This window comes from Lactuca virosa, chromosome 6 (genome assembly GCF_052849685.1).
Source record: "Lactuca virosa cultivar CGN04683 chromosome 6, Lactuca_virosa_CGN04683_v6, whole genome shotgun sequence".
NCBI classification, from domain to species: Eukaryota; Viridiplantae; Streptophyta; class Magnoliopsida; order Asterales; family Asteraceae; genus Lactuca; species Lactuca virosa.
The window spans coordinates 83,845,781-83,989,959 of NC_136431.1; the positions used below are offsets into that span (position 1 = coordinate 83,845,781).

Below are 144,179 nucleotides of genomic sequence, written 5' to 3' on the forward strand. Positions count from 1 at the left end.
GATATATTATAAATCGTTAAATCGTTCCAAAACGAACTAAACATTTCATTATTGGTCTTTGATCATTCTCTAAATCAATAAAAAAAGCAAACCAAACACAAAAAACGATTAATATATTAATACACACGCCCAACAAACAAATTTTTATTTCAATTTCTTCCCATTCGATCAATATATTAAAAATACACATCTACATAACGTAAAACCGACCAATAAAAATTTGTGTTCACGTGATTTTTTCGAATATGACATATCTTCGAAAGAAAACTATTCATTGTCGACACTTTGCGTGGGTACCATAATAGATTAAAATGTAGTTAAATGATTTATTTTTTGTACAACGGATCCAACGGAAGAGAACACATGAAGAACACAAATAAAAACGAAAAATAGACTAAAATGCATATCCAATAAATATAAAAAAGTTCTTCCAAAATTTTTGATTTCAATTAACCAATACATTACGTGTTTTTTGGAACATGTTTCCCGAAAAAAAAAAGTTAATAGCAGCCACTGCTTTGCGCGGGTCCACAGCTAGTATATATATATATATATATATATATATATATATATATATATATATATATATATATATATAGAGAGAGAGAGAGAGAGAGAGAGAGAGAGTTAGGTTCAAATGTTTCTAGCAACTATTGTGTGCATGAATGCACCAATAGGAATTTAGGAATAATTAAATAAATAAAAATTGTTATAAGGGTAATTATGTAACTTTAGCATGATAATTAAAATAAAACCTCTTAATTCATGGAAATTACCATAAAAATCTCTTTGACCAATTATTTAACCCTAGCCTCTCATATGATACGTATTCTATTTCTGCCTCCTCCCATTTTCTTTTCTTATTGACGAATGAAGAAGAAGCGGTGGATCAGAAGCTGCAAATCTGTTTCCCCATTCCGTTGACAAGATGAAGATGTAATTCTCGGCGACTCCATCTCCAATCGAAGCTAGCTTCTATCTCCAATAGTTAGTCAAAGAGATTTCTACAATTTAATTTACCAGACTTGCAATTCCATTCCATAGAAAACAGGTTTTTTTCTTCGTTCTTCCAACTAGCCAATTTCTACAATTTCAACTTTTAGTTTTAGATTTTTATAATGGTGTTGAAATATCTTGTTGTTCATATGAATTTGATGTTGATGGTTCTGAATTGGATTTTTTTTTTCATTCATGATTCATAGAAAATGTGGTGATTTAGGGAGCGCCCTTAAAGTGTTTGATGAAATGCCAAAGAGAAATATGGCAGCCTCAGATTGTATTCATGGTTAGCGATGAAATATTTATTGTTGTGTATCTCATCTCCTAAGGTAAAAAAATCAAAATAGTGAATTATGTTATTCTATCATACTTTAAATTTAGAATTACTCTCATTTTCTTTCAATAATGAAAAAGAGGAAATCATTTTTCGATTATGAAATATATCAGGTGCTGGAAATCACATAAGAATATTCTGTAGAATAATTATTGGGTGTTTATTTTTATCTTCAATTTTTTCATTATGTAAAAATAATTATTTCATTCTTTAAAAATATTCTGTAGAGAGTATTATCATCTTGGAAATCACATATGAATGATTCTGCCAGAATTGTATTTCTGGTATAATCACATAAGAATGATTCTGCAAGGGTTGTATTGCAATTGGTTGATGTTTTAACATGATATTTGTTTCTTATGTTTTTCAGATGTTTCAAGTTTTGCCAAGGGATCACTTACCATCCTCGAGTTTATCTCCTTTTGCAGCTCCTTCTATAAAATCATTCTCATGCAATACAATTCTGACAGAATGTCAATCTCACAAAATGTCAATCTCATAGAATGCTAGATATTTTGAAGTAGCTTAGAGGTCAAGCATACACAAGACATCTAGGAACGAAACAAGAAAGTGAATGAGGATTCTTTCAAGAATGCCGATATTTTTTTTGCAAGAGATTTCAAGAATGAATGTAATTTATGTTCATAGTTGTATTCTTTAAGAATGAATGTAATTATTTATTTTAAACTATTAAACTTCGTCTTATATAACATTTGTATTCATTAAAAATTATTGATCTTGATAATATGTGTTTATAATATTATGTTCATAGTTGTATTACATTCTGACAAAATTACAGAATATCATTCTAACAAAATGACATTCTGATAGAATAAAATCGATATATGCTTACAAATTACGTTTGAAATTGAATGAATTTGAAAAAAATCAGATTTTTTAAATCAAAATCATTAATTATCCCATAAATCTTGATTTTTCCTTTTTTAAATTTGTCTTAATTGACTAAAATGCCCTTATGTTGAAATTTGTGTGATTATATGGTACATGTTACCCTATTGTAATTTCATAGACCCTCAGATCATGACATTTGATTCTATTCCATCCGGTGGTCCAGATCTGTGCATTCTGGCACACAATAGTTAGTAAAAACAAAATAACCTAACCCTATTCCATCCGATGGTCCAGATCTATACATTCTGGCACACAATAGTTAGTAAAAACAAAATAACGTAACCCTATATATATATATATATATATATATATATATATATATATATATATATATATATATATATATATATATATATATATAGGGTGAGGTTCAATAGAGAACCATAATTAACCAAGGAACCAAGGAACCAATCTTTTTTTCAACTTTTAGAACTTATTTTTTATCAAAAAAAAAACTAAAAATACAGAAATTCATAACTTTTTATCCTTTTTCCAATGATATCAAATTCAATTTTTTTTTACGTCAAATTCACAATGTGAATCCGGATTCACACGGTGAATCCGAAAAATATTTTTCACATTCACAATGTTAATATATGAATTTAGATATTTTTAGATTTTTTTTTCGATAAAGAATAAGCTCTAGAAATTGAAAAAAGGATTTGGTTCCTTGAAGAACCAATAATTATGGTTCTCTATTGAACTTTTCCCTATATATATATATATATATATATATATATATATATATATATATATATATATATATATATATATATATATATATATATATATGTCGGTTGTAGGAACCATTTTCAACCATTGCGAGATCAACCGTTTATATGCTATCCCATTATAAAAATGTACTTTTCAGTATTTTATTTTAATATGATCACTTGGTAGTATTAAATAATTTAAGCCAATATAAAAGATTATAAATTTCTAGACCTTATAATATAAACATTATTGATTTTTTTAAAAAAAATTTACAATTTGTGTAAACTCATCATCTTGTATTTTTATAAGAACGGTAGTTAGTTTGCAACGAAAAGTCTTTCGATTCATGTATTGTCACTTTTAAAGACATTTATTACTTACTATTGTTTAAATGATTAATCCTGGTTAGCTCGTAATAACACGGCACTCATAGGGGAGGCTATTTGGAGTGTTTATGACTATTTTTGTTTTAAGAAATTAACCAAGTACCGATCTTAAGTTGTCATTTTTTTTTGTTATTAGAGTTTAATCCATGTATTTTTATTGCAAAAATGTATTGATAAAAAAAGTGAGAAACAAAGTCAATCTTTTTTATTGGTACACTTGGGCTAATCACTTAAGATTGCAACCGTAAAAACACGTCTAAATTACTAATAAACATTTGATTACCACATATACTTGAATAGTACTTCAATTTCTATAGGTTTATGCGTAATGCAGTAAATTTACTTAAATCAGATTTATATGAAATTTTCACAACAACAAAAAAGTTTTCTAATTTGTGTACACTTATGATTTCAAATATAAAATTATTAATTACTACAAATCAAAAGTTTTTGTAACGTATGGTTAGTAATTGGTATTGACTTTTTATTTTCCTCTCATTTATATACATTGTATCCGTATTAGTAATATATAAATAAGTTTCTCATAAGCAATCACATGTTTTAAGATATTTTTAATTAAAATATGAAGAGTTGAAAAAATAGTGTTTTGCCGCATCATGGTTATTACTATGTGGATTTTTCTTGGAACAATAAATATTCTTTCATAATTAGTTTAATGTTATTAATAATTTTTTGTTGTATGCCTTAAAGGCATCAAACATGCTATAATGAGTTTTTATATCAACTTCGTATAAATATAATTATTTCAAAGTTTGTAATAGCAATATGATCATTTTAATAGCGTGTATGTATGTATGTCTCTGTGTGTATATATATATATATATATATATATATATATATATATATATATATATATACATATATATATATATACATATATATATATATATATATATATATATATGTATATAATATGTGTCTTCTATATATTTTTTGTATGATTTATCAGTATTTAATAAGGTTTTTTTGTTAATAAATGTTATAGTTGACATTTTAGTGTTTTTATGTTTTTAAAAGTTGTAGTACTTATGTTTTTTTTATATATTTATTATTCATTAAATATATAAATTAACATACAACTTATATACAATTTACAAACATTAAAATGGTCAATAAAATCATCAAATATTTATTTTTTATACTATTTGTTATTCATTATATTTAGAAATCAATATATGTTTTATATACATTTATTAACATTGTTTTTACATTTATAATCACAATTTATAGAATTAGGATAATGATTAAATAATTGTGTGGATGTGTGTGTTTGCCTTTAAAAATACTATATAAATATATTATTGTGCAACGCGCGGGGATTCATCTAATCTATATATCTTATAATAGAAGCATTTTTCCTCAAACCATATTCATTTGAAACCCCTTTTTTAACTTCCTCACACCACATTCATTTGAAACCCCCATTTTTTTAACTAATGCAACTCAAAAGTTTTCTTAATTATGATTTAACACACAAAAGTTTTATAACTTATATTATGTTTAATTAGCATTTAGTAAAAAGTTTACTATAAAAAGATCAATCTTTTGGGAAGACATGCATACAAAGCATATACAAATTTTAGAAAAAAAACAAACTTAAAGGTTTTTGTGTTGGGTTGAGGTCTTATGACCACTTTTGCAGATATGTTATTATATTAGAGCTTTTAATTTGTAAGTTTATTATACTAATTCGTTTTTATATTTTCTTCGTTTTTGGATTATTGTAATACAGTCGTTGTATATTGTGGTTTAATCGTTAATATATTGATCATATGTTATATAGGATGATGTCGAAAATATTTTAAATATGCTTTTTTTTGTAACTGTACCGTTTCAAAAAAATAATTAATTAAAACTCATACATATGTTATATTTTCCATCTCTCTCTCTCTCTCTCTCTATATATATATATATATATATATATATATATATATATATATATATATATATATATATATATATATATATATATATATATATATATATATGGGAAAAGGGAATGTGTGGTTGTTAGGTATCTAATATAGGTGTAGAACCCCTAAAACTACATCGTTTTTAAAGAAAAAATATACGGCCTCATGTTTTAGTCGTAACCCATAATTCATATCTATTCCATCTTTCGAGTTCCTTTTTTGCGATCACAGGCTATTGTATATGAGTATATCGCATCCTTCTTAATTAATTTGGAGGTTTAAAGTTTTTGTTTTCTCCAATTCATAGGTACGACTAATATCCACTTTCTCCTCTGATTAATCTTTAGAGTTTTAGTCTTCGTAAATTGATTTTTTTTCTCTTGATACAGACTTCGGAATATAAACACGATTACAATTTGGGTGTTGTTGTTCTTAACAAATATTTTTGATTTTCTATGCTCTGTTCGTGACCATGTCACAGGTAAAAATTAAATATGAGCGTGTTTCTCACCAACGACTGCAAGATTGCATGGTCTACAATTATCTTGCATGTAATCATGTTATAAACAAGTTCTTACCAACGACTGCAATATTGCATCTTACTTCATGATATTTATCATCTAAAACATGAGTAAATTCTAGTACTTTCTCCTTTATTATATATTCAATTTATCTCTACTAAATTGAAAGATCATAACATTCTATATCCTCTAAAACATGAGTAAATTCTAGTACTTTCTCCTTTATTATATTAACAATTTATCTCCACTAAATTGAAAGATCATAACTTTTGTTTCCTAGAACAATTACGTAGAAATAGGAAAATGCCTCTTATTTTTAAAAATTAACATGATTAAAAAGAAAATTTAGCAATATTAAATAGCACCAGACCCGGAATCTATTGTTTTATAAGATGATAAATGATACAATATTGTTCTGTAATAAGTAAAGTTTCCTAACCACCATTTATCATACATTTAGCTATCATATTATGAAATCTGCCTTTACTTCCTGTAAACAACTTGACTTCATCATGCATCAAGGTGAGCATTAATCTTTCATCATGTTTGTACCAAGTATAAATGTTGAATAACATATTCAAATACATGGAAGTTTTTCTTGATACAGGACATACCTAACATTATTAATCTGGAAAATCAAGCAACTGATGAGCCTTCCGAGACACATAACATTGAAGATATTGGCATAAATGATGTTGATACAAGTCTTGAATATGATGAATCTGAAGTTAATGATGCAAATATCATGGGAAAGGTTTTCAATACCCGTCATAATGCATATTCATTTTATAATCGGTATGCCTTGTTACATGGATTTGGCATACGGATTCATTGGGATTATAAGAATAAGACAACAAAGGAGGTTTATCGTAAGATGTATGTATGCAACAAACAAGGTTTTAAAAGAGTGAAGGGTGATAGGAATGCAAAGAAACGTCATAGAGATTTACGAACCGGATGCCAAGCGATGCTTCGGAATTCAAAAAGGAAAGATGGAAAATGGTTCGTGGATATTTTTAATGATACACACAATCATGAGTTGAACGTTACACCAATGAAAGTACTGAAACATCGCTCCCATGGAAAGTTCCACCGCTCATTGGCATGCAAATCTCTTATGGTGGAGCTTCGTCAGTCGGGGTTGAAGCCTTCTCAAATAAAAAAGGCTGTCAATGCAATGAAACCTTCAAATGAAGTTGATGTTACTTCCAAGCAATGTGTTGACATATTATCCGAGCAATGAAGGAAAAACAAAGGTAAGGAGTTTTATGGGCTTATCAAACATTTTCAAGATAAAACATTGGTTGATATCAACCAGTATTTTGTTGTGGATATGTATGAAGATGGGACTCCTAGAAATATTTTTTGGGCCGACGGAAGATCAAGGGATGCATATACTAAATTTGGAGACGTTGTCGTGTTTGATGTGACATACATGACAAACAAATTCAAGATGCCATTTTCTCCTTTTATCGGGGTGAACCATCATGGCCAATCCATACTCTTTGGTGGTGCATTGCTAGAAAATGAAAAAGAAGAAAATTTCAACTGGTTATTCGAGCATTTCTTGAAGTGTATGTTTAACAAGTATCCATTGGCAATAATAACGGACCAAGATAAAGCTATGGGTAATGCAGTTAGCAAAGTGTTTCCAAACATTCGACATCGCTTTTGTGCATGGCACATTAAAAAGCATGAGCTTGAACATCTTCGGCCTCTTGTAGTCCGTTATAGTGATTTTAACAAATCTTATAGAGAATGGGTAAGGAGTGATACCATAGAAGAATTCGAAACCAAGTGGAAAGATATATCTGATAAGTATAGCTTAGAAAGTAATAGTTGGATAGTTGAGATGTATTACCAACGAAAACATTGGGCTAAAGCCTTCTTGAAGGATGTATTCTTTGCTGGCATGACAACAAGTGGACGAATTGAGAGCATTCACTCATTTTTTGATGAGTTTGTTAATTCCAGGACCATGTTGAATGAATTTGTAGTACAATATGATAAAGCAGTTGAATCTCGAAGAGCCGCTAAAGAAGATGAAGACTTCAAGACCATGAACACAAAAGCAGTTCTTTCATCTGTTCATCCAATAAAAGAAAAGGCAGGTCAATGCTATACTAGAAAGATATTTGAGGTTTTAAAAAAAGAATGGATAGAAGCTATGGGAAATTTAACTCATGAGACATTAAGCAAAACTACCGAAGAAATTAGATATCGACCTAGGCAAGTGAAAGTTGATAAAGCACATTGGAGATTTGTTAGCTTCCGGTTCGTGAATCAAGTAAATGTCAAGTGCTCGTGTGCTAAGTTTGAAACGTATGGAATATTATGCAAGCATAGCCTATATGTGCTCAAGAAGAGACATGTTGAAACCCTTCCTGATCATTATATTTTACCGAGATGTACACTCGATGCTAGGTTCAAGGTAGGTAATAGCAATATTGGATTGGAAGAAATTAATAATAAAAATGGAGTTAGTGAATTAACGTTATGGTGTGTGCGTGCAAACTATACTAAAGCAATTGAACTAGCAAGAGACTCCCCTTCAGAGATAAAAAAAACCTTAATACTTTATTGGTATCATTTATAGAAGATCAAGTGATTCGGAAAAAGCCAAAAGGCCATCAGAATGCATCTCAAGAATTTTGCACGGGAATTTATCAAGTAGACATGATGCCTCAAATATCTGTAAGGGATCCTCTTCTTCCGACAAATACCAAAGGTCGCCCTAAAAATGAAAATAGAATTAAGTCGTCACTAGAAGTGGTGAAGAAAAAGAGAACTTGTTCTCACTGTAAGGGATTGGGTCATTATGTCAATGGATGTCCAATCAAAAAGGTATTATTTATATTTTTTTAATAATTGTAACGGGTCATGTATTTTTCTAATGCTTACTTTTATTTGGATCAGGCGGAGGACGCTTTACAAGACAAAAAAATGATGTTACATTGATGGATTTTGCTTACTTTTATTTGTATCTGTCATTTGATTTTGCTGATTAGACTACCTGAGAAACTTTATTCTTGATACATTGATGGATTGTATTTTTTTAGAGATGGTTAAGTTTTTAGTTTGTGGAATAAGGCCCCTATTTATGGTCTTATGTGTTAAAAGTAAAAGTAGGATGTTATTTTTGATTAAAACGAGGTGCATTATGGTCTTAAAATACTTTCTAAAGATTAAGTTGTTATTTTTTGTGAAAAAAGTTTAAGTACACTGCTATTTATGGTTAAAAGTCATAGTACGTTGCTATGTCGTTTCATAATAAGTAAGTGGGTTTTAATGTAAAAAATATGATCAAGTTGTTAATTTTAATCAAAATGAGTAAGTAGATTGCTATTTATGGTTAACAGTTCTAGTACATTGCTATTCTGGTTCATAATGAAGTACATGTGTTTTTATGTAAAAAAATGATCAACTTGTTAATTCTTGTCAAAAAGTAAGTATATTACTATTTATGGTTAAAAGTCATAGTACAATGAAAAGTACACAGGTATAAATACATCGGTCGTTAGCCGAACAAAACCATAATGCATGTATATTGATATTATTGGTAAAATGTAAGTACATGGTCATTTGGCAAACTAATATATGATACATCAGTAGATAAAACAATCTTTATCAATATACAGTTTTGGTCTTAATGACCTTGTGCAACTTCATATTCTAAACACATTAGATCGACACATACAAGCACTGTAAAAACTCTTTTCCTTGACACAATGAGAACCCATCAGTTTGTTCCTTGAAAGATCAAGCTTGATTATCATCATAATGAACGAGATCATTTGAAATATCCCCAAAAAGTACGACTTTGAATTTCATCCAACTTTCCTTTCTCTTTTTTAGTATGTAATGTTCATTCATTTATTCCATGAGACATACCTAAATTAAAGTATAGAAGGTCAACCAATGAACAAATATAGTAGCAAATACATAAATTTAATAGTAGAGGGATTCAAACAAATGTCAAATCCATCACTTGGACCACCAATCAACTCGGAAGCAATCTTGGATTGTATTTGGACCAGTTTCTGTCCTGTTCCCACTATGCATCCTAATCATTCTTATACTGTGAAATAAATACCCAAAAGTCATTAATCACAAGAATAAACTGAGTTAAAAACATAGAAAAGAACTTTAACTCAAATTAGAAAACTTGAATTCAAGGCATTGCCACCATATAAACTGAAGACGGGTCGTACAAAACTACAAATAGTAAATTAAGAATATGAACTTTTGTTAACAATTGAGAAAATAACAAACATCATATAGATATTCTAGTTTAGAAGGCATCAAAATCCGTATATGGAGATTGAAAATTATTCTTAAGCATTACATCAAACACTTGGAAGGCGTCTTTAAACGACCCTTAGCACTTATCAATTTACAACAATAAGACCAATTAACCCGATGAATTAAATCTATTAAGAATCAAGGCTGAGATCGATTATGTAAAAACGAAACAACTTTAACGAAACCCGTTTCAAATCCAAACCAAAATCGAATCATAAAAAACCTGAAGTTAGGAAATCTAAACGTTAATAAAAATTGGGTAGAGATATAAACTGATTATCATTATTACATGAGGAAGTGAGGAAATTAGTGGTAATCAATGCTCAACTGAACCAATGAATGGGTACTGAACCATCAAATTTTCACAGAGGCCCTGTTGATGCTGTTGGAAATAATTATCGGTTCTCCTAAAATCGTTTCCAATGATAGTGGTTTGATAATGAAATGAATGCATAAAACATAAAATTTGAGGTTTTAATTTCATAGAGGCTCTGTCGGTGTTGGGATTCCTTATTCAATGTATGTTCTTGTCGATGATGTAAGTCGTGACGTATTGTTTGCGTAAAATAAAAGGAGCCGAGTCAATCAAATGGAAATGAAAATGGTTTTAATTTTTAGCCCAAAAACGACGCAGTTTTTGAAAGGTTCTATACCTATATTAGATACCTAACAACCACACATTCCCTTTTCCCTATATATATATATATATATATATATATATATATATATATATATATATATATATATGTCAAAACAGTTCAACCAAAATTCATTTAAAATCTAATATTTCAAATGCTTTTTAATAATGATTGTAATAATTTCAACATGTGTTACTTAACTGATTGATTAATAAAAATATTAATGTTTTGAAACTCCTAACTCTTAAACTTATATTATTTAATTTGTTAGTTAACTAAAATATTTTTCCTACATAAAGATAACATTTTTATGTTTGGTTACTCATATTTGTTTATGTAATTAGAAAACAAGGTGTAGATAGAATGACTACTTCAATTTTACATAGGAATCGATACCACTAGAGAGGTATGTTGTCTTTAACCGGTGGTAGGATATTCACATACTCTTTTTAATTATTTATATTAATGCTTAGTAATATCTATTTTATATTCCTATTCACCTTAATTTTTTAGGTACAAATTAAGGAAGAAGATTCTCGGCGCACCAACATAAAGTCAAATGTACGCCTTGCAAAATATGTAATTAAAATTAAATATCATATTTACTAATCGACTTATTTTAAAACTCTTATTACATTTATGTGGAATGATATATTTTGTATGACATCATTCTAATTTTCAATGTTTAATATTTGAATGTTCATATGTGAAACCTTGGATGTTTTGGTGTAATATAAATAGTGTAATACAATGTTTATTAGTTCAATACTGTTTATTAATAGTTCATTCAAAACAACTTATTTTTTATTTTATCCAAAAAATATTATCAGACATAAGAAAAGTAGATTATATTAATGTTATACAAAAACTTATAATATATATTGGATAGTAAAAGTAAAGTAAAGTTTATAAGGTATAGACTATATTAGATAGTATCAAAATATAAGTTGATGGATTTTTATGTTATTTGATAATTCGGTTAATGCCCAAAACATGACTAAAAACGTAAATTTCAACATATTTCTATTTTTTCTCATAATTATTTTAAGAGTAAATTACACGAATGGTCCCTATGGTTTAGGGTAATTTGCATGTTTGGTCCCTAACTTATTTTTTTAACTCGGAAGGTCCTTAGTGTTTGTTTTTGTTACGCGTTTGGTGATTTTCTTACCTAACAAGACTATTTTTCCGTTGATTTTTTAATTTTTTTAAATAAACAGACCTCCAACCCTACCCCATCACCTTACCTTACCTAGTATACTTATAAAAGATGTATTTTTACTTGCAACACATGCATTTAAAACCTCAATGACTTTTCAATTTCTTTCTAATAGTTATTATAAATTTGTTAATAATGTTAAATTAATGTAAAAACTAAATTCTAATCATAAATTAACTAAACTACAATATTAAAATATCATATTTTACTTCTATTTATAAAATCATGACTTTAACTTTTTAAAATATTATAGCTAACTTATTAGTTTAAATATGTTGTCGTATGTGAGCAATTGTTATTTTAAATCACAACTTTTGTATAATTTATGATTTTATACAAAATAGTTAAATTATTAATTTCAATATAATGTTAAACGGTTAACTTAAATCAAAATTTCAGTTAAACTTGAAAAAAACCGAGAAACTATTTTATAGTTATAAGTTATAAATTATAGTGTTAAACCTAAATTGTAATCCTATTTAACAAAAAAAAAACCATGAAACTATTTTTTATAATCATTAAGAATTTTCAAAAAGTAGCTTAAAAATAACTTAAAATAAGAACAGTTAAAAGTAATATTATATAAAAAATTATAATCTTATCTTTAAAAACAAAAACAATGTTTATTGTTTTAAATAATTACAATCAAATAAACTAACAATATTTATCAAATAAATTTTAAAGAAGTTAAATTTATGTAAGCAAGTTAAAATAATTAAGAGTTTTCAAATTCATTATTTTAAATAACTTACAACAACAATAGTTAAAAGTAACATTATATACAAAAATTATGTTGTTACCTTTAAAAACAAAAACAATATTTTATGTTTTAAATAATTACACTGATAGAAATTAAAATCTTAAGCAAATAAATTTTTTAAAATTAATTAATCATAATAACAACTATAAATATCATTAAACCATATATTATATTTATTTTTATTCTCGAGTAACCTGCAAGTAGAGACCATTAAGACAATTGAGATTATAGAATTTTAAAAGATGTCTACATTATCACATAATTCAAAACAAGCAATGTTTAAATCAATTTATTATAAAATTTATTATATAAGAGCTAACAATAATGTCATTGATATATATTTAAAAAAACGTATATTTATAAAGATTTCAAATATATTGTTGTATTATTCGTAACGTGCATGTATTCGCCTAGTAAATAAATAATTTTATTCTACTACTGACATGTGTCATAATATTTGAAATTCTCATTAATTAATATTATATGCCACCTATTATGACATATGTCAACCTATTAATTATCCATTTAAAATTTTAAATTTTAACTTTCTCACTTTTGTTATAACAAAGTTCTAGTAGGATCGATAGATTCTAAGCAGATAAACAATAAATAATGTAATGAAGAACACATGAATGGTTTAACTGATGTCGAATGATTAAACTTTAACACCTCAGAAGATCTCGATTAAGAACTTCGACTGTAGAGGTGTTTAGGGTTACAAAGCAATAATGACTATAATCACGACGTTATCTAAGGCATACATGTATGCACTATATATAGCTAAACCCTACATAATAATCACGGATGGACAGACCCAATCCGGATATACAATACTAAGCCCATGACGCAACATAAAATACCCAACAATCTCTCCCTTTGCGTCAATGGAGCCGAAAGCTCAGTTCGGTTGAGCTATAGAAGACTTCTTGACAGTCTTGAACACATTCGGTATAATGGCCAAAAGAGTATGATGAAAAGTGATATACCACCGAAGCATGTCCGTGAAGTTCTTCTTGTCTGCCTCAGAGTTCTGCTTGCACCGGTGGATGATATTAATTATGTGCTCCAAGCAGTCCGTTGAGAACAGATGCTTATCAACAAAAGCGAAAAGAAATCTGTTAGCTTCGCCTATTGTGAACATCACTGTGAGATGTTTAGAATCAATTTGCCCCATCTTCATCTTGTTCACATCTCCAGGTTTTGCAGTTGGTTTTACGGTTGGTTTCTTCTTTAAAACTTTAGCAATCTCTTGGTCCATTGCAGCAACTTCATTAACATAAGAAGCCAACATCCTATTCAAATGATCTAGGATCGGCTCATACTCCTTCGCATTAGTGAGCAATAAGTTGAACAACAAGATCCAATCATGAGGATTCAAGTTTGGAAGATCTGGCAGGGATATAACAGAAACCGAGTTTGCTGAACCTTGGGTTATTTTGAAACTAACATTGATAAACTTCCCTGCAGGCGAAGGTTTCAGCACCTTGACAGTGATAATCTTCTAAGCACTCCATGTCAGGTATTGAGGCTGACCGAACTTGAGATAAAAATCGATAAGTTCACGATCAACTTTAGGCTGAGGTGAGGGAACTTGAACAGTCGAATCAAAGCAATGAAAAGTAAATGCCTTTCGTGTTATAGGCATATCAAACTGTGAGTCCCTCGAATTCTCACAATCAAAAGAGGCTACAGGTTCCAGCCAGTACATGCTCGGAAACTCTATTGCTTCTTTGATGAACATTTCCCTAGTCCAAAGAGGCTACAGGTTTCAGCCAGTACATGCTCGGAAACAAGGCCTTTTTGCAATTTAAGGCATCTTGCTCTTCCTTGTTCTTTCGCTCCCTCTCTTCTGCTTCCTTTACAACACGAAGGGTTTCATCCAATTCCTTATCCCCTTTCTTTCGTTTCAGGGCTTTGGCAATTGTTTCTTCTTCTTCATCACTGCCATCAGCATGTCCCTTCTTCTTATCTTGATTACCAGAACCCGAAGCTTCATTACCCTTCGGTTCGGTTTTGACAGCAACCTTCGGTTGAGTAGTTTGAACACCTTCTCCCCCTTGTTTTGGAGGTACGAATCTCTCCGAAACACCCTTCATTTCATGTAAAAGTGCAAGGGCAGGAAGAAGCTTGGAAGTCAGATGATTCCTGATGGTTAGTGTAAGTATCGGATCATGAGCACTAAGAAGATTGGTGAGCATATTCTTTACATCACCAACACAACTCCGGAATACAGCTCGCTCAGTCTTCAACAATGAAATCTCCCTTTCAGCTTGAGCCAATTGAACTTTCTGAACTTCAATAGTAGAGGCTTGGCGTGCAAGATCCTCCTTTAAGGCACTCTCCTTTGCTAAATCAGCCTGTAGTGTTTCAAGCCGAGAATTCACAGAGCTAAGAAGAGAAGTGTTCTCAGCTTGAATGGAAGAACGAACATTCTCAAATTTAGCTTGATCCACTTGAAGCGACTTTGATAAGGAGTCAACGGAAGCGTTCACTTTAGCTGCATTTGAATCAGCATGACCTTTGAGGGATTCGAGAAAAATCTGAGAACTGTGAACAAATTCTGCAACTTCAGTAGTGGCCTTCTTGCAAGAAGAAGTGGATGCTTCAACCGCCTGTGTGGATTTGTCAATAGCTCCGGTATATTGCTCTAAAACGGTGTCCAGAAAAGCCTTGAGCACAAAATCATTATATGTCTTGGTAGAGGCAAGCAATTGATCAAGCTTTTCATCAATACTCTGCAATTGTTGTCGGGAGACAGGAGCCTCTTCATCTTCGTCTGTTGGAAGCCGATAGGGACTGTAATAAGTCGAGTCAAACTCAACATTATCACCACCAAGAGTATCACTAGAGTCTGATGAGGGTGAGGGTGAAAGAGGTTTGGAAGTAACTGATGGGTTTTGAGCATTCTAACACTTCCTAAGTGTACATGCAACCCTAATAACCTTGGATCTATGTTTGTCTAATTATCATGCAAAGTTGAATTCCAAGGTTATATTCCTATCTAGCATACACGGGGAACAAATTTTAACTTGCATGAAAGATAGAATAACTTACCTTGTTGTTGCTTATGATCCTTGAAACCTTGTGAGCCTAGCACCCCAAGTGTGATGCCTCAAATGCTTCACACAACACCAAATGCTTTTGGAATGACTTTAGAGAGAATACACACTTGCAAAATCGGCCTATCCCTCTTGTTTCTTATGTGTAGCCGATTTTGGTGGAGAATGGGTTTCTTATATAGTGTTGATACATCTAGGGTTACACCATGTAAACCCTAATGTGTCATGACTCTTCATTTCCATGACCCATGGGTTTATAACTCCCATGGAGCATCCATGGAGCATCCTATGGGTGGAACCCAACTTGATAATCCATGGAGCCTCTTAGCCCACTATATAAGATATGGAAGATTTACATAATCTACCCATATATTTAATTAGTTATCTTTTGATCACTTAATTAATTCTAAATTAATTCTTGATCAAACTAATTAAATAATATTATTAATATATTAGAACTTATAATATATTAATAAACCATAAGTGTTATTTCTCTCATTTTAGTTTATCCAATTGCATGGTGCCATGCAACCCAAATGGACCATGCCGGGTCGGGTCAAGTACATACCAGAAATAGTTATGGACTTAGACAACTTATCCAACAGTAACAGGAGGTTCGGTTTCAGTATTAGCCCCTGTATCAGATACGTTGACGTTTACTGGAGGTTCGGTTGTAGTGGTGGTAGGAGTAGTTGTGGTAGTTGCTTGTGAAAAGATAGGAGGTAGTAAAGGAGTTGTAGAGATTGGTATGGTATTAACTGGTGGTGGGGTGGAATAGAAGTTATGGTTTGAAATGTAGTAGGTGGTGGTATGGGAGCAACCGAAACTGTAACAATAGTATTCGGTGGAGATGGAGGAATTGGAGTTGGAGAACGAGGAGGTGTATTACCTCTTGGTGAAACAGGATGCTGAACTTCCTCTTCTTCATCTGCCGATCGCTCATCAGCAGTGTCTGAGCTTGAAGGAGAAGTATTCTTTGATTTCTTTGCCATCTTTTTAACCTTCTTTGGAGCCGAAGAATCACCCTTTTCAGCCTTTCGCTTTTTAGACTTGGCAGGTTTAGATGAAGGAGCCTCGGTTGCCACTTTCTTAGTATCTGCCTTTTTAGCCTTGTCAGCCTTTTTGGTATCCGCCCTTTTCCCTCGCTTGGCAGGCTTCTCCACAACGTCTAGAGCAGCTTGTTGTTCTGGAGTCAGTTCTCTTGGTCCTTTGGAAGGAAGCTTTCGGTAGTCAGTCATCACCTTACTTTCGGCTGACACACACCTGTACATCGTCTCAGGTATGGATGAATTGTGGGAGAACTTGGTGGCATCGGAGAAGATGATCTTCTTCGTATGAAAAGTAGCCACAGAGGAGACCAAGGCATATTTCATGACAGGAATCTGCAAAGAGTCAATAGCCCTTCGTGTGACGATGGTCTAGAAACGACCACAAGAGATCTCAGAATGTCGCGTCGAAGTGTTGAGACTCTGCACCAATTGCGACCAAATAATCGACCCGTAATCGAGGTTAAGTCCATTGTAGAGACCATAGAGAATGGTCAGAAAACCCTTACTGGTACCATCTGACCCAGCAACCCTCTCCGCTAAACCCTTGTTGAGAAGAGTAAGCAACCCATTCCATTGTGGCGGCAAACACGATTTCTTAATCTTCGTCACTGTGGTAAGAACATCAATGTACCCCATCTCATAGAGCATTGTAAACAGTTGGGTTGTGGTGACGAAATCTGGGGAGATAACAGAGGAATCGACGGCCAGCTGTAACAGAGAACAGAATCGCCCTTTCGAAATGGATGTCTTGTGAGTGAAGACTTGAAAGTAGATCCTCTCCTTGTTCTTATCATAGGATGCAATAGAATAGACTTGGGATAGTAGAGACATTGGAACAGATTCCACCTGCGTTAGTGCGATAACCAGAGGAGAGTACTTAAGACACTCGGCAACTTGGAGCATGTAAGAATCATACAGAAAGGGGTTAAGTTGAATGATCAGGTTCTGATTGGGTTTGATCACAAGCAATGATGATGAAGCAGTCTGATCTTAAACAGATGATGAATCCGACATTGTTGATGTAAGGAAGAAGATGAACAGTTGCAGATCGCCTTGTGTATTTAAGAGAATTTGAAGAAGGTAAAAAGGGACAATTTGTGCAAGAAATCCTTTATATACCGTTGCCAGGAGAGAGAAAGAATCTTTGTGATGATGATACGATCACTGAAACGTCGCCTGAAAAAGCGCGATGTGACAGGTTGGTTTCCCCAGATAAACGTCATCAAGCGTGGGTTTAGGAACCGTTCAAATTCACGCGCCCAAAATCTTATCCACATATCGTCGTTTCAAATTCCCTTTTGCTCCAAATGATAAAATAACTAATGTCGCGCCAAAAATAAACTTAAAACGAGCCATAAGGAACATCGATCAGAATTTTTGGAAAATCACAATGTATTTTCGTGCAAGAGTGTGACAAAAATTAAGAAATAAAGCAAAATGTGTATAGGATGTGAGTGATGTCTGTTAGAAGACATAAAGCAGATGATTCCGGGCAAGAATCGCTTCCTTCAAAGTCAAGAGAGACTTGAAGTGCTTGCGTGGTTTCCCGAGAAAATACGATCGAGTGTTTGTAAAGGAAACACCGAAAGGCTTCTTTTAAATAATAGTTTAAAGGGTGGCTTATCTTCAACCGAATGTCGATGCTTAACATAAGACCGAACGTTGGATGAAGTACTTGTGAGACCGATGTGGTCTGTTGAACAAGTAGGTTGGATATAATTTCTTGTGACTAATGATGTTATAAAAATCTTAAAAACAAAACCAAACTGGATCTTTTTGGGAAGAAATGCCTTGGTGTTAGACAATTTCATAAAAGACCACTCAAAAAATAAAATGAGATTTCGTTAGGTAACAAGTAAGATCTTGAATAAATATTCACCGTCAATTCATTGTTGGTGTTGAATTTTGGGTCTCACTTAGCACGTGGTGTACGCATCTAAGATCATAAACACAGATTTTGTGCAACCATAAACCTCAGTGGTAATATCTGAGAGTCTCAAGGGTTACCGAGTGGAACCGAAAGTGGATGGAGAATGTAAAGGAGGTGGTTAAGGAACCAAAAGTACCTCTGCTATATAAACGTGACAAAGTAGAAAACTCTTAACTCATTTGAGAAGAGTAAGGTAGCTCTTGACTGGAGTGGATGTATCAGCCTGATTGCGAAGAAATGATAGGTATAGATCGATTCATTAAGGCCTTGCTCCTAGTCTTAGAGGCTTCGGTCAACATGCAACAGCATGCTTCTAGGGACACTTAACTAGTTCATAGCAAAAGAATCATACCTGCCCTAGCTCCAACTTATGTCGCAATGAAGCAGTTGGTACCTAGCAAAAAGAATAAACAAACGAACCACACAAACAAAACAAACAAAAGAAAACAAAAAAGCAAAAAGAAAAAAATAAGAGACAAAATAAAAAAAAATTTGGAAAAATTTTTTTGGATTTTTGAAGTTTCTGAAAAATAAAAAAAATAAAAAAAAACAGAAAAATAAACAAAAAGAAATTATCACTAAATACTTCAAAAAAAAGCTTAAAAAAAATGTACAAAATATAGAGCCGAAACCAAACCTTAAAAGAATGAAGCGAAATAAGTCGAGCGTTCGGTTCATTTCGGTTCCCTAAAATTCCGGAGCCGAAATAGACCGAGCGTTCGGTTCATTTCGGTTCCCGAAAAATCCGGAACCGAAATAAACTGAGCGTTCGCTCTATTTCGCTTGTCTAATTTTTAGAGAGAGATTTGAGGATTCGGTACCGACTCTGCTTCCATCATTCCCAAACCTTGTAAAAATTTATTGAAGCTTGCTTCTGGTAAGGCTTTAGTGAATATGTCAGCCAGTTGATAAGAGGACCGAACGAAATGTACTTCCACGTTCCCATCTTCTACATGGTCCTTGATGAAACTATATCTCAGTGCAATATGCTTTGTCTTTGAGTGTTGCACTGGATTGTGACATATTCTTATCGCGCTTTCTGAGTCACAATAGAGAGGTATTTTCTTCATACTTAGTCTGTAGTCTCTTAGTTGGCTTTGTATCCATATCACTTGTGAGGTACAGGATGCTGCAGCTATGTACTCAGCTTCGGCTGTTGAAAGAGACACACAGGTTTGCTTCTTGGACTGCCAACTAACAAGTTTACCGTCAAGGAATTGGCATCCACCAGTTGTGCTCTTTCGGTCCAGACCACATCCTCCAAGATCGGCGTCAGAAAAGGATTGAACAAAGAATCCGGATCTAGCAGGGTACCAAAGACCGAGAGAAGAAGTTCGCTTTAGATAACGGAAAATATTTTTCACTGCAACCATGTGAGGTTCTCTTGGATTTGCTTGAAACCTGGCACAATAACAAACAGAAAACATAATGTCTGGCCTACTAGCTGTTAGATACATAAGAGACCCTATCATTTGACGATAGAGTGTTACGTCAACGGCAGGTTTTTCCAGAGATGGTGTTAACTTTGTGCCAAACGCCATAGGAACCTTCACTTTCGAATCTCCCGTCATACCGAACTTTGCCAGCAAGTTCTTCGTGTAGGCCTCCTGGTTGATAAAAATGCATTCTGTACCCTGTCTTATATTCAAACCAATGAAAAAATTAATCGGACCCATTGCGCTCATTTCAAATTTAGTCTCCATCAACTTCCTGAATTCAGCTGTTAGGCTAGGATTCGTGGAGCCGAAGATGATGTCATCGACATAAATCTGAACTATCATTAGATGTTCGCCTTCTTTCTTTCGGAAGAAGGTTGGGTCAACCGAACCTTACTTGAATTTCGACATTTTAAGAAAGCGAGTTAAATTTTCATACCAGACCCTCGGTGCTTGCTTCAGACCATATACAACTTTATCTAACACATAGCAGTGATCAGGGTATTTCTCGTTCACGAACCCAGGTGGTTGCTCAACATACACCGTTTCTTCTAGTTCTCCATTCAAGAAAGCACATTTCACATCCATTTGGAAAACTTCGAAGTTTTTATGAGCAACATATGCCAGAAAGATTCTAACTGCTTCCAACCTTGCTACAGGAGCGAAGGTCTCCTCATAGTCTATCCCTTCTTCTTGGCAATATCCCTTCACCACCAACCGAGCCTTATTACATATGACGTTTCCCTCTTTGTCCAACTTATTCCTGAAGACCCATTTTAAGCCGACCACTGAAGCATCCTTTGGAGTGGGAATCAACCTCCAAACTCGATTACGTTCAAACTCATGGAGTTCATCTTGCATAGCTTGTACCCAATCAGCATGATCAAGTGCAGCATTAACTGTCTTTGGTTCGACTTTGGAGACAAACAAATTAAACATACAAAATTCAGCATTAGAGAACAATGCAGTTTGTTTCGCTTTCAATTGAGAACGTGTTAGAACTCGCTCAGATGATTCACCAATTATTTGTGCTTTGGGATGATCCTTAGTCCATTTCGTTAGAGGAGGGTAATTAGGGTCATAGTCTGGATCCAACTCTGCATTTACCTCTTCTTCAAGTTCTGATTGATCACCTTCTTCATTTGTATTCTCATTCTCCCCCTCAAATGGCAAAGCGTATCCTTTGTCCGGTTCTGAATTCTCCTCCTCTGTTGGAGTTGGATTCTCCCCCTCGATTGGACTATCATTGGTTAGGGATGGAGTTGGATTCTCCCTTTCGAGAGACAGATTGGTTGTCTTTGGTGCAGATGAACCCTCCCCCTTGAACGTTAAGCTGTTGTTTTGAGGGTCAGGTGAGGGTTAACCACCAGTTGGTTTAGGAGGTTCAATTTCCATTTCTTTTGCAGCTTCATCAATGATCTTTTTCAAATTATCGATTTTGTTGTCTGCTGCTTTCGCCTCTGAGTGTGCAGCCTTCTCTGGTTCATCAAATAGCCTTATGTACTCTTCAAACAGGTTGGAAATTGGAACTGAGACTTGTCCTGATTCAGGAAATATTTCCCCCAAGGCACTTTTGCTTCTTTGAACTTTCTTCATGTAGTTGTCATCAAAGGTTACATAGTATGTTTCTTCAAGACGTTTTGAGTGTTTATTCAAAACCCTGTATGCCTTTGAAGTGAGTGAATAACCAAGAAAAATTCCCTCATCAGCTTTGACGTCAAACTTGTTTCGGTTCTCTTTGGAATTGAAAATGAAGCACCTTGAACCGAACACGTGGAAAAACTTAACGTTGGGCTTTCGATTGTTCAGAATCTCATACAGAGTGATGGAGAATCGTTTGTTAAGTAAGGATCGGTTCTGAGTATAACACGCGGTTGCAACTGCATCAGCCCAGAAGTATAGCGGAAGAGAAGCGAAGCTTAGCATGGTTCGGGCTGCCTCACATAAAGAACGGTTTCGTCTTTCAACAATTCCATTCTGTTGTGGTGTATAGGGAGCTGAGAAGTTGTGAGTTATTCCCTTGTCAGCCAGAAAATCCTCAAAATCTTTATTCTTGAATTCAAGCCCGTTGTCGCTTCTGATATTTCTCACCAGCTTTCACAGCTACACTTCCACTTGCTTGATGAACGTCTTCAACTTGGGAGTAGCGTCTGATTTCTGTTTAAGAAAGAAAACCCAGGTGAAGCGTGAAAAATCATCTACTATGACAAGAACGAACTTACTACCACCGAATTTTTCGATAGCCGAAGGTCCACATAAGTCAATATGCAGAAGTTCAAGAGCTTCAACAATCTTTGTATTGATTCTTGTAGGATGGCTCTTTCTGCTTTGTTTTCCCATCTCGCATGTTGCACACAGGTGGTCCTTATCAAACTTGAGAAGAGGAAGGCCTCGAACATGATCACCAAGCACCAACTTATTAATGTCTTTGAAGTTCAGGTGTGATAGGCGTCGATGCCATAACCAGCTTTCATCAGTGTTCGCCTTTGACAATAGGCATATTGCTGGTTTTCCTTGAATTGGGTTGAGATTTAAAGGATACATCTCTCCTTTGCGTTCAGACTTCAACATAACTCTTTTGGATTGCTTCTCAATTATTTCTGATCCCTTATCATCGAATGAAACCTTCAAACTAGTTCCCACAACCAATTGTGATACACTGATGAGGTTATGTTGCAACCCTTCCACATAAGCTACTTTTCGAATCGAGAAGTCTCTGTTGGTTATCATTCCATATCCTTTGATTGTGCCATAAGAGTTATTTCCATACTTCACACATCCACCATCCTTATGGGACCGAAACTCCCTCAACTCTTCCCTCCTTCCTGTCATGTGACGCGAGCAGCCACTGTCTATGTACCATTCGTCATCGAACTGCTCGTCACTAATAACCTGCAAATTCAAGAAAATTTAGGAACCCAAAGTCTCTTGGGCCCTGGTGAGTCTTTTACAGAAAAAGGAAGCAGTAGAAATATCAACCAAATAAGTTCTTTTGATTAGAGTAGTTTGGTCTTTTCTTTTGATGGTATACACCTTGATTTTGTTTTTATCTTGTTTAAATTGTGGTGTATTAGATGGTGTGTTGTTAGATGGTTTTGGAATATTCTTTTGAATCCTAGGTTTAGCTAACTTTTTCTTATTATTGATATCAGAATCTGAATCTAGCTTTCCCTTTCCTTTGATGTCCTTCACTGAATTCGATTTTCTTTGGGAGTAGGAAGGACCGAAACTAGACTTTCGGTTGTCAGCCTTGACGTTGTGACCGAAACTTGACGTTCGGTTCTGAGCTCTGGTATTGGAACTGAGACTAGAGGTTCGGTTCTGAGCTTTGGCATAATAGGAGTTTGGACTAAAACTTTCCTTTCTGTTTGGCTCGTTATTTTCTTTGACAATTGACTGTTTCTTGGAAGGAACGTAGTTAGGGTTTTGAGATTGCCAATACCGTTTTCGCTTATTCAGATTTTTCATGTATCTCTGATTTCTTTGGCGTTTCTGTTCAGCTAACTACTTTTGAGATTTATGAATATTGAAGCTTGATTTTGGCTTCTCCTTTTGAGTTTCGGTAGTCTTGAAAGGAGCATTCAGTGTTTTCTTTGGTTCTTCAGGTATCTCTTTTGTTCCACTTGTGCTTGGTTTGTCAAAACTTGAGGGTTTGTTGATGGGTTCAGCAACATATCTACCTTTTACCCTCCATGAGGTTCGCTCTGATAAGCCGATGGTTTCGTCTGCGTTATCAATAGGGGCTGACCAGAAATAATCGTCGCACCCTTCAGCATTGTCTGTGTCGACCAAGATTTTCAATTCTGCAGTTTGTTTTGCAGTGACCCCTGTAACAGCATATACCTTATTTGGCACAGTTTGAACCTTTTGATAAACCATTGCTTTCTCTTTGAGTTTCTGTGGCTTATCCTTTAACAGGCGAGCGTATTCAACCGAGTTTTCAGATATGAGGGGTTTCTCATTCTCGATTTCGCTCTTCATAAATTCAGAGCAATCAACCACATCTTCTACCGAGATTTCGCTCATCTCACTTTCCTCATCAAATTCAGACGTGTTTTCTATATTCATTTTATGTTCTGAAATTAATTTGGCGTTAGACGAGTCAAATGATTGAATGGTCTCGGACTTAATTTTTAACCTATCATTTTCATCTAAAAGATTTTTGAGCATACACTTATGTTCCTTAGAGTCAATGAAGGTCTCTATCTTGTCTAGTCCGATTTTATAAGCGATGGATGTCTCTTCTGAGGACATTATGGATTCACATTCAGCGATGACCTCATCCTCCTTAAATTCAAGGAAGGGTAAGATCATCTTATGAATCTTTTTCCCTATTTCACAACTTAAGTGCAACTGAGCAATATTTGTATATAAGCGTTTAGCAATTAAGCAAAAAACATTCCTTTGTTTTAAAAACTTTAAATTGTCTCGTTGCAAATAAATAATTTCATCCCTAGCCCTATTTAACTCCATCTCCTTCAGCTCAATCCACATCCTTCTTTCCTCACTCTTTGAAGACACCCTGCTGAGTTGGTCAGTTAGGTTAGAGTTCATTAAGCGAGTTTGCATGAGACTACCACTTAAGTTAGAAAATTTAAATTTTAATTCATTTAATTCTTCTTCATAATTTGTTACTGGAACTTTAAGTGATTCAAGGATGGATTGTACCTTTTTGATCAGCCAATCACAGTCGTTGATCTTCTCACTCACGGATTTGGCTGCAAAGCACTTGTCCTCAGTCAGGTTCGGCTCCTTAAGCTCACTTTCGGTTGGTCTTCCAGCTGTAACCATTAAACATTTTCCAGTCGAACCAGTATCCCTCGCCACATAAGCTCTTCCATGTGTGGGCTTTCTCACTTCTTCATCCTCAGAATCAGTTGACCAGACTTCAGCGCCACCAAACTCATCTTCATCCATATTTTCCTGCACAATCAAGGCATTCATTGAACTGTTAGTTGCCTTTTTTTTCTTGATTTCTTCCAACTTTCGCATGTAATACGCCTCATCATCTTCACCATCCCTTTTCTCAGCCATCTTCCTCAGCATGCAATCTTTGGCAAAGTGGTTCTTGCCATGACAGTAGTTGCAGTCGAATCCAGAGTCTCCTGCAAGCTTGCTTTCCTTCTTGTCGTCATCCTTTTGAGAGGTATTCTTCGTTTCTTCTTTCACCTTCTCAGAACTGTAACTTCCTTGCCAGTTTCGGTTCTTATTGACAGGGAACTTCTTTCATGCAAACTTCTTTGGGTTGGTGACCATCATTGCATATTCTTCGCTTGTAAGGTCACACTCAGACATATCTGACTCTTCCTCTTCTTCTGCAACACTTTTTCCTTTTGAGACAAGGGCCAACGATCCCACACCCGAAACTATCTTCGCCTCCTTGGTTACCACACTCTCATGGGATTTAAGTATACCCACCAGTTTCGCTAGCGAGTATGATTTAAATTGTTCGTGAGCTTTCACCGTTGAAACCACTGCCATCCATTCTGGTCTCAAACCATTCATGAAGGTTACTTTTTGCTCGATCAGTTTTCTTTCTATACCATGCTTGATCATCTTGCTAAGGAGATGACTGAAGCGATCGAAGGTTTGTATCAGTTTCTCTTCAGGTTTATGTTCGAAAACTCCAAATTCTGAGAGCAACAAGATTTGAATAGAGTGTTCTAGATCTTCATCGGTTAAGTAGAGTTCTTTCAACCTATCCCAGATTTCTTTAGCCGTCGTGCATGAACCCACTAACCGAAAAGTGTCAGATTGCAGTGTGAATCTGATCATTCTCATAGCTTTCACATTACATAGCACCTTGTCCTTTTCATCCTGTGGCATCTTATCTACGTCCGCCACGAGCTGATTATATTCTTTTTGAACCTTTACTGTCATGTTTGTTCCAGAGTGAACAAACGGCCCAAGCGTGATAGCTTCCCAGATGAGATAACCATTATCTTCAGATCCAACTACGTAATCTTCAAAGTGATGCGCCCACACTTCATAGTCTTGAGTGTAAAGAATGGGAACCCTTGTAGTGGATCCAATGCTGTTAGAGATGTTGATGGGATTTGTTTGAGAATCTTCGTGAGACATGGTGAGCCTTTCCTCAGAACTGCTAGAATCAGACCTGTAAACTTGAGATTAGGGTTTTATCAAACACAAGAGTTACCGTCGACAGGAAGAAGACGGCTTCTTTATATTCGATAAAAGCGGAAACCCTAAAGAATTCTTAACACAGAAGGAATGTGTATTGATCACACAGTCTCCTGCTCTGATACCAATTGTTATAACAAAGTTCTAGTAGGATCGATAGATTCTAAGCAGATAAACAATAAATAATATAATGAAGAACGCAGGAATGGTTTAACTGATGTCAAATGATTAAACTTTAACACCTCAGAAGAGCTCGATTAAGAACTTCGACTGTAGAGGTGTTTAGGGTTACAAAGCAATAATGACTATAATCACGACGTTATCTAAGGCATGCATGCATGCACTATATGTTGGGTTTTGAGCATTCTAACACTCCTATGGTGTACATGCTACCCTATAAACCTTGGATCTATGTTTTCTCTATTATACATGCAAATATTAACTATTCCAAGGTTTCATCCTAACTAGCATATTATGAAGCACCTATACTACAAAGTTCTAGTTAGATGACATACCTTTTGATGTAGCTTGATGTCTTCAAGCTTTAAGAGCTTAGCCCCAATAGTGTGGAAGCCTCAAATGGAATCACAAATCACCAAAACACCTTGAAAGAACTTGAGAGAATATGTATGCACACTAAAATCGGCCCACTCTTATTTTCACACACTTGTTCCAATTTTGTGAGCCAAGGACCCCTTTATATATTATGGAGGATTAGGGTTACATCCATGTAAACCCTAATACCCATGACCTTTCATTTACATAGGATCCATGGGTTAAAAGCTCCATGGACCATCCATGAAAGCTTAGCCCAACCTAAATGAACTTGGCCCATTCCATATATATAAGAGTCCATATTTAACTAGTTCTTTTTGATCACTTAATTAATTCTAAATTAATTCTTGATCAATACTAATTAAATAATATGATTCCATATTAATATATTAGAACTTATAATATATTAATATAAATCATAAATATACTATTCTCAAAAGACTATCCATATAAATTGTGCCGGTGAAGTGCAACCCAAATGGACCATGCCGGGTCGGGTCAAGTACATACCAAATATAGTTATGGACTTAGACATTAATCCAATAGTCTCCCACTTGGATAAGTCTAAAACTATTATTGAGTATGACTTCAAAACCTAACTGGCAATCGTAGCTCTTAAAGCCGCTGTCGAACTCTGACCTTGTCAATGACTTGTCCATTAGATAAGGGATCATATATTCCTCCATTCTAGATATCATATGGACTGAGACATGGATTATCAATCATTCTCTCTGTCCATTTGTTGTTTCCCGATTTTCGATTTATGATGACTGACTGATTGAACAAATCAAATCAGTCCTGGCTTGGCCAAGCACTCACATGTGTCATCGCTAAATCATCGAGGGGCCCACATATATCGCTTTTATCCCGAAGGTAAAAGGAATGGATAAACTTCGACTCATATGGCTTGTTCTACTACTTGTTGAATCATACACAAATGCACATTTTATAACATCGAGTTACCAATGCGTTTTCGTGCAATCAATGTATAACCAACTCATAGTAACAACTCATATCTCTAGGTTTGAAGAATATAAGATATTATCGTCTCATGATCACTCGTGATAAAATCCATGAAGTGATTCAAATGAGCGCGGGTTGAATCCAATACTCAGAACTTATGAGCACTCATGAGTGTTGTAGCACCACTTTGTCCACCAACTTGGACCTCTACAAGCCAACCCATGACAGTCTTGATTCATATCTACTTCCAACATATGACCGACTGTGGATGGTTTGAATAACTTAATCATTCAGGAAGAGCGACTTAGTTATTCTGGAAGTCAAAACATGCAAAGTGAAACACAAGAATAAATGAATCAAATATGGTATCAAACCCTATGAATATAAATAAACACTTTTATTTATCACCATACTGATTACTTATTATTCATTGTTTCGGTTTTATCAACTTTATATTTGAATTAAAAACACTAGTTGTCCCATGCTCCAAGCATGTACACTATGTTTTTCTTAAACAATAGCTTTGCCATACACCAAGTATGCACTCTATGTTTGTCTATGATCCTTACTTTGTGAAATAAACCAATTGAACATAATTTCAATGATTCTAATTTCACACTCCCAAATCCTTATCGAAAAATGTGAGAATTTCAAATTCCTATCATTTATCGAAATCTGTTTAGATTTTAAACTTATATGCACTGACCCTCCTGTAATGAATATGTACAAAGTCACAACGACTTGTCAACAGTCATTATAAGGTATTCCAATGGAGATCAACTCCATGGAAACTAAGTCTCATATTCAAAGTACATTACTTTGGACATGCTTCTTGCATTAAGTTTTCTAATCTTACACAGATAACTTCCACCTATGGAGACAACTCCATATTCTCATTTTAACTATCACTTCTGAATAAGAGATGCCTCTTTTCAGAATATGTCAATATGGTCCTTCCAAAGCACTATACTTCCAACTGTCCCTGAGCAACCAATCTTTGGTAAACCTCAGATTGTCCTCGACAATTGCTTAATCATTTTAGTCATATCCAATTCTAGACCTTTTCCCTTCTTAATGCCTCTGGGCATTTGGAAAAATTTATAAATGACAAATATTATAGCACATGCAATCGATCCTGTACCCAAAGCAAATGGTACACGATTCATGATGTCTCACATAAAGACATGATTCTAGACCAGTCTTTTGCTACAATATTTTTATTTGCCATGTTTTCAAAATTTGACTATGAAGAGGGATGCCGTAATCATAATCGAATTTTGAGAACGCAATATATAGAATTTCCTTAAGTTGAACCAATCCAACATGAAATTCATATATATATTATTGACTAAAGATGATTAAGGTCTCAATCTAAGCCTTTAGAACTGAAATGAAGTATATCCTCTCCCTTAATTATAGCAAAACAACTTTTTCAATCCCTGCAGCCTCACGAATTGAAACTTTTGTTTTCTATAATTAACATTGCTAACTTGCAACACTAACAATAATTATCATGCTCCCACTAACATGATGATTATTAGCATAACACTTATGCTCCCACTAGCTTTGACATGTACTCAGAAATCAGCTGGACTTCTAGAAATCAATACTTTATTGACTTTCTTACCAAAGTTCAGATTTCTGATACGAGATGCTTTGATAAAACTTTATCAAAATCATACACCTTTCCTTAGATAGCATGCATGTGTGTCTAAACAATTTCAGAACTATGAAAAGGGATGCCGTAATCATAGTCTTAATTGTTTAGACCTTTTGCCATCTACTTCAAATCTACTTGGTGGAAGTGTTTCCTCACCATCATTTTCATGAATCGGAGAGAAACCTTATGACCCTTAGATTTTATGGTGTATATGTTCTTATCCATGTGAATTGTCAAAACCATAGTCATAGGACAAGGATAATGACAAATCCAAACTCATATGGACTGAACTTATGCAATCTTAACTTCTTGCCACTTGGCAGTACAGAGCCTGCCATTGCTTCCAAGTTGTTATGCAACCAATTGAGAACTTTCAGAACTCCTATGCAAAGCCAACTTTAACTGGAATGGGCACAGAATATGTCAACACGATAGGTTATAAACCTCAAGTCGTGTGCTAGTGAAGAACCTCAGGTTTTATTCTTGATTAGTTCTTGAAATTCTTTTTAGGATCTTTAAGAATCCCACTATCCTATTGACATATAAGACTATCTTGCCAAATATTCAAGAGATAGTGCAGATTCTTTATCAAGACAAACACTTCACACAATTGGCCTTAGTTGGTCTTTGTTTTATCCAAAACATCACAACTTACCAATTTCAAATGTACAAGAGTAGGACACTTTTACTCTTACATTTGACAAGTGTTTTAAACCTTTCTTTAAGATATGTCACTCAAGTTACAATCTTGGAGTACGACTCTAAGAATTGTTTTGGAACGAAGTATGACTCATCTTCCTGATCTAACCATTTCAACAATTCATGACTCCTCTTCTTAGTCATAAGAATGCACTAAGATGACCTTTAGAGGACTAATTGTGATATGATTTCTAAATCATTAAGATGATCACAAACATGATACTAAAGTACTCTCCCATCTTTTCAGATTTGAGAAACTTTTATCTTTCTGCCTAATTTGATTCTTCCCATTCGTTCTGCCATACATTGAGACTTTTCCAATGTTTCAGAATTATACTTAAACTTGTAAGTATAACCATATTTACTAAACTTTAGTAAATCAAATAGTCTTAACGAGCTTTGTGGTGGACATGACCAGTGCACAAGAATGTGTACTCGATCCCTTTAGTCCTTCACTTGACTCACACATCCATGTGAACAAGTAATTAGTCTTGATTTTCCAATGCTTGAAAGTTCTCATTCATCATACTATTCAACTTGCATGATTCCAACTTTCGGTCCAATTGAAACTTGGGTGATGAGGAACTTTCCTGATTTGGTAAATTTAGACACTACCACAAATGAAAGAACCAAATCCATTTTCCAATATTGCTGTCAGTGGAATCATATAAGCAACAATTTTCCACAAATGTCATTGTAAGGATACTTCAAATAAATAAAATTAAACAATTTTCTTTTATTTTAAAACTTTGCGGAAAAACTTATCCTTACAATCCACATGGAAAATTGTTGTTATCTATTCCTTAGCAATATATCATAACTTCTTAAGCAACTGCTCAAAATTCTGATGCGATCGAAATCCACCTTCGCGATCAGAATCAGCATATACTTCCTTTAAGATTTCTCTCTATTCTTTGATTCTTAAAACATCAACATGTGACCCAGTCACATCATGTAATGAGGATCTCAGAATAGAACTTAACAGAGTTAGATAATGGGCTCTACCTGATGTAGAGTCAAACTTATTGACTTTAACATCCTTAGGTAAATTTGGCAGCTTTGCAATCAACGCCCCTTCCTTTGGCAAAATAAACATATGGACCCTTTGGTAATGGGACTATCTCAGACTTAGCCTTTCTCTTTACCATTTGGTCAACTGGGTTGACTATGGCCAATCTCTTTCCATTGGGAAGAGAATGCTTTTTCTGGATTTCCAGTGTCACCATTGTCACTGTCCATAAATTGGGAAGTTGATATTCTAATCAAATTTGCTTTACTATCGTTCCAAATCATTGCTGATTCAGCAACACCAAGCAAATAGATATGATCATTAAGGTTCATGTCATAGTCTGTTTCATAGTAGTCCCAAAGGAACTCACTATGTGACTTAGAAAGTGATTGAACGTCCAACTTTCTCAAGACTTTGACACCCAACTCTCCCGGCTTGTCAATATGTGACTTAATCTCCAAGATGCGATCACACATAGACCTTGCTTGCCAATAGGGCTTGAGTGACCTTGAACTTTTCAAGTCTTTAAACTTGTGGGTCAGGGAGAATAATTGGAGGAGGTGGAGGAAGAGAAGTATGACTTCCATGAGCCAAACTCGGGAAGTCATATTCATTAGGAAAGCTTGGTTTGGGAAGATCATTGTTGTCTAAACCAGACATCAACAATGGGAGAAATTCACGTAAAGTTGATTTAAGTCCTTAATATAACACCCAATATGATATATTAAGGCTAGGACCCAACAAACTATTTTATAACTTGGAAGAGGGATGTCGTAATCCAAGCTATAAAATATTTGAAGGTAGGTGAATGACGATTCACCAATTTCCATCAAGATAAACGAAATGTATTATTAGGTTTTAATTTGTTTTGAAACTCCTAGATTCTTTTGAGATTCATTGAACTTTTCAATGGCATGTTTCAATCTCGAGTGTGCCCTTCAGGTTTTGTGACTGGGATGCCGAGGATCACAAAACAAGGTGTGAAGTAACCATGCAAATATACTTGGTACCCTTAATATTTACCCCTCAATCGATGTGCCGGTTAACCACACACGCTCCAATGATACTATGATAAACATTAAGTTACCCTTTGCCTACCTTGTTAAGTCCAGGTTAGTGTGTCGGTTAACCACACACACTCCACTAACAGCTTAAACAAAGTGCAAAGTGTAATTTCATGGATTAGCACCTTATTCACATTTTCCTAAGTAACTAAGATTAGGAATTTATAAGTGTTTAGTTACTTAGTATTTATCATTATACTTATAATGAAGGGAGAATTATAGTCCTTGTCCTACCTGTTCGGCTAACGACCCTCCACCGGTCAAGGAAGCGGTGAGTGAGAGTGGACACCCATTAAACTGCCATTTTATAGGCAGTAACCTTATACCCCCCTTATAGACTGGCTTCGTGAATGAGGCCTACTAATGGTAAGACGACTTGCTCTTATACATATAATATATTAAACTTTTAATATTATAATAGTATAAGGGTGTATTTTAGACATTTAAAATACTTGGTGGTTTAATCTATTAATTAAACTAGACTTTTAATTTAATTAAACTCAAACCATATATTTATGGATTTAATAATACTCTTTTAATTAGACGCTTTAATTAACTATTAATAAAGTCCATAAGAGTTAATTTGAACTATTCAACAAAACATCATAATTCCAATTATTAAACTCAAAATTAAAACCATTTAATTAATTGTTTAAGTTATGAACCCAAGAGTTTTAGAATTCAATTCTTTTTTTCATAAAAAACTTTTTCCAAATTCCAAAACTTGAGGCCAAGTTTTGTAACTCTTGAAAACTTTTGGATTCCATAACTTATGGAGTTAAATACTTGTTTTATGATGAAACTTTTCATGTTCCATAACTTAAGAACAAGTTATGAAATTCTTTAAAACATTAAGACCAAGTTTTGTAACTCCATAAAAACTTTGAATCAAAATTTTTTTTATTAAAAAAAAACTTTCATATCCATAACTTATGGAAGTTTCAAAACTCTTAAGATCACAACTTTTAAAAAAACTTTTGAGCTCCAAAATTTTATGACAAAATATGTAACTCCTTAAAATATTTAGATCAAACTTTTAAAACTAATAAAATAATCATATCATTTTATCTTTTACTAAATTTGACCTAATTCAACTCATATAACAAATGATTCAAATTTTACAAATAATTCGTTTTTCACAAAACAAGTAATTATCTTAAAATTTGACAAACGTCATGTTTTTTTTCTTTTTTTTTCAACTTGAAAAAAAACATTTGCATCAATATAACAGAAAACAACTCATGGCTCTGATACCACTGTTGGGTTTTGAGCATTCTAACACTCCTATGGTGTACATGCTACCCTATAAACCTTGGATCTATGTTTTCTCTATTATACATGCAAATATTAACTATTCCAAGGTTTCATCCTAACTAGCATATTATGAAGCACCTATACTACAAAGTTCTAGTTAGATGACATACCTTTTGATGTAGCTTGATGTCTTCAAGCTTTAAGAGCTTAGCCCCAATAGTGTGGAAGCCTCAAATGGAATCACAAATCACCAAAACACCTTGGAAGAACTTGAGAGAATATGTATGCACACTAAAATCGGCCCACTCTTATTTTCACACACTTGTTCCAATTTTGTGAGCCAATGACCCCTTTATATATTATGGATGATTAGGGTTACATCCATGTAAACCCTAATACCCATGACCTTTCATTTACATAGGATCCATGGGTTAAAAGCTCCATGGACCATCCATAAAAGCTTAGCCCAACCTAAATGAACTTGGCCCATTCCATATATATAAGAGTCCATATTTAATTAGTTCTTTTTGATCACTTAATTAATTCTAAATTAATTCTTGATCAATACTAATTAAATAATATGATTCCATATTAATATATTAGAACTTATAATATATTAATATAAATCATAAATATACTATTCTCAAAAGACTATCCATATAAATTGTGTCGGTGAAGTGCAACCCAAATGGATCATGTCGGGTCGGGTCAAGTACATACCAAATATAGTTATGGACTTAGACATTAATCCAACACTATATATAGCTAAACCCTACATAATAATCACGGATGGACAGGCCCAATCCGGATATACAATACTAAGCCCATGACGCAACATAAAATACCCAACAACTTTAATTTCATTAAATTAATAATTGATTCTTCATTTTAAATTTTAAATTTCACACTCTAGTTACATTAAATTAATAACATTAGAATAAAAAATAAAATAAAATTAATATATATTATAAAGTGATAATTTCATGTATTTATTTAAATCAACGATTGTAATTTTATATAACTAAAAAAATATCTCTTAATTAATAACTTATTTAAAATAATTGATTAATAATTTGAAGTTTTTACTATGAAAATTTAATTAACTTTATAATCATGGTTCTCACGGATTATATATATATATATATATATATATATATATATATATATATATATATATATATATATATATATATATATATATATATATATATATATATATATATATATATAGGGTGAGATCGGTTGAGAACTTATAGTTTTCCGAGAACCCGAGAACTCAAAGTGGAGCGTTAGATCAAAATTAATTCATTAAGGACATCATCGTCATCTTAACAATCTCATTTAATATTTAATTTTTTGTGTTATTGGAAATATTATTAGAAATGTCTAAAAATTTACATAATAAATCAATTTTTTCGGATTTTTATAAAAATAGTATTTTTTTTTTAAAAATGCAGATTTTTTAATTTTTTATAGAAAACATGAATTTTTGAAAAAAAAATTGAAAATTTTTTAATAAAAAAAGTACAACTTTTTTCAAAGCATTTAAAAATCAATAAAATGTTTTTAAAAAATAGAATAACTAAAAGATACTATAATTTTTTAAACCAAAAAATCAACATTTTAGGTACATATATGCATATTTTTACAAATGCATATATGCATATTTCATATACTATAATATTTGTAATGAAATCATAAGAAAACTCATTTTATTTACTAATCTATAAACACAATAGAATAAATATTTTATTCGATACAAAATAAAATATAAAAAACTAAAAATGCTACAAAATTTCGAAGTGTTTTCATGTCTTCATGTCAATATTTCCTTATTTTCTTCAATTTATCATTTTCACCTCTTCAATAGCCACCACAATTTTTTCCAAATCTACAAGAAAATTAAAAAAAAAAATTATTGATGCAAAAACACTCACAAAAATACATATGTGATTAAATGTGATTAACAAATGAATCACATGCGATTCACATATGAATCACATTTACATATGACATCATATGTGAATTACATTTGATTTTCAAATGAATCACATGTGATTCATATGTGAATCACATGTCATTTACATGTGAATCACGTGTGATTTACAAGTGAATCACATGTGATTTACATGTGAATCACATGTGATTCATACTCTATGGTAGCACAACTTTTTGCATCCTTTGTTACTTTAATTTAAGGTATGTGAACACATACCTTAAATTAATGAGACCAAAAACTCATAACAATTTGAAATCAGAAATCAATGATGGAACAGAAAATATCCCAAAGATTAATTAAAATATACATCTTTCCTCAATGTAAAATGACCAAAATCCAAAAGAAAATGACGGTTATACTTTGATGGGATATTCCACACTAGCATATCGAAATCGAGTTGTCCTTCGGAGATCAGGAATTCCATATCTCTCTCTCTGAAATCCTTCACCTGGATAATGTAATATTTGAGCCATACTTTTCGAGAATGATATGATCACTTTATAATATAAAACATTTAGGAAAGAAAGGATAGAAAAAATTTCAGTCTCTTGCCTCAGGCCGGACATCAATTAGTGCAACACTTTCTCTCCCTTTCAACAGCTCAAAAGCCAACTTTCGGGATAAGTCTCTAGCATAGGTCAGGATCCAGTAAGAATTCGTGTAACCATCTGAGGATACGTAAGCTTCCACCAGAGCATCAGCTGGTTTTCAAGAAAGAGGAAAAAAAGGACATCCATACCATAAAGTGGTTGATGTTCCAAGCAAAAGCACAAAAGGGACGATCGGATCACTAGGATAAATGCCAATAATTCTCTCAAATCCCTCTATGGAAACATAAACATGTTGAAAGGTTGTCCCAACAGGCTTCAAGATACCATATGCTTTATCTTCTAAAGAATTTAGCACATTTTGGAGCTCTGGATGGAGCATATCCTTGGCAGATGCATAAGCTTTGCAACCAGGTACCCTGAAATCGACCATAAATCAAGACCTATAAATCATCCATAAACAGAGTCAAATAAAAGACAGAAACTAAGAGGAAGAAGTAAAGAAGAGAAAAATAGACCGCAGGGTATGTGATTGGTTAACTCGATAGAGGAGAGAAAAATCCACAGATGAATCGATTTTAGATTACCTTCAATGATTTAAGCCCTAACTTCTTGATATCATGACTAGAAAACCGATACGAAAGCTCTATCAACAATCGATTTTGAAGAACTGATTTTGTAGAAATCAATTCCCAGCAAGGCGTGTATTTGCGATCCATGAGCTTAATCGATTTTTATCGATTAATGATGAATTATCGATGGTTGACAGAGATGAGAGGGAGGCTAGAGGATCTTCGGCGAAGAGAATGGTAGGTCGATGTATGAGTGGTCTTCTACAGACGTATGGATGAAGGAGAAGAGACTGCACCTTCAATGGAGTCGAGATGATCGACAACAATGAATCCTAGACCGTGTTGGTCGTTGATATAGGTAGGGGTGGGCGTTGGAGGCGGAGGCGGAGGGAGGTGCCGATGGAATTAGGGAGGAGGTTGATGGAGTCAGTGAAGAATCGGGAAAAGGGAATGAGCGATAAAAAGAGACTAATTAGGGATCTGATATGATTATTTGGGGGATAATTTCTAAATCCCTAAAATGTCCTTATGTTATTTTTTTTAGATACCTTCCCATGTTTTTTTCCCATTTATTTACCAAAGTGTCATAAAAGATCTTAGCTCTTAACTTATTTTAATTCAAAGGTCCACTTTTAGTTCTCAAGTTTTCGAGAAAACTATGAGTTCTCAAATGATTCTTTTATATATATATATATATATATATATATATATATATATATATATATATATATATATATATATATATATATATATATATATTCGTCTTGCTGTTCAAGAAAAGAAAAGAAAAAATAAATAAATAAATAACAAGTTTGCAAATATACCTGTGTTGGGCGAGATACTCACAGTTAAGGCATTGGAGAGACTAAAAATACAAATGGTCAACTTCAGATATATCGTCCGTTCAATATGCATGTACATCAAAACGACACACAAATAATGACAATGGTAGGGACAATATTTTATTTATTCAAATATTACAAAAAAATACATGGAATAAAATTTTAAATTTGAATGTTTTGTTCCATTAATTAGAATATTAACATTGGGGTCGATTGAATCCAAAATTTTGTTTTATTGGTCAAACTAATACAAAGTAACAAACCACAATTAAAACGCGAGGAACCTCCTTAGTTCAAAATAACATAAACAAAACCCTCCAAACGGTAGCATATATTATTGATTTGCAGCAGAAAGTTAAATAATAAGAATATAAGATTATATACAATGGAAATGTTTTGAATTTGAAACAAATATTCATTCAATTATGAGTACTAAATTAATTTGAATGTATAAATAATATATTTCACATTACTAAAAATAAATGTTGTTTTAAAAGACTCCTTAATTTTCTGAATAGAGGACCTTTAATGACTGCATATTTTGTTGATTTAAACAACTCATTAATTTTATGCCGTAATTATTTCACAATATTCTAAATTGATAGACAAAATCATACAAAGTTACAAACTTTGTCTTTTATATTCTTAAATTTAACTTTGATAATAATATTTGTTTATAATTTTCAACGTTATATATTTGATAGTACATATATAATTAACCATATCTTATTTTCATATAAGATAAGATAATTGTCTTTTTAAATTTTAAATACTTGTTAAATTAATAATTTGAAAACGAAAGAGTCCAATAAGTTTGGGATAAAGACAACTGTGTAAAGCTATCCACTAACAAAACAAAGGAAATAATCAACATCATCTCCATTTCCAACTCCTTGAGTTCTCCTTCGTTTGCACATAGACTCTCTCACACACAGTGAGTGTGAAAAACCCTTTTCACACACCAATCCATGAATCACAACATACAATCAAACAGTATATATACACACATATATGTATACATCGTGCCCCACACACTAACCAATAGCATCCGTCCTTCTTTTCTTCTATCTTGTCAATCATGAGTGCTGTTCCTCCTCAAATTCTCTATCTCGTTCCTCTTCTTCTCCTTGTTTTCATCTCTTCATCATCTGCAAGAACGTCTCCTTCTCTTGTTTCTCCACTTCATCATTCAAAATCTCTGAGAAAAACCGGACACCAACTCATCAAGGAGCTCAATTTGCATCCGCATCTTGATGTTAACATCGTGAAGTCATACACCAATTCATCTTATCTTGACGATGAAGTCAAAATCACCCAATCCGGGATTGTCGAAAAACAGTTATCTCTCCAGGTTCTTGGTGATTCTGGTGCCACTGTTCACGATCTTGCTCAACATGCTGGATATTATAAGATTGAACATACAGTTGATGCTCGGTATGTAATATTTTCATAACGTCTCTCAACGTTACATATATTTTGCGTTAAAAATGAACACTTTGTTGATTTAACAGCAGATTTAATGTGAAAATGCAGTCTTTAATTAACTGTGCATATTAAAAAACAACTCTTAACACCTCTATTCTTTATCTTATGGGTATCATGTAAATTATATAAAAATGAAAACTTTTGGACGACAAACTGAACCCACTCTTTGAAAATATCTTGATGATTAGATAAAAATGTTGGTAAATTGGGTGGGAAAATAGACTAGTTCTTTATTCTATTAGTAGGTATTCTTCTATAGAATCTTTTGATGATGTCAGCATCTAATGAGTGGTTGGTACTTTTCTTTAAACTTCGACATATTTGTTTAGGATGTTCTACTTTTTCTTCGAATCAAGATCAGCCAAAACTGACCCAGTGGTTATATGGCTAACTGGAGGACCAGGATGCAGCAGTGAACTGGCTCTCTTCTATGAAAATGGTCCCTTCAAAGTTACCAACAACTTGTCTCTTATCTGGAACGATTACGGCTGGGACAAGGTCTGTTGAATCCAAAAAAAAAAAAAAAAAAAAAATCTCTAACATATCAAACCCTACAACCTTCATGTATATTAACAAGTTTCATGACAGGTTTCAAACTTGATATACGTTGATCAACCAACAGGAACTGGTTTTAGTTACAGTTCTAGTGATGAAGACATCCGCCATGATGAAACTGGAGTGAGCAACGATCTTTACTTCTTCTTGCAGGTTTGTTGATACATCCGTAATTCATTTCATTAAGAGAATCAGGTTTTGTAACGATTAGGATTAAATGATGTTGAAATTATGTAACGCACAGGCATTCTTTAAGGCGCATCCCGATTATGTCAACAACGACTTCTTCATCACTGGAGAATCATACGCTGGACATTACATTCCAGCTTTTGCAGCTCGAGTTAACCAGGGAAACAAGAACAAAGAAGGGATTCATATAAACTTGAAGGGATTTGGAATTGGCAATGGGCTTACTGATCCTGCAATACAGTATAAAGCCTACACTGATTTCGCTTTGGCTAATGATCTTATTTCCCAATCGGATTACAGCCAAATAAACCAACAAATCCCTGATTGTGAATCAGCAATCAAAGCTTGTGGTAAGCATAATTTCTTATTCTTGTATTCTTTTTTATAAGATTCATTACAAGCAAATAAGCCATTGTTTCTCCAGGCACAACGGGTACAACCTCATGCGAGATGGCATTGTATACTTGTCAGCAAATTTTCGAGGATATCCTGGATATTGCAGGCAATATAAATGTAAGAACAAACGATATATATTAGTTACCCAAAAAAACATGATTAATATATTAATTAACCTCGTGCGAAATCTTGGTCTTTATTTGCAGTACTATGATATTAGGAAGCAATGTCAAGGGAGCTTGTGCTATGATTTCTCGAACATGGAGGATTTTCTGACCCAATCATCAGTGAAAACAGCATTAGGAGTACCAAGCGACATAGATTTTGTTTCGTGTAGTGACACAGTGCATCAAGCTATGCTCGATGACTGGATGAGAGATCTTGAAGTTGGGATTCCAGCTCTATTGGAGCAGGGTATCGAAATGCTTATATATGCTGGAGAATACGATCTTATTTGCAATTGGGTTGGTAAGTTTTTGCTTTGATCATAACATAAAGAAATTAAATCATTAGTTGCACTGTTTATTGAGAAGAAAGTTATGAATTCTTGTAGGGAATTCAAGATGGGTTAATGACATGGCGTGGTCTGGTCAGAAAAATTTCGTAGCAGCAACGAATGTTTCGTTTGTTGTAGGGGGGAAAGAAGCTGGAGTTCTAAAGAACTATGGACCTCTTACATTCCTTAAGGTTCATGATGCTGGACATATGGTTCCAATGGATCAACCTATTGCTGCACTACAGATGCTACAACTCTGGACAACGGGCAAACTTACTAAGAAGGACACAACCATTCTACCATGATCGGGGTGTTTGTAAAGGAATTGAAGAAAAAGACATCAAACTATTGAAAGATTTTCCGTGTAATTGTCCAAAGTATTTTCTGTTTTTCTGCATATTGTGTTAGTGAAAGAAAATTTTACTTGTAATTAAACAGCAGTTTCCATTTGGAGTATTTATATACATGAAAAGAAACAAAAATGTTTGCATAGAACCATGTCGATTGTTGGTGAAAGGATTCTTAAGTATCTCAAACAGTAATAACATGTTCGCATGATTATCATGTTTACCAATCTTCTTCACTTTCACGTGAGTCTCAAAAGTGAAATGATAATGGAATGTTCATTGTTCGATCACTAATCTCAAACCAAACATATAGAACTCATGTTATCGCAAATTCTCAATACACAAGTGCTACCAAAGGGATTCTAGCCCGACGGTATCAGGTGTTTCCCTTCCTCCTTGAGGTTCAAGATTCAAGTCCCGGAACATAGTTAGAGTTAGGAGTAGATTAGATTTGTCATTCCAAAAAAACCAAGGTTTCACCTTGCCAAATCCCAAGATCACTTCGCAACTCATTGACCCACATAGCCTTCTTTTCCTTCCAACTCATGATCACATTACCAAGTGTAAACACATACACAACTCAATGAGTTCTCTGTGTCTGGTTCTGAAACATAGTCCGAACCAGAACATCCAGCCACTATACAATCTTAAAGCCTCCTTAGACAAGACCCACATTGAATGCGTCTTTCAAGTGCAATCATTTTTATCGCTTCCTTTGTTCTCTGGTCAACTTCTTTTATGTTAAGTTTTAGTTTCATTATGCATATGTGTCTATTTTAGTATGATTAATTGAAAGTTTCTGTTTTTTCACTAGAATGTTTGTATTGCTCAAGCTTGGAGCATATTTGGAGCTTAACTGGAGTTGAAACGCCTGGGGAAGCTAGAAGTTGGAATGAAGCAACTTAGAATAAGTTGGAATGGTTGTGTTTCTTTGACACAGGCTGTGTTCCACTTACAAAGACTGTCAGGGAGAATTTCTAATTTTATTATTAAGTCTGAAAGTTGCAGCTGACAAACATGGTCTGACACCCAAGCACGGGCCGTGTTTCTCACCTGAGGTGTTCTTTTGATTCCCAAAGATTTTTTAGGGGTTACATGTTGCACATGTTGGTTCTATTTGCTCAAGAATTATCATAAAATGATATTGTCAATAACATATAATCCTATCTGGTCACACCAATAAGAAGTAGACATCAATGGCTTGAAGAACCAGAGAGATATGGATTTCTCATTGATGATTATTTTATTGGATTCTGATGAACCCATCAACTACCAGGATGTTATGTCAAATTCTAAATCTGGTAAATAGCTTAAAGCCATGAACACTGAGATGCAATCCATGTATGAAAAATAAGTATGGGACTTAGTTGATCTCCATCCAAATAGTAAGGCTCTAAGGAGTAAGTGGGTTTTCAAGAAGAGAACTGACATAGATGGAAATCTACACACATAAAAAGGTAGACTTGTGGTGAAAGGTTTCACTCAAACTCATGGTATCGACTATGAGGAAACATTATCTCCTGTGGCTATGATCAAGTCTATCATAATACTATTTTCCATAGCCGCATATTATAACTATGTGATATGGCAATGGATGTAAAAATGGCTTTCCTTAATTCACACTTTCTTAATTGAAGATGTCTATATGGTTCATCATGAGGGTTTGTCAATCCTAAGCAACATAATAAAGTGTTTAAGCTTAAAAGATTCATTGATGGATTAAAGCAAGCAACTCGAAGCCGGGATATTCATTTTAATGCGAAAATCAAAAAGTTTCGTTTTTCATTAGAAATGAAGATAGCCCTATGTTTACAAGAAAGCTAGTGGGAGCAATGTCACATTCCTAGTTTTGTATGTGGATGACATACTATTATTTAAGAATGTCATTCCCTCTTTAATAGGAGTTAAGGCAAGGTTTAAGAAATGTTTCTCAATGAAAGATTTGGGGTAAAGCCCCTTATATTCTTGGTATAAAGATCTATATAGATAGATTAATGTGACTTATAGGTTTAAGTCAAAGTCCATACATTGACTAGATCTTGAAAAGGTTCAATATACAAGACTCTAAGAGAGGATTCTTACCAATGGCACATGACACCATATTGAGCTTGTCTCAATGTGGCACATGACACAAGGGTTGAGCTAGACATAATGAATGGTATTCCATATGCTTCTATAATTGATGTACGACATGTTATGCATAATACCCGATGTATCATATGATTTGAGCATGACGAGTAGATACCAACAAATTCGGGAAAAGGTCACTGAATTGTTGTGAAGAACACTTTGAAGTACTATGAAGGACTAAAGATATGTTCCTCGTATATGGATGTTTGGAAGAAGATATTAGTGTAATCCACTACACTCACAATCTGGTTTTGTCTTCATTATGAATGGAGGGGCGGTTTACTAGATAAGTTCCAAGCAAAACATGGCCGTGCAATCTACTACATAGTCATAATTGATAATACATTGTTGCTTCGGAAGCAACACAAGAAGCAGCCTAGATGAAGAAGTTCACTGAAGATTTAGAGGTCATCCCTTCCATTCAGGACCCCTTAGAAATCTTTTGTAACAATAAGGGTTCCATCATGTTAGCTAAGGAACCCAAGTCACATAAAAGAACCAGGAACATCCAACAGAGATTCAATATATGGAGATATGACATTTTCATTAATATTTGTTGTCTTTTATATTAACATGTTTAATCCTTGAATAAACTAGTTAAAATGTCCAAAGTCGATCATAGTTGTGGGAGCAACTACAAAGTAAGATTAATATTAATTGGATTGGTTGAATTTCTTAAGATGAATTGGAAAGGGGTTGCAACTTGGGGAAAAGTATTGGACATGACCCATTTCAATATCACTTCATGGATCGTCGTCTTGAGCGACTCTTGAATAAAATAGTATATTTGTATCATTAGACCTAAGATGCATATTAGAGACTCGGGTATGGGGAGTATTGTACTTTGATACGGTTCAATGTTGTTCTTTGACCATGCAGTTATAAAGGCTATGATTAGGTACAATATGATCTACACAAGAGGCATATGTAGTCAAGATGGGATTTGTTCCACTTATGTGTTAAGTGTGAGACATCTAAGGCACTTGATTCAAAGTTAAACACCATGCTAGTGATCCATGTCTCATGTTTAACATGATGTCTGAAACAAAGGGACAACTAATATATCACCTAAGTACATCAATTGTAGTTATGAGCTTTTAAGAATTAGATGTTGTTGAATATAACTTCATCATGTGTTATTGACGGTATTGAAATATTTCTATATGTTCACCACCGACTATATCATTCTATAATGCAATCTTAAGCAAGTGGAAGATTATTGGTTTTGTATGCTCAATAATGATCATGAAATGATATTGCCAATAACACATGAGCCTAAAAGGGTCACATCATTAACAAGTAGACACCAATTAGATCATTTTAACTAGTGAATTTGATTTATGTTTAAATATCATGTCTCTTGTATTTATTATTTTGATTCATACTGTATGAATTAATTTAAGTGTGTTGCATTTATATCATTTAACGGTTAAATGCTTTAAATAAATTTGTGTAACTTTTATTTATTTTAATGGTTAAAATAAATAATATATATATGGAGATATATTAATTATAAAAGTTATTTCTAAACATAAAAGGAGTTTATATTTTATAAAAGGAGTTTATATTTTATAAAGGAAGTTTATAAAATATAAGAGAGTGTGTGTAGGACGCACTTGGACCAAGTGTCACTCCTCATTTCTCTTTCCTCTCCTAATTTCGTTCATCACCACTTGGATGGTCCAATGATGTGGTCTTGATCCTTAGCACTCACCATTTAATGCATGGTGTTGTTTCCTAGTTAATTATTGCCTTGCATGCATCTTGTATGAAACAAAGAGTAAATATAAGTAAAAAAAGGTTTTCACTCTGTTTGGTACTCTTGCCTTGGACGAAATGATTGACACTCTATATTTTCTCTAATAGTTAGTTAAATAAACGCACTCTCTTAAATACCAAATTCATATTTGGTGCTTCACGATTAAGAGCTTGTATTTGCAAGAATCAGACTAGCATTCGGTGGTGTTGGAGCCTGTAGTAGACTTTCTTTAGAGGACCTCAACTTCGAGTTCTTGCCATCTTCACCAACTTTCAACCTCCCACGAGGACCAAAGACTTTAAAGTTTGTTGTTCTTATAACCCTTTATGGTTTCTTTTATCTTGTATGTTCATGTAAAGTGATCCTTGGTGGAATAAAATTGTTTTATCTTGTTTAAGTTTTTAAAAGGCTTCCGTTGAAAATTTCTTATTTATGAGTTTTTGAAACCTAAACTTGAACAAATTCCCCTCAGTTCCTAGAAAACATGGTTCGTGTTCCGAAACATGGTTGTGTTTCATGCCCGTGTCCCGAAAAAAGTCTCGAAATAGCATCGTACTTTATTTAAACCTATATGGATCATACTAGCCTCCAAACACGGGCCATGTTTCCCAATCACGGGTCATCTTTGGTGTTTATGTAACACTCATAAAAATTTCACCTGTTTAAAACTTTTTAATTCATTCAAAAGCCATTAAGTTCATACATCTTGTTTTCAAAATAGTTTAAACATCAGAGTATCCCCAGAACCATATCACATAAATCATAAAACATGAGGAGTGGTACGATCACGCCTTCGCCTTGCCACGATCTCCTGAAGTACCTGAAACATAACACTACAGCTGTAAGCCCGAAAGCTTAGTGAGTTACCCCCAAAATACCAACCACATATAACCATACACATATCATATCACAATACAGAACAGTCATGCATATCGAGTCTACATTGTGACTGGTCCGCCCGCACCGGGCCTTCAGTCCACCTGGTCCACTCTCCGAGTCTAAACATGTATACCGAGTCTACATTGTGATTGGTCCGCCCGCACCGGGCCTTCAATCCACCTGGTCCACTCTCTGAGTCTACAGTATGACTGGTCCGCCCGCACCGGGCCTTCAGTCGGCCTGGTCCACTCTCCGAGCCTCGGCACATCTGGGCCGCCCTCTCAGGGCCTTCAGCCTATCCGGACCGCTCGCTGGGCCTTCGGTCTTTCCGGTCCGCCCTGGGTATGTTGGCCTACAGCACAAAGCAGGACCCGCCTCAACCCAACCCCAGTCAAACAACCATGTGCACATAAAACAGTTAACCACATAACAATCCTCAGTCAAACAATGAATCTATCAGATCATGCAGCATAACAACATCCTAACCAGGATACCGACCTAACCGGTCACTAACATAACATTACCCTACATACCAGGGCACCGACCTTAACCAGGTCACTAACATAACACCATCCTAAAACCAGGATGCAGATCTAGCAACTCAAAAACATATCAAACAAATACCCGAATTTCCATCCGATAAAGGGCCGGCCTTGGTGTCGTAGACCCTGTTGATATAGTGAGGATAACTCACCTCGCAACTGCCGAACCGAACCACGAAAGCACTGGCTCGAAACAGTGCTCCAAACTCCAACACCTGATGCCATCAAGTGTTTCACAACATAAATATCCAAAATTACCATACCACCCCTGACGGTCAAACGGTCAAAGTCAAAGTCATCCTTCCTGACTGACTCTACTCGCCGAGTCAACCCGTTGACTCGTCGAGTCCTTAAACTCAGAAAACTCCCATAACACGACTCAACTCGCCGAGTCGCCCCAAGACTCGTAGAGTTCCACGATCTCTGAATTCCATCCTGTCCAACTCACTGAGTCGCCAACCGACTCACTGATCCGAAGCTTAACCAAAAGAGGTTGGGGTTCTGCGACCTGAATTCCATCCTGTCCAACTCACTGAGTCGGCAGCAGCTTTTTGGAAGCTACAATTTGCTGGTCAAATTTAGAAGGCATACTAGCAATTATAGTTACAGACTTATCCAAGTGGGAGACTGTTGGATTAGGTGTCTAAGCCCATAACTATAATTGGTATGTACTTGAATTGATAGCAGCACAGTCCTTTTGGGTTGCCCTCAACCTAGCAACTGGACAAGGAAATTATGAAAGGAGAGATATTAATTTATAAGATTAATAAATTAATATATATATATATATAAATGATTTATTAATATGTTAATGGATTAATATATTAATTAGAAATCATTATGTTTAATTAATTGTTAGCCAGAAATTAATCAGAATTGATTTTGGGGTTAAAAGAATTAATTATAAGGTGCAGGGACTAGTTTGCAATTATCTAATAGTTGAGTGGAAGGCTCTAGAACCCCCTTGGAAGAGGGTGTACGAAATCTTTAGGGGAAACCCTAATAATTTCGTCCATAGGGGCTTGGATAAGGCCCTTGGGTTTGCTTAGGCCCTAAGCAAAGGATAACTAGGGTTTCCCTTAAACCCTAGATCCCTCAGCTATATAAGGAGCCTCCTGGTTCATGTTTTTGGTACTGATTTCTTTGGAAGAAACCCTAAGGCCGAAATTGCATACTCTCTCCATCCTCTCTCCTCCAAGTTTCCTTCTTGCTAGTCATTGGGTGTGATTCCATTAGAGGCATTACACTTGTGGTGCTAAAGCTTCCAAGAAGATCAAGATCAAGATCAAGGGAATATCAATTGTTTGCTATAACAATTGAAAGGTATGTAAACCCTAAATCCTAGTTTGTTAATTTCGAAATTAGCCTCTCTCCTCTAGGGTTCTAGTTTTGCAATTCAAAGTTGTATGTTCAATAGTTAAAACATAGATCCAAAGTAGGTTGCATGTGAACTTAGGAATTGTTTCTAGTTTATTTGTTGTACCTAAAACCCATCAGTGGTATCAGAGCCATTGTTGTTTTAAATTGAATTGCTACAATTGTTGAATTGCAAATTAGGGTTTATAGCTATTAAACCCTAAAGGCCAAAATTTTCGATTTCTAGGGTTTTGGATCAAAGGGTTTTTTCGAAAACCCTAGCCTCCAAAGAACCCTAATCGAAATTAGGGTTAGGGTTTTGAAAACCCTAGCCTCCTCCCTTGTAAATTTCGAAATATGCTAGAGGATAACTAGGGTTTCTTGTTTTGGATAATTGTTACTTAATTAGATTAATTGGATAATTATCCTTACCCTAATTTTCGAAATTTAGAGGGATAAGGATTAGGATTAAATTAATGGATTAATTTAATTAGATAATCCTTACAAGATTTAATAATTTGATTAATAGTTAATTAAAAGATAAATATTAAATCTAGTTAATTGGTTTATTTAAATTTAAATTTAATAGCTTAAATTTCGAAATTTATAAACCCTTGAAGTTTTAAAATGTTTTAAAACACACCTTATACATATATTATAATTAAAAGTTTAATATTATATATGTATAAGAACATGGTCAGTCAAATCGCTAGTATGCCTCATTCACGAAGCTAATCTATAAGGGGGGTATAAGGAAACTGCCTATAAAATGGTAGTTGAATGGGTGTCCACTCTCACCCACCACTTCCTTGATTAGTGGAGGGTCGTTAGCAGAATGGATTTGATAGGACAACTACTTCTCATTAAAAGTATAATGATATTAAAAGTACTAGAACATTGTTTTCAAAATCCCAACTCTAGTTACTTTAGGAAAAATGTGAAAAGTATGCTAATCCATGAAATTGCACATTATGCTTTATTGGTCATTAGTGGAGCGTGTGTGGTTAACCAGCACACTAAAAGGCACCAATAAAGAGTAGTAATGGGTATCTCATAATTTTCATTTTGATGGAGCGTGTGTGGTTTACCAGCACATCAATAGTTAAAGACAATGAGGTTACCAAGCACATTTGCATGGTTATTCACATCTTGTTTGTGATCCTCGGCATCCCAGTCACAAATAGAAGAGCATAATCTGAGATTAAAACATGCCATTGAATAGTTTCAATGTATCTCAAAAGAATTAGGAATTTCACTTCGTTTGTTTCGTCTAATGGTGGAATTGGTGAATCGTCATTCGCCTACCTTTATGAAATTTGCACTTGGATCTCGGCATCCCATTTCTGAGTTGTGAATCTTCATAGTTGGATCCTAACCTTGATATTATATCTTTGGGTTATTCTATTAAGGTATCTTGAAATCTAACTAAAACTTTCTTTCTTTTCAGATGTCTACTCCTGGAAACACTTCTACTTCATCCTCCTCCAACCAGAACTTCTCCTTGCTCAATATATGCTCCAAAGTCGTTATGGATGGCTCAAACTATAACGATTGGATGCGCAACATCAAGATGGCTCTTCGTTTCGAGAACAAAGAATATGTTCTTGAAAAGGAGCTCAAAGAGCTTGATGAGAATGAAGCTACTCCTGAAGATCTTGCTGCCTACAAGAAACATTACGATGATGCTACCAAAGTGGCATGCATCATGGTGGCAACTATGTCCCCAGAACTGCAGAGGTACTATGAGGACTACTGGCCTTTCGAGATGAACAAGGACCTTATGGAAAAGTACCATAAGCGAGCTCGTCAAGAAAAGTTTGAAGTAGTCAAGTCACTCATGGCTTGCAAGATGAAGGATGGGGAGTCGGTAGTGTCACATGTGCAAAGAATGCAACGCTACATAGAGCGTTTGGTCAAGCTCAATATTCACTTTGATGAGGAATTGGCCATTGACATGGTCTTGAACTCACTTCCTGAATGTTATGGTCAGTTTATTCTAACTTACCATTTGAACAATACTGAGCAGACCTTGGCCCAATTGCACAACTTGTTGCAGACAGCTGAGGCAGGGATGAAGGGTAAAAGTATACCCTCCACACCTACGAGTGCCCCTGTTTTGGCTATTGGACAGGGAAAGGGGAAAAAGAGGAAAGGTCCTCCCAAGCAAAACTGGAAGAGCAAGGCTCAAGCTGGGTCATCTAGTAATGGCCCAAAGGCTAAGCCCAATGGTTCCACTCCCCATGTTTCTGATCCAAAAGAGGCAGTTTGCTTTTACTGCAACCAAAAGGGGCATTGGAAGAGATCTTGCCCACAATATCTGCAAGATATCAAGGATGGCAAAGTGAAGCCATCTTCGGCAGGTATTTACACTATTTCTGCTAATAACTCATTATCTTCTCGTTCATGGGTCCTTGACACAGGATGTGGTTTTCATATCTGTTCTGATTTGCATGGTCTAAAGGAAAGTGAGGAGATAGAGCGAGGAAGGATAAACCTGATCATGGGAAACAGAAAGTCTTCACCAGTAACCAAGATCGGAGTTTATCAGCTTCTGCTTAGTAATGATGTTAGATTAGATTTAATAAATTGTTGCTATTCGTCTGAGATGACGAGAAACATTATTTCATTTCATGCATTGTTCAGACAAGGTTTTACATATTCTTTTAATGATTTGAATGGTTCAATTTCTGTTTATAAGAATGGTGTTTTTATGTTTGAAGCTTTGCCTTGTAATGGTGTATATGAAACAGTGACTTGTGTTGATAGCTTAGGAAATAGTGTACTTAATATTGACTTGTCTAATAGTGTAGACAAGGCATGCTTGTGGCATTGTCGTCTTGGACACATTAACAAGAAACGCATAGCCCAACTCCAAAAGGATGGAGTGTTGGAATCATTTGACCTAAAGTCAGATGATATGTGTGAATCTTGTCTTTTGGGAAAGATGACAAAATCACCATTCACAGGATCTTGTGAAAGAGGTGAAGGTCTGTTGGATCTCATACACACAGATGTGTGTGGGCCCTTCAGATCAACTACAAGAGATGCTAATCGATTCTATGTAACTTTCACTGACGATTATAGCAGATATGGATATATCTACTTGATCAAGCATAAGTCAGAAACTTTTGAAAAGTTCAAAGAGTTTAAACATGAAGTCGAAAATCAATTGGGCAGAAAGATAAAGATACTTAGATCCGATAGAGGCGGGGAGTATCTTAGTATCGAGTTTAACGACTATCTGAAAGAATGTGGGATAGTCTCACAATTGACTCCTCCTAGGACACCACAGTTAAATGGTGTAGCTGAGAGGCGCAATCGAACCTTGTTAGACATGGTTCGTTCTATGATGAGTCGGGCTTCGCTTCCTATTCACTTCTGGGGGTATGCCTTAGAGACAGCCGCCCACATCCTCAATCTTGTCCCTACAAAGAAGGTTGCCAAAACACCTCACGAAATGTGGACAGGGAAAGTTCCCTCGTTAGCACATATTAAAGTCTGGGGTTGTGAAGCTTTCGTAAGACGAGAGACTCACGACAAGCTAGCAGCTAGAAGTGAGAAATGTGTTTTCATTGGTTACCCAAAGCAGTCTTTTAGATATTTGTTCTACAGGCCTAGTGAAAATGTGGTCTTTGTAGCACGAAGAGGAGTCTTTCTTGAAAGAGAGCTCATATTCAAAGAGGACAGTGGGAGCACTATTGACCTTGAAGAAATTCAAGATTCAGCCAATGAAGGAACCTTAGATGACACTAGCACTCAACCAGAGGAAACAGTTCCTGTTGAACCAATCGATAACTCATTACCTCTTAGAAGATCCACTAGGGTGAGTGTGCCACCTGAGTTGTATGGTTTCCATATTACTTCAGATGGTGACACATTCATAAGTGACAGAACACTGGTAAACTTAGATGAACCAGTCACTTATAAGGAAGCAATGGAAGGTCCAGAGGCTTCCAAGTGGAAAGAGGCAATGGACAGCGAGATTAAGTCCATGTATGACAACCAAGTTTGGAATTTGGTTGATAGTGCACCAGGTCGTAAGACAGTTGGGTGCAAATGGATCTTCAAGAAGAAGACAGACATGGATGGAAATGTGCACACATTCAAGGCTCGACTGGTTGCAAAAGGTTTCACTCAAACCCCAGGGGTTGACTATGATGAAACCTTCTCGCCAGTGGCTAAGATTAAATCTATTAGGATATTGCTCGCCATAGCTGCCTTTCATGATTATGAAATCTGGCAGATGGATGTCAAAACTGCTTTCCTTAATGGGAAGTTGGCTGAAGATGTTTACATGAGTCAGCCAGAGGGTTTTGTTGATGCAAAGTTCCCTAATAGAGTGTGCAAGCTTGAGAAATCCATTTATGGATTGAAACAAGCATCTCGCAGTTGGAATCTTTGCTTCCATGAGAAAGTCAAAGAATTTGGTTTCTCTAGAAGTGAAGATGAGTTATGTGTGTATATCAAAGCTAGTGGGAGTATAGTAACTTTTCTGGTGTTGTATGTCGATGACATATTACTCATTGGTAACGACGTTCCAACCTTGAAAGAAGTTAAGTCTTGGCTTGGAAAGTGTTTTGCCATGAAAGACCTTAGAGAAGCTGCCTATATTCTTGGGATTAGAATATTGAGAGATAGAAAGAAGAGACTAATTGGACTTAGTCAGAGCACATACTTGGATAAGGTACTAAAGAGGTTTAGTATGGAAAATTCCAAGAAGGGAGAGCTACCTATCCAGAGCAATACCAAATTGAGTAAGACTCAATGCCCAAGTACAGATGTTGAAATAGATGACATGAGTCATGTACCTTATGCTTCCGCTGTCGGATCGATCATGTACGCTATGACATGTACTCGCCCTGATGTGGCATTTGCTTTGAGCATGGTCAGTCGCTATCAGGGAAACCCAGGTAGAGCTCATTGGATAGCAGTTAAGAATATACTCAAGTATTTGCGAAGGACAAAGGACTGGGTCCTTGTGCTTGGTGGCAGTGATACTTTGAGAGTAGATGGTTACAGTGATGCCAGCTTTCAGACGGATAGAGATAACTTCCGTTCTCAGTCGGGCTGGGTGTTTTTACTGAATGGAGGAGCAGTTACTTGGAAGAGTTCCAAGCAAAATACGGTGGCTGATTCTACTTGTGAATCAGAGTACATTGCAGCAAGTGAAGCGTCGAAAGAAGCAGCTTGGTTGAGGAACTTCATCGGGGATCTCGGAGTTGTTCCAACCATCCAGGAGCCTATGGAACTGTTCTGCGATAATGAAGGAGCGGTTGCCTTGACAAAGGAACCGAGAGATCATGGTAAGACCAGACATATCGACAGAAAGTACCATTTCATCAGACATAGAGTTGAAGAAGGCCATCTTATAGTAAAGAGGGTGTCATCTGAAGATAACCCAGCAGATCCCCTCACAAAGGGTCTGAGTAGGGCTAAGCATATTCAGCATGCTCGGAGCATAGGACTGAAAGATGATATTAGTTTTAGTAGTTAGATTAGTTTTTGAAACTTGTAACAAAGTAAATGTAATTGACTTTTGGTGATTAAATAATAAAGTATTATTTATAAGTTTGGCTACTACCTTTTGTCAATTGTTTATTATTGTGTTTCATTTTTGCATGTTTTACTTCCTGAATAATGAGATTATTCAAACTCCACAGTCGCTCGTACTCTTGGAAGTAAGTAGTGAATTAAGACTGTCATGAATTGGATTGCAGATTGTCTAAGGATAGACATGGCAATAGAATTGCTGCAATGTTCATGAGTACTCAGAAATTGAGATTTGAGTATTGGATAAACCCACGCTCAGAGTATTACTTCATGGAATTCATCACGAGTAATACTGAGACGATAATATCTTATAATCTTGAAACGAAGATATATGAGTTGTAATTTACAAGTCGGTTGTGCATTGGTGATACGAAAACGCATCAGTAACTTGGTGTTATAAAACGTATTGTCATGCATAATTTGATGAGTAAAAGATACAAGCATATGAGTCAACGTTTATTCGTTCCTTTTGCCCTAACAGGAAAAGCGATATCTGTGGGCCCCTCGATGATTTGGTGTTGACTTATGTGTTGGGCCCAGCCAGGACTAAATTGATGTGTTCAATTAGAAGTCCTACATCATCACAAATCAGGAATCGGGAAACATAGATTCTGGACAAAGAGATTGATTATATTCCATGTCTTTTGTCTGGGGATATCAAGCAGAACGAAGGGTTATATGATCACTTATCTTAGGACACATAACTGACTGGGTCAGAGTTCGGCAGCAGCTTTTTGGAAGCTACAATTTGCTGGTCAAATTTAGAAGGCATACTAGCAATTATAGTTACAGACTTATCCAAGTGGGAGACTGTTGGATTAGGTGTCTAAGCCCATAACTATAATTGGTATGTACTTGAATTGATAGCAGCACAGTCCTTTTGGGTTGCCCTCAACCTAGCAACTGGACAAGGAAATTATGAAAGGAGAGATATTAATTTATAAGATTAATAAATTAATATATATATATATAAATGATTTATTAATATGTTAATGGATTAATATATTAATTAGAAATCATTATGTTTAATTAATTGTTAGCCAGAAATTAATCAGAATTGATTTTGGGGTTAAAAGAATTAATTATAAGGTGCAGGGACTAGTTTGCAATTATCTAATAGTTGAGTGGAAGGCTCTAGAACCCCCTTGGAAGAGGGTGTACGAAATCTTTAGGGGAAACCCTAATAATTTCGTCCATAGGGGCTTGGATAAGGCCCTTGGGTTTGCTTAGGCCCTAAGCAAAGGATAACTAGGGTTTCCCTTAAACCCTAGATCCCTCAGCTATATAAGGAGCCTCCTGGTTCATGTTTTTGGTACTGATTTCTTTGGAAGAAACCCTAAGGCCGAAATTGCATACTCTCTCCATCCTCTCTCCTCCAAGTTTCCTTCTTGCTAGTCATTGGGTGTGATTCCATTAGAGGCATTACACTTGTGGTGCTAAAGCTTCCAAGAAGATCAAGATCAAGATCAAGGGAATATCAATTGTTTGCTATAACAATTGAAAGGTATGTAAACCCTAAACCCTAGTTTGTTAATTTCGAAATTAGCCTCTCTCCTCTAGGGTTCTAGTTTTGCAATTCAAAGTTGTATGTTCAATAGTTAAAACATAGATCCAAAGTAGGTTGCATGTGAACTTAGGAATTGTTTCTAGTTTATTTGTTGTACCTAAAACCCATCAATTTCTACCTATGGATGTCATTTGAAGGGTTCATACAAGGGAAAAATGTTTGTTGTAGTAAAAGAAAATGCTAACAACAATGTATCACGTGTTGCTTATGCTATTATTGATGAAGATTATGCATAAAAATGCTCTTAGTTTTTTAATATGTTTAGACATTTTGTGGCTCAAGACATGCAGTTACGTGTAATTCATGTAATGACAAATCTAGAGGAATAGAAAGAGTCATTAGCATATTATTGTTTTTTTTCTTTGACACATTAGTAGTAATATCATGAAAAATGTATAATAAATTAAGTCTTAAAATATTTTGTTGGGTTATTGACAACACCACACATAAAATGAAGTTTGTTAAATGTATGAGAGAAATCAAAAATTAAAATCTTGGCAGTATATTAAACAAATTAATAAAAGTCAAATATCTCTTTTATGTGATGAAAATAGTCGATAGGGTTCCTTGACATCAAATATCTTTGAGAGTATAAACAATATGATGTGAGGAGAAATACAGTTACCAATTAGGGTGTATATTGACCTTACATTCAATAGAAATGTGTACTTTTTTATAATCATAATGATATTTGTAATGAACTACAATACACCTCTACCATCATGCATGTGATGTCTCTTTGTCAAATGACAAACCTATGCACAAAGCCCTAAATTAACCAAGTTTAGCTATAATTAAGTCATCTAAAAAAGTATCACAAAGTTATAGATAAATGTAACTAGAGGATTACACATAATATCCATTATTTTCAACATACATGCACATGTGGTAAGTATAAAATGGAAATATTTCCATGTTCATGTGATGTTCTAGTTTGTCAGCATATAACGAATGATCCTATATACATTGTGAGTAATATGTACACTACTATGACATATAGATGGCAATATCATCATGTTTTTACTTCACTTTCAAACAATGAGTATTGGATAGAGTTAAATTGTTTGATGGAGACCATATTAAGGTTCAAACATTGATACCAATTTGTTATGAAGATACATACAAACACACACACACATATACACACACACAAACACGTCTTCTTAGCTATGGAGAAAACATATAAAACACGATTCTTGAATTTTCACGTCCATTTTGAATTTTTCATGTCCATTTTGGCTTATGGCTTCTTACCTTGGAATGAAAATGGTAGAGAGAGAAAATGAGAATTATGGAGTACTGAAGATTGATTTGGTGAAAGCGCAATTATATTTTAGATTGTTCCTTATCTATCAAATGTTTAAGTACATAATTAATTATTAAAGTAGTTATACAAGTCAACATCGAGTATCTTATTTAATAGAGTGTTAATCATGTTCAATATGCACCGATCTATTTATGTTATTTTGTTTTATTGTTTGTTGAATCGTACCAAAACCCTATTACAATTTAAAAATCATTTTCGATCTGATAGACCCCATCCTCTACTTCTTCGACCACCCGAGACCTTATAGATTTTGGATCACACACACACATGGAATGATTTCCTATCATGGAATAGTATCATGCCTCTCATGATGCATATATTATATAGACTTAACAATTTATTTGATCCGGTTTAAACAAGTTGAACTGATCTTGTTTTATGTTGACGTGTCCACTCCACCATAAGCCACCTGGTTCATTGACCTTTGAGTATTCTTCTCTCGTCCCTAACTCGATATACAAGCAATGATTTTGTGCTTGATCCAAGGTATTGAGCATTGATTCAAGCATATCTTGTGGAATATTATTCCTTACATCAAGGCTGTCAAGAATTATCATCATTATTATATCACGTAAACTGCACAAAAACACCAAGCGGGGATAGCTCAGTTGGGAGAGCGTCAGACTGAAGATCTGAAGGTCAGGTGTTCGATCCACCTTCACCGCATTTTTATTTTCGTTTTTAAGAGCATATAAAGAACCAATAAACCCATAAATCTTTTTGGGGAGTTCCCCGAAACCCCAATTGCCACCCGTCATTCGAGTTCTAGTCTTTCTCTCGTAGCTGAGGTAAATCTTTCACTTTTCTGTGTCGAAACCTACGCTTAATTTGTTCAATGTTTTCAAAGACTCATGATCTCTAGTCTTTGATATATTTTTTTTTACTTGTAAGAAAAAAAAAACCTACAACACGCGAAATCTCCATGATTTGTGTTGTTCTTAGGAAATCTCCTTTCATATCTGGCAACGCTATATCGAAATTCATTTCAATCATGTTATACTCATCATACTCGATCCATCCATGATTCTACATTCTTCAAGCAGTTTCTGATTTTGGGTTTTGATTGCAGTCGAGTTCTATACTGATACATCTAAAATGGAGGCTGAAAGGTAATACTTTCTTTATCCAATTGTTCTTCCTCACAAAACAATTTCTACCAATTCGCATGTTTCCTTTTACATCTTCAATGAGCTGATTTCGCTAATTCTGGGTTCTAGGTTGAATTCGCCACAGACGTCAGCTGTTCTATTTGAAGTTATGTGCTATCAGCTGCAGTTTTCTCAGGTATTCAACTAGGCTAATGGACTGTAGTTAACATTTGAATGTGTTGGTATAGCTTCATAAAATCTGTGTGTTTGTTTGAAAGGATCCCAATTCTAAGCATTTAGGAACAACAGTTTGGGATGCTTCAATGGTGTTGGTGAAATATCTGGTAGGAGAAAAATTTTGTTAAACGTCTGAATAATCAAATACCTTTTGACTTAAATTTTTTTTTTTGTTTTACGATTGTAGGAAAAAAATTGCAGAAAAGGAAGGTTTTCCCCTTCTAAACTAAAAGGAAAACGTGTTATTGAACTTGGGGCAGGTTGTGGGGTTGCGGGTTTTGGTAAGAACTCATGTTATTTGATGTATCAAATATTTAAAAATAAAAAATAAATGAATCTTGTCAATTTGAAAATTTTATGTGATGTGATTTTTTTTAGGCATGGCATTACTTGGATGTGATGTTGTTTCAACCGACGAAGTTGAAGTTTTGCCACTTTTAATGCGAAATATTGAACGTAATATTTCTAGGATCACACAGATGAATCCTGACGCAGGTTCTTGAATTTTTATTCCCTTTCAATAGAAAGTCTGTTCTGTTCTGTCCTGTTTTGTTCTGTTCTGTTCTGTACTTTTATCTGTACTTTTATCTGACACTGGGATTTCATGCTTTTACAGATTCGATTGGATCCATGACGGCTGCGGAGCTCAGTTGGGGTAACAAAGATCATATACGGGCACTTGATCCGCCCTTTGACTACATTATTGGCACCGATGTTGTAAGAATAAAAATATATTTTTAACAAATTACTAAAAATAGCAACATACTTATATATTTTTATTTTTAATGATACTAGCAAGATGTAACCCAAACAAATATAGGCAATGTACTTTTTGTTATATACTGTTATTATCACTAAAAATGTAAGTATGTTACTATTATTGGTAAAAAGAGTAAAATTGCCCAATTTTTATTTTTAGTTTTATTAAATCTGGATTTATGTGATAATATTTCTATATTTATGTTACAAGGTATACGCCGAGCATCTTTTGGAACCTCTTCTACAAACAATGCTTGCATTGTCGGGACCCAAAACCACAATTTTGGTAAATAATTATTCGACAACATTTAATCATTTGCTAATTTATTTTTATGTATAAATATATAATCACACTCTTGCAGATTGGTTATGAAATTCGTTCGACAAATGTTCATGAACAAATGATTCAATTATGGAAGAAGCATTTCGAGGTTAAAATAGTGCCCAAATCAAAGGTAATTAGGAATTTAATTTTTAACAATTAAATCAATGTTAAGATGTTCATCGTTATCAAGATTTTTTTTTCATAGATGGATGTTAAGTACAATCATCCAAGCATACAACTTTACATCATGACTTTAAAGACTACAGAAGGAAGCACAAATCTTGAAGATGAAGCTGATACACGTAATAGTAACAGTAACAGTCATAGTAAGATACCAGAAGATGAAGGTGATGATGAGTTACCAACAGAACCCCACCATGGAAATTTGAGTGAATGGGAAGCTAGAAGATATGGATCCATGGCTGCTCGACTTCTTCGAGACATCAAGATAACATGATTCATGTTGTTTTCTAATTGAATTCTTAGTGAATTTCAACTAAATGCTTAAAGTTTAGTGTTGTTATACACAAAGTTGAAAAGATTCATGTTTCCACAAGGTTGGATGAGCTATGATCATCACCTTAAATTTCAATAGAATCCTAGTTTTCTCAATTTCATTATCTTTGGATTATAAGATGAAATTCAGTTGATGTAACTATTAGAAGATAAGAACGGGAGCATATATATATATATATATATATATATATATATATATATATATATATATATATATATATCATTAATTTCAATCATATATAACTAATTAATGCCCCATCATCAAGAGCTATAATAATACGCTTTCACTTTACATATGCTACACAACACTTTTCAAGGGAATAATTTATTAACTTGTTGGATTAACTCAACATTTTGATTTCCTCCACGATGAGTTTGAGGATGTTTTTCTTCCTCAAGGTGATCTTCTTAAGCTCCCAATTTCATGGCTTTAGTGTGAGAAAAGGTTAGGAAAAAAAATAACCAACACTTAGGCTTTAATGTACTTAAAAAACCCCACAACCCATTATCATGAGAAAACTCCCAAACAACTAGAATTCATACTTTGTCCTTCACAACCTTTGTTTCGATGTATTTGAATTTCCTATCCATATAAAAACATTTCTAGAAACTTTTCATGTGTAGTCTTTGTTCCATTTAGGCAATCTACTTTGATTATAAGTACTTTCTTTCACTATGTATTTCATTCACACAAGTATTCCTTTCGAACAAATCAAGTACATCAAGAAAGTCTCATTGCCTTGTCATTCTTACTTTAAGTTGGATAGATATGAGTTGCATATTCCTTAGTCCTTGTCATAACAAACTTCACATTCTTTTTATTCAACTTTCAAGCCTTACAAGAGTTTCATGCTTCTATCAAGTTCTTAAACACAACGCTCACGACATATAGGCATCATGTACATAATAAAATTACTTCAAGTGTTATATAATCACTTTTACTAAATTGCCATATGTAGGCCTTACAAAAGTTTCATGCTTCTATCAAAGCTCTAAAACTACCTCTTGACAACTCAATCACTTCATTTCACACTTCGAGATCCAAGTATGCTATTCACCCAATTAGACATTGTAACTTACATTCCTTGCAAATTGAAGACTCCATTACATAGTCATGTCTTTGAACAACCCAAACTCACTCTAGAATACTAATAATATCCAATAGACCAACTTATGTGTTAACATTCAGTTAGGGGTTTCATGCCCAATGTACAACTCCTTAAAACACACTTCCACTATATGAAGTTGCTTGCATAATGCATACTTATTTCTTCATCTTCTAAACTAAAAGTTAAGACTTAACATTCTCATAATCAAGAAACTAATCAAGCTTTATTTTTTTCACTCCATAGTGAACAACAAATACAATCAGCCGAGCATACCACTTTACATTATAAAGATCCCAGAAGGAAGCATGTATCTTGATCCACTAATCGAAAATGGTACAACATATTGTTGGTGAAAAATACAACAAATGCAAAGTTTACATAAAGAATGCTCATTTGTGTTGAAATTACATCAAGATGAACTATATTGAAGAAACACGAGTACGATTATTCACAATCTGATGCAAAATTTGACTTCCATTAAAGTTGATAACAGAGCTTGAAATTGATGTACTGTTACTCTTAGTGTTCCCAATTATAGAAACTGTATCAACATAAACTCCCAAATAAGCAACCAAAGGTTCTGCCCTAGATTTATCAATTACAAGCCTTAGCCTCTGAGTTTTCACATTTGGGAATCTTAAAATTCTCTTGAATCCCACAGTTGACCCAGTCAGCACTTCCCGCCATTCACCATCTTCATCAACAACATCTACATGAAACTTAACAATCCTCTGGCCCATTTGAATTGGTTCTTGAATTTGTACAACATTAAAGCTCACAGATTCTTGAAAATCAAGATATATAATCCAGTGGGTTTGATTCTTTTTAGGAGCCCAGTAAGTAAAAACCCCTTCTTCCAAGATAGAATTTGAGTTGAACTGTGTGTTATTAGAACAAGAACCACCGCGAGTGGTGCTGGCTGTAACAATGGCGGATTTTGCTAGGTTTTGAGAGAAAATTGAGGCTCTGAGGTTGGAAAACTCTTGAAGAACTTTAATGTCTTGTTCGGATATGAGACCTGAAGAATTTGGTGGAACATTTAGTAGTAAAAGACAGTTTCGCCCTACTGAATTGTAGTATAGTTCGAGAAGATTTGTTGCAGATTTTGGAAGCTCGGATTCATGCCAGAACCACCCCGGCCTGATTGATACATCGCATTCTGGAGGTACCCAGTCGTGCCCTAGCGGATCTCCGCCTTGTGAGTACCTGTTAGATCCACCGGAATACCAGATCAAACCATTTAGAGATACAGATTGTAAGTGTAGAATGTGGTTTTTGGAAGAAACGAGACTGACTTGGCATCTGTGCCGCCAATCGCGGCGTTGCTCCGGTTGAAAAGCGACCAACAGGTGGTGCCTGCGAAACCTTCCTCGTCGCCGGACCATCTGACGTCTGGACCAGCATCGGAGAAGATGACGGAGCTAGGTTGCAGCTGGTGGATCAGGCTGAACCAATTCTCGAAGAAATACTCCATGTCTTTCTCTCCTTCCCCTTTCGCACCATCTAGCCAGACTTCCTTTACGTTTCCATATCTGTAATCGGAGTTGACATTCAAGAAGATGATCGGAAAAGCAAGAAATTGAGGAAGTTTAATTACCTAGTAAGCAATTCAGTCATTTGAGCCATGTAATATTCATTGTATTCTAGGGTTTTTCCGTAAGTAGGTTCGTGTCTATCCCATGGAGAAAGATAAAGACCTAATTGAATCTCAGCTTCTTGAGCAGCTTTAGCTAATTCACCGACTACATCGCCGTTACCACCCCTCCATGGACTCGATTTCACAGAGTAATCGGTGTAATCGGAGGGCCATAAGCAAAACCCATCGTGGTGTTTGGCTGTAAGAATGACGCGAGAAAACCCGTTTTCCTTAGCGACGGCGACCCATTGGGTGGCGTTAAGGGCGGTGGGGTTGAAGACGGAGGGATCTGCGTGGCCGGTTCCCCATTCGGAGTCGGTGAATGTGTTTGTTCCGAAGTGGAGAAAGAGTGCCATTTCTGAGAGCTGCCATGAGAGCTGCTGTGAACTTGGTAAAGGTAAGATTGGAATTGGTGAAGGTGTGGGGAAAGAAGTTGTAATGGTGGAGTGAAAGAGGAGGAGGACGGTGATGAAGATTAATGGGTTGTTTGAAATGGATCGGGTAATCGGGTTATGAAGATGATGATCGAGTTCGTTGGCTAAAACTTCCATTGTTGTTGCTTCTGTTAAATGTTGCGACTTTACGAAAATGGATTTGACCAATAAACGAATAACTGATTCTTATTTCTGAAGTCATTATACTTCAATTGTACAATAACTTAAACTTTAACTTATGAGTAATTTGCACATGTTATTCTCATAATTGATTAATCTAGTGCTTTTCTCATGCTAAATTAATTATTATGTGAATTGGATTTGTATACATATAATTTAATGCAACGTGGTCCATGAGCATAATTGCTTATATATCACTCTTCATTTTTCATTATGTTAATTGAAGTCGCACTAGCAAAGCCTTATTAGACCAATTCACTATTTGACTTAACTATTTATAACGATATAATCTGGTATATAAGTATATTCATAATCGACATAACTATTTTTAATGTTATTGTTCGTATGTTGATGGTTGTTAAATGACTTTCTACATGTTAATTTCCCTTATGGTCATCAACTTTTAAAGATAAACAAGGAGCCTATAAAACATGAAGCATATACAACAATGTTTAAAGTTTAAACCCTTTTTGTATAAAAGCGTATTTACTATTTACAACTCAATCAAATCAAAACTTAAAGATCTAAAACTTACACAATCAATGAACAAGTTCTGAGATGTAAACAATTATCTCATACGTAAAAATCCTAATCTTGAGCTCATAAAAAGAACGGAGAGAGCGTAAAAAGACAACAAATGTATGCGAGGAAAAAAATGTATTAGGGTTATCAGTTATCACTAATTATACCAAACAATAGCTTATATAGTTATATATGGTATTTTTTTTAACACTACACGTCAACTCGAACAACTATTATATCAATCTTCTAGTACATCCACCGCAAACCTTCAACATTTTACCTACATGCACTTTAGGTTCCTCTAACTTTAGCAACTTATGAAACTTACCAAACAACCACTTAAATACATAAAAAATGTCTAAGTAACCCTTACCCTAAATCATTCCAATTAAAATTTGTAGAGTACAATGCTAATTTGAACACCCTCCCACAATTCTAACTTTGGAATGGATTTAAAAGATACAATTTTCAAACAAATATCTATGTTGGTTTGAAGCAAGAGAGTTTGTAAAAATGTCTATCTTTTGTTCAATAGAATCAATTTTCATAACCTTTAAAACAACTTTTGAAACCTTTTTGCAAACAAAATACACAACAATTTCAATGTGTTTGGTTCGTTCGTGTAAAACATTGTCAAATGCCAATTGAATTGCAAAACTATTATCATATATCACATGCACATGAATAATAGAATCAATATTAAGATCCTTTAAAAGTTTTAAAACCCATAATATCTCACAATTACAACTACCAAAAAAACACAACTAACAACCACTAATTTGGCAACCAAATAGAATTTATCTTGATAATCAATATATACTATCTTTGGTTATATCACTTAGCAACTAGTCTTGCTTTATACTTATCAAACTCACCACTTGCCTTATATTTCATTTTATAAACCCATTTACAATTATTGGCTTCCTTCCAGCAGGCAAGTCATTAAAAACCCAAGTGTTGTTTCAATGAAGAGCTTCAATTTCCTCATCTATGGCTAACATCCAACTATGACTCTTGTTGGCTTCATCAAAATTCCTATGTTCAACATCTGTGTTAAGCTTTTAACAAATCACAAGCAATCAGACTTCAACTTTGAACAATGGATAAAATTTTCAATCTCATGCCTGTATTTTTCCTCAACAACAAAGTTATTGATTTTTTTAGGAAACATAAACTCTCTATTAGACTTCCCAATCACACTAAGGACTCCCATAGATGACTCGATGGATAAAATACCATTGCCTTAAAAAAAATCTCATGCTCTTGAAGAAAATCCTTAGTAATTTCTTCAACAATTCTAATATGACTATCAATGTTGGCATTTGATGTTTATTCAAATATAATCAAACTAAGAAACATAAATAATTAAAACAAAACCATCACGATCTAGAAAGGATGTGTGTTAATCAAAAGTACTGTAAATATTCTAAGCTATAAGATGGTTTGAAATTTTACCTTATCATGATGACTAAGAAGAAATCAATCATCCAAAGTATAATCTCTCTATCATAGTTGCACCCTAAAGTAGCAATCCAAGAAAGCAAAAAAATAGACCACACAAGGGTGTTGGAAATTATGAAGGTATAATAGCAAGTTGGCTATTTTCTTTTATCCCACATTGGTGGGGGAAGAAACCTTGTGTAGGTTTATAAGTCTTTTCCCTTGATAGACTTTCAAAGACTTCAGTGGATCAAAGGAATGGGCCAAGCCTACACACACACACGCCTAGCTTAACCTAACATTAGTCGGTGTCACGAATGCGTGAAATGACGCGATTTAGGCGCACTTGACACTTTGCACGACGCATTGGTCGTTAGGAGCTGAGGAACTTTTATTTTTGGTGAAGTTCTGGTCAAGTCGGTTTGACCGATCTGGTCAAACGGTTGACTTCGTGGATATGGGAATAGAATATTCTAGAAGACTTAGAAAACAGCTAGCTTGGAGAGCAAGTCGTCGCCCTAGGGTTTCTAGGAGGCCGGCCCATGATGGGCCCCTTTTATTTTTGGTGAAGTTCTGGTCAAGTCGGTTTGACCGATCTGGTCAAACGGTTGACTTCGTGGATATGGGAATAGAATATTCTAGAAGGCTTAGAAAACAACTAGCTTTGAGAGCAAGTCGTCGCCCTAGGGTTTCTAGGAGGCCGGCCCATGATGGGCCCCTTTATTACCTTCTAGGGTTTCGATACCTATAAATACAACCGTCTGGGAGCCGTATTGTATACACGAATTTCGAAGCTCTCTCTCTCTCTCTCTCTCTCTCTCTCTCTCTCTCTCTGCGATTTCTTCCGGTTTCTTAGTATTCACTTTGCATTTATTGTTTTCCAATGTTGTTGGAAACTCGATAAATCTGCATTAAATCTTGGGGTTTTACTCTGTTGCTTACATCCGATGAAACGAAGTAAAAACCTTTAAGGACAGGAGTCTGATCCGTGCAGTTATTCTACGATCACGATCAACCGTCAACATGTCGGTTTTACATTATTGTTTCGTCTTTATTTTCGTCAAATAACAGGTTAGTCTGCTTCTACTCCTTTCTTATAGTTAGATCTGATCGTGAATGATCAATTGGATTTTCTGGACGAAACTTGGTAACTAATAATAATAATAATTGGATTTATTTATCGCAAATAATCGACATATAATTCTCAATATTATTTGTCGGTTTCCTTGCGTGTCTATTAGCTATAATTTTCAACAAAGGGTTGTTTGTCGATTTGTTCTTAAGCTTCAAAAACCCTACTTATGCAATCCCTTGTAGTTTACTTGCCAACCAACCTAGGTTTAAATGAATGTAATTATCACTATAATTATCTTCCAAAATTTAAATCTTTTCCTAATTAAAAAAATAAGTCCTCTTATAGTTTCTAAGTAAACCATCATAACTTGATATATAATAAACTATCCCTTTTATTTGTTTTTCTTGCTTTTAAGCTTTTGGATTGTACCTTGTGTGTAACCCAATATACAAGTGTATTTATTAGCATTATCACTAGCTTTTTGTGTCATTCGGTATATCTCTGACAACTAGTATGTTCTATCTATTCTATTATAACATCTAAGCCAGATCACCAAAAAAAAGTTTGATTGAACTCCAATCTATAAGGAGATAAACTTTCACCAATGCAGGTGTTTGAAATTTCTCATCATTGGAATCAAACTTACCCTTCTTAGTGAAAAGATCAAATAAATTTAGATGATGAAGAATATCAACTTTAGTAGAGCTACTTGAAATAGTTGATTCCATTTTAAATGGAAGTATTTGTTTATAAATCTTCACATCAATGAACACTTTTTTTAATCAAGACTCAATAGTTTATAAGCATTCTTTTTCATTTCAAAACCCAATTAAAACACATTTTTCATATCTGTCTCCAAACTTATACATAATGTTCACCTTCGAGGCAAAACATAGACATCTAAAAACTCTAAGATGACATAAGGATTGAGAGATACCATAGATGATTTTGAAAATGAATTTTACAATTAGGAATAGAAGGAATATAGTTTATTAAATAAGAATCATTTAATACTACATCTCCTAAAAACTTTAAATGCATCAAATTTTAAAAAGATAGCAACATTCAACAAATGTCAATGCTTACATTTAACTACCTAATTGTGTTGAGGTGTATAAGCAACTGTAGACAGATGAACAATACCATTTTGTTTCAAAAGTTTCAGCCACCTTTTTACTAAAAAACAATTTGTTTGTTGACAATTATAAATATTTTTACACCTTTTAAATTGAGTTTTAACAAGACTATAGAAAGCATCAATTTTATCAAAAAAATAAATATATTCAGTTTTTAAAAGATAAACTCAAACTAATATACTATAGTCGTCTACAATGGTATCATAATATCTAAATCCATCATGAGTAGGAAGTGGATAAGGAACCCAAACATCAAACTGAATCAAGCCTCCCAACTTATTGAGTCCGTTGGGACCTATTTCGAACCGGTTTACACCGAAGTCCGAACCGGTGTAGCGAACCAATTTTGAGTCCGTTTAGAACCAGTTTTTTCAAGAGAGGGAATCTGCCAGTTTTTTTGTCTTATTCGAACGACTATATAGTATGTAGTCGTTAATGGTTGTTCGAGGCTCGTTTTTTGGTCCCTTTTGTCCATATTTACCATTCCCTGATATTATATATAGGTATTAGATGTTGAGGCTTAACCAAACAACTAAAAAGCTGTCATAGATAAAAAAAATGCTCTCAATTCAAACAATGGATTCGGCTTTTGTTGGTTGGTGTTGGACATTCATCAAACAATATTATTGTGTTGCCATTAAAGAAACAAATAGAAATCCGAAGATTTGGTCCAATTATGATTTGTGTGTAATGTCGAGCGGTCCAAATAAAGTGTGACGCAAGAAATGTGGTGGTTTTTTCAAGGAAGAAGAGAATTCAACATTGAAAAACTCATATGAACATGAGATACCCATCCGTGAAATTTGGGTCAGGGCAGAATCAAACCACAATGGTGAAAGATATTACATTATGGAATTAAGAAACGACTAAAGTTCAGGATAGGATGGCAAAGTTCATGATTCAAGAATGCTTGTATTTTCACCACTTTGACAACAAGCGATTGACTTCATTCATTCAAGATACTCTCCAACCGCGATATTGTCATGTGATTCGTACTTCCCGTAGACGCGATTGTATTGAATTGTGGAAACTCGCAAAAAATGAAATGATTTTAAGATTTCAAACTTTAGAAACTGGTGTAAATTTAACTTGTGATGTTTAGACAGCTCTTCAAGGTTCACCTGATTCGTAGCTTTGCGTTATCGCTCATTGGATAAATCCAAATAATTGGGTAATGATGAGGTGTATGATTACGTTTGAATTGTTTGAAAATCTACACACCAGTAGAAATTTATATAAAATTTTAGATTGTGGGATCAAAACTTATAAATTTCAAGGAAACGTTTTTTCTATATCTTTTGATAATACATCAAACAACACTATCACGATTGGACGACTAAAATTAAATTATAAACCAATTTGCGACAATGTTTTTGTCGATGTGCTGCACATATCATGAATTTGGTTGTGTAAGATAACTAGCATTGCACTTTTAAAAGATGGTTTGAAACAAATTCTAAAATATATCTATAGTTATAGTAATGCTTATATCATAATTATATGAAGTTTTGTGCCAATGCGAATGCCTTTTGGTTAGGTCCAAACTTTTCCTTGAAAATATACTTCAAAATATTTGTTACTATTTGGATTTATTTGATGATGACATAGATTTTGCATCAATGGAAGTTTTAAAATTTAACAAACTTTTCCAAAATTTGTTTGAAGTTTATTTAACAAAGTATGGTTCAATAAATTCATGTCATGATGCGATATACGAGGGCATCCTGATCCACTTCTCACAAAAATAAGGAAACAAATTAACTCTATAATATTTTGAGAAATGAAAATTCCAAACGAGCTCGGTTTAACTCTATAATATTTTGTTAGATTTTATGTTTTTTATGTTTGAAGATGTATCATTTTAATGTTTTATGTATTTCCAATATGAAAATCCAAAAGAATAAAAAAACCCATGAAAATTGCTCCAAAAATGTGTCTAAATTCAATATCAATCCACAAAGAACATACATACATACAACATACTAACTACTGTGGGTTGATTTTTTTTTTGAAAATGTCAAATTTTTAAGAAAATAACAATCTTACAATTTTTCAATGCTAATACGAGCCATATTGGCCCAAAAACAAAACCTAAATACCAAAAAAATCAATTAAATTCGTCGGTATCTTTTTTCAAACTGGTTTGAGGAATTGGTTTACCGTGAACCGATTTGAATGAAACCGAACCCGTTTATAGGATCAGACTATTTGGGTGGTGAACCGGTTTATGCGTGAACCGGTGTTGACCTTAAACTAGAGCCGAACCGGTTCGAAAAAAATCGGTTTGTGCACCTCTAATAAAAAAATTCGGCCCATTTACTTGAAAAGTTCTTTTATTTTAAAATGGGTTGGCCCAGGTCACGTAAAAAAAAATACGGAGTTTCTTTATGTTTAACTTCATTTGCTTTATTGTTGCTAATTACTTGGGTCTACTTGTTTCTTGTATTCTTTTTCTTTCTTTCTTTTATTGTTGTATAAAAATATTTAGATAATTATTATGTTAACTTTTATATATATATATATATATATATATATATATATATATATATATATATATATATATATATACACACACTAGCCGTTTACCCGCGCCAGGCGACGAATGTGAATAACAAATCTAACTTTGGCGTTATTTTTCACATGATACATCAAGTAACCGATAAAAATAAACAGTTCAAGGCGGCACTGTTCTGCGAAGATAGGTGATTTCTGCCTTATGGTAAGTTAATTTTTACTGTTACAGGTTTGATTGGCAAAAATGAAGAGTTACTTTTCGACTGGATAGTTATTTTCAGCGAATAGTTTTTTTTCGGAAAATTGTTTTTTTTGTTAATAGTTTATTTTTAAAAAATGTCGTATAATAAACAACATTTATTGCGTCAACGAATAGTTTCATTTCGGAGAACTGTTTCTTTGAGAGTTTAGTTTTAGGATTGGGTTCAGAGGGTTTAGGATTTGCACTTGGAGGTTTATTGTTTAGAGTTTAAAGTACTCATAAATTATACAACAAACACAAATATTATGCTCATATCTACCACGATTTTATATGTTATGGATATCCGATATCTGAAACATTATATGTATGTTCTAATTAAATAGCTAATCATTTTGACAAATGATTAATTTAAAAAAGTCAAATATTAAATAGCAAACTTATGGTTAGTAGATACATGGGCGAAATAGTTTTCTATTTGGTGTCATCTATTGTTTTGGTTTTTATTTAACATAGTATAAACTTAAACTTTCTAACTAATAGTATTTTTCTAAACTATATATTTAACATAGTTAAAATCTATTTTACTTACATCAATAGATTTTTATATTTTTTTTCAAAGTATAGTCTCCGAATAATTTATATTTATACATAATAAGAAAAAATCTTATATAAAATTACTTGCAAACTTTTTGATTTTTTTGGGCGGTATTTTTTTTTTTGAACAACTATAATATTATAAAACTAGCCAAGGCTAGGAAAGAACAACCATATTACAAAGAGATAGCTAAGAAAGGATTTTGGATCCAGTTGTTCCAAAAACCTTCAGCTTTATAGTTTCTATTCACAAACCATAAAAACGAATTATCTACTATATCCTCAAAAAGCCGACTTTTTTTTGGAATTTTGTTGCCAAACACCAGCTCATTTCTGAATCTACATATGCTCCACAGCCCCACGCTACATATCACATCAAGAACAACTCTTTTACCTGCCCTAACTTGAACCGAATCAATCCACAGAAATAACTCCATCGTAGAGGACCAGTTCCTAGTATCAACATCACACCATCGACCTATTAAACCCCATATCGATTTACTTAGCCCACATGCAGCAAATATATGATCACTTGTCTCCACAACACTTGAACACATAGGACATAAAAGAGACTCCACTTGAATTCCTTTCCTACTCAGATTCCATCTAGTCGGGATTCTATCAAGCCGAATTCTCCAAATACAAATATTTACTTTTGAAGGAATAAAACGATTCCACCGAGTCTCCAAAAAGCTTTCCGATAAGGTTAATCTGTCAATGTATCGTATCGTTTCATTAACCGTGAACTCACTTTGACCATCTAGATTCCATCTCCATATATCTTTATCATGAGAAATAGTGACTTGGTTAATTATAAGTAAGAGTTTGTCAAGCTGTCTCTTTAAAGCGCCTCCATCAAATTGTCTCTTCCAATTCCACTTCCATCCTTCATTCCAACGATCTACAACCAAACAATTAGGAGAAGCTTCCAAATAGAATAACCATTTAAATTTATCTTTAAGGCCATCGAACCAATCCAATTATCAATCCAGAATTTTGTGCTTCTACCATCTCCTATCTTCTTCTGCAGCATTGATTTAGGAATGATACCACTATCATGTAATCTGTTAATGGATCCAATTATACGCCACCAGACGTCACCACCTAAACCTGCCAAATTATCAAACGGGTTACGGTTCCTTATCCCATAGATCTCTTTAATCAATTGCACCCAAATCGCCTTCTTCTGATGCATATATCTCCATCTCCACTTATCAACGCCGCATTAAGAGCATGTAAACTCCCAACTTGCAATCCATATTTTTATCTACTAGCAAGGATAATATTCCAAGAAACCCAAGGGATTTTTTATCAAATCCGTAGAACCCCAAAAGAATTTAGCTCGTAACGTCTCCAAAACCTTTCTTACTTGAACCGACATGGGAAACATGGACATAAAATATGTTCCCAGCGAGCCCAGAACCGACTTGGTTAGGACCAACCTAGGTGGGCATTTTGGTCAAGAAAACACACAAGCACACGTTCGTGCATTTTTAACTCAAAAATATGTGACCCATAATTTCTTTTTGTACATATTCATTAATCTATAAAATAGATAAACAAAACAGATGTAATCATCATTTACTTTCATTGTGACACCATCATACTTTCAAAAATAATCTTATTAAGGTATGTATTATAAATAAATCCAACAAATTAAAACAACACGATTTCATTCTTTACTTTTTCTAGCATTCAGTTTTATTTATTTCTAGTACAAAACTTTTTTAAAGTATAATGTTGTAACTTGAAGAAATGAATGTAAGATGATATAATAGATAAATTAATCGAAGTAAGTTGCTATTAATCAAATATTCCTTAAATTTAACCCAAATAAATATTAGGTGGGCATTTTGGTCAAGAAAACACACAAGCACACGTTCGTGCATTTTTTAACTCAAAAATATGTGATCCATAATTTCTTTTTGTACATATTCATTAATCTATAAAATAGATAAACAAAACAGATGTAATCATCATTAACATCTTGGCGACCCTCTTGATAATGTTAATTCCCAACATTAGTTATTTGTAAAACAAAAACATCATTGACACCTGCAAAAAAAAACAATGTACTATTATTTAATTTCATTCTTCTTAGGAAAAGACCATAATACCCTAATTACATAACAATCATGCACATCCTTTTATATAATCCATGCTTTTATAAAAAGTCAGGGAACCAAAAATATAAATTTAGTGTTGAATTCAGAGACTAAAACAAACTGTAAATTGCTCTTTAGATAATATTTTCAGTCATCCTTCCATGAAAACTATAAAGTCAGGGAACAAACCTGTCATTTCAGCCATGGATAATGGAAAGGCAATATGCATTCATACTTTAAGCTGTTGACTTGAAGAAGAAATGCAATATGTTTTACATCAACAACATCTACCAGAACGTTATTACCATAATAGGCGTTCTTTAAATACCAAAGAAAATTAGATTTTAACTTTTAAGCTTCACCCATCAGTGATCAAATACAATAATATTATAAATAATTCCTTTGCGGTATCAAAAAATGATGCCGATACAATTGAAAAAACATGAAATTTTGAAAATAGACCTTTACTGTATTTGGCTGGGGCTAACTTTAGGAGTTTGCGCATGCATGTTGAAGATTGGCTCCAGTAGCCTCTACATTATTCTCACTTGTTGGCCTGCAAAGAAAACACATTTGAAATCAAGAGAATATCACATTTCATAACAAATTAGATAAAAGTTACTTCCAAGTTCAACCATGAGTGTATCCTAGTAGTCCTTTAATCATTTTAATCCATTATGATTTTTATTTTATTTTGGTAAACTGGACCAATCACATGTTCATTCATCTCAAATCAATCAATTAGATATAAGTCTTTAATTACCATCCGATTAACACTTAGCTGGTGTCAAAAACACTATAAAGTCATTGCAGGTCCAACATGTATCATTCTGATATCAGATGAGGTCCACAGAAAGTTTAAATTATGTATGCATAGTGGGTGACTGATTGTTATTGAGGTGAACAATTGTGCATGGAAACAACCAATTTTAGACAAAAGTACATTTTTTCGTCAAATTTTCCAATCCTTTGAGAAATTCTAACTTTCTTTAGAGATTTTCACTAAAATCAGAACTCATACATGATACACAATTACATATATATATACACAAACACAGACACATAAAGTGAACAACAGAATATATGACCCAACAAACAATACTTACATAGAGTTAGGGGCCTGAGTGTGGTAATGCAAATTTCTTCATCACAATTAACATTTTCGCAGTTAACGAAACTTGCGGATTGTATAGTGGAAGTGATATCTGGAAAAAGTAATAGTAAGAACTTTTGAATTGAATATAAATGATATTGATATGGAAAAGGTCATACAAGGTTAAAGTAAGAGAAATAACATACACGCCCTTACGTTTGACCACCCTGGTGCCATACACAAAGAGATACAAATTGACAACTGATCTTAGTATCCTATAAATATTTTACGCTTAGCATCTTCCTGTAACATCAAGATGACCAATTAATATAAAATATCTAGGTTTGGTTATCTTCAAAGTAATCAGGTGCTAAACTTATATTTTTATTAACATTTCTCCAAGGGCCCAGTTTTGTTGAAGAACGAATTTTGTTGTCGCCTCAAAGTTTTATCACATTAGGAACAAAAAAATATTGTAAGCAACAAAAAACCTGAAGAAGAAATTAGAATAAATGATGAATGGGCATCACATCTAAAGAATGCACCTCCATCATTAAATTCCATACTAAACACAACTTCAATTTGATCCGACTTTTCCCATTCTATATCTATTTCCTGCCATAAATACATCAATAAGAGTAAACAAATGCAAAAAGTATATGTTTTCTTGATACATGGATCGATACACAATGAAAAATGATGGAACAATCAAACGTGTGAGATAAAAAACATGAGAACATATATAGGTGAACAATCAAACCTACTAAATCAGAAAACAAAAATTATGAAAATCAACAAAAAAACTGGGAAATCGAAGGAAAGGGGAAAGAACCAGATCTAGATGATCTTCTGTATTTTGAACTTCATCGAGATGACTCCAAATATGCATCATATTTAAAGAGTATTTGAAAGAGAAATACATATAATTTTGGCATATGAATCCAGGATATCCTTTGAGGTGTCATCAACTCACCAACATGTAGAAATTTATATGAATAAAACATACCTTTAGTACATCCATGCATCTATAGAAATTGCCTGTAAAACATTATGTGTTCGTAGATATGGTGTTCGGTAGTTCGAGACTCATGAATCTTTAGATTTAACACAAATATATGCCATATTAAAAAACATTCGATTTTTAGAAATCAAAATAGATGAGGAGAGTAGGTGAGGAGAAATCATAAGCTGTAACCTTACACACATGTGATGTAAAACCTTACCTAGTTCTATGATTATTGATTATAACTTAAATGAAGTCGTTGGTGACGGAAGCAGGAGCCGAAACAATGGTTATGACTGGTTATCTAGGGTTCAGATGGGGAGAAAAATCGGTTTAATGAGAGAGGAGAAATGGTGCGATGGATGGTGACGTTAGGAATTCCAAAATGGCGAATGGTGGGTGAAGGCTTTGGTGGTGATTGAAGGCGACAGTGAAAGCTGCAAATGGTGGCGGTAGTCGAAGAAACAACGACGATGACAAAACAGAAGGTAGTGGGTGGGCTTCTAGGGCTTCAATCTAACCTCAAATCGAAACCATCTCCAGATTGAAGGAATTTGGGGAGAAGGTAGTAGGTGCTGCCTTCTAGGTGTGGTGATGAACGTGGTGACTATTAGCAGATGGTGGTGATGGCGGTGGATGGCTGTGGAGGCATCAGCTGGTGGTGGTGGATTTTTTCCTTTGATTATGTTTGGTTTGTGACGCTGCCAGTGAGCGGTGGTAGTTCCAGGTTTTCATAGGTGCGATGGGTTATTGGAAAGTGTAGGCATGTTGTATAGTCGTGGTGGGTGATTATACTTCTTCTTTACCGAAGTTGATGGTTGGGTTGTCTTTGCTAGAGATAGTGGTGGCCGGTGGGGGGGGGGGGGGGGGGGGGGTCTTCGTCATTGTTAGAGACAACGTATGGTCACAGGTGAGAAAGAAATATTGTTGTGAGGTGGGTGTTTTAAGTTTTAATAAGAAAGTTGCGGATTAAGTGTGAACTCAAATGGAAAAAGTCAGGTAAGCAAAGAGAAAAAGTCTAAGTCAAGGAGAAAAAAGAGATAATTAAGGAAACAGGTAGGATGCCATCTTATATTTAAATTTTAATATTATTTTAATAATGATTGGTTGTACTTTAATCTTAAAAACTTGAACGTCTTAAAAAATATTATTTATTATATTAAAGCTATTTATAGAAATAGTAATATTTCTTTTATAAGATAGTATAGATATGTGAGTTGTGCTTCATTTCCGACCACCTTCCGACCTCTGACCTCTCCAAAGCACCAGAAAACGTCGTGTCGCCTCCCTCAAACTTTCAGATCTTAAGCCAAATATTTCGGAAAGTCTCCAACTGTCATCAACCTTTTAGATCTGAAGCAAAAACGTACATATTTCTCAGATTTGGTTAGATCTAGTCAAATCTGAGGTGTTTGGTGTAATTTCAGGCATAGATCTTGTATGTGTGAAGCATTTCATGGTGGCAACCGGTGGTTCCACCACCATATCAGATCTCTTCCACCATCATCACATCCTCACCTTAGATTGTCGGAAAACTCATCAACTGTCATCAACATTTTAGATCTGAAGTCAAAGGCGCACCGATTTCTCATATCTGGTAAGATCTGCTCTGATCTTCAATATCCGGGGAGTTTAAGGAACATGACAATCTTAGATTTGAAAACAATATGCGCACAATGTGTTTATTCAAATGCTTCAACGGGATCTGTAAGTTTTTAAGTTATGAATAAGTGTTTAAATTTTTGTATTAAGCTATGAATTAGTGTTTGAAGTGTGTAGTATATTATGAATTCTTATTTTTTGAGGCATTAAGTTGTGAAATTTAGTGTTTGTAATATTTAATTAAGCTTTGAATTACTATCTGAAATGTTTTATTAAACTGTGAATTTTGATTTATTTTATCCAGATCTGAATTTTATACATGTAAATGAGATGCGAATGTAGTGTATTAAACTATGAATTTTGTATATTAACCTGTGAATTTTATTAACAGCTTAATATATAAATTCAGAATTTTAATACATATAAATGCCTCAAGATATGAAGGTATAAATATATGTTTTAAGTTGAGAATAATAGAATATGGTTGTGAATATATATTTTTTGTGTATTAAACTGCGAATTTATTGTATTAAACTATCACTTTTGTGTATTAAATATGAATTGACTGTATTAAACTATGAATGTTTTATCTGAAGTTATAATATAAGTTTTAAGTTAAGAATATATAGCATTTATGTGTATTAAATTATGAATTTGTTATATTAAGTTATGAATTTTGTGTATTAAACCGTAATTTATTGTATTAAGTTGTGAATTGATTGTATTAAGTATAATTTTGTGTTAAGACATTAATGATTTAGGTATGAGTTTTTGTATTAATTTTCTTGTGAATATATTTATATTTTTGTTGTATACGTATGTAAGAATGTATTAGTTTTTAGATAATTGTTTTGCATTAAATTCAAAGTAAGTGAATTAATATGTTTATTAAAATAGAATGTACAATTTAAGCTTAGTATAATAAATTCACATTTTAATACACATAAATGCTTCCAGATATGAACGTATAAATATAATTTCTAAGTTGAGAATATGATTGTGAATATATAACTTTTGTATATTAAACTACGAATTTATTGTATTAAAATTGTCACTTTTGTGTATTAAACTGTGAATGTTTTATATGAAGTTATAAATATAAGTTTTAAGTTAATAATATATAACATTTATGTGTATTAAATTATGAATTTGTTATATTACGTTGTGAATTTTGAGTATTAAATTGTAATTTACAGTATTAAGTTGTGAACTGATTGTATTAAGTTGTGAATTTTTTACATAAGTTTGTGTTAACATATTATGTATGAATTTTTGTATTAATTTTTTTTGTGAATATACATATATGATTTTGAATGAATTGTGGCTGTGACGGTGACACAAATGGTTGATGGCAGCATGTAGTGGTGGTCATAGAGTTTTGGTTTAAATTCTCTGAATATGTAAATTAGTGTAAAATAGATTGTATAAAGTTGTGAATTTTACATATTAAATTTTAAATTGACTGTATTAAGTTGTATTTTATATAAATTATGTGTTAAAATATTAAAGAATGTATAAATGAAAATATTAGACTATAAAAATTATGATTTTTCATTTTCTTACCAAAAAACAAATATCAAGATTTTTAATATATTTAATAAGTATTCACAATACATATTTACTTAAGAAATGGGGGTTCTTAATCTTTTGTGGTTTTCATTTGAACCGCTCCCTATATATATATATATATATATATATATATATATATATATATATATATATATATATATATATATATATATATATATATGTTATAAACTAGTCTTTAACCCTTGTGTTGATTTGTTTAAAATGGTTATAATAATTTATTTATTAATATGATATGTAATAATTAAATATATATTTTTTCATTTTGTTTATATTTGCAAGTAATAGATTAGTTTTAGAAGTAGTTCATTTTTATAAAAATGTAACAAGACGAAGATGAAGACCATTTTGGATGATAGAATGTCAACCCATTATGTTATAAAAGTTTTCTTAACTAACGGTAGCAACAAATAAAGAAAACTTTATCGTTAAATCTAGCTAACGGTAGCAACCGTTAAATTTTGTCGATTAAAATAGTATAAGTTCAAAATTGAGATTTTATAAACTTATCAAATCCAAACCTTATTTTATAAAATGAAGTTTTATTAAAATATTTATAAATGTTATAAAGCGCTCAAATGGTAAAAACTTAATAGTAGTTATTAAATTTAAAATTTGATTGCGTCAATTATATAAACCGGGTTATATTAAAGAAATTTGTTAAAATGTGATTTCATATAAAATGAGATTTTTTTAGTATACGATGACTAATTGCATGCATGCAATAAGCATAATATAATATGTTTTTTAAACTAGAATTATAAAAACATCAAAGATCACTTAAAACCTCAAATCTATAAATTCGCTTTGAAAAACACTCGCACATCAGTTGTATGGTTCACGTGGGATAAACGCCACCTAACCAATTGGATTCATCTTTTGATAGACGAGGTAATTTTGGACTTTCTAGTGGGATAAAGGTCACCTAACAGCTAATTATATGTTGGTTTTACATGTTTTTTAAATTAGATGATTTGATCAGAAATCTTTTGTGATAAAGGTCACCTAAGCAAGAGAGATTTGAGACATAGATAGGATCAAACATGTCTATTAAACTTTGTTATTAGCGATCTCATCAATTAGGAATGATATATTAGTATATAATTGATAATCGATATATACCTAGTTGGATTCAAATGAATGAGATAAAGGTCGCCTAATCATCTATTTTTTGCAACTTGGATCCTAAACTTTGATAATTAATGTTTATACAAACTAAAAGGGTATTAATTATTAAAGATTAAATATTGAAAATAAGAAATGAATTTTTTTTTATAATTTTGTAGATAAATAATCCATTCTCATTACCATGAATCGTCATTTCTTTAATGATCTGAAAAACAATTACATTTAATAGATACAACTTCAATGAATGGGTTCATGTCTTGAGAGACAATCTCGTGAGAGATTTGAAATTATACATAATTAAAGGTCCTAGTCCTAAATAACTTGCTTTGATCAGTAGACTTGAACATGATACCTGGTAAATGCATCACTGTGATACGGAAGATGCTTCTAACATCATACTAGGAACAATTATTCCTGACTTCCAGGAAGTCTTGAATAATTTAGATGTATATCTGATTTTATAATAGGTTATGCAAATATTCCAACAAAACTATGACATTTTGTTTTAAACCAGTTCAAATAATGGAATTATGCAAGGCTGAAAAGAGTCCCCCTGTGTGATCTAAGAGGCCCATAGTTTATGGAATGAATACCTTTAGACCCAAGAAATCCAATAAGGCCGACAAAGATGGATCTTGTTACTTCTTTGAAAGAAACATGATACTGGAAGAGAAACTGCTCATTTATCTGAAAAGAAAGTCTAGAGAGACTAGTACTCCGGGTATCTATTAGATAGACTTATACTTTTCATATAACTCTCAAGTACTTGGTACTTAATTGTTAATCTAATATTAGTAAATTGCTTGCAGATATGTAAGAAGTGTAACCACCTGAGCACATGCAAGTTGGAACTTCACTCTCAGAGTTTAGTTTATAATTTATGCTTAGTACATAATGTACTTTTATTGTAAGATAATGTTCGTTTTGGAACAATGTATGTTTTAAATTTATCATGTGTAAATATATGTCTCTGTTAATTTATTATAATTTGATTATTTACTTAAATTGTTTTTCATAACGACCACCTTCATTTTCAGTAATGATTAGAATTCTGTTATAGAGAAACATATCTCTTAATAGAATAATAAAGAAAATATCAATGTTTTCTAAATAATAAAGTTCTATATGCAAACATTTTTTACTTAAACTTGTTTTGAATAAAAGTTATCTAACAGATTGTCGTCTTTATTATATAAATGAAATACATATATTCCAACTTCAAAAAGAGATCTTTGAAGGCAAATTATGTAGTTTATGTGGATCTTATTTTATATATAAAGATTCATATTGATATTTTCACTAAACTGTAGAGAAAATAATTATTAAGTATCTCTACACTGTGATGTATGACAACCTTTCTAATGAATGTCTAAGATTTAGCATAAAATATCAAATCAACTTTATTAACAACTATAGTAGTTATAAATTATATTTTACATGTTGAAATATAATTTTGAAACCTTTGCTGAAGTTTTCAAATATAAAGCTGAGATTCAAAGAGATAAGAACCATCTAAAGCCTTAGTAATAATAAAGGTTGAATTGAACCTTACTTGAGATGGTTTACTTTCTAATCGGTATAAATTTTCTTCCTTTATTCTTTTACGATTATAACTTTGGTCACTATTACTTGTATTTCAAATATAATCACCAACTAAAAAGTAGATAAAACATTTTACAAGATTTAATATGGAAAGGCTTCATCCTTATCTTACTTAATGTTTTTTGGATTTGAAGCCAATGTTTGACTAAATCTTCTAAACTCAAAATCTACTAATTACATATTTTTAGAATGCTCTAAAAGTTGTTTAGATTATTTATACAAATACACCAAGAATAAGTTCACTTTTTCCTCTGAAAGCTTAGTTAACAAAACTCAGTATTTTAATGACAAAGAAAATGGGAGGCACATGGAACTTGAAGTAGCTCAAGAACCATAGCCTAATGTTGTAAGAGTTGACACTAGTTTTAACAAGAAATTGTTAAACATGAGTAATAGCTATTCATAAACAAAAAATGCTCGCATTAATGGTAGAAATCATATATGACTTGAGATATGTTGAATCTCTCATTGATGAGTTCTTCTTGATGGTTTCTGGCAAATCCATCGACTATCAAAATGTTATATCAGATCTCGAATATGGTTAATGACTAAGAGTCATGAACACTAAGATGTAATCCATGTCTAATAATCAAGTATGAGATTGATTAATCTTCCTCACTATATCAATGATAAAAGGAGTAATAGATTATTATAAGAAATAATAAATACATGGATATCTATACACATTTAGCAAGGCTTGTTATAAAAGGATTTTCTCATATTCGTGTCATTGACTATGAACTTTATCATATTAATGTCATTTATGATTAAAATGTTTCACAAGTAGCCATTATTAGATGAACAAGGATATTATTTACCATAACTACATATTCTTAATATGAGATATGGCAAATAGATTTAAAGAAAAACCATTTTTCTTAATAGAAATCTACTTGAAGATATCTATATAGCTTACCTAGAGGTTTTCTTAATCCATGTTATCCTACAAAAATGTGTAATGCTTGAGATCCGTTGTGGATATAAATCAAACATCTTAAATTTGAAATCATCATTTTAATATGAAAAATACAAGGTATACTTTATATCGGAAAGAATATATCATCTGTGTTTACAAAGAACTAGTCGAAGCTATAGTGATATTACTACATTCTGACTATGCAAAGTTCTTTCGCCTTGACTCGGAAAGTGTTTCTAAGATGAAAGACTTAGGAAATACAAGATACATTCTTGGAATGTAAAATTTATATAGATAGATAAAGATGAATGTTAAAGTTTTCAAGTCTTTATGCATATGTTGACAAAATCTTGAAAAATATCAAGATAGAAGATTCCTTTGGAGGATTCTTGGCATTGTCATATGGCATCATTTTGAGCTAGCTTCAAAAGGACCTAGAACATAGGTTGATCTAGATAAAAAGATTAATGTTCGATTTGCTTGCGAAATGAAGTTATCCTTTATGACATATTATACACAAGACTAGGTATATGATCATGCTATGAACACATCATACGATACCAATTGGATATATGGGTAAGTCACTGGATGACTATGAGAACATTATAAGAGTAAATAGGAAGAACTATGAGAATGTATAGGAGATAATCAATTTAGAATAAGATCTTTATGTAAAGAGATACATAGGATGCTAACTTCAAAAAAGATAGATATAATTATGAATTACAAATGGATTATGACTACATTATTGAATGAAGAGTAAGTTTTGTTAGAATAAGGTCCAAGCAAAACATAACTGCACAGTCTACTAAATAAGAATACACTTATACATAAGAAGTTGAAATCAAATATGATTGGATGAACTAGATCATTGAAAAACTAGGTTGCATCCTTCTATTAAGGGATAACATATAAATCTTTTGTGAATTAAAGAGTATACTTAATCAAGCTAAGAGACTCTATGTCACATCAGAAAACCAATCATATTCTCCAATATATTTAACTATACTTAGATTAAAGTCAAATGTGGAGATGATACTATTCGTAGAATTCACAAAAACCAAATTTAGTCACACCCATTAATAAAGTCCCACTTTTAAGCTAAGTATGAATGGTCACATTTCAACTATAGGACTTCATTATTCTAGAAATGAGATTTTGATTTGAATTTAGTATTTTGATATTGGAACATTAAGATAACGACTATTATATTGTTTTGATATATTGGGATATGATCATCACATCAATACTTGTTGTGGTCTATATTATTCTAAAAGTTCATAGTCGGTTAGAATTACAGGAGCAGTTATGAAAGAAGACTAATATAAATAGGATTGGTTAACTCTCACCAGATGAAAGTAGGAAATTGTTTGTAACCAAGTTTCATAGGTACTTGTCAGAGAACTGATACCGAACAGACCCACATCAAGGTCAACTCATAGATGGATGTTATGAGTGATACTTGATTAAAAGGTACTATATTTTGTACCCTTAACACATGAGATACATAGTGGCACTTTAGTATATGGAGTGTTATGCTTAGATATGGTCAAATGTTGATCCATAAACGGGCAGTTATAAAATCCATTTTCAGGTATGCTATAAACTATGCAAGAGGTTTATTTAGTCAAAATGGGATTTGTTCCTATTATATGTTGAGAGCTAGACATCTAACACATTTTACCCAAAGTTGAACTCCAAATCAGATTGATTGTGATGCAAGTATCATGTTCAATAGGATGTTTGTAACAAATGGATAACTGATAAACTTACCTTATATATCAATTGAATCTTTGAGATTTGGGGAATTAGATGTTGATGATGGCATTCTTCGTCATGTGTTATTGGGGGCAGTGAAATGTTGCTAAATATTCACCACTATCTATATATATCTATGATGAGTCTGGTGCAAGTGGGAGATTGAAAGATCTTGTATGCCCAAGAGTCATTATAGAATGATAATGCTAATGACATATGATCCTATAGGGTCACACCTTATAGCAAGTTATTACTAATTGATTATTTGTTAGTATAATTTGATTATTAATAAATATATCAACACTTGTATTTTATTGGCAAAACATAATTTTATTAAAATAGTTTTTTCCAATATTATGAGAATTATTGTTTCTAGGAAATTTTATAAAAGAGAACAAAAACTAGATAAATATCATAAGGTATGATTATTAATGGTGTGTAGAATATATTGGTCACTTTGAGTAACCATTAAGTTTCCATCAAACTAGTTAGTTATGGGTAAAGTAATGAACACTTCAACCTTTTCCCCTAGCCATGAAGAACCATAGGTTCTTATATGATGAAGGACACTTGCTTTTGAATTGTTTATTTCCTTACACCATGCCTGTAAGAAAGTCCCATGCTCTCCTTATTTTATGTCTATCTTTAGTACATCAATGGGGAATAAATGAAAGGCATGGGATAAGTTTTTGGAAGAGTTATTCACTCAAATTTGGCTGCCATTTTCATGGTTCCCCCCCCCCCTCTCTCCCTCCCTTTATTCTTGCAAAAAGTGTTAGAATTAAAGGCTCATGTGTTGCTTCACTTTAAGCATGTTTTGGTATATGTTTTAAAGCTTAAGAACAACATATATAAGTGAATACTACCATCTTTAAGTGGTTTTATTCTTGATTTGGTGGATACATTATAGAGGACTTCTTCTTGGATTTATAAGCCATCTTCATCAACTTCCTAATTGTCAAAAGGAACTAAAGTCTTCAAAGGTTGTAAATTTCTTCTTTCCTTTGGTCATCTTTCAATCTTTCTAAGCTTTTCAAAATGAACCTTTATGGGTTAAATTGTTTTAGTTTATTCAAATATAAAAAATGCTTTCATTGTTAATTTCGTTAATTTTGTAACTAAAATTAGACTATTCTTTAATAAAAAAACCCAACAAAGAGTTCTTTGTGAGAACTTACAGATATTTAGTGAGGGATTAAGAGAAAGGAATCCATGTGGGATTCAAGAAAAGAAGAAAGATTAAGGATCCACGAGGGATAATAAGAGAGAGGAGTACGTCCGGATGAGTGTGCCCGATAATGATAGTGGGATGTTGTTCCTTTAGATTATGATATGACATGTGAGCATTGCGTCTAGATGGGAAAAGAATGCTGAGGCATCATATATGAGAATAGAGAAGAGAAATAGTAGAGAAAGAGAAAGAGTAAAGAAAAGATAGAGCAGAGAAGAGATATAATAGAGGACATAGTAAGAGATAAAGAAGAGACATAGTGGATATGAGACAAGAGTAAAGAAGAGATAGAGTATGTGTAGAGCATGAGATGAGCCTGAGAAGAGGATAAGAAAGAGTAAGAAATGAGAAGATGAGATTAAAGGAGAAGAGGTAGATAATAAGAGAAAGGATAGTATTGTATGCTATGAAAGAAAGAGTTAGATGAAATAGTATGAGAAAGAGAAGAAAAATAAATATAAGAAAATTAGAAAGAATAACTCACCAGACACATTGTGTCTGATGCCACATAAATGTTTATGTTTACAGTTTCAGGTAGCAGTAACCGTAGTACTAGAAGAAAGGACAGGAGCACAAGGTCAAGAACTAGATAGTAGGATGTTATTATTGTATTCACCTTGCTGTTCAATTAATATATAGATTTTTATTGTAAGCCCATTATTTAACCTGGGATTTAAAGTGTTTTTATTTGAGTAGAATTCTGCATTTTGATAAAACTCTGATAATTCCCTTAGATAATTTTTATAGAAAATTCGGGTCGTTACAGTTGGTATCAAAGCCAAAGTTTAATTGAATTATTTTTGGTGTATCCATTCCTAGTATTAAACCGTGGAAGATAGATGAGAAGCAAAGATTATAAACTAGTTTTGTGATAAACCATGGTAAGAGATCAAGGTACACGACTAAAGATATATGAAGATAAAGAACCTGAAGAGTATGAGTTTAGTAGATTGACAAACCTTAAAGGTTTGGGTCTAAAACGTTTGAAAAGAAAGATAGAAAGGTCATTTTGTGAAATGACAAGAATGGGCTCTCTAGTTAAAGAGATGCCAAGAGTATGTAGAAAGAATGATACGGAGGTATCATGAAAGAAAGAAGTGTTAGAAATGATGTGTCCTAGTAGATGGACACTAGATAGAGTATGTGTCCCAAGGAAGAAGAGTTAGTAAAGACTTATAGAGAATTGGGACAAAAATCGGTAAAAGTAGAAATAGGGACATAAATGTTAGAAATAGTAAGAGGGTTTGTATGCCCAAAGAAGGAAATGAAAGATGGAGACAGTCTATCTTAGAAAGAGTTAACGAGTACATAATTGTACTAATGAGTACTAGAGTAGATTGATATTTCATGTGAGCAAGTAGCCATGCAGAAAAGTAAGTCCATTGTTATATGAAAAGTGTATGAGATATAAAGAGTATAGTTTGCACCATGTAATTTGATGTTATAGTGATAGCATTGACTAGAGATAGATTAGAAGAGATGGGAGATAGATATGTAGATAAAGATAAAGTGGTGCAACAAGTGTAATGACTGACACTTAAGAGAAATAGAGAGGTAGTAGAAATGTTCCTGTGTTGCTGTATTAAAATATAAGGAACATGATAATACGGGTCAAGACTTCTGCGAAAGTTAGAAAATACTTTGATAGTATGCCTATGAGAGAGAAAGAAGAGGGGGTGTAAATCCTAGTGTGAGAAAATATAGACCCGTTAGATTGTGTGGATGTAAGTGTTATGTAACAGTTTACTTGCGAGTAACTGTTAGAGATAGAAGAGAAGCAAACCTTATGTGTAACAAGATACATCTAGAAAGAGAGTAATAAATGGCATAGAAAAGTGGAAAGATATTGGAATCAATGAGAAAATTTTAGAGTTAGGTGCAAAGTCCCAGTAGAGAATGAGATGACTAGGTGTCATATTGGAATGAGAAGTTAGAAACGTTGGGAGTGTGTAACTTCCCAATGTAAGAAAATAGTAAGTATGAGAAAATACATCTTTTAGATGTATCAAGTATAGAGTAAGAAGAAATGTGAGAGTCATATCAGCTGGCTTGCGAACAACTAATGAATAAAGAAGATAAGTACCCAAAGATTCAAGTAGAGAAATGGGTTATGAGAAAAGAAATATAGTAATTGTAAATCGGGTGATGAAGTGGTAATATTGAACCTAGGTAAGTATGATATGCATGTAGTGTATGGGTGTTGCAGGTACATGGTACTTATTGCAGTTCAATGGAGCCATTAAGTTACTTGAGGATTAAGTGGGTTGAGATGAGAAGAGATAGTATGGTAAGTTGAGAAGAATTTACAATGTAATAGATAGAATACTTGTGAACCAGGGAATGGAATGATGATATTTAAATATAGATAAGTATCATGTGCATGCAGTGTATGGGCACTACATGCACATGGTATTTATTGTGGTTCAATGGAACCATTCAGCTACCTGAGGATCGAGTAGTGAGACAAGAAAGATAAACATGGTACTTAGAAGAAATTTTCATGTATAGACTGAGACATGGAGTCTCGGGAGTAGAAAAGTGATAGAAGTGAAAGTTAGTGCATGAGCACTAATAGATTGTTGAGAAAAGATTTGTAGTTAGATACAACACTTTAGAATGCGAGCGAAGTGATTAGATGTAGTACTTCACTAAGATTTTAGAAAAGATTTAGAAAAGTGGTGGGTAGCCACCTATTATAGAGTGATAATTATGCAGTGGAAGTGCATGGGAAATGGTAACTTACCTAAGAGTAGATGGCTAAGAAGTGTGTTGGTTTGAAAATCACACTTATGAGAAAAAGAATGAAAAGGGTAAGTTTATGCTCGTGGTTGTGAAAAATGAGACAAAAAGATGAAAAATGATGCTAAGTATGTAATGTGATTGCATAAGAGTGGATAGATCAGTAGATGTCCCTTAACAACCATTTAAAGTAAAGAAATGAAGAAAGATTGGTCATTACATTGAAAATCCAAAGAATTGGAAAGTAGAATGTTATTTTGGTTAAAAGGATATAGTAGAAGATAACCTTGGAAATGTTATAAGAATAAGAGAATGACCAAGAGAGTAAGAAATGTTTTCGAGGAAAAAATCTCTTTAAGGGGGGGGGGTAGATTGTAAGAACCCAAAACTTAGAGAAAGTTGACTTTTAGTCAAATATTGACCAAAATGGCAAAATGGTCTTTTATGAGAAAAAAACATGACATTATGAAGTTGCGACTTCATGAAAATGGCTAAGATAAGCTTAAATCACTTATAAGAGGTAAGATGAGTAAGTTCATGTAGCACCCGCATATTCGGGCTAGTCAATTTAGAGACGATAAGCATCAAAAAATGACTTTTTGATAGAGGATTATTTGGAATAAATAATCTTAACTAATTTGTAGTATATGTCACAAGGTTTCCGTACAATAAAGAACGTCAAAATCTGAGTTATAACGAAGAAGTTATGACCTGTCGAAGTTTCGCGACAAAACCGGCATGACACCGGGAATCATAAAAATTGAGTTTATGATAGAGTAATTTTTAGCCTTAGGGTTCTAAATGAAAGTTTTATAGTACGTCTCCACCTTCGCGTGGATATAAAGAACGTTAAAAACGGAGCTCGTATGCAAAAGTTATGACCTTCCGAAGATGTAGCTGTCCGAGGGCATGACACGTGGCAGAAACCCTAACCGCCTTAAGTCACAACGTGAACATGAAGTTCACGATGTGAAATGTGTCAGGGACACTAATCGGGGCTAGAAAACACGTGTTAAGGCTACATGATGACTCATGGAAGTTCACGACGTGAACCTATCATGTTCACGACGTGAATGGGCCCAGAACAGCCTATAAATAGCGATCAAGACCCTTTCATTCCTTACACTTTCTACTTTCTTTCTCTCTCGTTTGCTGAAGTCATTTCCGCTCCCCGATCCCGATGATCACGAACCGCTGACCGTTTCTAGTTAGATTCTATCAAAGCACGCTACAAGTGAGTGCATATTATTTTCATCTTACACATAGATATGAAGTATTTTATATAAAATTACGTGCTATGTGTGCATATTATCTGAATACTTGTTGTCTATGCTGGATGATCGATTTTATATACGTTTTAAATGATTTAAAGTGTATATGTATTTTATATCTACAAATATGTTGGGGTAAAACATGGGTAGATAAAATAGTTGGTGTGTGATGAAAAATGAGTTGGAAGATGAGATGAAAGGCGATATAGATCATGAGATGAGGGTGAGAGGTGAGAAGTAAGAAAAGTCTTTACCCAAACGTTAGCCCCATCATCTAGCAGAGTATGGATGACAACCATGGACTATTCTAGACGGACCGTGGAACACTAGCAGGCTCATAACCTGTAGGTGTTGTGAACGACGTGTTCACCCGGTGTACTCTAAAAACTCATTGACATGTATTTCGGATGGATTGCCGAAAATAATATTGTCGATAAATGAGCTATGGACTTAGCACCCGTTGGATGAACCCTGACGACTATGTGACTTAGTGCATGTTGTATAAACCTTGGCGACTATGAGACTTAGTGCCTAAACCTTGGCGACTATGCGACTTAGTGCCTGTTGAGTAAGCCCTGGCAACGATGGATTTCGTGTCGATTCCTTAGGATGATCCTTAGGACTGAATGAACGAGGAATAGCTAATTCTTAGGGTAGATCCTTAAGAGTAAAGAAGATAATGGGGATGGGTAATTGGGTTCATTATTTGATGATTAAACATAATAATTATATTATTGTGGGTTGAAAACCCTATGTACTCACCAGGTTTCCCAACCTGACCCACTCAAGCTTATTTGTATCACATGTGTCGATACGAAGCCACATTACACTGAGAGATTAAGGAGATATAAATCATTAGTGATAATGAATGTAAATTATGTTTATGCTTATGTTTCTGTATTGACGATGACATCCCAAATATTTTAAAATGAATAAAAAATATTCTTCGGAAATGCTTTGATAACGTATTTATCATGTTTTTCTGGGAACAAATTCCGCAACATTTTATTAAAAGTACTCTGATTTTTATAAAACATAAACAAAATCGGTCTTTTCTGGCCGTGAAAATGGGGATGTCACAGTTCAGGAGAAAAAAATGCATTAGAGGATGCATTTTTTATTAAGATCCGTATTAATTCAGTGAGAAATTACTTAACATAATTGTAGATTATGTTCCCACCTTCACGTTGATATAAAGATCAAAGAAAACATGTTAGAAACAAAGAAGTTATGTGTATTAGAAGTTGGGAGAAAACTATCCCAAAGCTGGAATGGAATCAACTAAGGAATTATTGTCAAGAAGTTATCGCGGTGCGGTGAATAGATCACCAAGGCCCGGTGAGGCTAGGGGTGAATGAGTTGCATTCTCGTCGTAAATGGAGGGCAAAGTACTATGCTCCTGCGACGCAGTATATGGGTACCACAACACGATGGCCAAATTAGGATACTAGTAGGGAAAGAGCCCCATTGCGCGACAAGTGGATCGCCATGACGCAATGGCGTAAGTGACTACCATTGATTGAGGTCAATTGGTCAGTACGATGCGGTAAACAGCTGAACGCACGCGGTTTCACAACAGCTTAAATGTTGTTAAGCCTTTCATTCTCGTCATAAACACCACCTAAGACCTCTAGGGCTGAGCTCCGACGATTTGGAGAACGGAGAAGAAGAAAGAGGAGATCAAGGGTGTTTATGGATTGGATTAGAGATTAAAAGCTTATGAGGTAGTCATTTTAAACCATTTTTAAGCTAGTTAGGGATTTAATGGTGTATTGATGAATTGATCTAGTTATGTTATATTATGTTAACAAAGCTTGTTAGTATTGTTTAATCGAGTGTTTAGAAGCCTTGAACAAGCTTTGTGTGTGATTTCCAAGGTGAAATCTATATATCATAAGTTAGGGTTTGGAACCATAACTAGTGGTTATGTGAATTGATGCATTAGAGTATATTATAACGAATCAGGTATTATGGGGCTCTTAATTCATTATTTGGAATAGATTAAGAGATAGAGAATGGAAAGATAGAATTATGATCCATTAAGTGGTCATTTTAACCTTAAGAGTCATTAAGCTCTTAATATGCTAAATACAACTATTTAGAACTTGTATATGTGTATGGATAGCCTAAGAGCAAAGAAGATGGATCCAGAATGCATCAATGACAAAATTGAAGAAAGTGGGACAATTAGTCTTCACTAACTGATAAAATGAGTTATTACTCTCACTCTCTCTGTAGATTATGTTATATATATATATATATATATATATATATATATATATATATATATATATATATATATATATATATATATATATATTAGGACCTTGAGGCACTAAGTGAATGCCCTTAAGTTGCAAGATGGAGAAGAATTAATAATATATGTGTAAGAACATGTATTTTGAGCATGTATATATATTAAGAGTATGTATGAGGTATATGTTAGAAGCATGTAGCAGAGCATCGGAATATACTAAAGTGTGTCAAGTAGATGAGAAGGGTATTTGTTAATACCCAATAGATAGCAGAAAGAGAAGACGAAGATTATATGAAGTATAATCATAAGAGTAAGTATGTATGTCTAGACATTAATGGTATTGTGTAGAATACCTATATGATACTAGATATAGATATAGATTAATTACTTAATGAGTTAAGTACTAGATGTGTATTGGAAGATCTTTTAATGGGAAAAAGGGATAGAATGTCTATGGAACAAGTATTATGTGATGAGTCACATAATAGAGATAAAGATGTGGAGAAAGATGGTTCTTTCAGGGACGATAGATAGAAGGTTCCTTCGAGTACAAGAGATAGAGATTCATTTGGGAATAATAGTATGGTTCCTGTAGGGACAAGAGTATGGTTCATATGGGTACAAGAGCATTATTCCTTCGGGGATGAGATTATGTCCCTACGAAGAAAGAGATGATGATCCCTTTGGCGATGTAGATAGATGATTCATGCGGGAATAAAGCTTGAGTATGGTTAGAGAAGGTAGAGAAAATGTTCCATGAGTGGGACGAGGCAAGAGAGTTCTTTGTGAGAACTTAGAGATAATCTGTGAGGGATTAAGGGTAATGAATCCGTGAGGGATTCAAGAGAAGAAGAAAGATTAAGGATCCACGAGGGATCATAAGAGAGAGGGGTAAGTCCGGATTAGTGTGCCTTGTAATGATAGTGGGATGTTGTTCCCTTAGAGTATGGTATGAAATATGAGCATTGGATCTAGATGGGAAAATAATGTTGAGGCATCAGAGATGAGAATAGAGAAGAGAAAGAATGGAGAAGAGAAGTAGTACAAAAGAGATAGAGCAGAGAAGATATAGACCAAAGGAAAGAGTAAGAGATAGAGAAGAGTCAGAGTAGAGATGAGACAAGAATAAAGAAGATATAGAGTTTATGCAGAGCATGCGATGAGCTTGAGAAAAGGCTAAGAAAGAGTAAGAAATGAGAAGATGAGATTAGAGGAGAAGAGGTTGATAAGAAGAGAAAGGATAGCAGTGTACATTATGAAAGAAAGAGTTAGATGAAATATTATGATAAAGAGAATGAAAAGAAAGATAAGAAAAGTCGAAAGAATAACTCACCAGACACATTGTGTCTGATGTTGCATAGATGTTTATGTTTTGCAGGTTCAGGTAGCAGCAGTCGTAGTACCAGAAGAGAGGTCATGAGCACAAGGTCAAGAATTAGATAGTAGGGCGCTATTATTGTATTCACCTTGTTTTTCAATTGATAGATAGATTTTTATTGTAAACTCGTGATTTAACTCGAGATTTAAAGGGTTTTAATTTTAATAGAATTATGAATTGTAGATAAAACTCTGATAATTCCTTTAGATAATTTTTATAGAAAATAAGTATCGTTACATTGCATATTTGTCCCATTTGTAAGAGAGTCGATGGATCGATAAAAACACCAATGGTAAGAAAGTAGTTCATAAGGTGTTATGGTACTTTCATGTGACCCCTAAACTACGACGTTTATATTGTTTGTGGTACACTGCCAAGAATATGATTTGGCATAGTACCAGACGATTAGAAAAAGGAGCGATGCGTTTCCTTGTTGATGGATTGCATTGGAAAGATTTTGATCTAAAATACCCTGACTTCTCGAGTAAACCTTATAACGTAAGCCTAGGTCTTGCAGCCGAAGGTTTTAATCCATTTGGTAACATGTGTAATCCACATAGCGTATGGCCGGTCGTACTCACCAAATACAATCTGCCACCATGGCTTTGTATGAAAGAGTCATCATTCATGTTGAGTTGGTTGATTCCCAACCCTAAAGGCATGACCCTGTAGGAGAACGTAAAGACATGTTTGCCCGTGAGATTGGGAAGATAATGTGGCGGTTAGTCCCTTTTGATAGAAGAAATTGGAAGAAGTTTTCTCCGTGTTACTGGATGCCATAAAAGCATATCAGGGTAAATTATTTATATAATAATATTTCATATGTTTAGTTATGACTGATTTTTACGTAACTAACTTTTTTGCTTTTGTAGACAAATTTTGATTTGGATCGGTTTTCCCTGGATCCAGAGAGTGCTAGGTTGTTAGAGAATTTTGATGCGGCTTTAACAAGATGTTTAGTAGATTGTAAAGACAATGCAAAAGAACATTTTTTTGGAAGCCAAAGGGTATGATCATATCCCAAGAGCATTAGCCAGCCCCCTGAAGATATGGTTAGTGAAAATTGGAAGAAATCAGTTGAGTATTTCAAAACAGATGAACACAAAAAGGCTTCGGAGAGAAAGAAAAAAGTCTATGAACATCAACAGTAGGCAAACCATGGGGTGGCGAGCTCGTATAGTAGTGCTTGCTATAAAAAGGTAACGTATGATATATGTAATTATTTATTTAAAATATAATCTAATTTTTAGTTTTAAACAGAACCTAAAGAAAGTTGAAGCGTTCCATGTTGCTCACACCAATAAGAACGTTGTATTTGCTAGTGATGTAGTCGCACAGCAATACGTAAGTATTTAATTATAATTTTATCATATAATTAACTGTTAATTTATACTTGGTTGTTAATCATTTTTGGAAACACAAAATCAGCCAGTGCACGAGCTCCTAAAACAAAATCAAGGGTTAAACGAAGAATGAGATCTAACACAAGATGAAGAAATAGAATGTTTTGAGAAAGTATTAGGTTCTCAACGTAGCCATATTAGAAGCATTGGACGAAAGCCTTCTGTCATTCCACTGATTGCACAACCATTGCAGCCACCACCATAGTCATAACCATCTGAGGTAAAACAAGACTATTTAATTTCAAAGTCTCATATATATATATATATATATATATATATATATATATATATATATATATATATATATATATATATATATATATATATATATATATATAATGATTAATAAATGCATGTTGTTCGGTAATTTTGGTTCATGATGATTATTTGTTAAAAACTTTGTTAATTGGTTTTTTTTGGTACTTTGTAATTTGGTAATAGGATAGTTTGGTAGTTTGGTTTATGTTGATAGTTTGATAAATTAGTAATTGTTAGTTTGTTGGTTTGGTATTTGGTAATGTGATAGTTTGCTAGTTTGTTAGTTTGGTAATTGGTAATTGGTTTATGTTGGTAATTTGTAGTTTGGTTTATGTTGTTTAACTTAAAATTTTACATGTTGTTATTAATAATTTATTAAGTAGTTAGAGAATCTTCGATCAATTCTCAATGATCTGGCGTGTACTGCGGAATTTCTAGCATGATTTGTGGTAAATAAACAACCAGGTGGTTCCGGAGGAAACAAGAGGAATGACGATGATGATTCGACGGATTAGTTTGTGTTTTGTTAAAATTGTTATGACATAACTTTATAACACTTTTGTTATTTATTTTGGTATATGTCCATATAACACTTTTTGTATTTAGAGGGTGTTTGGCAAAACTTATTTAAAAATACTTATGACTTTTTGACTTATAACTTATTTTGGTGAAATAAAGAGTTTTTAATAAGTAAGGGGTAGGTTACTTATCACTTTTTGACTTATTAGAGGTTACCAACAGCTATAAGTTGTTTTTTACTCAAACACTTTTTTTGACTTATACCGGTATGAAACCGGTAATAAGTCAAAAAGCTCATTGTTTAAGCTTTGCCAAACACCCCCTTAATTGGATGTCGTTATGTAATCATTTTCTGTATTTTATGTTTTTGTGTTTTCTACATTTAATGTCGTTACGTATCAGTTTTTCTTCACCCAAAAATGGTTGATTAAAAAAAACAAAACACAAATAAAAACATTAGTGGCGATACTATTACCGGCGACATGGTTATTAGTGCTGACAATAGGATTTACCGGAGGAAACGAGGGGAGTGCAGATGATGATTCGTCGGATTAGTTTGTGTTTTGTTAGACTTGTTAGGACATAACTTTATAACACTTTTGTGTATTTACTTTGGTATATGTATGAATTATAACATTTTTGGTACTTAATTGGATGTCGTTATGTAATCGTTTTTTGCATGTTTGTTTTCATGTTTTCTGCATTTAATGGTGGTACGTATCGGGTTTTTTCTGCACCTGAAAATGGCCGATATATATATATATATATATATATATATATGATTTTTTGCATGTTTGTTTTCATGTTTTCATATTTTTTTTATGCATTTTTATGATTTTTAGGGTTTTTTTGTTTTCCAAATAACCTTTCCCTATATATATATATATATATATATATATATATATATATATATATATATATATATATATATATATATATATATAAAGAAAAAAAGAAAACCCAACCATTAGCGACGACACTATTACCGACAACATGATTATTAGTTGTGACAATAGGAATTGCCGGTGACACGAGTATTAGCGGCGACAAACATTTTTAACGGCGACAATTTGAGCAATAACGACATGGCTATTTCTTTTATCAGCGACAGATTCAGCTTTAGCGGCGATTTTTGTCGCCACTAAGGCTGATTGTAGTGGTGTCACATTTGTCACGGTATACGTAGGTGCCACGTCAGCTTTGCCACACTCCTTCAATTTTTTATCATTTACATGACATGAGTTGCCACACTTTCCATGATATATTTTTTTTTAAATTAATTAATTTAAAAAAATAAACATTTCAAACATATTATTTTTTATAACTAAAATTTCATTAACTTCAAAGAAAATCACAAACTTACACTTAAAAAACAAAACACATTTGAAATTATAATAATACACACTTAAACTTAGAAAAAATAACACACTTGAAATTAAACTAATACACACTTAAACTTAAAAAAACATAACACATTAGAAAAAAAAAACTTAAATTAAAAGACAACGAATTTAAATTTAAGAAACTTTTGGGGATTGCCTTACAATTTGCCAAAATCAATAAGGTAAACCTCAAGAGGATTCAATGACTCTCCTCCAAAAGGTTGTCATATGGAGGTTAACATTGATTGGGTCTTCTATAACATCTTATCCATGAACGAGCCAAAAACATCTCTTCTTCAGGGGATCAAAAACGAGCCACACGAACCATTAACGATGAGGTTTTAAAGAAGATGAAATAAAAGAAAGTTAGGAGAATTAAATTAAGAAGATTTGAATGGGGTGAAGAATGAATAAGGATGATGGTATTTATAGTTGAGAGTAAATTACACGAATCGTCATTTGTACAGGTGACAAAAAGCACGTTCAATCCCTATTTTAAAAAATTAACTCAGTCCATTCCTCACATCTTTAAAAATTGCACGTTATGTCCCTCGCAGCATAAAATGACTATCTTGCCATTTTTTTCATTTGTTTGTAATTTATCTTTTATTTTTGTTAATTATATTTTATAGAAAATGAAATTTCCCCTTAATTTGGTTCCAACCATCTCCGACCACTAGTCACCTCCGGCCACCAGCCACCTCCGATCACATCACCTTCGATCACCAGCCACCTCCGACAAACACCACCATACACCTCAAAAAAAAAAAAAAAAAAAAAAAAAAAAAAAAAAAAAAAACTGAAATTAAACCCTAAAATCAAACCTAAATCCAACACTATATGTGAAAGAGATATGCAAATAATTGTTTATGGACCGAATCCATACCCTAGATCTACAAATCGGTCAAACAAAGAAGAGAGAAAAGAGGATTAAAGGAAGATCGTGGCCGGACAGAAACTGTTCAACCCATTGTCCACCACTTCCATGAAAAAACCCTGAAATTGTTTGGGAAGCTGGATCCTCTGGCAAGTTCAGATGGTAAAAGAAGGAGATAGACGGTGGTGGATCAAAGAGGGGGTTTGGGTGGTGGCGATGGTTTATGGTGTGTGGTGTGTGGTGTTCGTCGGACTTCATGGTTGGGTTCGGTGTCGATGTTTCAGAGAGGAGAGTTATGGTTGGGGTCGATTTCGTTGGTGTGATATACAACTAGTTGGGAAGACAATGTTCTTCTCATACCAGAAGTCACCACCACCCTCCATCTCCTTCTTCTTCTTTCTTCACTGAACAGACCACCGTAGTCCCCCTCCCTCTTCTTCTCCGACCATACTGTCGTCGTCCCCCTGTTCTCCGACCAATCTCTTTACCGTGATTTAGGGCTTTCTGCTAAAAGGTTTAGAGAAGAAAGTGGAGAGGGATGTATAGAATTAGATGTTAACGAGGTGGGTTGGAATTTATTATACATTTTCTCCTTTTTAAGAAATACAAATAATTTAAAAGTAAATTAAAAATAAAACAATAAGGGCAATATAGTCATTTTATGTCCTACAAAGGATGAACCGTGTAAACTTAAACTAACGAGGGATGAAGCGTGTAATGTTTAACCAAACGAGGGACGGTACGAGTTAATTTTTGAAAATAGAAACTGAACGTGCTATTTGACACCTGCACGGGGGACGATTCATGTAATTTACTCTATAGTTGAAGATTTATGGTTTAAAATTTGAAATTTTGAAAAAAAAACGTTTATATTTTTGAAATTGAGTGTTTTTTTTAAAAGAATATATTTTTTGAAAAAAGGAATTTGAGTTAATGGGTAAAAAAAATCACTTTTTCTCTCATCGGTAAACCATCACCGAGTTGTCGAGCCGAACTTGACATGCCGAGGCCTCGACCCGGTGTTCGCCGAGGTTACCGAATATGATGCCGAATCCAAACGTTTTTCTAGCAGTGGTATAAGAATAATATATATGACAGGCTCAATTTATCGTAAGTCAAAAAGGTGATCCAGATGCAACCAACAGGGTTACACGATAGATCATTTAATGCATCATATATTGCATATAATATGTTGGAGACAAAAAAACTTGGATGAAAAATAAATGTCTATAAAATAGTTGACTATTTCAACTGCTGTAGGCATATCTTTCTTGGCAAAAAGAAAAAAAGTACTCTACACCAATAAGGTATGACTACATGAACCTAATCCACATGCCAATGATTTGATCCCAATTGTAAACATCCTTTCAGCTTATGTGTTCGAATATAAGTAATTTATATTTTCTGAAGAGATTGCTTAACAAATTTTGAGTTCATTTGTTAGTAGTATTTTGTTGAGTGGATCAACAAGAGAGTGTTTACGTTTTGTATTTTCTAACACATTGCTTTTGAAAATACAACCAAAAAACCGCCATAAATATTAAATCTTTGTGGTGACGATTTTATATCTTTCTTGTTTTTATGTTTTAAGAAAAGTTTTTGAAAAATCTAATACTTGTATTCAACACACGTAGAAATATCTTATAAATATATAGGACCCTAACATGATATAATAAAACTAAAACAAATAATATTCATTTGATATTTTTTGATTGGTAAAAAAACATATATTTGAAACCTTAGTTATACATTTTCTAATTTGATTTATTTCATAAATTTAAACAGGTCCATAAAATTGAAGGGAAAATGTTAGAGTAGAAAACCAGATATACAGTAATTTAAAAATATTAATCAAATTAAATATAACAAAATATAAAGTATATTGAAAATTAGGAAAAAGTTATAAGACACGCACCTTAAAATTTAGGGGTGAGCGCGGTGCGGTTCGGTGTGATTATTAGCCAAAACCTCACCCCTAACCGCAAATGCGGTTAATCCATTTTCAAAACCGCTTGGTGTGGTTATTTTTGCGGTGCGATTAGACGGTTATTTTTGCGGTACGTTTTGTCTTTTTTTGTGTTGCGGTTATTAACCACATGGATTTGGTGCGGTTATTTTGTGTGATTTTTAACCACAATTTAAGCTCAAACAGTTTTAAGAGTTCAAACATATTATTACTTGTAATAATAAGAAACCATAAGATATAAGACAATTAACTTAAATCACAAACAACTAATATCTTAAAAACGTCAAATCAATAGTAATTAACAATAAATATCTTAAAATTGTCTAATTTCACTATTTTTCAAAGTTAAACATAACAAAAAACCAACACTTTTGTCTTCTAGTATTTTATCTATCTTTCATCCATTAAACTTGTCTTATTTTTAATATTTAATACATTAATAATTAATAAAAAAATTGTATATAATATATACGGTGCGGTGCGGTTTTTTGCGGTTTTTGAAAACTAATAACCGCACCGCACCACAAATTTGCGGTTTTTGAAAAACAGAAAACCTCACCACCGGTTTTTATTGCGGTTGCGGTTTATACGGTTAGTTTTAGTTGCGGTGCGGTTTTTGCTCACCCCTTAGATAGTCGAGCCTTTCTACGACATTTTTAATTTAAAAACATAAGTCATGCACCTTTGGTAGAGGGAGATTTCTTTTGTCATGTTAATATTTGTTGGATGCGAGCTAATGCGCTATATATAACAAAAGAAAAATAATAATAATAAATAAGTCGCAACTGTTTATGATTTTCTGAAGTTAATCATAATTTAAAGTATGTTATCAACTAGTATTTAAGCTTGCATTTTGCTGCGGGTTTTTACATGTTTTGGTTGCAACAATATATATTTTTTTAAATTAATGAACAAAGTTCAAATAATAGAAAACGTATTATATATGACCTGACTCATACGTAAGAAACGTACATAACAAATAAACACCAAAACATACAAAAAAAAATAATCGAAACGTAGACATCTCGAATTTGAATACATTCAAACGATGATCACCTTTAATTTATACTGACACATACATAACAAAAGCAAATCATTTTTTTAAAGTTAACGAACAAAAGTTATTAAAAAAATCAAAACTATATATATATATATATATATATATATATATATATATATATATATATATATATATATATATATATATATATATATATATATATATATATATATATATATATATATATCAGATAAACACGAAAGTTTAGAAAATATAAGCGGCAATAATGTTATTTTATAGAGTTCAAAGTTAAGAGGGTGAAAGTAACATTTTAGAAAATAAAAGGGTAGAAAATGTATTTTACGAAATAGAAAAAGTTGAGGTGGTGAAAATAACATTATTTACAAAATAGAGGATTGTAAGTGGCGACATAGATTAAAATGGAAGGATTAAAGATGTAATTCATGCATTGCTATACTTATACATTGTGTAAGAAGAGTTGTACATTTAGCTATAGTAACCTTGAAGGTTACCTATTATTGTATATAGAAAAAACATCATATGGTCCCTGTGGTTTCTCAAAATCTGAAGTTTAATCCATGTGGTTTAAAAACGTCATAGATGGTCCCTGTGCTTTCAAAAGTTTTGATGTTTGGTCCTTTTTGCTAACTCTGTTAACTTTCCACCGTTAAATGAAGGGTATTTCCGTCATTTACCTATCCAGGGACCTTTTATGAGGTTTTCCTTTCTTTTATTTATTTATTTTTTAAAAATTAAATTTAATATCCAAGGTCTCTCTCTCTCTCTCTCTCTCTCTCTCTCTCTCTCTCGTACACCACCATCGCCACCACCATCCACCATCACCACTGCTGTCATTAGACCAAAATCACCACCCTTATTTCTCCATTCCAGCACTACAAAACACCATCGTCATCGTTAACTTCCACCTGCCAAACCACCACATAACCTTCACCACCGCAATTATCTTTACTAATATCGTATTCTTCATCTTCTTCATTGAAATTGTTCATTTTTTCTCCCATGTGAATACCCAATCAATAATAAGCAAAAACAACCATCCCATTCATTAAACCAATCACGGTCCATCAACTACACTAGAACATAGACCTTTAAAATTATCAGATGCAAAAAATGTAAGAAATCGGAGATCAGTGCTTCAACGAGTCGAAAACAAAATTAGGCAAAACCCCCCATTGAATGAAATCGATTAAACTTGTTTGGAAGCCGCCGAAGCAGTTTCCCTGAAATCAAATGCTAGGGTTTCCAACATATACACAGATCGAACAACCATAAAACCTCCACCACCGATACCATTAGCCATCAGATTCACAACACCACCAGATAGAACAACCGCCACAAAAACATTGGTATCTTGGGAGGTTTTTCCGGTGGGGATGAAGAGAGTTTAAGTGGTTTCCAGATTGAAACCTAGTGGGATGAAGAGAGGCTTCCGACTTGAAATTCGGTGAGGATGAAGAGAGATTTCTGATGATGCTCTGATATCCGACGAGCAATGATGGGGAAGCGGTGAAGCTTTCAGACGGGGCCACTGGACATTGGAGGCGATGGAGTTATCGGAGGAGGTGGGAACCGGAAACGGAAATGGTGGGAGGTTTGGATCACCAGATTGAGATGGATGATTAGATTGGGAAGCAAGGATCGATGAAGGTGAATGGTTAGGCTGGGGAAGAATAGTGGGGATCTAGTGTATGTATGTGTTTGTCGAGAGAGAGAGAGAGAGAGAGAGAGAGAGAGAGAGAGAGCTTTTATATATTTAATTATGTTTAAAATTTTCTTTTTTTAATAAATACGAGAAAATATCATAAATGGTCTCTGTGGTGGTGAGATGACGAAAATACCCTTCAGTTAACGGACAAACTTAACGGAGTTAGCAAAAAGGACCAAACATCAAAAGTTTTGAAAACACAGGGACCATCTATGAGGTTTTTAAACCACGAGGACTAAACTTCAGATTTTGGGTAACCACATGGACCATTTATGATGTTTTTTCTTGTATATATTTATAATGTAAAAAATATTTAAAGTGTGTTGTCAATGAAAAAAATTTACATAGTTATATCTCATAATTTTTCCTTAGTCTTTTAGAATGGTCAAAACATGTCATGTTTGTTGGCTGACATAATCATCTCTTTTGTCTAATTATTTAAATCTTCTTATAAATAATTACTGTGGTTATAAATTTAAAGGTCCCAAGAAGCAGGAAAAAAAAATACTGAGAAAAATATAAATGGATGGAAATCTTTAAGATAAAAAAATATTTGGTATATTAATAAATATTAATTAAATAAAAAGAAAGTTTACACATTATAACTTATAATATGGAAAGATGATATACGAATAGAATAATTAAAAATATAATTATGAAATGTTGTTTATAATAAAAAAAAATCTATTATAACCATCTTTACATTTTAATCTCATATTCAATTAAGTTTTTATATTTTTTTTTCGATCAACTTTCGAATATTGGTAATATTATTCACATCGACCCTTTTTACCTGGTCAACTAGTCATCCACTTTGAAAATTTATACTTTTGCCATAGATTTTAAATTTTATTATAAATTTGGTCTAAAATTTATACTTTTGGCCCATATTTTAGAATTTTCTTACGAATTCATCCTTTTAGTTATTTTACATATTTTTTCTTTCTAAAATTTAGTTTCGAATATGTTTTTTTGCTTTATAAAATCATATTTATACAAAAAAAATATTTTCACATAAGAAACCTTCTTTTTTCTATAAAACCTTTTTTTTAAAAAACATTTTTGTTAAAAAAAAAGGTTTTTATATATGATAAATATGTTAAAATATTAAAAAAACATAAGCAAGAAAAAGTGGTCATATATTGTTTTATTAACATCATTATATTTGTTGTTATTTTTGCTAAACTTACAAAAATCATAAATTCTTTATACAAACTCAATTTTTGACGTTCTTTATATCCATGCGTTCGTCTTGACGACTACTACAACTTTCATGTTGATAATTTTAGCCAAAAAATAATATATTTTAACTTTCATTTTCATAAAAAAAAATGTTTATATTTATTATCTTTCGTATGTGATAATGGATGTTGCAATTTATTGGTTTTATTAAAATAAAATACTTTGAAGTTGGTTCTGCTTACTAGAATTTTCTTAAACACTAAAAAACATGTTTTAAAATAAAAAACCAAGATATTTACTAAAATAAAAAAACATATTTTCACATAAAAAAGCAAGATATTTACATAAATAATTTTTGACATGTTACTGGTTTTCGAAATATATATGTCCACAAACAAAAATAATTTTTTCATCCTATGTGAAAATAATTTTTTTCATCTATATGATAAATCTTTTGGACCAAATTTATACAAAACAAAACATATTTTTAACATATAAAACCTTTTTCTTAACAAAAATTTTTTGTAAAAAAGATTTTATATAGAAAAAATGTTTTTATGTGAAAAAATGTTTTTTTTATATAAATATGATTTTTAAATAAAAAATAATATATTTGAAACAAAATCTTTAAAAAAATATGTAACAAAATTAAATTTAGGATGAAATTGTAACAAAAATTTGAAATATGGACCAAAAATGTAAATTTTGAAAGTAGGATGATCTGATAACCAGGAAAAAGGATTAAAATGAATATATTTACCGGTATTCGGGATTTAATCAGAAAAAAATATAGGGACTTAATTGAATATAAGGTCAAAATATAGGGACTTTATAGTAGACTTCCTCTTATAATATTATACAAAGAATACTAAAACTTAATAAAATAAGAAAATGACTTTTCAAGTAATAAAAATTCGGGTCTTCCTAATAGGGGATGTGCTTTTTGACAGAAAAATTGAATCGGAACCGGATATCCGGTCCGGTTCCCGGTTCTTCCAATCTATCATTTTTGGTTTTCGGGTATTTTTGTTTTGGGCTGGTTTGGATCGGTTCCGGTACCGAACGCCTTTTTAAACAACACATTTCCTACTATCAACTAATTGGAACCAGAACCGGAGCCGACTAGAATCGGAATCAGACCCGGTTTAAACCGGGTAGGGGTATTCGGTTTGGTTCTCGGTTATTCCAATCCACCACTTTCGGTTAATAGTTATTGCAGTCCGGTTCATGGCGGTCCCAGATGCCAACACATCCCTACTCCCCCATGCAATAATCTCCAACCGTCAACGACTCCCTCATTTAACAAACTCCAAAACTGTCAATGAAATAAAAATTAGGATTACCCTTTTAAGTCATTATCCATTTAGCAAAAAAATTGTAAAACTTAAAATGACCCACTTTCACTAGCTTGCATAATGGTTTTGGAAATAATGCAATATAAAAAATTTATAATTATATTAAAACAAATAAAAATTAGCGAAACATATATAAACATAAAAAGAAGTAAATGAACAACAAAACGTTCTTTGCGTTTGTTTGTTGAACTAAAACAACAAAATATATTATTTTTATCCTTTATCTATTTATATATCTATATTTATCTATCCATCTATCTCTCATAAAGGAGGTTATCTAAATTAATGTTGTTAGAGATAATTTATTTTCTCAAACCATATTGATTTGAAACCTAAATAACTTCTTATATTCCTTAATTAATAGCCTTTATAATATTTATAAATTCTCAATAACTTTTTGCATTCTCTCATTATATATTTAACTATATTATTACTCTTTCTCAGAAAAGCTTTCATGTAGTTGAAGGTATTATGATTCAGAAAGCTTTCATGTAGTTCAAACGTTTATGATTTAAATATGAAGAGTTGAAGAAATGGCTTATGTCACGTCAATGGTAATTGTAATATGATTTTTTTTATTGTGATTCAAAAAGCTTTCATGTAGTTCAAATGTTTACGATTCAAATATTAGTAGTATTTTCACACAAAAATCTTTAATGTAGTTGAAGCGTTTACAATTCATATATGAAAAGTTAAAGAAATGAGATATGTCGCATCCATGGTAATTATAATATGTTTTTTTTTCTTTGATGATAATGCTTGAATTTTGATAAAACGTTGAAAGCCTTTTCAAATTTAAGCCACTTTTTTGTATGACTTAATGGAAGTATTTGAGACTTAATAGAAACAAGAACAAGAGCCAAAAACCCAAAAACTCTTTCCTTTTTTTTTTTTTCTAAAAGCATCTCTCTGGATACATTCTCTCTCTCTCTCTCTCTCTCTAAGTGTCTCTTTGGGGCTTTTCTTCAATAAAATAAGACACGAAGATCCCCAATTGGAGGTATACTCAAGAAGAATGAAATATGATATTTCTCTCCCAAATATATTGATTTTAAACACATTTTTTTTCTCTTTTTTTGACATGCAGATTCTGCTCTTGGGTTTTGAGGTTTGTGTGGTATTTTATCTTATGATTTTTATCTAACAGTTGATACTAATGTTTAGAAATGATAATCTATTGTATATTTCTCTCTTTTTTGACATGCATATTCCTTTGAAACTCTCCAACTCATCAACATATGCTACTTGAATGATTATTTAATAGAGATATTTTGGCTATATAAAGAACACTTGCTTCTCTTATTTTTTGCTTGGAACATCTTTATGATTCTTCTTGGTCAAGAAAAACATTTTGAATGCCGGAGAGTGAAGAATTGTCATCAAGTTTCTATGGTTGAGCGGTGTCAAAGGAAGAAAGAAGCGTCAAAAAACATATATGGGTTTTTCTGTTTGAGCAGAGAAGACGGATTTGGTTTTTTTTCTTTGGAGTTAAATGTATATTTATATATATTCAACCATTCAATTTTCTTATTATTTTTATTGTAGTTTTTCTTTGTGTTATCCTTAACAACATATGTACAAGACATAATTTAAAAAGATAACACCATTTCATATGAAAGTGTTTTTTCCATCCTTCTACGACAAGATTACATATGACGTTTAAGAAAATATATAGAGTAAATTACATGAATGATCCCTATGGTTTAGTTTAATTTGCGTGTTTTGTCCCTAACTTATTTTTTTAACTCGGAAAGTCCCTAATTTTTGTTTTTGTTACGCGTTTGGTCCCTGTCTTACCTAAAAAATCTATTTTGCCCTTGATTTTTTAATTTATTTAAATAAACACACCCCTAACGTCACTCACTTCAGCTTATCTTACCTACCCAATCATTTTTTCATATTTAAATAATAGTCTTTTTAGGTAAGACATGGACCAAATGCGTAAATAAAACAAACAGTAGGGACTAAGTGCGTAACAAAAATAAACAGTAGGGACTTTCCGAGTTAAAAAAACAAGTTAGGGACCAAGCGCGCAAATTACCCCAAACCATAGGGACCATTCGTGTTTAACACATATATCCACCTTATAAAATTAAAAGTAAATATATTTATGTTTAATAATCAAAGGATTTAAGATGATGCATCAAAACCAATTATTTAGATGAGAATATATATATATATATATATATATATATATATATATATATATATATATATATATGCATATTTCCAGACACTACATTCATTTGAAACTCTTATTAGAACTCGAGAGTTTTCTAATTTATGTATATTTGTTACTTACAACTCAAAAGTTTTTAACTTATTGTTATTAATTAGTAATAAGTAATTACTTTTTATGTTCCTATCATTTATAACTTTGTAACTTATATTAGTAGTATAGAAATAAGTTTTTGTTCACCAAAAACATTATGTTTGAAGAGATTTATGATTCAAATATAAAGAGTTAGAAAATTTAGTTTTGTTGAATCTTGGGATACTAGTGTTTTTATATATCAAATTGATGTTGATTTTTGTATATCTTTTTGTATGATTTGTAAGTGTTAAATAAGTTTTTTTTAATAAAAATGTTATAATAAATGTTTTAGTGTTTTTATATTATTAAAAGTTGTAGTGTTTATTTTTCATAATTTTTGTTATTCATTCTATATAGATCATTTTTAATACAAATGTTACAATAGATGTTTTAGTATTTTTATGTTATTAAAAGTTATATTTTTTATTTTTTTCATACTTTTTTGTGATTCGTTATATATATATATATATATATATATATATATATATATATATATATATATATATATATATATATATATATATATGTTTGATATATAATTTACATAATTTTAAACTATTTATAAAATTATCAAATAATGGTATACATCATAGTGACTTAAAACTATAATATTTAATAAAACTAATTGGTTAACTATAGGTTTTCTTTACCACTAACGTTGGTTTTCAAAGTAGAAGTATTAAATAATAATTTATTAACATTTATTATTTTAACTATGTAACTGTGTTCTCGTGCAAGGCACGAGGATTCACCTAGTAACTCTTATTAAAGAGGTCATTCAAAATATTGTGATTAAGGATAAATCACTATTCTTGCACCACATTCATTTGGAAGCTCCACAACCCTTCATATTCCAATCAATTAATCATAACCACTTAAGAGTTTTTAAGTTAACTTTTATAATTCTTAAGTTAATGACATTTTATAATAACCTTTTATTTTCCTCTCCTATATACATGCCGTATACATATTAGTAGTATGCTAGAGGATAAAATGAGAACACCTAAAAGGTTGAGAACTCGAGAACAATTGTGGATCAATCATTCTGTAAGGGCATAAAATGAATTTTACAATATAATTTAATATGGATAGTTAATTAATTCCTAAAATCATGGGATGTTATCTAATTAATTAATTTTTTACCTAAATACTAGAAATGTATTTAATCTATTTTTAATCAATAAAAATATTTAGAAAAACGTTTTTACCATGTTTAAAAAACTTTTTTTTTTATTTTTTTTATTTTTATTAATATATCAAAAAGATTGATGAATTAATCATTTCATCCGTATATTTGTAATCACACAAGAATAAAACATATTTGTAATCATATATGAATCCGGTTGTAATCTTAAATGAATAGATGAATTAAGTTATAATAATAAACGAATATAACACAATTTATAGAGAAAAAATTACAATACAACTATAATCATAAATAAATAAAACACATTGGATGTATATATCTAAGATTATACATCTATTCATAAATAATAGCACAAAAAGTTACAATGTAAAAATATTTATTTTTCTATAATCATATATGTATACAACATAAACAAAAACTAGAATAAAAATATTTAACTATTATTCTTTAATCATAAATGAATAAGGCAAAATCTTTTCCACTTTGTAGTGTTTGTTTGTATATTAGCACTCCAACATTCCATTGTAGAAGCATCTTGATTTCCTCTGCACACCGTCAAATAAAGAAATAAATGCAATTAACAATTAATTAAATTAAAAAAATTTAGAAAAACACATATGACGTCAAATTATAACATATATGAACAATATATAAAATACATATCAATTCCTATAAATATAATTATATTCATAAATGAATATATATGATTAATCATAAATGAGTACACTTCTAATCATAAATGAATACCCCTCTAATCATAAATGAATACATAGTATAAATTACATTTGGTTCTAAAATAAACCAATAAAATAAATTTTCCCCAACCGGTTCACGATTGATAAGATATCTGCAAATTCGATTAAATTATTAAAGCATTACCTGTAACATCTTGTTTTGAGGTACTTTCATTTTTTACCCTTATATTGAGATTTATTACATTTTGGTCCTAATAATGTAAGAATTATGGCTGGGAGGGGCTGGACTGCCATTTTTGGATTGTTGGGGTGGTGCCACGTACGTTGGGCTTACATTTTGTGTACGTAGGGCGTACAAGGTGATGTCCCAAACCCTAATATTTAGGGTTTGGACCCTATTTATTCATCATTAACTCTCAACCTTGGCTCCTTTCATCAGCCTCCATCCTCTCAAAACGTATTTACAACCATAATCCACCTTGTGAAGCATTTCTAAGATTGAATGTGTGTGTGTGTGTGTGTTTCGTGCCTTTGAAAAAGAAAAAAGGAAGTAGAGACCATCTTGGAGGAGTGAAGCACTTTAGATCCCGAATCACACCCTCATTTGGCATCATTCGGTGGTATAAAGTTCTGAACTTGGTGAAGTTTCACTTAGATCTTGTTTTGGGCTTGATTTTAGGTTATTTTTGTCCCAAATGTGTGATTCTTGAGCATAGCATGTACTTGACCCAATAAGTCATCCTTTCAGACCTTGGGAGGGGTCTTAATTAAAAAAAATGTAGTCTTAGGAGTTAGTTTCACTCCATGCATGCTATAGAAGGTCTTAATGCATTAACATGTTGAGTTTTTGTGTTTTAAGCACTTAATGGACATGCAAGGTCATAAAGTTGGAAACTTTATGACTCTTGAGGATATTTTAGCCTTGGATCTGTAATTGGAATCATTAATTCGAATAGTTAAGGGCTGAATAGATTAAGAAGTGGCCAGCTGTGTACGCAGGGTACGCGACGCGTACACATAGATGACCCTGATGCTTCAGACGCTTGTACACCACGCGTACCTCCAGAGTATGCCCCGTGTATGAGGCTAGAGTTAACTCGACTGTGTTGACTCGTTGACTTTGACTTTGACCAAGTTTGACCTAAGGGTATTTTGGGTATTTTGGATGGTGTTTGAGAGTTGGCCATTTGGATGAATAGGTGATGGTTAGAGCTGAGATTCGGAGTCACGACCTCATCAGCTATTGTTCAGACTGTGAGGTGAGTCTTCCTCACTATACTTTCGGGTCGAAGGCACCAAGGCCGACCCATTGGATTGATATCTTGGTTTATCGTATGTTGCTTTGTTGTAGTAATCCACTAGATCTGTATCCTAGTTATAGGATGTTGTTATGTGGTAGTGATCTGTAGATCTGTCTGTTTGCCTGTTGACTGATTATATGTTTATCTATTTTGTATATGTCGACATATTGTGTTGGTTTGAGGTTGTACTTCTTTGTTCTGTAGCCAACTAACCCGCGAGCATTCCATATATAAGCTGAGGGCCGATTGGCATGCCAGACTCATATTGAGGGCTCTAGAGCATTCCAGATATGAACTGAGGGTCGGTTGGTGTGCCAGACTCGTACTGAGGGCCCGAGGGTATTCCAGTCTGATGAGTGAGTGGACCCGTTATATATTGGCATTCCAGTCCGATGACTGATTGGGCCAGGGGTAATCCATAGCGATGCTTGTGGACCTTGGGGTATTCCAATCCGATGGCTGATTGGACCCATCATGCTTGTTCGTTTATGTTATGTATTTTGTGTGGTGGTACTTTGGGGGAACTCGCTAAGCTTTGACTTACGGTTTTAGTTTATTGTTTCAGGTACTGCTGATCACCACGGGAAGGCGATGACGTGACCGTACGTATCCTCCTGTTTTGTGGCTTATGATTTTGGGATACTCTGATATTGAAAAACACTTTGGAAACAATGATTTTGTAAAGATTTTATGGTTTTAGGTTGTTTTAAAAAGTTTAAAATTGTTGTGATTTTTGAGATGTTACAAGTTGGTATCAGAGCCTTGGTTTAAGTGAATTGGAGGAACACCCGTGTGAATCCAGTCTCAAACTAAGGAACTGCAAAGGTTTTAAAAATGATTTTCAAAATTGTTTCAAAAGTAATCAAGGAAGGATGTGATGTGTACGATCAGCCGGAGCCAGTAAGTAGATCCCAAGTTACCACACTGTTATTTGATATTATGATATGTTAGAACAACATGCTAGTGGTAGGCTAGGGATCTTCAGGAATTGCATGATAGAATTGTCTGGTTATATGATGCCTGATAGCCTAGGGTTCTTCCTTATATGAAATTGACATCATTATTGTAGTTGCTTAGTGTATGCATCAAAATTGTACATAACTAAGATTTTATAGCCTGAGAGAGTTTGATTTAGCCTTATTTCTTGTTCCTTGTCTGGTTGTGGGGTAGAATAAGTGTTCGACTGTCTATAGAATCCGGTATTATGTATGATTAACATACACAAGTGCTATAGGGCTGGTGGAAATTTCATGGATGAGTTATGTGGGGTCAGTTGACCAGTCGAGGGATGTCTACCCTTTCTCTAGGAAGTGAGAATAGGGTGTATGTGTATTCCGGTGAGTGATGTTAGGGTTGTTGTGATGATCTACTGAGACAAATATGGGTAGGTGTGGAAGGTAGTATGGGCCCGTACTACCAGAAGCACAGGACTCGTACGCATAGCAGGGAAGTCACAACCCCTAGGGGTTTTTCTTGGGAACGATTCCTATGGTATGACATGTGTTTTGTCTGAAATCTCCCTGGTTTATTTTCAATATGGTGGTTACGAGGCGATTTGAGTCGGGATCCGGATCAGGAGCCGGCACAGGTGGCCAAGATGGGTCGGGATTAACCGAGGACCAGGTTAAGGAGATCCTTCATGAGGAGGTTGTTGCTATTTTCCGGGAGAAGATTCCGAAGCTGTTTGGGTCTATCAAGACCGCTAGGATGGAGTTATTCGATGACCGTTGCGCTGTACTTTCTGAGACTGTCGTTGCTGCTGTTACCGCAGCCGTTGCTGCGGTCGAGATTAACGCTGGGAGAGCTTTCCAGTACCGGGACTTCGACAATATAAAGCTCCCGGTATTTGACGGAGTTCCGGATCCGATCATAGCCATAAGGTGGTTGTCTGACGTCGAGGGATGTTTCTTTACGTGGTCTTTCCCAGCTGAACAGAAGGTCAAGTGCGCTCTGAACCTTCTTCGGTCTGGAGTGAAAGATTGGTGGAGGTTGGTTACTAGTTCATACACCCCAGAGCAGTGAGCTGCAGTTTTATGGGAGTAGTTCTATGATATGTTCCACTTGATATATGTTTCATTGGTAGAGTGGGAGATGCTGGCTCAAGAGTACTTGGATTTGAGGCAGGGGACCGAGTCGGTGACGGAGATCACCAAGACGTTTACGGAGAGAGCCATGCTTTTCCCTGAGTTTGTTGCTTCCGAGCAAGCTTAGATGACTCGGTACTTGAGGATGCTTAAGACGAACATCCGTCAGTTTGTGTCTACGCAGCGCTATGGTTCACTGGTGGATTTACAGGAGGCCGCTAGGCGGCGGGAGATAAAGATGGAGCTCTAGAAGAGGGAGCAGAGGCAGGCCCCGGCGCAGTTGCAGCCTGTGCCGAAGCGGTTTAAGGCCGTTAATGTTAGATCTGGGAGTCAGAGGGGCCGCAATTGTGGAAAGTGAGACAAGGTTCATGGTGGTGCTTGTCGATCCTCTTGTAGATGCCATAAATGTGGAGGGCAGGGCCATGTTGCGAGGGATTGCCGTCAGCAGGCTCCAGTACCCATCACTAGGATTTGCTATCACTGCGACCAGGTTGGCCATGTGGAGGCCAACTGTCCCTTGCTTGCTGTTAGGCCGGCGCAGGCTCCAGCGCCGACTACTCTGAGAATCACAGATGGGATCCACGCTAGGGCGTAGCCCCCGAGAGCTCGAGGGCGCGCTTTTCAACTCACAGCAGAGGAGGCCAAGGCGGCACCAGACGTCGTGATGGGTATGTTTCTATTTATTGTTCTGTCAATTATTTTATGGTATGCTTATATTTATGATTATATTAGGTACCTTCCTAGTGAATTCCTTGCCTGCTCTTGTGCTTTTTGACTCGGGTGCGAGTTGGTCTTTTGTGTTGGGTTTGATTGTGTTGTGTCTTGGGCTTTATGTTTTGTATCCGGATTGGGCCTGTCCATCCGTGATTATCTAGTAAGGTTATACTATAAATATGCATGCATGTATGCATTAGATGCTGTTGATTATTACGTTCATTGTTTTGTAACCCTAAAACACCTCTAAAGTCGAAGTTCTTAATCGAGCTCTTCTGAGGTGTTGAAGTTTTAATCATACGACATATTCAAAGCCATTCTCGTGTTCTTAATTACTTTCTTAATCGTTTGCCTGCTTATAATCTAACAATCCTAATTGAACTTTGTTCTAACAATTGGTATCAGAGCGGGAGACTGTGTGATCAATACTCATTCCTTTTGTATTCCGAATTCTTTAGGGTTTCCGCTTTTATCGTATAAATAGAAGTCGTCATCTTCGTATCGACGGCAACTCTGTTTCAGATAAAACCCTAATCCCAAGTTTACAGGTTTGATTCGAGCAGCTCACCATGTCTCACGAAGATTCGCAAACAAATCCCATCAACATCTCAAACAGCATTGGATCAACAACCAGAATACCCATACTCTACACTCAAGATTATGAATTATGGGCGCATCACTTTGAAGAATATGTTGTTGGATCTGAAGATAATGGCTATCTCATCTGGGAAGCTATCACACTTGGGCCATTTGTTCATTCAGGAACGAACACGACAGTTAAGTCCCAAAAGGAATATAACAAGCTGGTGGCGGATGTAGAGAAGATGCCACAGGATGAGAAAGACAAGTTGCTGTGTAACGTGAAGGCCATGAGAATGATAAGATTCGCCTTGCAATCTGACACCTTTCGGTTGGTTGGTTCATGCACAACGGCCAAATAAATCTGGGATAGGTTGAAAGAACTTTATTCAACTGATGAAGATCTGGAACATTCCATTCAAACCTTGCTGCTGTCAGAATTTGGAGTTTTCGAACAGAAACCAGAGGAGAAACTCATACAAACTTTCGATCGGTTCAATCATCTCCTAAGTAAGATGATCAAGCATGGAATAGAAAGAAAGTTGATCGAGCAGAAGGTGACTTTCATGAACGGGCTGAGACCGGAATGGATGGCTGTGGTTTCTACCGTGAAAGCACATGAACAGTTTAAGTCTTACTCACTAGCGAAACTTGTGGGAATACTTAAGTCCCATGAGAGTGTAGTAACCAAAGAAGCGAAGGTTGTTTCTGGGGTGGGATCGCTAGCACTTATCTCAAAAGGAAAAAGCATTGCAGAAGAAGAAGAAGAGTCTGATATGTCTGAGTGTGATCTTACAAGTGAAGAGTATGCTATGATGGTCACCAATCCAAAAAAGTTTGCACGAAGAAAATTTCCTGTCAACAAGAACCGAAACTGGCAGGGAAGTTACAGTTCTGAGAAGATGAAGGATGAAGCGAAAGTCTCTTCTCAAAAGGATGAAGACAAGAAGGAGAGCAAGCTTGCGGGAGACTCTGGGTTCGACTGCAATTACTGTCACGGCAAGAACCACTTTGCCAAAGATTGCATGCTAAGGAAAATAGCTGAGAAAAGAGATGGTGAAGATGATGAGGCGTACTATATGCGCAAGTTGGAAGAGATCAAGAAAAAGAAGGCGACTAATAGTTCTATGAATGCCTTAATTGTACAGGAAAATCCAGAAAAAGATGAGTTCGGTGGCGTTGAAGTTTGGTCAACCGACTTTGAAGATGAAGAGGTGAGAAAGCCCACTCATGGAAAGGCTTATGTGGCAAAAGAAGTAGGTTCGGCTGGAAGGTGTTTAATTGTCACAGCTGGTTCATCAACCGAAAGTGCAAGTGAGGAACCGAACTTGACTAAAGACAAGTGTTTTGCGGCCAAGCCTGTGAGTGAGAAGATCAACGACTGCGATCGGTTGATCAAAAAGGTACAATCCATCCTTGAATCACTTAAAGTTCCAATAACAGATTACGAAGAAGAATTAAATGAATTAAAATTTAAATTTCTAACTTAAGTGGTAGTCTCATACAAACTCGCTTAGCGAATTCTAACCTAACTGACCAACTCAACAGGGTGTCTTCAAAAAGTGAGGAGAGAAGGATGTGGATTGAGCTGAAGGAGGCTGAGTTAATTAGGGCTAGGGATGAAAGTATTTATTTGCAAAGAGACAATTTAAAGTTTTTAAAACAAAGGAATGTTTTTTGTTTAATTGCTAAGCGTTTATACTTTAATATTGCTCAATTGCATTTAAGTTGTGAGATAGGAAAGAAGATTCATAAGATGATTTTACCCTTCCTTGAATTTAAGGAGGATGAGGTCATAGCAGAATGTGAATCAGTAGTATCATCAGAAGAGACATCCATGTCTTACAAAATAGGACTGGACAAGATAGAAACCTTCATTGATTCTAAGGCACACAAATGTATGCTCAAAAATATTTTAGATGAAAATGATAGGTTAAAAATTAAATCTGAAACTATTCTATCCTTTGACTCGTCAAATGCCAAATTAATTTCAGAAAATAAAATGAACTTAAATAGAACGTCTGAATTTGATGAGGAAAGTGAGATGAGCGAAATCTCAGTGGAAGACGTCGTTGATTGCTCTGAGTTTATGAAGAGCGAAACCGAAAATGAGAAACCACTCATTTCTGAAAATTCGGTTGAATTTGCTCGCTTGTCGAAAGAAAAGCCACAGAAACTGAAGGAAAAAGCTATGGTCTATCAAAAGGTTCAAACTGTGCCGAATCAGGTATATGCAGTTACAGGGGTCACCGCCAAACAAACGGCAGAATTAAAGATCTTGGTCGACAGAGACAACGCTGAAGGGTGTCACGATTACTTCTGGTAAGCCCCCATTGACAATGCAGACGAAACCGTAGGCTTATCTGAGTAGACTTCATGGAGGGTTAAAGGAAGATACGTTGTAGAACCCATCAACAAACCCTCGAGTTTCGACAAACCAAGTACAAGTGGAACTGAAGAAATCGCTGAAGAACCAATGAAAGAACCAAAAGTTCCAACTAAGACAACCGAAACTCAAAAGGAGAAGTCAAAGGCCAGCTTCAATATCCATAAATCGTAGAAGGAGTTAGCTGAACAGAAACACTTAAGAAATCAAAGATATGCAAAGAATCTGAATCAGCAAAAAAGTCACTGGCAATCTCAAGATCCCAGCTACATTCCTCCTAAGAACGAATCAACAAACAAAGGAAAGGAAAAGGAAAATTTCAGCCCAAATTCCTACTATTCCAAATCTCAGAACCGAACATCTACTCTCGGTTCCCAAACTAGCGTACCAAACCGAAAGTGCAGTTTCAGTCCCAACACCGTTACTCAGAACCGAAAATCAAGTTTCAGTCCTAAGTCCAGTTTCGGTCCTTCCAAGTTCCAATGCAAAACAAATTCTGTGAAGGACATCAAAGGAAAGGGAAAGCTAGCATCAAATTCTGAGTTCCATAATAAGAAGTCATCAGCTAACCCTAGGATTCAAAAGAAAATTCATAAACCATCTAACAACACATCAACTATTACACCAAAATTCAAACAAGATAAAACTAAAATCAAGGTGTATACCATTAAAAGAAAAGATCAAACCACTCTAGTAAAAAGAACATATTTGGTTGATATTTCTACTGTACTTCCTTTTTCTGTGAAAGACTCACCAGGACCCAAGAAACTTTGGGTTCTTAAATCTGCTTGAATTTGCAGGTAATTAGTGACGAGCAGTTCGATGATGAATGGTATATAGACAGTGGCTGCTCGCGTTACGTGACAGGAAGGAAGGAAGAGCTGAGGGAGTTTAGGTCCCTAAAAGATGGTGGGTGTGTAAAGTATGGAAATAACTCCTATGGAACAATCAAGGGATATGGTATGATTACCAATGGAGATTTCTCGATTCGAAAAGTGGCGTACGTGGAAGGATTGCAGCATAACCTCATCAGTGTGTCACAATTAGTTGTGGGAACAGGTCTGAAAGTATCATTTGATGATGAGGGCTCTGAAATAATTGAAAAGCAATCGAAAATGGTTCTGCTTAAATCTGAACGCAAGGGAGAGATGTATCCTTTAAATCTCAACCCAATACGAGGAAAACCTGCAATATGTTTGCTGTCAAAGGCGAATATTGATGAAAGCTGGTTGTGGCATCGACGTCTATCGCACCTGAACTTCAAAGACATTAATAAGTTGGTGCTTGGTGATCACGTTCGAGGCCTCCCTCTTCTCAAGTTTGACAAGGAACATTTGTGTGCAGCATGTGAGATGGGCAAACAAAGCAGAAAGAGCCACCCTACACGAATTAATACAAAGATTGTTGAAGCTCTTGAACTATTGCACATTGACTTATGTGGACCTTCGGCTATCGAGAGCATCGGTGGTAGTAAGTACATTCTTGTTATTGTAGACGACTTTTCTCCCTTCACCTGGGTTTTCTTTCTTAAGCAGAAATCAGATGCAACTCCCAAGTTGAAGACATTTATCAAGCAAGTGGAGGTGCAGCTGAGAAAGACGGTGAGGAATATCCGAAGTGACAACGGTTTGGAATTCAAGAATAACGATTTTGAGGACTTTCTGGCTGACAAGGGAATAACTCACAATTTTTCGGCCCCTTATACACTACAACAGAATGGAATTGTTGAAAGACGAAATCGTTCTTTATGTGAGGCAGCCAGAACCATGCTCAGTTTCGCTTCCCTTCCGTTATACTTTTGGGCTGATGCAGTTGCAACCGCGTGCTACACTCAGAATCGGTCCTTGCTCAACAAAAGATTCTCAATCACTCCATATGAGATCTTGAACAATCGAAAGCCAAATTTCAAAATTTTCCACATATTCGGTTCCAGGTGCTTTATTTTCAATTCTAAAGAGAACCGAAATAAGTTTGACGTCAAAGCCGATGAGGGAATCTTTCTGGGTTATTCACTAACATCAAAAGCATACAGAGTATTGAATAAACGCTCCAAACGACTTGAAGAAACATATTATGTAACCTTTGATGATAATTACATGAAGAAAGTTCAAAGGAACGAAAGTGACTTAGGAGAAATTTTTCCTGCATCCGGACAAGTCTCGGTTCCGATATCCAACTTGTTTGAAGAGTACATTCGGCTGTTTGATGAACCAGAGAAAACAGTACACTCCGAAGCAAAAGCGGCTGACAACAAAATCAATAATCTCAAGAAGATCATAGATGAAGCTACCAAAGAAATAGAAACTGAACCTCATAAACCGACAGGTGGTCAACCCTCCACTGACTCTCCAAACAGAGGCTCGTCGATCAGGGGGGAGAGTTCAACAGCACCAAAGCCAACCGAAGTATCTTTCGAGGGGGAGAATCCAATTCCGTCCCCAACTCATAAAGGTCCAGACGAAGGGGAAAATACTGCTTCAAAACCCCCCAATAGTAGTCCAATCGAGGGGGAGAATCCAACTCCCACAGAGGATGCAAACTCTGATGCTGCCACAGATTATACTTCGCCAGTCGAGGGGGAGAAGGAGAATGCAACTGACGAAGGCGATGGTGATCAATCAGAATTCGAAGAGGAAGTAAATGCTGAATTGGATCCACAATTTGATCCAAATTATCCTCCGTTAGTCAAATGGACCAAGGACCATCCCAAAGCTCAAATTATTGGAGAATCTTCTGAGAAAGTTCTTACTCGTTCTCAATTGAAAGCGAAACAAACTGCATTATTCTCTAAAGTTGAATTTTGTATGTTTAACTCGTTTATCTCCAAGATAGAACCGAAAACAGTTAATGCTGCACTTGATCATTCTGATTGGGTACAAGCAATGCAAGATGAGCTCCATGAGTTTGAACGCAACCGAGTTTGGAGGCTGATTCCTACACTAAAGGATGCTTCAGTGGTCGGCTTGAAATGGGTCTTTAGAAATAAATTGGACAAAGAGGGGAACGTCATTTGCAACAAGGCTCGGTTGGTGGTGAAAGGATATTGCCAAGAGGAAGGGATAGATTATGAGGAAACCTTCGCTCCAGTAGCTAGGTTGGAATCAGCTAGAATCTTCTTGGCATATGCTGCTCATAAAAACTTCGAAGTTTTCCAAATGGATGTCAAATGTGATTTCTTGAATGGAGAACTAGAAGAAACAATGTATGTTGAGCAACCTCCCGGGTTCGTGAACGAGAAATTTCCTGATCATTGCTATGTGCTGGATAAAGCTGTCTATGGTTTAAAGCAAGCACCGAGAGCCTGGTATGAAACTTTAACTCGCTTTCTGAAAATGTCAAAATTTAAGCAAGGTTCGGTTGACCCAACCTTATTCCGAAAGAAAGAAGGCGAACATCTAATGATAGTTCAGATTTATGTTGATGATATCATCTTCGGCTCTACGAATCCTAGCTTAACAGCTGAATTCAGGAAGTTGATGGAGACTAAGTTTGAAATGAGCGCAATGGGTCCGATTAACTTTTTCCTTGGTTTGAATATTAGACAGGGACCAGAAGGTATCTTTATCAACCAGGAGGCCTATACAAAGAACTTACTTACGAAATTCGGTATAACGGGTGACTCAAAAGTGAAGGTTCCTATGGCATTTGGCACTAAGTTAACACCATCTCTGGAAAAACCTGCTGTTGACATAACACTATATCGTCAAATGATAGGGTCCCTTATGTATCTAACAGCTAGTAGACCGGACATTATGTTTTCTTTTTGTTATTGTGCTAGGTTTCAAGCTAATCCAAGAGAACCTCACATGGTGGCAGTAATGAATATATTCCGTTACCTGAAGCGAACCTCATCTCTCGGTCTCTGGTATCCTGCAAGATATGGATTCTTTATTCAAGCTTTTTCTGATGCTGATCTTGGAGGATGTGGTCTAGACCGAAAGAGCACTACAGGTGGATGCCAATTTCTTGACGGAAAACTCGTTAGCTGGCAGTCCAAGAAGCAAACCTGTGTGTCACTTTCAACAGCCAAAGCTGAGTATATAGCTGCAGCATCTTGCACTTCTCAAGTAATATGGATTCAAAGTCAACTGAGAGATTACAGGCTGAGTATGAAGAAGATTCCTCTATATTGTGACTCATAAAGTGCAATAAGGATTTGTCACAATCCAGTACAACACTAAAAAAACTAAGCACATTGCACTTAGATATCATTTCATCAAGGATCATGTAGAAGATGGGAACGTGGAAGTGCATTTTGTTCGATCCTCTGATCAACTGGCTGACATATTCACTAAGGCCTTACTTGAAGCAAGTTTCAATAAAATTTTACAAGGCCTGGGAATGATGGAAGCAGAGTCGGTACCGAATCGTCAAATCTTGTACTAAAATTAAACAGGCGAAATGGAGCGACCGCTCGGTCTATTTCGGCTCCATAATTTTCGGGAACCGAAATGAACCGACCGCTCGGTCTATTTCGGCTCTGGAATTTTAAGGAACCGAAATGAACCGACCCCTCGGTCTATTTCGGCTCCATAATTTTCGGGAACCGAAATGAACCGACCGCTCGGTCTATTTTGGCTCAGGAATTTTAAGGAACCGAAATGAACCGAATGCTCGGTCTATTTCGCTTCACTCAATAAAGAAAAGGTTTCGGTTGTATATTATGTGTATTCTATTATCTCTATTCTTTCAACATCTTTCTGTTTTTATTATTTTTCAGAAAACTTCAAAAATCCAAAAATATTTTCTTTTTCTGTTTTTATTATTTTTCAGAAAACTTCAAAAATCCAAAAATATTTTCTCTTTCTGTTTTTATTACTTTTTAGAAAACCTCAAAAAAATAAAAATAATTTTTTTTTGGTTTGTTTGTTTGTTTTGTTTGTGTGGTGTGTTTGTTTGCTGATTCCTTTAATTAGGTCACAAGTGTACCAGTACAACAGTGTTTGGAGATAAGGCAGGTACAATCATTTCCATAAGAACTAGTTCAGGGTCCCTAGAAGCATGCTGCTGCATGTTGACCAACGCCTCTACGACTTAGAGCAAGGCCTTAATGATTCGATCTATACCTATCGTTTCTTCCCAATCAGGCTGTTAAAATCAACTTGGTCTAGAGCTACCTTACTCTTCTCATATGAGTTACGAGTTTTTCTGCTTAGTCACGTCTTTATAGCAGAAGGTACTTTCAGTTCTTTAGCCATCCTCCTTACATTCTCCATCCACTTTCTGTTCACAACTGTAACCCTTGAGACTCTCGGTCCTTACCACTGAGGTTTATGGTTGCATAACATCTGTGTTTGTGATCTTAGCTGCGAATACCACGTGCTGAGTGAAACCCAAAATCCAACACCTATAATGAATTGACGGTGAATTGTTCTATTCAAGATCTTACTGGTTACCTTCTGAAATCACAATTTTATTTTTGTGTGATCTTTTATGAATTTGTCTAGCACCAAGGCTTTTCTACCCATAAAGATCCAGTTTCTTTTTTGTTTTTGAGATTTCTATAACTTCTTTAGTCATTATAAAATATATCCTACCTACTTGTTCAAAAGACCACATCGGTCTCACAAGTACTTCTTCCAACATTCGGTCTTATGTTAAGACTCGATGTTCGGTTGAAGATAAGCTACCCTTAGCCTAACAATTAAAAGAAGCCTTTCAATGTTTCTCAACAAACACTTGATCGTATTTTTCGGGAAACCACACAAGCACTTCAAGTCTATCTTGACTTTGAAGGAAGCGATTCTTGCCTGGAATCACCTGCTTTCTGTCTTATAATAAGACTTCACTCACATCTTATACACATTTGCTTTATTTCTTTATCTTTTGTCACTCTATTGCATGAAAATTTTAATTTTCCAACATTCTAGTTGCTGTTGGTTCGATTTTTGTTTATCTTTTGACGAAACAGGGGTAATCCTATTTCTTGGAGCGAAACTGAATTTCAAACGACGGTTGAGGATAAGATTTTGGGCGCGTGAATTTGAACGGTCTCTATATCCACGCCTGCTGATGTATACCTGGGAGTAACCTGTTGGATTAATGTCTAAGTCCATAACTATAATTGGTAAGACTTGACCCGACCCGACATGGTCTATTTGGGTTGCATGGCATCATGCATTTGGATAGACTATAATGAGAGAAATAACACTTAAGGTTGGTTAATATATTATAAGTTCTAATATATTAATAAGGTTATTTAATTAGTATTGATCAAGAATTAATTTGGAATTAATTAAGTGATCAAAAGGAGACTAATTAAATATATGGGTTGATTGTGTAAATCATTCATTCTTATATATGTGGGCTTGTGATCCAAGATTCCTTATGTTGGACTAAGTCCATGGGGTGACCCATGGATACTCCATGGAGGTTAAAATCCATGGAGCAGAAGGAATGGGTAAAGTTATGAGTTACATGGTGTAACCCTAATAGCCACCATATAAAAGAATCACATGGCTCAAGAAATCGTGCACTAATGTGTGAATATGAGGGCTAGACGATTTCAAGGAGTGTTCCATTTCTCTCAAGTCATTCCATGTGCATTTGGTGTTGTGTGAACCATTTGAGGTGTCACACTTGGGGCACTAGGCACTCAAGCTTCATGGAGACAAGCTACATCAAACAAAGGTATGTATTCTATCCATTTGATTACCCAAGTATTAAGTATTGTATGCTAGATAGGGTAATACCTTGGAAAGTTCATAATTGCATGTATAATAGAGAAAACATAGATCCAAGGTATTTAGGGTTGCATGTACACTTAGGAGTGTTAGAATGCTCAAAACCCAACAGTGGTATCAGAGCCTAGGCTTGTTTTCTTGTTATACTTGCAAAAGTAGCTGAAAAATCGAGTTGGATGCATATATTCGATTGTTTTGGCTGGAATTGGACTAGGAACATTACCCTAAGATGTTTTTGGACTTATAAACTTGTTTTTGATGTGGTAATGTTCATGTTAATCCAATTTCTAAGATAATTGTCATAATTTCAAGATTTGTATTAGTTTGTATGTTCATGCTAATTTCTTGAAGATTGATGATTTGAATTATCTTGTTCTTATGAGGTTCTTAGATTAATAAAAAAGTTGTGTGAAATAGTTGTTTTCAATCCATTTTAATCTAAGAGTTGATTCCAAAGTGTGTTTTTGTAACTTGTCCTCAAGTTATATGAAAAGTCACATTTAAGAATCATAAAACTCATAAAAGTTGGCAAAGGTTACAAAATGAAGAGTCTAGTTCTAATTAAATGGTTTTATGACTCCATAACTTGTCCTCAAGTTATGGAGATTCAAGAGTCTCTTCATTAAATTAAAAAAAAAGTGTAACCTTAATTAGTTCCATAAGTTACAATAAAAAAAAGTTATTTTTTTATTAATTAGTTTAAAGTCTTCCATAACTTGTCCTCAAGTTATGGAACTTGAAGAGTTTTTTTTTTTTTTTTTTAATTAAAACTACTTTAAACTCATAAGTTATGAAATTAATTAGTTTTGAATAGTTTCAAAACTTGCCCTCAAGTTTTGGAATTTGAAAAGTTTTCACTTATGAATACTTTAATTCCAAGTTAGCCCTTAGAATTTTAAAAGTTAAAATTCAACCCTTATACTTTATAATATTATAAGTTAATAATATTTATATATATGTATAAGAGTAAAGTCAGTCTTACCGTTAGTAGGCCTCATTCACGAAGCCGGTCTATAAGGGGGGTATAAGGTTACTGCCTATAAAATGGCAGTTTAATGGGTGTCCACTCTCACCCACCGCTTCCTTGACTGGTGGAGGGTCGTTAGCCGAACGGGTAGGACAAGGACTATAATTCTCCCTTCATTAAAAGTATTAATGATAAATACTAAGTAACTAAACACTTATAAATTCCCAATCTTAGTTACATAGGAAAATGTGAATAAGGTGCTAACCCATGAAATTACACTTTGCACTTTGTTTAAACCGTTAGTGGAGCGTGTGTGGTTAACCGACACACTAACCTGGATTTAACAAAGTAGGCAAAGGGTAACTTAATATTTATCATAGTATCGGTGGAGCTCGTGTGGTTAACCGGCACATCGATTGAGGGGTAAATATTAAGGGTACCAAGTATATTTGCATGGTTACTTCACACCTTGTTTTGTGATCCTCGGCATCCCAGTCACAAAACCTGAAGGGCACACTCGAGATTGAAACATGCCATTGAAAAGTTCAATGAATCTAAAAAGATCTAGGAGTTTCAAATCCAATTAAAAACCTAATTACATTATTTCGTTTTTCATGGTAGAAATTGGTAAATCGTCATTTACCTACCTTCAACTATTTTATAACTCGGATTATGGCATCCCTCTTCCAGTTATAAATAGGTTGTTGGATCCTAGCCTTAATATTTCATATTGGGTGTTATATTAAGGACTTTAAATCAACTATCTTGAATATCTCCCAAAAAGATGTCTGGTCTAGACATTTATGATCTTCCCAAATCTCTTGAAACAAGCTTTCCTAAATGAAGATGATGTCCCATGGATATCATACTTCTTTCACCTCCTCCAATTATTCTCCCTAACCCACAAGTTCCTAAAAAGTTTAAGGTCACTCAAGCCCTATTGGCAAGGCAAGGTCTAGGTGTGATCACATCTTGGAGATGTAGTCACATATTGACAAGCCGGGAGAGGTGGGTGTCAAAGTCTTGAGAAAGTTGGTGGCTCAACTACTTTCTAAGTCACATAGTGAGTTCTTTTGGGAATCCTATGAAACAGACTAAGACAAGACCCTTAATGATCTTATCTATTTGCTAAGATCAACTTCCTAAAACGCTATGGACATTGACAATGATGACATTGGATATCCAGTAAAGCTCTCTCTTCCCAATGGAAAGGGATCGGCCATAGTCAACTCGGTTGACCCAATGGTAAAGAGAGAGGCAAAGTCTGAGATAGTCCCATTATCAAGGGTCCATAGGTAACTATTTCCAAAGGAAGGGGCATTGGTTACGAAGCTGCCAAATTTACCTAAGGATGTTAAAGTCAATAAGTTTGGCTCTACTTCAGGTAAAGTCCATTGTCTAACTCTATTAAGTACATGCTGATTCTGATCGCGAACATGGATTTCAATCGCATGGTTCGGTGATCAGAATTTTGGGCTATTACTTAAGAGTTATGATATTTATATTGCTTAGGAATAGATAACAACAAGGTTTTCATATGGATTGTAAGGATAAGTTTTTCCGCAAAGTTTTAAAATAAAAGAAAAAGGTTTTGATTTTATTTATTTTAAGTATCCTTACAATGGCATTTGTGAAAAGTTGTTGCTTATAAGATTCCATTGATAGCAATATTGGAAAAATGGATTTGATTCTTTCGGTTGTGGTAGTGTCTAATATTACCAAATAAGGAAAGATTCTCATCACCCAAGGTTCAATTGGACCGAAACTTGGAATCATGCAAGTTGTATAGTATGATGAATGAGAACTTTCAGCTTGGAAAATTAAGACTAATTCCTTATGTGAATAAGGAAAGGACTAAGGGATCGAGTACACATTCTTGTGCATTGGTAAAGTCCACCACAAAAGATCAAGAAGACTATTCGTCATGATTTACTTAAGTTCAGTAAATATGGTTATACTTATAAGTTTAAGTATAAGTCTGTAGCATTGGAGAAGTTTCAATGTGAGACAGAACGAATAAGAAGAATCAAAGTATGGCAGAAAGATAAAAGTTTCTCAAATCTGAAAAGATGGGAGAGTACTTTAGTATCATGTTTATGATCATCTTAATGATTAAGATACCATATCACAATTGGTCCTCTAAAGTCATCTTAGTGCATTCTTATGACTAAGAAGAGGAGTCATGAATTGTTGAAATGGTTAAATCAAGAAGATGAGTCATACTTCGTTTCAAAACAAGTCTTAGAGTCATACTCCAAGACTATAAGTTGAGTGACATATCTTAAAGAAAGGTTTATAACACTTGTCAAATGTAAGAGTAAAAGTGTCCTACTCTTGTACATTTGAAGTTGGTAAGTTGTGATGTTTTGGATTAAACAAAGACCAACTAAGGCCAATTGTGTGAAGTGTTTGTCTTTATAAAGAATCCGCACTATCTCTTGAATATTTGGCAAGGTAGTCTTATATGTCAAGAGGACAGTGGGAGTCTTAAAGATCCTAAAAAGAATTTCAAGAACTAATCAAGAATAAAACCTGAGGTTCTTCACTAGCACACGACTTGAGGTTTATAACCTATCATGTTGATATATTCTGTGCCCATTCCAGTTAAAGTTGGCTTTGCATAGGAGTTCTGAAAGTTATCAATTGGTTGCATAATAACTTGGAAGCAATGGCAGGCCCTGTACTGCCAGGTGGCAAGAAGTTAAGATTGCATAAGTTCAGTCCATATGAGTTTGGATTTGTCATTATCCTTGTCTTGTGACTATCGTTTTGACGATTCACATGGATAAGAACACATACACCATAAAATCTAAGGGTCATAAGGTTTCTCTCCGATTCATGAAAATGATGGTGAGGAAACACTTCCACCAAGTAGATTTGAAGCAGATGGCAAAAGGTCTAAACAATTGAGACTATGATTACGGCATCCCTTTTCATAGTTCTGCAATTGTTTAGACACACATGCATGCTATCTAAGGAAAGGTGTATGATTTTGATAAAGTTTTATCAAAGCATCTCGTATCAGAAATCTGAACTTTGGTAAGGAAGTCAATAAAGTATTGATTTCTAGAAGTCCAGCTGATTTCTGAGTACATGTCAAAGCTAGTGGGAGCATAAGTGTTATGCTAATAATCATCATGTTAGTGGGAGCATGATAATTATTGTTAGTGTTGCAAGTTAGCAATGTTAATTATAGAAAACAAAAGTTTCAATTCGTGAGGTTGCAGGGATTGAAAAAGTTGTTTTGCTATAATTAAGGGAGAGGATATACTTCATTTCAGTTCTAAAGGCTTAGATTGAGACCTTAATCATCTTTAGTCAAGAATATATATATGAATTTCATGTTGGATTGGTTCAACTTAAGGAAATTCTATATATTGCGTTCTCAAAATTCGATAATGATTACGACATCCCTCTTCATAGTCAAATTTTGAAAACATGGCAAATAAAAATATTGTAGCAAAAGACTGGTCTAGAATCATGTCTTTATGTGAGACATCATGAATCGTGTACCATTTGCTTTGGGTACAGGATCGATTGCATGTGCTATAATATTTGTCATTTCTAAATTTTTCCAAATGCCCAGAGGCATTAAGAAGGGAAAAGGTCTAGAATTGGATATGACTAAAATGATTAAGCAATTGTCGAGGACAATCTGAGGTTTACCAAAGATTGGTTGCTCAGGGACAGTTGGAAGTATAGTGCTAATTTTGAAAGGACCATATTGACATATTCTGAAAAGAGGCATCTCTTATTCAGAAGTGATAGTCAAAATGAGAATATGGAGTTGTCTCCATAGGTGGAAGTTATCTGTGTAAGATTAGAAAACTTAATGCAAGAAGCATGTCCAAAGCAATGTACTTTGAATATGAGACTTAGTTTTCATGGAGTTGATCTCCATTGGAATACCTTATAATGACTGTTGACAAGTCTTTGTGACTTTGTACATATTCATTACAAGAGGGTCAGTGCATATAAGTTTAAAATCTAAACAGATTTCGATAAATGATAGGAATTTGAAATTCTCACATTTTTCGATAAGGATTTGGGAGTGTGAACTTAGAATCATTGAAATTATGTTCAATTGGTTTATTTCACAAAGTAAGGATCATAGACAAACATAGTATGCATACTTGGTGTATGGCATGACTAGTGTTTAGAAAACATAGTGTACATGCTTGGAGCATGGGACAACTATTGTTTTAAATTCAAGAATAAAGTTGATAGCTGAAACAGTATACAATGAATAATGTGTAATCATATGGTGATAAATAAAAGGTGTTTTATTTATGTTCATAGGTTTTGATACCATATTGGATTCAATTATTATTGTGTTTCACTGTGCATGTTTTAACTTCCAGAATAACTAGGTCATTGTTCTGGATGACTAAGTTATTCAAACCATCCACAGTCGGTCATATGTTGGAAGTAGATATGAATCAAGACTGTCATGGGTTGGCTTGTAGAGGTCTAAGATGTTGGACAAAGGGCTACAACACTCATGAGTGCTCATAAGTTCTGAGTATTGGATTCAAACCGCGCTCACTGGAATCACTTCATGGATTTTATCACGAGTGATCATGAGACGATAATATCTTATATTCTTCAAACCTAGAGATATGAGTTGTTACTATGAGTTGGTTATACATTGATTGCACGAAAACGCATTGGTAACTCGATGTTATAAAACGTGCCTTTGTGTATGATTCAACAAGTAGTAGAACAAGCCATATGAGTCGAAGTTTATCCATTCCTTTTACCTTCGGGATAAAAGCGATATCTGTGGGCCGCTCGATGATTTAAAGATGATACATGTGAGTGCTTGGCCAAGCCAGGACTGATTTGATTTGTTCAATCAGTCAGTCATCATGAATCGGAAATCGGGAAACAACAAATGGACAGAGAGAATGATTGATAATCCATGTCTCAGTCCATATGATATCTAGAATGGAGGAATATATGATCCCTTATCTAATGGACAAGTCATTGATAAAGGTCAGAGTTCATCGACAAGGTCAGAGTTCGACAGAAGCTTTTGAGAGCTACGATTGCTGATCGGTTCCTGAAGTCATACGCAATAATAGTTTTAGACTTATCCAAGTGGGAGACTGTTGGATTAATGTCTAAGTCCATAACTATAATTGGTAAGACTTGACCCGACCCGACATGGTCCATTTGGGTTGCATGGCATCATGCATTTGGATAGACTATAATGAGAGAAATAACACTTAAGGTTGGTTAATATATTATAAGTTCTAATATATTAATAAGGTTATTTAATTAGTATTTATCAAGAATTAATTTGGAATTAATTAAGTGATCAAAAGGAGACTAATTAAATATATGGGTTGATTATGTAAATCATTCATTCTTATATATGTGGGCTTGTGATCCAAGATTCCTTATGTTGGACTAAGTCCATGGGGTGACCCATGGATACTCCATGGAGGTTAAAATCCATGGAGCATAAGGAATGGGTAAAGTTATGAGTTACATGGTGTAACCCTAATAGCCACCATATAAAAGAATCACATGGCTCAAGAAATCGTGCACTAATGTGTGAATATGAGGGCTAGACGATTTCAAGGAGTGTTCCATTTCTCTCAAGTCATTCCATGTGCATTTGGTGTTGTGTGAACCATTTGAGGTGTCACACTTGGGGCACTAGGCACTCAAGCTTCATGGAGACAAGCTACATCAAACAAAGGTATGTATTCTATCCATTTGATTACCCACGTATTAAGTATTGTATGCTAGATTGGGTAATACCTTGGAAAGTTCATAATTGCATGTATAATAGAGAAAACATAGATCCAAGGTATTTAGGGTTGCATGTACACTTAGGAGTGTTAGAATGCTCAAAACCCAACATAACCAACCTGTCACATCGCGCTTTTTCAGGCGACGTTTTAGTGATCACGTCATTATCATAATGATTCTTCTCTCTCCTGGCAACGGTATATAAAGGGTTTCTACTTTTATTTATCTTTTCCTAGCAACAAATTCTCTCAAATTACAAGGCAAGTTCAAACTGTTCATCTTCCTTCTTCGATCAACAATGGCGACTTCTTCATCAGTTCACGATCAGACTGCTTCGTCCACATTGCTTTCGATCAAGCCAAATCAGAATATGGTCATCGAACTCAACCCGTTTCTGTATGATTCATATATGTTGTACGTAGTTGAATGTTTGAAGTATTCACCGCTGGTTCTAGCCCTAACGCAGGTGGAAGCCGTCCCGATGTCGCTCTTATCGCAGGTTTACTCTACTGCTGCATATGACAAGAACAAAGAACGAATCTACTTTCAAATCCATTCTAAAAAGGCTTCTATTTCAAAGGGGAGATTTTGTTCTTTGTTACATCTTGCCGTGGATTCCTCTGTCATCTCACCAGACTTCATCACAACTACTCAATTGTTTTCGATGCTCTACGAGATGGGTTATACGGATGTGCTCACTACGGTTACAAAGGTTAATAAGTCGTGTTTACCATCTCAGTGGAATGGATTGCTTACTCTTCTCATCAAGGGTTTGGCAGAGAGGAGTGTTGGATCTGATCGCACCAGCAAGGGTTTTTTGACCCTTCTCTATGGCATTTACAATGGTCTCAATCTTGATTATGGGACTATTATCTGGTCTCAAGTGGTGCAGAGCCTCAACACTTCTACAAGGCATTCAGAAATTTCGTGTGGTCGCTTCTGGACTTTTATTACATGACGGGCGATTAACACTTTGGACATTCCTGTAATGAAGGATTCCCTAGTCGCGTCAATTGCTACGTTTCACACCAAGAAGATCATTATTTCTGATCCATCCAAGTTCCCTCACAATGGCTCTATTCCTGAGTCTATGTATCGATGTGTCACAGCCGAGAGTCATGTTATGGCTGATTACCACAAACTTACTCCTAAGGAATCGAGAGTTCTTTCTCCAGAACAGCAGGCTGCCCTGGATGCTGTGGACAAGCCTGGAAATCGAGGGAAACGGGCTTCTACCAAGAAGGAGACAACAGAGGAGGATAAGTCTAAGGCTTCTATGTCAAAGAAGCGAAAGTCAGACAAAGGGGATTCTTCTAAACCGAAGAAGATTAAAAAGATGGCAAAGAGGTCCAAGAGTCCCACTCCTCCTAGCTCAGAAAATCACGAGGATGATGAAGAAGATGAAATTCGTCATGTATCACCGAGAGGTAACACTCCTCCCCGGTCTCCTACTCCAACCGAATCTCCTCATAACAAACTTCCAACTCCACCTCCATCACCGAAACAGACAATTCCAGTTTCGGTTGCTACAATTCCACCTCTCACTACATCTCAATCAACAACTTCTATACCACCACCTCCACCTGTTACTTCCATTCCTATTTCTACGACTCCTTTACCACCTCCTATAATTTCTCAATCCACTACCACCACTATTCCTGAACCGACAGTAGGAGTCAACGTATCTGATACGGGGCGACTACTGAAACAGAACCCCCAGTTACTTCTACACCCCTTTCACCCTCACATTCAACCGAATCTGGTGCCACTCTCGGTGGTGCTAATGATGAATATCACTCTACATACTTCAGTACCTATCAGCTTCCTACTAATGAGGATGATGATGCTCCCATTACCAGACACCACTTACAAAGCATTCATGAGAAATTGGATAGATTGCTTGATGACAGCAAGTCCTATAGTGGTGTAGTGCTCAAAGCCTTTATGGATACTGCTCTAGAGCAATACACTAAGTCTATTGAAAAATCCACAAAAGCTATTGATGCGTCTACTTCCTCTTGCACAAAGGCCACCAATGATGTTACTGACATTGTTCATACCACTCAGATTTTTCTTGAGTCACTGAAAGGGCATGCCGAAACGAATGCAGCCAAGGTACAAGCCTCTGTGGATTCTTTTTCCAAGTCTCTTCAAGAAGAGCAAACAAAGTTTGAGGTTGTGCGTTCATCCATCCAAGCCCAGAACACTTCTCTTATCAGTTCGGTGACTTCTAGACTTGAATCTCTTCACGCTGATTTGGCTAAAGAAAGTGCTCTGAAGGAAGATCTTGCTCGACAAGCATCCACGATTGAAGTTCAGAAGATTCAGATGGCTCAAGCTGCAAAAGAAATTGATCTGTTGAAGACAGAGAGAGCTGTTTTTCGCAGTTGTGCAGGGGATGTGAAGGATATGCTCACTAACATTCTTGGTGCTCATGATCCTATCCTCACTTTGACTATTCAGAATCATCTCACTACAAAACTTCTTCCTGCCCTTGCAATGTTACACGAAATGAAGGGTGTTTCGGAGAGATTCACACCTCCAAAACAAGGGGGAGAAGGTGCTCATGTTTCATCGAAAGTTATTGTTAAGACAGAATCTGCTCAACCGAAGTGAGCTTTCGGTCCCATTGACGCAAAGGGGGAGATTGTTGGGTTTGATTGTGTTGTGTCTTGGGCTTTATGTTTTGTATTCGGATTGGGCCTGTCCATCCGTGATTATCTAGTAGGGTTATACTATAAATATGCATGCATGTATGCATTAGATGCTGTTGATTATTACATTCATTGTTTTGTAACCCTAAAACACCTATACAGTCGAAGTTCTTAATCGAGCTCTTCTGAGGTGTTGAAGTTTTAATCATACGACATATTCAAAGCCATTCTCGTGTTCTTAATTACTTTCTTAATCGTTTGCCTGCTTAGAATCTAACGATCCTAATTGAACTTTGTTCTAACATTTTGTATCTCAGATGTTCAGTAGGGAGTTTGATATGCCTATTGGGAAGTTAGAGAGTTCGTTGGGGGTTTCTATCTCCAACGAACATAGGGTTTCTACATCCAGTGTATTTTAGGGTTGTGTATTGGAGATCTTCGGGGTGCCTTATCCGATTGATCTGATCCCTATCTCCATGGGGGATGTATGCGTGATCGTGGGTATGGCTTGGTTGAGCAGGTTTGGTGTCATGATCGATTGCGAGGGCCATTGAGTAGTAGTTCGAATCCCAAGTGGGTTAGAACTGGTTATATATGGAGAGGGTACCAGGGTTGGTTTAGGGTTTTGTTCGGCAGGCAGGGCTCGGCAGTATATTCATCATGGGTGTGCGGGTTATCTGGCTTATGTGGTTGATACTCAGGTTGGGGAGCAGACTTCGGTTTCAGAGGTACCAGTTGTCAGGGAGTTTGTCGATGTTTTCCTGGAGGAGTTATTCGGTGTGCCTGCAGAGAGGCAGGTTGAGTTCAGGATAAATCTAGTGCTAGGTGTGGCACCGATTGCCAAGGCTTCGTACCACTTAGCACCACCCGAGGTGCATCTTGGTTCTCCAAGATCGATCTAAGGTCAGGATTGATGGGTTTTGAGCATTCTAACACTCCTATGGTGTACATGCAACCCTAAAAACCTTGGATCCATGTTTTCTCTATTATACATGCAAACTTTCATTTTTCCAAGGTTTCATCCTAACTAGCATATGATTGGGGTATATGTAATATAAAAACTAGTAGAATGACATACCTTTCTTGTTGCTTGGATTCCTTAAGACCTTGTGAGCCTAGCACCCCAAATGTGATGCCTCAAATGTTTCACACAACACCAAAAACAACTTGGAATAACTTGAGAGAAAATTGATATGCACCAAAATCGGCTAGCCCTCACTAGAATCACTTAAGTGCTGATTTTACAAGGATGAGGCTTCTTTATATAGTGTGCACATTAGGGTTACACCATGTAACTCATGCCTTTCCATATTCCTCATGATCCATGGGTTTTAACTTCCATGGAGTATACATGGGTCACCACATGGGTTTAGCCCAATATGAAGAACTATGGATCATAAGCCCACTATATAAGAATGAATGATTTACCAAATCAATCCTCATTTATTTAATTAGTCTCTTTTGATCACAAAATTAATTCCAAACTAATTCTTGATCAATACTAATTAAATAATTCATATTAATACATTAGAACTTATAATATATTAATAAATCATAAATATCCTCTTCTCACAAAAGTCTATCCAAACATTCCGACGCCATGCAACCCAAATGGACCATGCCAAATCGGGTCAAGTACATACCAAATATAGTTATGGACTTAGACACCTTATCCAACAGTCTCCCACTTGGATAAGTCTAATAACTATAGTTTCAATTATGACTTTAGGATCCGACCAGCAATCGTAGCTCTTTCAAAGTCTCGTAGAACTAAGTTGCGCCATTTTAGATAAGTGATCACATAATCCTCTGTTCAAGATATCAGCCGGACAAGTACATGAAACAACGTCGTACTTATTGTCCAGCAGTTTGTTTCCCGATTTCCGATTTGTTTGACATAGAACTTAATCGAACACATCAATTGAGTTCTGACCGGGCCCAACACATAAGTCAAAACAAAATCATCGAGGGGCCCAAGATATCGCTTTTAATCCTCCAAGGACTAAAAGGATCAGATAAACTTTGACTCATATGTTTGTACTGACTAATCATCAAATTGTACACAACAGTACGTTTTATAACATCATGTTTCTGATGCGTTTTCGTACTATTAATGTATAACCAACTCATAGTCAACAACTCATATCTCTTGGTTTGAAGACTTATATGATATTACCGTCTGACGATCACTCGAGATAAATTCCATGAAGTGATACAAGTGAGCGTGGGTTGAATCCAATACTCAAAACTTATAAGCACTCATGAATGTTGCAGCAACAATTGCTATGTCTAATACAATTCAGACAAATCTACAAACCCAATTCATGACAGTCTTATTTTAATACTTACTTCCAAAGTATGATCGACTGTGGATAGTTTGAATAATATGATATACCATAACATAATTATTCTGGAAGTCAAAACATGCAAAATGAAACAATAGTAAATGATTGACACAAGACAGTACCATACTAGTAAATAAAAACATCTTTTATTTAAACATCAAATGTCACTTACATTTCAACTATTACAAGTTTTGAAAACTATCTAATTACTAAAACTAATACCATCCTTTAAGCCCAATGCGTTGCGCATGTTGTAAATGCTTAACCCAACACAGTCCCTTCGTGAGGGGATCTGCTGGGTTCTCATCCGATGATACCCTCTTTTCCACGAGGAGTCCTTCTTCTATTCGATGTCTAATGAAGTGGTATTTTCTGTCGATGTGCCTGGATCTGCCGTGATCCCTTGGTTCCTTGGCTAAGGCAACTGCACTCTCGTTATCACATAAAATCTCCATAGGCTCCTTAATAGCTGGTACAACTCCAAGGTCTCCAATGAAGTTCTTCAGCCATATTGCCTCCTTCGCCACTTCGCTTGCTGCTATATACTGTGATTCGCAAGTTGAATCAGCTACTGTCTCCTGTTTAGAACTTTTCCAAGTAATTGCTCCTCCATTTAGGGTAAACACCCAGCCCGACTGAGAGGGAAATTATCCCTATTAGTCTGAAAGCTAGCGTCACTATACCCCACTACTCTCAAGTCATCACTCCCACCAAGGGTAAGGACTCAGTCCTTAGTCCTCCACAGGTACTTGAGAATGTTCTTCACCTCAGTCCAGTGAGCCTTGCCCGAATTCCCTTGATATTTGCTGGCCATGCTCAAAGCAAAGGCCACATCAGGGCGAGTACAAGTCATAGCATACATGCGAGCCTACAGCGGAAGCATATGGTACTCGACTCATCTCAGATATCTCAGCCTCTGTACTCGGGCTCTAAGTCTTACTCAGTTTGGCGTTACTCTGGATCGGTAAGTCACCTTTCTTGGAATCCTGCATGCTGAATCTTTTCAGCACCTTATCCAAGTAGGTACTTTGACTAAGTCCAACTAGTCTCTTACTCCTGTCTCTCAATATCCTTATCCCTAGGATATAGGCAGCTTCTCCAAGGTCCTTCATAGCGAAACACTTCCCAAGCCAGGACTTAACCTCCTGTAAGGTCGGGATGTCATTTCCTATGAGAAGTATGTCATCCATATACAATACGAAAAAGCTAACTATACTCCCACTAGCCTTAACATATACACACGACTCATCCTCGCTCCTCGAAAAGCCAAACTCTTTGACTTTCTCATTGAAACAAAGATTCCATCTACGAGATGCTTGTTTTAATCCATATATGGATTTCTCAAGCTTGCACACTCTATTAGGGTACTTTGCATCAACAAAACCCTCTGGCTGACTCATGTAAACATCCTCAGCCAACTTTCCATTAAGGAAATTGGTTTTGACATCCATTTGCCTTATTTCATAATCATGAAACGCAGCAATGGCTAGCATGACCCTAATAGACTTAATCTTCGCTACTGGTGAGAAGGTATCATCATAGTCAACTCCCGGAGTTTGAGTAAATCCCTTCGCAACCAGTCGCGCCTTATAAGTGTGTACCTTCCCATCCATGTCGGTCTTCTTCTTGAAGATCCATTTGCACCTGACTATCTTACAACCCGGTACATTGTCAACCAAGTTCCAAACTTGATTGTCATACATGGACTGAATCTCACTGTCCATAGCCTCCTTCCATTTGGCAGCCATGGCTTCCTTGAAGTTGTTAGGTTCATCCAAATTTATCAGTGTACTATCATTGATAAATGCATCACCTTCTGTAGTAATATGGAAACCATAATAAAACTCAGGTGTGTTCCTAACCCTTTTGGAACGCCTCAGAGGTACGGACTCATCAATTGGCTCAACATGAGTTTCCTACTCGGGTTGATTGCTAGTGTTTTAGGTTCCTTCACCGCTTGACTCTTGAAGTTTTTCAAGGTCAATTTGCCTCCCACTGTTTCCTTGGCTTATGAATTCTCTCTCATGAAAACTCCTCTCCTCGTCATGAAGACAACATTGTTACTCGATCTGTAGAAGATATAACCAAAAGATTTATGTGGGTAGACCATGAAAATACACCGCTCAATTCGAGGTTCGAGCTTGTCGTGAGTCTCGCGCCTCACGAAAGCCTCGCAACCCCAAATCTTGATGTGGTCTAAAGTGGGAACTTTCCCAGTCCACATCTCGTGAGGTGTTTTAGCTACCTTCTTGGTAGGGACTAGATTAAGGATATGGGCGGCAGTCTCTAAGGCATACCCCCAAAATGAGATTGGTAACGAAGCTCGACTCATCATGGAACGAACCATGTCTAACAAGGTTCGATTGCGCCTCTCAGCCATACCATTTAGCTGTGGTGTCCTAGGAGGTGTCAATTGTGAAACAATTCCACATTCCTTAAGATAGTCAAGGAACTCGATACTAAGATACTCACCACCTTGATCGAATCGGAGCGTCTTTATCTTCCTGCCCAACTGATTCTCCACTTCCTGTTTAAACTCTTTGAATTTCTCAAAGGTTTCTGACTTATGCTTGATTAGGTAGACATATCCATATCTACTATAATCATCAGTAAAAGTCACATAGAAGCGGTTAGCATCCCTTGTGGCGGTTCTGAAGGGTCCATACACATCAGTGTGTATGAGGTCCAAAAAACCTTCACCCCTAGCACAAGTACCAGTGAAGGGTGACTTTGTCATTTTTCCAAGTAAACAAGATTCACAACTATCATCTGACTTTAAGTCAAATGACTCCAAGAGTCCAGCCTTTTGGAGTTGGCCTATGCGCTTCTTGTTGACATGTCTAAGATGACAATTCCACAAGGATGCCTTATCCAAGCTAGTGGAAGAATCAATATGCAAAACATTATTTCCTAAGTTGTCTACAACCGACACAGTTTCATATACACCATTACAAGGTAATGCTTTAAAATAAAGAACACCATTATAAAAAGCATTAATACTACCACATTCATTATCAAATCAAAAAGTAAATCCTTGTTTGTACAAACCATGAAAAGAAATAATATTTCTCGCCATTTCAGACGAGTAACAACATTTATTCAAATCTAATATTAATCCACTACTAAGCAATAAAGAGTAAACTCCAATCTTGGTGACAGGTGAAACTTTCCTATTCCCCATGATCAAGTTTATCTTCCCGTGCTCCACATCCTCACTTCCTTTTAGGCCCTGCAAATCAGAACAAATGTAAATTCCACACCCTGTATCAAGGACCCAAGAATTAGTATGTAGTGAGTTGTTAGACAATATAGTGTAAATACCTGCATGGGTGGGTTTCACTTTCCCATCCTTAAGATCCTACAAGTACTTGGGGCAGCTTCGCTTCCAGTGCCCTTTTTCCTGACAGTAGAAGCATTGTGCATCCTTCGGGTTGGAGGAGGGAGTGGCAGAACCACCTTTGGTTCCACTCGATGAGGAGCCATCAAGAGACTTTCCCTTGGTGCCCTTCGTAGGGGTCTTCCTCTTTTTCCCTTTACCTTACCCGATTTCCAGAACAGGGGCGGTGGTAGGAGTGGTAACAACATTCTTACCTTTGAGACTACTTTCAGCAGTCCTCAAAAGTCCTTGAAGTTTGCTAAGTGTGACCTCCTCCTTGTTCATATGATAGGTCATGCGGAACTGATCATAACATGAGGGCAGGGAGTGTAGAATAAGATCTATTGATAACTCCTCATCAAAGTTCACATTTAACTTTAGCAAACGGTCCATGAATCTTTGCATTTTCTGCAGGTGGCCCATGATGAATTCTCCATCCTTCATTTGCGTTGTTATCATGGAGGCGATGATTTCATACCTTTCCTAACGAGCACTCTGATGGTATCTTTCCATCAGGTCCTAGTGCATCTCATAAGGGTAGAAATCTTCATAGGATTTCTGGAGTACTACTGTCAAGGTAGCCAACATGATACAAGATACCTTAGTGGCATCCTTCTCATGGGTAGTGTACCGTCACACCCCCAAACCGAAACGGCGGAAACGTTCGGGGGCGGAGGACGTCATGTATAGTATCACAACAATTGAATAATAGTAATCAAAGCAACAACAACCACTGTATTAATAGTATAGTGATTACATTACATTATATTTGAATCATACACGATTGACGCCAAAAGTAAATAACAAGTAAAGACTCGCAGCTACTATGCTCCGTCTTCTTGAAGCCAGGCGTGTACCTGTCTACTAAAGTCCTGAGAATACAAGTAGCTTTTCAAAGAGTATAAGCATAAAGCTGGTGAGTTCATAAGCGTTTAGTTTTGGAAAACAGTTCTTTGTTCTTTCGAAAAGTGCATTATGTTTCTCCAGAAAATCTTATATTTTCTAATGTATAAACCTTAAATAAAAATGATTCTTACAAGTTCCTCCTGCTAGTACTTAGTGTATACAAATCATATACAATCCAGATCGAACAAACAATCGATTGTGTGGTTCTGCCCCAAGCCCACAACCAAACAAGGAACAGGAAATGAGGCGGAAACCACACATTCCACTGGTTTTTGGATCCTCATGTACATAATCCTGAAGTATTCACTAGATACTTACAAAGTTAACTGTATTGATCCTTTGATATCTATTGAAAGTGTTCCTCAAGAAAATCCATTATTTTCTTATTGAATGCATGATTAACCAATTCCTTTTTATAACTACTTAGCTCATACTAGCTATGTATAAACCAATATCGAATAGACGATTGATTGTGTGGATCTGCCCTAAATCCACAACCAAACAAGAAACAGGAAATGAGGCGGAAACCACACATTCCATGGTCTATCGGATATTATTCATATATAGCCTGGATGCATAAACTAAGAAGTTACAGAATTAACAATGAATATTCATGAATGAAATGATAAACCGGTTGTTTATAAAATACTGATGTTTATCCTGGAAAATCCCATATTTTCCCTAGATGTAAAATATTGAATTATCTATTCCAAATCGAAGAGTACAAGTATCTACCATACTTGTATTGTTTAAGCATTGTATATTAGTCTTACTACATAAATAAAACTGGTTGCAGGTTTGCGTAAGGATGAGAAGTTCCACGAATGAATTCCCGAGACACAAACGAGTCCTAAATGACATATAATGGCATATATAGGCATGTAATTAGCGTTTTGGACAACATACATGCAAGGAAACACCCTTAGGGACTAGGAAACACTTGAAACTAAGTGTTACAATCACATGTGATTGACTAAAAAGGGTCTACGGCCATACATGAGAGTGTACGGCCAGGGTGTATGGTCAAGTGAGTGTGTACGGTCATCAGTGTATGGCCAATGAGTGTACGGCCGTACACCCATAAAAGGAACACGTAAAATGGGTGATTTGATCCATGGGAAAGCTAGTGGGTCTAATGTTCAACAAGAAGGTGGGAAAAACATTCGATTTGGACCCTTTTTGGGTGTGTACGGCCAACCTATGAAGGGTTTACAGTCGTACACCCTTCAAGGTGACGAACTATGACGAAATATGATGAATCGGGGCTTGGATCTAATGGTCTTTCAAGTATAACAAGTTTAAGGTTGAAATACTTACGTTTTTGAAGCCTTTGGGGTGTTCACAGCCGATGATAGTTGAGAGAGAATGGGAGTGATCTTGGTTGGGAGGAGGAGAAAATGAGAAAGGAATGAGCACTACATATATATATATATATATATATATATATATATATATATATATATATAGGGTGGTGTACGGCCGTGGACCCTGTGTACTGCCATACACACCTTGGGAATGGTTTCCGGAATGAGTCAAACTCTCCAGCCTTGAATAAACACTAAAGTTATAAGCTCTTGAGGTGAAAATGAAGGAACATGACACACATGGGGTGAGTTCACGGCCATAGATGGGTGTACGGCCGTACACTCCTCTTGAAGGAGTGTTCGACTTGAATGCAACTCGATGAACTGAAAAGAACTCATCCCCAGACCCAAACCTTGAATGTACTAGGGTTAGAACACTCAAACAGACCCTAAACAATGCCAAAGGATAGCAGAAATGAGTCTGACTTTCAATGATCGAGGTAACTTAGAGACAGAGATTTCCAGGTTGTCACATCATCCCCCCGTTGGAGGGAATTTCGTCCCGAAATTCAAACATGGAATATAAATCCTGGACTTGGAAAAAGATGAAGGGTATCACAAGTGTCTCATCGGATAGACACCTCTCTAGGATCGGTAGGGTACCTGGGTTTCATAAAACCCTCGCGTTCTCCAATGAATTCAGATCCTCGTTGGGTGTTTCAGCGGATCATCATTGTTGTATCTGTTGTTCTGATCTGTGAAGGGTGTGTAGGTTTAGCTTGCTCAACCATGTTCATCCAACTGGTAGAATGCCCTTTTTGTGGTCCTGAGCAGCCTTTGTCCTGAAGTTCGTGGTAGGACTCATACCTGGTTCATCTATCATTGTCCCGTGTACACAAGTCGTATATAATTAAGATTGACAAGACGGTCGGATGGGTGGCTCTACCCCAGGTCCACAACCAGATAAGGAACAGGAGATAGGGTGGAAACACACATCCTAAGTCGGTAGAATCTTAATTATATACCACCCTCGCGTGTACACTTAACATTGATAGGCTAACCGTATTTGTCCCTAGCCTCTGTGCTTGAACTTGACTTGCTGCGCGAGTGGTATTTCCAAGATGATCTGCTGGGAATACTTAAGGAAATTTACAGGAGAATACCGTACTCCTCGCATGAGTACTTCGGAGGTTTGAAGTGAGAGATGAAATTTCGAGGTTCGCATCTAGTTTGAGTGATGAGAGTTTTGATATTCGGTCGGTTTAAGGCAAGGGTCTCCTCGGTGACACATAGGTTCGGCATCGCGTTGACTCAGTTAGACTAGGTGGGATGACATCGTCGGATCGCGTGTTAAGTTGGTTCGGAAAGAGTGCTTTGTTAGAACATCGGTGCATCTGGGTGTATGTTTCTGGTGCTTTCTGTTTTGATCCTGATTTTACTACTACAATAGTTTTGCATTGCTTTACGTGTATATTAACTGAAAGATTGATCTAATGACTGATACTTGATATTATGATCCCTATCCAGTCCCTCTATAATCGCTTGGTGTCTACAAGTCATATATAATTAAGATTGACAAGACGGTCGACTGAGTGACTCTCCCTAAATCCACAACCAAACAAGGAACAGGAAATAAGGCGGAATCACGCACTCTAAGTCTATTGGTTCTTAATTATATATGGCCCTAATGTTTACACCAAGTCATTATAGCTTACCAGAAAGAGTATTTAGTTTCTATATAAACTATGTGCTTAGTTTAGACGAGGAAGAAACTATTATAGTTAGGATTAAGTTGGAAAACGTACCACTGTCCTCATGTGGTTCCGGGGTAGACTCTCATGCAGTTATCATTAGCACCCTTCCTTCTTCATCAGGGCTTCTGGCCAATGGACAATATCTCCTGTGGTGTCCTGCTTCTCCGCATTCGTAACAGGTCTGGCTTGTTTCCTCAAATGGGACCTGGGAGATTGGTCGTGTCGGTGTTCTACAAAAGCGGAGGGTGTGTCCTATTCAGAGGCAGTTCTTGCAATACAACTTCCGACACCTTCCGGTATGATGGAAGTTACACTTATTGCATTTAGGGAGGGTTCCAGCATAACGACTACCAGGTGTTGATGTGGTTGGTGTCGTAGCAGCATAGGTTGCACCCGTCTGTTGTCCCTCGGAGGGTTCTTGTGTTAATTGTCTCTTCTTTCTGCCCTCGGGCCTTTGATTATCATCACTTCCTTTGGTTGACCCATGAACAGGTTCCATTATGCCTTGGCGGATCCCGTAGTCCACCAAAGTTCGAGCCAGGCATTTGGCACTGTCAAACGTAAGAGGTTTCGCTGCCAATACGTTTCCTTGGATTGGAGAAGGTAGTCCCCAAATGTACCTCTCTACCTTCTTGCTCTCCGGGGTAACCATCCCCGGGCATAGTGCAGCTAAGTCGCTGAATCTATCGGTGTAGGCATCTATGTCTGAGCCTACTATGGTAAGATTCCACAGCTCATGCTCTAGTTTCTGTACTTCGCCCCTCGGGTAGTACTCTTCCAGCATCATTTCTTTTAGATTTTCCCAGCCCATTGCGTTTGCTATAGGAAGAGTCAATGACTTGACGTGGCTATTCCACCATGTAAGGGCTCTGTCAGAGAATGTGCAGGCAGCAAACTTCACTTTGCTCCCTTATGGGCACTTGCATAACTCGAAAATCGATTTCGTCTTCTCGAACCATCGCATCAGAGCGACGACACCCCCATTTCCATCGAAGGATTTGGGTCCACAAATCATGAAGTCCTTGTATGAGCACTCCCTTGTGCGTCCGTGGTTAAAGTTGTTGGTACCACTACCCGATCCACCGGTACCACCTGCAATGATTTGAGTCATGACATCTGTCACTGCGGCTATTACTGCCGCCTGAAAGACAATGGGGTCATACTGAGGAGGTGGTGGCGATGGTGTGTTGTTTTCATTTTTGTTCGACTTCTTCGGTGGCATCTTTCTGCCAAAAGGTTTAAAAGACGAACGAGGGTAAGTCCTTAGATGTTACGGATCGAGTGTATTCTGAATCGAAGTTATCTTAGTTCCGAGTGTTTCAGGTTCTGACGTTTGAAGTAATTCATAACAGAGGTCTACGCAACATAGACTTATGAATTTGATAATGACTACCCTATTAATGAAGTTATCGAATCTGGTTTACTGTTACTTAGTTGATATGATAAAGGCAACAAGTTTGACACTTAGTGTGAGCAGTGTAATCACTAACTCACTAGATCATATTAGTTAGTTAATTATTAGTATGACGTATATGGTGCTCTACCACCTTGTGCGCCTCGGGAGGGGTTTCTGTCCTAGTTATGATGGTCCTGAATTCAGCTGGGAGGGTTTGTTGTCTCTGAACTTTCCTATAGTTTTTCCTATTCACTGTAGCTCATGCTTCGGGTTCTACCACAGATCTCCATCACCTCCCGATGGAAGATTTGCCTCCTCGTATGATTCCTTCTCGGAATCCACTTTATGAACCCCCTCGTATTCCCCATTGACTTCTCTATTGGTGGTTGGAGTGGCTATCTATATCTAGGTTGTTCGCGCGAGAATGGGGATGTCTAAAGAATCCTATGAGATTAAGTAGAACATTTCTTCTTTAGTTATTGATGATCCAAACTGGGTCCTCCTATAGTCAAGCAGTGCATGCAAGTTGTATATAACCAAGATCAAATAGACCTTCGAATTGGTGATCCTACTCCAAAACCACAACCAAACAAGGAACAGGTAGTAGAGCGTAGATCACCAATCCTAAGTCTATAAGATCCCAATTATATATAACCCTGGAAGCATGCAATTCGCAACCATAGACCTGCCAGTAAAGGTCTTTTAGTTCTCATTCAAGTTTGTTATAGTGCCTAAAATACTCCTATAGTATTTTATCTTTATGTTTTGTTCTAAGGATACTTTTGTATATGGAGTTAGGTGAGTTTTAGACTCGTTGCAACACCACCATCACTCCCAAACACATGTTGGTCGTATCTCGAATAAATATAGTTGATCAGGTTATATTTATTCCAGATAAGATTACATACCTACTTAGGTTTAACTGTAGTGTCCAACGTCTAAATACTTTTATTCGTTTTGTTCTTACTTGTTCTTATTGTGATACTTGTTCTTAGTATGTATGCTTATTGGTATACTTATCGTAAAATACTTATATTTTAAAAGTATACTTTTAGTCAGAGCACTCCGACCCCATTGTATTTATAGTTGTATATCTTTTACTGGTTGATATACTAAGTTCACTATAAACAATGCTCTGATACGAATCTGTCACACCCCCAAACCGAAACGGCGGAAACGTTCGGGGGCGGAGGACGTCATGTATAGTATCACAACAATTGAATAATAGTAATCAAAGCAACAACAACCATTGTATTAATAGTATAGTGATTACATTACATTACATTTGAATCATACACGATTGACTCCAAAAGTAAATAACAAGTAAAGACTCGAAGCTACTATGCTCCGTCTTCTTGAAGATGGGCATGTACCTGTCTACTAAAGTCCTGAGAATACAAGTAGGTTTTGAAAGAGTACCAGCATAAAGCTGGTGAGTTCATAAGCGTTTAGTTTTGGAAAACAGTTCTTTGTTCTTTCGAAAAGTGCATTATGTTTCTCCCGAAAATCTTATATTTCCTAATGTATAAACCTTAAGTAAAAATGATTCTTACAAGTTCCTCCTGCTAGTACTTAGTGTATACAAATCATATACAATCCAGATCGAACAAACAATTGATTGTGTGGTTCTGCCCCAAGCCCACAACCAAACAAGGAACATGAAATGAGGCGGAAACCACACATTCCACTGGTTGTCGGATCCTCATGTACATAATCCTGAAGTATTCACTAGATACTTACAAAGTTAACTGTATTGATCCTTTGATATCTATTGAAAGTGTTCCTCAAGAAAATCCATTATTTTCTTATTGAATGCATGATTAACCAATTCCTTTTTATAACTACTTAGCTCATACTAGCTATGTATAAACCAATATCGAATAGACGATTGATTGTGTGGATCTACCCTAAGTCCACAACCAAACAAGGAACAGGAAATGAGGCAGAGACCACACATTCCATGGTCTATCGGATATTCTTCATACATAGCCTGGATGCATAAACTAAGAAGTTACAAAATTAACAATGAATATTCATGAATGAAATGATAAATCGGTTGTTTATAAAATACTGATGTTTATCCTGGAAAATCCCATATTTTCCCTAGATGTAAATTATTGAATTATCTATTCCAAATCGAAGAGTACAAGTATCTACCATACTTGTATTGTTTAAGCATTGTATATTAGTCTTACTACATAAATAAAACTGGTTGAAAACGTGGTATCCTATATCCTGAAAGCGTTGTTAATACCCTCTTGTGATCACTTAGTACATACGAGTCATAGAAATTTAGATCGAACAAACAATCGATTGGGTGATTCTGTCCTAAGCCCACAACCAAACAAGGAACAGGAAATGAGGCGGAAATCACACATCCCACTGCAAGTCGGATGTTAATTTCATATTACCCTGATGTACTTACTAAGTCATCACATAGTTACTAACCCTGATGACTGATTGATAAGTACATTATTACGTGGACGAGTCGTTGTTTCACCTGTGGATTCTTATAACCATACTATGGACGATCAACAATACGACGTACTCGGACGTACGCCGATTAAAAATGACGTTTGTCACCCTCGGTTGACTGTAGCTAATAGTCAGG

The 144,179-nt window shown here is 34.8% G+C and overlaps 4 protein-coding genes, 1 long non-coding RNA gene, 1 other non-coding gene and 1 pseudogene across 12 annotated transcripts; 4 read left to right on the forward strand and 3 right to left on the reverse strand.

The window, feature by feature from the left end:
* Positions 1–8,758, forward strand: part of LOC145121711 (protein FAR1-RELATED SEQUENCE 5-like) — an 11,878-nt pseudogene extending 3,120 nt beyond the window's left edge.
* A 29,596-nt stretch (positions 8,759–38,354) lies between these two features.
* LOC145120051 (serine carboxypeptidase-like) lies at positions 38,355–41,252 on the forward strand. The gene is made up of 7 exons (XM_079055838.1): positions 38,355–38,933; positions 39,314–39,482; positions 39,573–39,692; positions 39,784–40,078; positions 40,153–40,241; positions 40,331–40,592; positions 40,678–41,252. Exons 1-7 carry the CDS (start codon positions 38,578–38,580, stop codon positions 40,923–40,925), a joined length of 1,539 nt encoding a protein of 512 aa, XP_078911964.1. The 5' UTR covers positions 38,355–38,577; the 3' UTR covers positions 40,926–41,252.
* A 15,418-nt stretch (positions 41,253–56,670) lies between these two features.
* On the forward strand, positions 56,671–56,743 carry TRNAF-GAA (transfer RNA phenylalanine (anticodon GAA)). The gene has a single exon. It is a non-coding gene; the product is annotated as a tRNA-Phe (tRNA).
* A 33-nt stretch (positions 56,744–56,776) lies between these two features.
* On the forward strand, positions 56,777–59,098 carry LOC145118891 (S-adenosyl-L-methionine-dependent methyltransferases superfamily protein). The gene is made up of 10 exons (XM_079054547.1): positions 56,777–56,865; positions 57,147–57,186; positions 57,295–57,361; positions 57,444–57,509; positions 57,590–57,683; positions 57,781–57,897; positions 58,019–58,119; positions 58,373–58,447; positions 58,524–58,616; positions 58,692–59,098. Exons 2-10 carry the CDS (start codon positions 57,173–57,175, stop codon positions 58,941–58,943), a joined length of 879 nt encoding a protein of 292 aa, XP_078910673.1. The 5' UTR covers positions 56,777–56,865; positions 57,147–57,172; the 3' UTR covers positions 58,944–59,098.
* Positions 59,099–60,312: 1,214 nt separating this feature from the next.
* On the reverse strand, positions 60,313–62,383 carry FUC1 (alpha-L-fucosidase 1). The gene is made up of 3 exons (XM_079056404.1): positions 61,709–62,383; positions 61,407–61,643; positions 60,313–61,317 (listed from the first exon to the last, which is right to left on the reverse strand). The coding sequence occupies exons 1-3, from the start codon at positions 62,296–62,298 to the stop codon at positions 60,531–60,533; spliced, it is 1,614 nt and encodes a 537-aa protein (XP_078912530.1). The 5' UTR covers positions 62,299–62,383; the 3' UTR covers positions 60,313–60,530.
* Positions 62,384–70,020: 7,637 nt separating this feature from the next.
* On the reverse strand, positions 70,021–71,039 carry LOC145121712 (uncharacterized). The gene is made up of 2 exons (XM_079057418.1): positions 70,853–71,039; positions 70,021–70,745 (listed from the first exon to the last, which is right to left on the reverse strand). The coding sequence occupies exons 1-2, from the start codon at positions 71,037–71,039 to the stop codon at positions 70,021–70,023; spliced, it is 912 nt and encodes a 303-aa protein (XP_078913544.1).
* A 588-nt stretch (positions 71,040–71,627) lies between these two features.
* Positions 71,628–74,894, reverse strand: LOC145121261 (uncharacterized). Of its 7 annotated transcripts, none has more exons than XR_013714575.1 (4): positions 74,266–74,894; positions 73,249–73,657; positions 73,056–73,154; positions 71,628–72,505 (listed from the first exon to the last, which is right to left on the reverse strand). It is a non-coding gene; the product is annotated as an uncharacterized LOC145121261 (long non-coding RNA). The 7 variants fall into 7 exon arrangements; XR_013714571.1 differs by having other exon boundaries at positions 73,249–74,136; XR_013714574.1 differs by having other exon boundaries at positions 73,249–73,345; positions 73,588–74,894.
* Between the last annotated feature and the right edge of the window lie 69,285 nt (positions 74,895–144,179).

Bases quoted from the DNA above. Each gene is read 5' to 3' on its own strand.
- LOC145120051 (XM_079055838.1), top strand. From the start codon at position 38,578: ATGAGTGCTGTTCCTCCTCAAATTCTCTATCTCGTTCCTCTTCTTCTC. The intron at 38,934-39,313 runs GTATGTAATATT...ATATTTGTTTAG, and splicing joins GAACATACAGTTGATGCTCG to GATGTTCTACTTTTTCTTCG. The intron at 40,593-40,677 runs GTAAGTTTTTGC...GAATTCTTGTAG, and splicing joins TCTTATTTGCAATTGGGTTG to GGAATTCAAGATGGGTTAAT.
- LOC145118891 (XM_079054547.1), top strand. The intron at 57,362-57,443 runs GTATTCAACTAG...TTTGTTTGAAAG, and splicing joins ATCAGCTGCAGTTTTCTCAG to GATCCCAATTCTAAGCATTT. The intron at 57,898-58,018 runs GTTCTTGAATTT...ATGCTTTTACAG, and splicing joins ACAGATGAATCCTGACGCAG to ATTCGATTGGATCCATGACG.
- FUC1 (XM_079056404.1), bottom strand. From the start codon at position 62,298: ATGGAAGTTTTAGCCAACGAACTCGATCATCATCTTCATAACCCGATT. The intron at 61,644-61,708 runs GTAATTAAACTT...CTCCGATTACAG, and splicing joins ATGACTGAATTGCTTACTAG to ATATGGAAACGTAAAGGAAG. The intron at 61,318-61,406 runs GTCAGTCTCGTT...TGGATCTAACAG, and splicing joins ATTGGCGGCACAGATGCCAA to GTACTCACAAGGCGGAGATC.
- LOC145121712 (XM_079057418.1), bottom strand. From the start codon at position 71,039: ATGCATCAGAAGAAGGCGATTTGGGTGCAATTGATTAAAGAGATCTAT. The intron at 70,746-70,852 runs GTAGAAGCACAA...GTTTGGTTGTAG, and splicing joins GCAGAAGAAGATAGGAGATG to ATCGTTGGAATGAAGGATGG.